This window comes from Lissotriton vulgaris, chromosome 7 (assembly GCF_964263255.1).
Source record: "Lissotriton vulgaris chromosome 7, aLisVul1.2, whole genome shotgun sequence".
Taxonomy (NCBI): domain Eukaryota; kingdom Metazoa; phylum Chordata; class Amphibia; order Caudata; family Salamandridae; genus Lissotriton; species Lissotriton vulgaris.
Window position 1 is genome coordinate 986,936,703 of NC_141695.1, and position 144,179 is coordinate 987,080,881.

Sequence of the window (144,179 nt, forward strand, 5' to 3'; positions counted from 1 at the left end):
GAGGTGAAAAACGAAGGGGGAATTTAATGAAAGGGGGCAAGGTATACCCCTCTTGACCCCCTAGGAATGTTGTTGGGGTTTTTAAAGGGTCCCGTGGGGAAAATAAAAAAAAAATATTTTTCACGGTAGAAGCGCTTCCCGGGCCGCGAACTGGGCCGCAAACTGGTAGCGAAACGGGAATTCGCCATTTTGTGCTTCGTTTTAATTAAATTACTAGGTATAAGGGGGTGCGGGAGACCATTTTGTGCTTCGTTTTAATTAAATTACTAGGTATAAGGGGGTGCGGGAGACGTATCCTAATCCCTTATGTTTTCTGAGGGTGGCTGAGGAGGCTCATATATGTTGATACATGTCTTCCAGCGGTTGTGCGTGAGCTTTTTTTTTTTTTTGCTGCGTGACGTCTGTTAACGTTCGATTCGAAGGAAATCAGGAAGTGTTGACCACCAATTTGTCAGTGCGATAAAATATTTTGTTATAAATGAATCCTTATTGATAAACATTGTCTGCGCCATCTTGCCTTTTTTCCAATGCCACAATTTTGTCGTGCACGGCAGCCATTTTAGATGCCAGGCCGGTCCCAGGCTATCACCTAGCCCTGCGGATGTAGTTTATGGCCCTAGCTGTAGAGAATCCAGACATGCCAACCCTCCCGATTCAGGCGTGAGACTACTGATTTCAGTGCTAGTCTCCCGCCTCCCGATTCCTGCAAGCAAAAACCCGGGGGCATATTACCAACAACTAGCAATAATTTATGTCTCTAACTTGTTTAGAGACAAAAATTATCGCCGCACATCGACGATTTTTAACGCAGATAAACCTTGCTATTAGCAAGGTTTATCGCAAATGCGATAAAAAACGGCCGCAATGCATGAATATCGCTGAAAAGTCAGCGATATTCATGCATTATCCAGCAAATGCTCTTAGCCATGTTATCCACCTCCAATTGGATAACATGGCTAAGAACTGCTCGCAAATGCGATAAAAAACGGCCGCAATGCATGAATATCGCTGAAAAGTCCGCGATATTCATGCATTATCCAGCAAATGCTCTTAGCTATGTTATCTACCTCCCATTGGATAATATGGCTAAGAACTGCTTGCAAATGCGATAAAAAACGGCCGCAATGCATGAATATCGCTGAAAAGTCAGCGATATTCATGCATTATCCAGCAAATGCTCTTAGCCATGTTATCCACCTCCAATTGGATAACATGGCTAAGAACTGCTCAGGGCAGGTGTTAGCTTGTGGAGATATTCGCGCTTAGCGCGAATATCTCCAAACTTTGGTAATAGTAGATAGCGATGTAAGGGACTGTTTCCAGTCGCTAACATCTTGGCACGCCCACTTTGCATGTCATTAGTGATAGATATCACTGACATGCAAAGCGGGGCCCAAGATGGTCGCTATCTCCTTTTAGCTGTCACTAACTGGTGTTAGCGACAGCTTGGTAATAGGGAGATAATTTTATCTCCGCTTTCTTGGCTTTTAAAGCCAAAAAAGCGGAATTAAACCCCCTTGATAATATGCCCCACGATTCCTCGGGGGTTTCAGCTGACAGGGCTTGGTATTGTGTTACGTGCTAATTCTTCCAGGAAACGTCAGAGGGTCGATGCAGGGGTTCTAGAAGGGGTGATAAACCATTTAAGCCTCATGAACAAGCGCATGGTCTTTTAAAGATCTGTGAAGTACTCGGGGCGGCGGTGTGTGTGTGCCCTCTTTCAGGAGCGGGCGGGGGGGGGGGCACTGCCAGCAACTTGCCAGGCCAGGCAGTGTTCAACACTTGCATCACCCTTTCTCTGCCTTGTATTGCGCTCCATGCTTCGGAAAGGTAAGAAAAAGAACGTGCATTTGAGTTTGAAATGTCCGATCGTGTAGCAGTACACTTGCAAAGCCCACACATGACAATAACCCGATTCAAGGCCCCATTCACCCGATTTTTTAATAATATATAGTACTCCAAAAAAGTAGGATTATAAAACTTTATTAACTTTTAAATATAACGAATGTAACAAAAACTGTAAATATATTTAAACATTTTTTGACAAAAAAAAACAACAATGGTCCAAAGCTGTCTTTTGAGCGAATAGTCCCAAGGCAGCACAACGTGCTGAGTTGTGGACGGCACCCAGGTGAAGAACCATCCCTTCTTTAAACCCCATGGTGACCAACTAAGTGCAGGATTTACATAAAGTAGTGTTTACCTAGAGTGGTGCTGTGTAGGACACTCTGAATGGAAATTAACCAGAACTATAACGAAAACAACAACAACAACAATAATATAACTTTTATGCTTAAATTACGCAAACATTTAGCTAATCTGCTAAAGGGGGGAGTCGCCATTTCTTTTGATAATTTATTCACCCATCCGTAGCCTCTCTATTCTCCATTACAATGTGTTTCTTGCTGAAATTAACCAGAACTATAACCATAACAACAACAACAACAATAATATAACTTTAATGTCCAAATTACGCAAAGATTTAGCTAATCTGCTAAAGGGGGGAGTAGCCATTTCTTTTGATAATTTATTTATCCATTCGTAGCCTCTCTAATCTCCATTACAATGTGTTTCTTGCTGTCGCTAGCTGATGAAAAAACTAAAGTGATAACTTCCTCATCCTTATTTTGTCTTTCTTTGTTCCTTAAGATGTTATCTGTGTCAACCTCTTCCGAGAATGCTGATGCGTTAGGGATTTCCTTGTGTTTCTTAATAGCATTGGTGTCTGCACACTTCTTTGTCAATTCTGTTTATATGATAACTGCTTCATAAACAGACGATATCTTTGTTTAGTCATTAGTGTTAAGTGTGTCTGAAACTACAGTGCCGTTCTGTTTTTCTTTCTTCAGGCTCTACACAGTTTTGTGTGTTGTTCTTTTGAGCGACAATTATTCCAGAGGTTTCAGGTTCACTTGTTTTGTCCTGCAGTGAGTTAACAGCTTTAGAGACTTCATGTTTATTTGCTATGTCCTGCTGTGCGTCAACTGCTTCAGAGACGTCTGCCTCATTTGTTATGTTTGACTAGATCCTGGACCTGCCCGGCCGCGCCCAAAATGGCTCCGGTGTAAATGGGACTCGTAACTGCTTGTTGTGTACTGGTTGCCCAACCTTGATATCACGAGATACGTATGCAGTTGTGAAGCACATGGCGGAGGCTCGTCTGCTGTAGTGGGGCGCCCCTTTATCGTTTCAGTTGCCATTCCGCCCGCTTTTGCTACACTGTGCCTTTTCCGCCATTCAGCTGTTTACCGCCCACTCTTACGGCTACAGCGTCTCGCTCACCATGTAGTTGAGTTGCTCCCACTCTTGCGGTGCAGCGATAGGCGGCTGCCACAGGACTCTTAAAATGGCGGCCGGCTCTTCGGATTTGGGCCTGGTCCAGTAAAATGGCCCTGGGACACTTTGGAACTCAGACGCTTGTCTGCCAGGGCTTGGGTCCCATTCTCGAAAGCGTCCCCTCAGCCTTGAAGGTTCTACAAAAGTCTTGGGGGACCTCGACTCCCGCAGGCTTCCGGTGGGGAGCGGCTGCCATGATTGCTTGCGGAATGGCCACGACGGAGCTACGAGATGGTGGTGCTCTCATGGTGATGCCAGCTTCAGTCTGAAACATCCAGAAACAAGGTGGGGCTTTCATCGTTTGGGAAAAAAAATGTTTTAATCCAATGAAAAGTGTTATTTTTAGGTCACATGACCTAGTCTTACATCATTAGGAAAACAAAAGTAAAATGAACCAATGAAAAGTTTTATTAACAAGTCACATGACCTGTTATGCTTACGTTACGCGCTGCGCGGCGCGCTCTGGATCGTTTCCGGGAAGCTGCGCCTTGCGCACCGGAGCACTTCCGGGTGCGCTAACGCGGCGCGTCATATGACGCATTACGCGACAACGCAGGTCCAGAATATAGTCAAAATGTCTCCACCAACCAGCGGTCGGAATATAACCGCTTTCAGCAGTCCAAAAAGTTTGGTTAAATCTTAAGAGCGGGAGCAACTCAACTACATGGTGAGCGAGACGCTGTAGTCGCAAGAACGGGCGGTAAACAGCTGAATGGCGGAAGAGGCACAGAGTACCAAAAGCGGGCGGAATGGCAACTAAAACGGTAAAGGGGCGCCCCACTACAGCGTGTCTTCAGGTCAAACGGATTGTGGGACAAGGTCCAGAATGGAAGAGTCATCAAAAGGCAAAAAATTCCTCCGGACCCCGGGAGCCGGCCGCCTATGTGGGGGGCGATCTCAGGCCACACCAGGGCAACACGACTTGGGGAGGGGGCAGGAGCCAAGCGCCCCCTCTCAGTCCGCGCCATCTCACCGCCCCTCGGGGGCCTCCGTCAAGCGGTTTAGGAAGGCACCGTATCACATTGTTTTCCAATGCAGTCAGGTCCACAAACGGACCCCACTTACTTTGAATAGTGAAGCTGCAGCAGGTGCAAATAAGGTTTAAACAGTGTTACAAGCGCTGCTTAGAACTCTGAAGTATGGCACTCAACATCCAGGACTTATGCCATTTGTGTAAGGCAGTAACATCGAAGCAACTCAGGGACCAAAAGCATGAACGAACACTCACGTATGAAAATCTTATTTGGGGAAGGGGCAGGATCCAAATGCCCCCTCCCAGTTCGCGCCACTACACCGTATGTAGAAAATCTGAAGCCATCGTTCTACAAACTCTCAACGCTTGCTATCAGTGCATGAGTTTCATGCTCGATCGATTGAGCTAGCCGGATCGGGCAACAAAAAGTATAAAATAGTTATGTAAATAGTTATTTAATAAAATGTTTTACCCTGTTTCTTTGCTGGTGTGTTGTCTATATTTATAATATTTGCATAGGGTTTGTCGTTATTTTGGGCGGGGTGGGTGGCGGAGTCGAGCGGTCTTGCAGCCCTCATGGTGTGGAGCTCAGTTCATTTCACTATTTTCGTATTTCTCATGAAGGGTTGTTCCTAATGTTTGTATTTTACCGAGGTCAAAAAGAGATCGAATTAGTGGTCTACTGATTTTGCTCGATTACTTTTATTTTTTTACACGATTTTTCACTATCTGCAAAGACTAAACAGAGTATTGCGACTTTGTGCTTGTTTGTAAATAGAGAATGATCCAAAGAGAACCAATTCTAAAACAGTAAATGCTTGGATAACAATCAATCAAATGGAGAGACAAGCAGGTACAACGGATTACAACGGGGGTAAAGGTCTGCGTTAACTACCGTTCACTATCTGCAAAGAGAGAGTACTACTAAGAGAAAAGAGGGGGGGGGGGGGCAGCGTTCAAAGCACTTCAGCGTGCATAAACACGAAAACGTTTTTACCTATCACGTACTTGACATTTGACAGCTTTTGATATTTGCTATTAAAAAACCATTGAAATTCACAGAAAAAACCATAGGTTATAGTCCATATATAGTTAGGAATTTGCATTTACAAAACCTTGAAAATTCAATGAAAAAACCATTGGTTATAGAACATATATAGTTAGGAATTTGCATTTACAAAACCTTATTTTACTCGCATAAAACCATTGAAATTCCATATATAGTTAGATGCGCTAACTATATATCGCGCACCCGCAATCCACTGCTGATGATGTCACATATTACATCATTCATGACATGGTCAGTGACATCACTGATGACATCACTGATGACAACTCAAATGACATCACTGACAACATCACAGATGACATCATTCATGTGTTAATACGATGAACCTCTACAGACTCTGATATAACCTTAGATACACTCAGTGAAAACAGACACTCACAGATTGTCACTCATCCATGGAGTTACTCATACACCTAGACAGTCATGCAAAGAATCAATCACACCTCCAATTCCTCAACTATACAGTTATACACACCTTACTTATTGAAACATATTCTAACACATATTTACTCTCTTATACAATCACTGATACAAGTTTTCAATGATCCATGCAGCCACTCACACATTCACTGGCTCTTAAACACAGTAATTTATATATGTCAACTCTCGCATGTACTGTGTTTTACATATGTACTTACTTTGACATGTAGCATTGAGATATCCAATCACTCACCAATACACTCATGCACACAGTCAACCACCCATACAGCTGTTTCCACATGCAGTTTTGAACCCATACATCTAGTGAATCAGCTGTTCACACATCTATGCACAGAGTCACACACCTCCCAGCCACTCACACACATACTCAGTCTCCCATACAAATACTTGGGCAACCAATCAATAATCCATATAGTTACTCGAATAGCTACTGATCAACACATGCAGCAGTTTACAGAACAACAGATATAATGATGCACAAATTAATACAGTTTAATCACTAACCCATGCACTCAGTGAGACACATTTAATCACTCCCTCATACAATCAGTCATGCACCTACTAAATCCTTCATCCAGACACTTATACATCCACTCATTCTTCAATATGTAAGACATATTTTAACTTTACAGAAACATACAGTCACTGGATGTTGTCATCAGTGATGTCATTTGAGTTGTCATCAGTGATGTCATCAGTGATGTCACTGACCATGTCATGAATGATGTAATATGTGACATCATCAGCAGTGGATTGCGGGTGCGCGATATATAGTTAGCGCATCTAACTATATATGGAATTTCAATGGTTTTATGCGAGTAAAATAAGGTTTTGTAAATGCAAATTCCTAACTATATATGTTCTATAACCAATGGTTTTTTCATTGAATATATATATATATATATATATATTCACTGAAAAAAACATAGGTTTCACACCAGTTATAGTTAGGAATTAGCATTTAAAAAACCTATTAAATTCACTGAATAAACCATAGGTTTGACACCAGTTATAGTTAGCTGGAAATTTTACTGACATAAAACCATTGAAATTCCCACGTTATAGTTAGTTGGACTCACTATAACTTGCGCGCCTGCAATGCACTGCTGATGACGTCACATATTACATCACTCATGACATGGTCAGTGACATACCTCATGACATCACTGAAGACACCATCCAGTGAATGTGTGTCTTTCTGAAAAATAAATATGTTTTATATATGTATATGTAAAGGTCGATGGAAGAATAAATGTTTAAATAAGTGTTTTAATAGATGTTTTTTAAAAAAAAAAATTGATTGGCTTATTAAGTGTATCTTAGTGAATACATATATTAGCGAGTATTGTTTAAATATTTAAATGTTTGTATCAGTGTTTCACTTTGTGTATAAGTGACTGCATGGGTTGGTGAGTAGCTACATGTGTGTGTATATGGGTTATTAGATGGTTTTTTAGTATCAGTATGAGTGTCTGTATGGTTTGGTGGGGGTGTTACTTAGCACATAGATGCATCAATGACTGACTCACTGTTTGTATGTGTTTTGAAGACAGCATATGTGCAGGACTGTATGGGTGGATGAGTGTGTATATGTGTGTGTTAGTGAGTGAATGACTGTCTCACTAGTGTCTTTATCAGTAACTACATATGTTTTAATCTAGTATATGTGAGTATTGATGTATATAAGTGAGTATATGTGAGAGTGAGAGATTGAAAGAATTCTTGTTTAAATAAGTAGGTGTTTCTATAAGTGTTTGTTTAAGAGAGTAAGTATGTGTAAGTTTCCTTAGAAGTAAGGTGGTAGTGTGTGTATAGCTGTATATGCAAATAAATGGATGTTCAATAGTTTATTTACATGTGTGATTATGTGTGTGAGTAACTTTTGGATGACTGTCGGTGTGTAAAAGGATGTATAGGTGTTTCACTACATATGATGAGTGAATATATGTATGAGTGACTATATAGAACTGTTGGTGAATGAGTGGATGTGTATATAGATGGTGGTATTACTGAATTGGTTGTTGTAACTGGTATGGTTCTCTCTATTTTTTTGAAAATTTTAGTTTCTATTTTTGAATATGTGTTTTAAGGGTTACATTACACTGAAAGGAGGTCTGTCACTCTGTCACAAGGATGGTGTCATCAGTGATGTCATGAGTGATGTCACTGACCATGTCATGAGTGATGTAATATGTGATGTCATCAGCAGTGCATTGCAGGCGCGCAAGTTATAATGAGTCCAACTAACTATAACGTGGGAATTTCAATGGTTTTATGTCAGTGAAATTGCCAGCTAACTATAACTGGTGTCAAACCTATATTTTTTTCAGTGACAGTGAATTTAATAGGTTTTTAAATGCTACTTCCTAACTATAACTGGTCTGAAACCTATGGTTTTTTCAGTGAATTTCATAGGTTTTTTAAATGCTAATTCCTAAATATATATAAGGCCTGAAACCTATGTTTTTTTCAGTGAATTTCAAAGGTTTTTTTAATGCTAATTCCTAACTATATAAGACCTGAAAGCCCACCAGGAATCTCCAGTATGCGCCAGGAGACTGCATTGCAGAGAGGTGTAATGAAGCCACACCCCTTTTTACACCTCTCTGCAACGCAGCCCCCGTGCATGTTTGAAGAGGGGGAACTAATTCCCCTTGCATACTGGGGGCCCCTGGGGGCCAACTAGCCCACCTGGAACCTCCAGTATGCGCCAGGGGGCTGCATTGCAGAGGTGTAATGAGGCTATGCCCCTTGTCACACTCTCTGCAATGCAGCCCCCTGACAAGTTTGTAGAGGCGGATCTAATTCCCCTTGCATACTGGGGGTCCCTGGGGGCCAACTAGCTCATCAGGAGCCTCCAGTATGCGCCAGGGGGCTGCATTGCAGAGAGGTGTAATGAGGCCACACCCTTTTTTACACCTCTCTGCAACGCAGCCCCTGTGCATGTTTGAAGAGGGGGAACTAATTCCCCTTGCATACTAGGGGTCCCTGGGGGCCAACTAGCCCACCTGGAACCTCCAGTATGCGCCAGGGGGCTGCATTGCACAGAGGTGTAATGAGGCTATGCCCCTTTTTACACCTCTCTGCAACGCAGGCCACTGGCGCGTTTGCAGAGGGGGGGACTAATTCCCCTTGCATACTGGGGGTCCCTGGGTCATATCTGACCAAACACATATATTCCGAACGATTGAAAATGACTTTTCTTGAGAAACATTTGGATTTGGATTATCATGTCCTATACTTTGGAATTTCTGAAAGACTGACTTTGAGGATGCTATAAATTACTCAAGTCTGCCCAAATTGTGTGGGTAAAATTGATACCTAGTCACTTTGAATAAAGATGTACTTACGTCTCGTCTAATATTTGGAAGACATATCTAGTTATATGACAACAGGATACCGACATAACTTGAAGGAAATAAGAACGCCCTGAAGAAGTTCTGTTACAAAACGTTTCGGCTGGCTGTGGTACATAAACTTAAGGAAAATAAAAGCATTTGAATATACACCAAGATTCAGCGCTTCAATAAGGACTCTAAGTGATATGATTTGATTGGACTTATTGTGCAAGTGGTGCTGTGCCAAACTTTGGAATATTCTCCACTACTCTCTACTACTTACTCTCTCCTACTCCACTACTCTCAAATATTCACTCTCTACTACTCATTCTCTACTACTCTACTACTCTCTACTACTCTCTCTCTACTACTCATTCCCTACTACTCACTATCTACTACTCCCTACTACTCACGCTCTACTACTCTCTCTCTACTACTCACTCTCTACTACTCACGCTGTACTACTCTCTACTACTCACTCTCTACTACTCTCGCTCTACTACTCACTCTCTACTACTCACTCTACTACTCACTCTCTACTACTCTCTACTACTCACTCTCTAATACTCTCTCTACCAGTCTCTACTACTCACTCTCTACTACTCTCTACTATTCTCTCTCCCTGCTACTCACTCTCTACTACTCTCTACTACTCACTCTCTACTACTCACTCTCTACTACTCTCTACTACTCACTCTTTACTACTCTCTACTACTCACTCTCTACTGCTCTCTACTACTCACTCTACTACTTACTCTACACTACTCTCTACTACTAACTCTTTACTACTCACTCTCTACTACTCTACTACTCACTCTACTATTCACTCTACTACTCTCTACTACTCACTCTCTGCTACTCTCTCTACTGCTCTCTACTACTCTCTACTACTCACTCTCTATTCTCTACCTCTCTACCCCTCTCTCAACTAGTCTCTACCTCTCTACCGCTACCTCTATACCTCTACCTCTCTACCTCTACACCTCTACCTCTCTACCTCTCTCTACACGCACACATATACACATATATATATGCATATATATGCATATGCATTTATATATGTATGTGTATGTATATATATATATACATACATATATAATCTGTATATCTATATAAATACAAATATAAATGCATGCATACATATACATATATGCATACAGATGCATGTTATTTACATGAAAGTTTAAAAAACACTAATAAAACCAAAGCTAAAAAGCCACTTCATTACAAAGAGAATGGCTTTAACTTAAACGAGGGAAAGATCTATTGCATTTTCAATGCTTGTTTACTTTGGTTCCATCAAGAAGGCATTCAGATGTGTCACACATTTGCCATGAATTCTGAATGTTAGCACTCTAGTTGCTCATTAGATCACTGTAGTAAAGCTACTGCTCACCAGGGAAGTCTGCTGCTGGTATTCAAAGTGCATGTTTCAGTCTGCATGTCAGAATTTTTATAATGAAATAGAAGAGGATTTGAGAAATCACTCAAAATGATCCCTAATTTTTCTTTCTGAAGCACTAATCATACTTTCTATGGCAAAATGAACCCCCTCATTTTGTTCCTTTTTAAATTAAATGTTTTAAGAGTTACCGCTTTATTCCCATCACGGTGGCTTCAGGTGTGCTATACCTTTGTAATAAGTAGGACTGTTAGCGCTCTAGTTGTTCTTTAGAACACTCTAGGAGGCTGCAGTAGAACACAACGGAATCAACTTACAGTCTCTGTCCTTGTTGGATGTACATGTTTTACTGAGAATGTCAGACTTCATTCTCACATGACTGAGAAAGATAATGTGAATTTACAGAAAATATGCTTTCAGTTTAGCTTATAGATCCCCTTCCAAACCACTGTTAGAAATCATGAGATAATAGTTTTCTTTCAAACATGATTCATGATATCACAGCAGAAGGCTTTTTCACATGGTAAAATCACCTTAGAACACACCACAATTCCTAAAATGAGTATGGTACCATCAACAAATGATTTATAATGTAACTAAAGTCCTAAAACCCTCTATTAACTACAATGCTTTTTAATGAGGTGTTATCATGTATATTGGTCCCAAGATGGCTGCCAACACTTCTAGGATGAAGTGCTGACAGCCAATCAGATCAGATGTGTGGTTAGGCTCCGCCCAGATATATATATTTTTTTGAACCTAAATTACCCAAAATCCACTGGAGCACATATCTTGAGACATAGCAAAGGCACATCGGGCTACCAGTACCTACAATTTTGCCAGGTTTTGTGGAAATCCATTCAGCCGTTCGGGCTAAAAGTGAGTCCAACCGCCCTATGGAAATTAACATGGGGAAAACACGTTTTGGGACCCCCCCCCCTTTTATCTAGGTCCCCGCTTGACGAATCCCCCCCCAAACTTTCAGGGAAGGAGCGGAGTGCAGCGAGGCAAATTTAAGGAAAATTACAAGTAGATTCCTCAACCGGCGCCAAAGTTATTCCCAATAGAATGTTGCAGATTTCCTATAGAAAACAATCCTAACTATAACTACCTACTGGCAACCGCCAGTAGGTAATATATATATATATATATATATATATATATATATATATATATATATATATATATATATATATATATATATATATATATATATATTCACTGAAAAAAGCATAGGTTATAGACCATATATAGTTAGGGATTAGCATTCACAAAACCTTATTTTACTCGCACAAAACCAATGAAATTCCATATATAGTTAGTTGCACTAACTATATATTTCGTGCACCCGCAATCCACTGCTGATGATGTCACATATTACATCATTCATGACATGGTCAGTGACATCACTGATGACATCACTGATGACATCTCAAATGACATCACTGATGACATCACTGATGACATTATCCATTGACTGTGTGTTTCTGTAAAGTTTTAATATGTTTTACATATTGAAGAATGAGTGGATGTATAAGTGTCTGGATGAAGGATTTAGTAGGTGTGTGACTGACTGTATGAGTGAGTGAATAAATGTGTCATACTAAATGCATGGGTTAGTGACTAAACTGTCTGAATGTGTGCATCAGTATGTCTGTTGTGGTGTAAACTGCTGCATGTGTTGATCATTAGCTATACGAGAGGCTATATGTGTTATTGATTGGTTGCTCAAGTATTTGTATGGGAGATTGAGTGTGTGTGGGGGTGGCTGGGAGGTGTGTGACTCTGTGCAGAGATGTCTGAGCAGTTGATTCACTAGGTGTATGAGTTCAAGAGTGCATGTGGAAACAGCTGCATGGGCGGTTGACTGTGTGCATGAGTGTATTGATGAGTGAATGGATATCTGAATGCTACATGTCATAGTAAGTACATATGTAAAACACAGTACATGTGAGAGTTGGCATATATAAATAACTGTGCATGAGAGCCAGTGAATGTGTGAGTGACTGTAAGGATCATTGTGAACTTGTATCAGGGATTGTATAAGAGAGTAAATATGTGTTACTATATGTTTGAATAAGTAAGGTGTGTATAACTGTATAGTTGAGGAAATGGAGGTGAGATTGTTTCTTTGCATGACTGACTAGGTGTGTGAATAACTCCGTGGATGAGTGACAGTGTGTGAGTGTCTGTATACACTGAGTGTATCTAAGGTTATATTAGAGTCTGAAGAGGTTCATCGTATTAGCACAAGAATGATGTCATCAGTGATGTGATCAATGATGTCAAATGAGATGTCATTTGAGATGTCATCAGTGATGTCATTTGAGATGTCATCAGTGATGTCATCAGTGATGTCACTGACCATGTCATGAATGATGTATTATGTGACATCATCAGCAGTGGATTGCGGGTGCGCAAAATATATAGTTAGTGCAACTAACTATATATGGAATTTCATTGGTTTTGTGCGAGTAAAATAAGGTTTTGTGAATGCTAATCCCTAACTATATATGGTCTATAACCTATGGTTATTTCAGTGAATTTTCAAGGTTTTGTAAATGCTAATTCCTAACTATATATGGTCTATAACCTATGGTTTTTTCAGTGAATTTCAATGGTTTTTTAATAGCAAATATCAAAAGCTTTTTTGTGGAAAATGACTAAAATTAGGTATACATAAGCGGCGTTCGTTTATGTTCACCACAGCCACTGTTGAAAGTAAAGTGAAAGTCGCGAATCAGTGGCCACGCCATCTAGTCCCTTTTAGGCCCCATCATGCATGTAAGTAGCAGCCATTTTGTGTGTCATGGCCTCTCTGCCCACTGCCAATAGCCTATGATTGTTCGGAATTTGTTCTCTTTGGGTGATTCTCTATTCACAAATAAGCACAGAGTCGCAATACTCTGTTTAGTTTGTGCAGATAGTGAAGGATAGGTAGTGCAGACTTTTGTCCCCTTTGTAACCCGTCATGCCTATCTCAATGTGAATGTGTTGTGCACCCCACGCAAAGAAAACAACTTTTTTTTTTTTATTTGCCCCGCTGGGCCCTTTTAAAGACATTCTTTAGTCTAATTAGGTTGGCCTCTATTGTATGTATTTTTTTTTAATTATTTTTTTTTGTTTCGCTCCCGGTCGGCGAACCGGGTAGCTTAGCGTTACCTCAATTTGGTGCCGCGACTCGGTCCGCGAACCGGTAAACGTTCTTTTTGCGCAACTGCCGCGTTAGAAAACAACATCGTGACGCGTCGCGTAAGCGCGACGTATCGCATTGTCGCGTAATGCGTCTTATGACGCGCCGCGTTAGTGCACCCGGAAGTGTTCCGGAGCGCGAACCGAGGCGCGAAGCGCAGCGCCCCGGAAGCGATCCAGGGTGCGGCGTGGAGCGCGTAACGTAAGCATAACAGGTCATGTGACTTGTTTATAAAACTTTTCATTGGTTCATTTTACTTTTGGTTTCCTAATGATGGAAGGCTTAGTCATATGACCTTAAAATAACACTTTTCATTGGTTTAGAACATTTTTTTTCCCAAATGATGAAAGTCCCACCTTTTTTCCTCACTCTGACTTTCATTTTTATGAGAGAAAGACCTACATTGACTACCTTACAAATGGCTTCAATGATTGCTGCAGCTGGTGGACCCCCACCACCACCACCACCTCCTAGGAAGAGAGGACCACCTTCTCAGGTCATCCTCCAACAAGAGGAGGAAGAAGAGGAAGAAGAGGAAGAGGAGCAAGGGACTGGGATGTTTTTACCTGAACAGCCAAGGAGGTCCCATGTCAAACCAAATTATATATGGCAATTTTTTTCTTTTCCCCAGGGACAAAAAAAGGTTAATGCCCGGTATGTTACCTGCCTGATTTGTAAAAATGAACTGTCCAGAGGAACAGAAAAAAAATGCAGTTATGGTAATTATACCATGCAACGCCATATGGAAAGGTGGCACCATATCAACTACAGTGCTGCTCAAGTACGTGATCTGGTGGATAACCCCCGACCTGTGGCCAGTACATCCACCAATGAAAAGGCAGTGACGGGACCAGAGGCGAGCGACATAGTCCCAAATATTCAAATGAAATTTGGGAGCATAAAACATGTCTGTATTCATTGTGGACAACTCATTTGCTACAGAGAGAGTAGCACAAATTTAATCAATTTAGCTATTGATAATCATCAATGTCCCAAACGCCCCCGAAAATAAATTATCTTTTTTTTTTGGTTGCTCCTGTTGAGCCCTTCATAACGAATCATTTTCATTCCCCCCCCAAAAAAACAAAAAAATATAAAACCGTTCAAAAAATACAAAAAAAAAATGCTCAGAAAAATAATAAAAAAAATATAAAACAACAAAAATAATAAAAAAAGTTCTTTTCAGAACTACCTCCCCTTTATAAGAATTTGCTAGAATGTTTAGCACTCTGACAACCTCTATTTCTTTTGTTTCGCTTCCCGGTTCGCGCGCCGGTACGCGACCCGGAAGCGAACTCCCAAAAATTATTTTTTTTTAAAAAAAGAGAAAATAAATTATAATGTTAAAAGAAAGACAGTTAGAGGGAGTAACACAGAGATACTGTTTAAAGAGGGACTGAGAAAAGGAGTGGAAGGAGTAGAGTAAGTAAGTAATAGAAAAATGAATGAGGTAAGTAGCAACGGCAGAAAACTGAGGGTTAAACAAATGAAGCAGTGGAACTAATAGAAGTTAAATGTGATAGAAACGTAACGAAAAGAGTACAAAACATTTACCTTATAATTGTCGTTAACTTAGTTACTTGTTATTTTTATACTTTCAATCTGTGAAAGAAAGAACAAACATTTGAAAAATATTAAAACATGTATTTAAAAATTAGAAAAGACAAGGGAAAAGATTGACAATCATCCAATTTTACAAAGAAATAAAGTTAGAGGCCTCCACTTCTCCATGCCCCCTACACAGTCCTAAATATATACATTTTAAACTGACGGTATCTTGTTGAAGATGAAGTGAGGCCTATCTTGCAACATGGTGCATCTTTTGCACTGCTGCTGCGTCACAAAAGTGATGGAACAGCGGCGCAAAAGAGGCGCACGCCCATCATAAATCTACCCCTAACATTTTAAATGATTATATCTAGATGCTGATAAGGTGTGGCCTATCCACAGATTTGTTTCAGGTGAGTCCAACTCAGAGTTACAGATGAAATTTAAGTTATTGAAGAGTACAGAGGAGATAATACATGAACAGGCCTACCAACGAAGTGAGTCATGTCCACTGCACTCTTGAACAAACGTCAGACCTCCTCTATCTCCTTGAACAGGGCTAAATCTCATCTACACAATGTGATTCGTAATGTTATGAAACACAGGTAATGTAATTGAAAAACTTGCAATTTTTTTTGCTCATTCCACAATCACATCACTTGTGTTTTTCCTTTGCTTAGGTATCTCATTGTGCAGATATAGTCTAGCATATCCAAGAGTACGGAGAAGGTGAGGACTGTATGCAACAGAGCAATGTACATTACTCACCTCCCTTGACACTTACAGAAGCCTCATTTTTTCCATGCCTCCTACACAGTTCTCAATGTATATCATAAATACAAAAAGTACAGAATTAATTATACATGTTAAATGGTTTATTTTTGCTGTTTTCAGAATGTATCAAATTTCACTAAAAACAGTGAGTTGAAGGTATTCATCATATAACAGCGGGGAAAAAAAACACAATCAAAATGATTGTGTTTAAAAAACCCATATAACATAACCAATCAGAAATCTGTACTCCTTAAAAGTAACTTACTTTCCATGACGTCAAAGGATGTCCTATGAACAGCTTATACTCTGTTGTGCTGCTATTATTTTCAGCCCGCCACTTTCTGAAAGAAAAGCTCCATCATTTTGAGAAATATGTTACATACAATAAATGACTTCTCGCTCTCTACCGCACATTTCCTCAAGGCCAAATTGTGAAAGAGCCATTTATAACTCTTGGAATTCTTCTAAGCAAATCCCGTCATTTTCTTTTTCCGCAACTTTTAGAAAGAAAACGTTCAAGATCACTTTCACAATCCTGTACTAGTAATATCTCACCCTTCTTGCTCACTCATGTTCCACATTTCCACATTTAACTTTTGACTCTGTACTACACTTATCCACAAGGCTATATAGTGTAGGAGCCATTAGAACCTCTTGAAATTCCTCAGAACAAATCCCGAGATTCTTTCCCTAAAATTTTGGTTTTAAAAACACCAGGTAAGAATTTTTAAGGTCAAAAGGCAATTTTCTTTTGAAAATTAAAACAGAATCATTGCAGAATGACCAGCCGTTTCTAGACTTTAAATAAGCTGTGTAATGTCCTGATGTTGTTGAAGGACCGTCATGATATATAATTGCTGCAGTTACAAAAGTCCTTCCTGATATTGACAACTGCGAAGCCACACAATTTTTAATTAAAGTTGTCAAATTTGTTCCATCAGGCCTACATTGTTGGAACATTAAAATGACATACTGGCTATATGTTCGTATAAATAATGTGGACAGCATTGCTGACTTACATTGGCTACACTCCATGTTGTGATCGGCTGATTTTACTAGCTTATTAAAGGACACTGATTTACTGTCTGGCAAAGTTAAATATATAAATCTTTCTGAGTCTACACTACTAGTACTTGATAGCCTACAGTTCTCGCAGTCATGCTGCCATTGATAAGAAAGGCCAAACAGGTGATCTACATCTACACCTTCATCTTGTAATACATCAAACATATACATTAAAAACTCTTGACAATCTTGCTGAATATTTTGAGAGAATTGCGTTTGACCTGAACATTTGTCTAACAGATTTCGAATTTCAGACACACTTTCTATTTTTGTTCTATCAGTGCTACATTTCTCTAACACAGAATTCAGCAAGCAGCAAAAACTTTGATCCGAATTGATCACAATCTGTTCTTTTAAGGTTTCTAGAGAAAAGACAACATTAACCACTACATTAGCATAGCAGTTGACACCAGAACTGTTTTCAAATTGAAAACCAACAACATCTTCAACAGAATCCTTTTCCTTTCTGCTTATAATTTCAAGTTCATCGACTTTTTGTCTTTTTGCTACAACCTCCCGACTATTGGTCACATTTCTTCCTTTCCGGCCTACCACAAGTTTCTCAAACAAAGGATATTGAGGCAAATGTGGCGCATACTCTTTTCTTAACCTATTGTATTCCTTAACACAATCTAGATCGGCACAAATGTTTGTGACATCACACTCAATCAAGTACAATCCCGATAAAGTTCTGACTCGTGACAATGCCACATATGCCATACCATCCTTGAACACAGAACTGCCAATATTCACCAATGCACTGTCTACACTTAAACCTTGCGATTTATGGATTGTCACCGCATATGCCAAGCAAACAGGAAACTGCTTACAGCGAACATAGTCTTTTACAAGCAAAAACCTAGCAGAGCAACGACCAATTAGCTGTACTTCCTCAATGCCATCAAATTAAATTTTTAAAAATTCAATTCCATCTCCATTTCTGTATTTCTCAAAATCAACAGCATTACCCATTGATCCATTTACCAGACCTCTTTCAACATGTAAATTCCTTCTTAAAATTATACGACAATTTAAGCACACATTCAGAGGCTTTTCAAAACCTGCAGTTTTAGATACAGTCTTCTCTAATGAATCCAATTTAGATTTCTAATTCTCAGACAAAATAATTGTTGCTCCCATATGCTCTACTCTGTCAATAGCTTCCAGTTTCACAATCTCTTGGTTTTCTAGATGCAACATTTTGTTGTTGAAGATGGCACATTCTGCAAGAGTTGGCATCAAACATATTCCAGATTTCTTCTCAGTAATTTTCCGAAAAATATTCTCAGGCACAACCTCTTCTTCTGGATACAAATTTGACAGTAATCGTGCATGTAAAGCTTCTTTCCCATGCTCGGTCACTTTTCCAATTCTAACATCTTGTAGAATATTCTTATAATCTTCATCCTTCTCCTGACGCATATTTTCACGCAGTTCAGCATAATTGAAGTTTAACCATATATTGACGTTGCCAATACTCCCTAGACACTTCCTGGTATCTTCATGCGTGAGCATTTTGAACACAGGTTGTCCTTTCACTGGTGTCAGCTGCAGAAGATCACCGAAAACAATGATGTGTTTGCCACCAAATAACACATCATACTCTGTTTTCAAGATGTGGTTCACTGCATATGACAGTCCAGACAGATCGCTTTCAAACAGTAGATGAAACAAATAGGGAATGCATTGACGAAACCTAGGATCTTCTGCATACAATCGTAAAGTCCGGTATTCAGAAGCAGGAATTTGATCAGGTCGCTCATCTTATCCATAAAGTCACTTGCCGAGATGTTTTGCATCTGACACCACTTTTCAAGATGTGGTTCACTGCATATGACAGTCCAGACAGATCGCTTTCAAACAGTAGATGAAACAAATAGGGAATGCATTGACGAAACCTAGGATCTTCTGCATACAATCGTAAAGTCCGGTATTCAGAAGCAGGAATTTGATCAGGTCGCTCATCATATCTTCCTCCTTGACCTGTTGGAAATAGCTGTGGGAAACACCGAGCTTCCAAACTTTCCTCCCAAACACTAATGGGACTCCCTTTGGCTTGTTTCATTTGAAACAACTCAATAGCATTCCCCATGACTTCCTTAGAATGCAAAGGATGAACACTATAATGTTCATATATTTCTTCATTTTTAGAGGGTTCTACTTTTTTAATTTGACCAGCACACACATCGCTATCCTCTTCTTCACTTACTTCCTCTTCTGCAACATATACATTCTTGTAGTACTTATTGTTTTTCTTCAAATACAATGTTGCCTTTTTGACTTTTCTAACATCCACTAAATCTTGCCATATTTTCTTACTCTTTGTCGGAACCCCATTAACTAAGATAACCAGTGGTTCCTCTTCCACTTTCTCTACTCCAATTGTATTAATATTTTTTTTAAATCTAGAGGCAAATAAACAACTCTTCCCTTTAATCCTCTCTGTAAATCTGATAGAGGCAATTTCCCTGTCTTTGGCTCCATTCTTACGATAGCCTGAAAGGGACGCACACTTTGAATCAAAATAGATTCATAAGTATTTAAATCCTTCAATTCAGAAGGAATGTCAACTAATTCCAGATTATTATGAACCGCTCTAGCAGGCATCCGGTTTTGATTTAATTTGTTACAACAATAAGTACACACACGTTGATCCAAACCCAAATCAATTTTCTACCATCAAGTATGTTGCAAAATCCTTCCTTTCACTATTATTTTCCCTTTCACTTTTCGCATATAAATCCACTAACTTAGTCTGATTCTTATAATAAGTGCGTCGACAACACACACAAGTGAAATTAGGCCTCTCACTTGATTTCACCTGAAACGTGGCAATTTCCTTTTGAAAATTATCTGTACTGGAAACCTGTAAACTAGCTTCAACATTACTTTCTTCTTCTGGGTCAATTTCAACATTCTCCTCTTTACTTGTAAAGTAACAAAACTCAATTTCTTCACAAATATTCTTCACATCTACTTCAGAACCATGCAAAAGAGCAGTGAATAATTGTTTAAGCATAATTGCTGGACTCTTACCATAATACAACATTCTAACTAATTTTCTCACTTTACTATGATGAACTGCTAGCATCCTGAAATGATGAAAAACACTCTGGCATACTCTCCTGGAAAGACAAGCCAGTGAATGACCATGCAAACCTGTCACTTCTCTCACTCTGCAAGGATCTAATTCTTGCAACAATTTTATTTTCTGTTTTAAACTTTTCTTATTAAATGTCCGTACAAAATCACAAAGAAAATTGATGGAATCCTGTCGCACACTGCAAATAGAACTACACTTCCAGGTATACACTGGTCCCTTAGGACGTCTCCCTAAAACTTCATTACCTAACACCTCTTCTGCCTCTGTTGACACAAGTTTTTCTTTTTCAACCGGACAACCATCTTTCACCTCATAAGCTCGACCACTGGTGTCAACTGCATGCACCAATTCATTGTCCTGAAAGTAACTCTCCTCATTGAAAAATCCCTCACAACTTGAACTATGCATCCATTCTCCTGAGAAAACTTCACAAAAATTACTACGATTAACTACTCTCTTCCATCTACTATTTGATTTGAAATCATAAATGACCTTGTTTAGTTTCCTAATTCTATTGACTACCAAAATAAATAACTTTCACTTAATTTCAAAAGCCTGAGCAATAATTTTCTTTACATTTTTCTTTCTCTTATAAAAGGCCACTTTCTGTTGACCTTTCTTAAAAAATTTTAACAAATTGCTAATTATCCTGTTGCGGAACATTCGTCTACGAATGTCCCTAAACTGATTTTTCCTTCTACTGCCATGCACAGAGTTATCTCCTGCTCTACCAGTAACATTTTTGATTGGCCTTTCCTTTCCGTTTAAATTGGCTCTCTTTTTCTGGACTAAAACTTGTTCTGTAGTTATACTTTTGTTTCTACAAATGTTTCTAAGGAATGATTTCGTTCTCTTACCCGGAGCTTTCTTCGTGACTTGATAAGATTTTATTGTAGAGGACTGCTGCAAGCATTTAGTAATCTGCTGTCTTTGACGTTTTGTAGCCTTTCGGATTCTATCCTTAGACGGCATTGTCTAATTTCGAAATGATCTGCAGTTGAATCTGTGGTAAAATATAATAAAAAATGTTATTAACCACTATTACCAAACAGTAAATCAATAACAGTAAGGATTTGATTCAGCAATGCCATAAAGATGATTCAGTGAAATCTTCTTAATTTTACTGTGTTAGTTTTACAGGGCTTTCATGCAAATGACTGCCCACCCTTCAACAAAACGCCCACATGAAACCTGACGCACGTTAAATTGTGTACTTACCTGCAATAATCCATATGCCAGTGTTTAGGTCCCTCCACCCTGCCCCTCCCCCTCCCCGCCTCCCTGCCCCACCGTAACTCCCTCCACGGCCCGCGGCTGCTATCTTGCAGCATGGTACATCTTGTAAATCACTGCTGCATTATAAAAGTGACGCAACAGCAGCACAAAAGAGGCGCACAGCCATAATAAATCTGCCCCTAACACTTTAAATGATTGATTCAGGATGACGATAAGGTGTGGACTATTTAGAGGGTTGTTTGAGGTGAGGCCTACTCAGGGTTGCAGATGAAATTTAGGCTTTTTGAAGAGTACAGAGGTGATAATACATGTGCAGGCCTACCAATGAAGTGAATCATGTCCACTGCACTCTTGAACAAAGGCCAGACCTCCTCTATCTCCCTGAACACGCCTAAACCTTATCTGCACAATGCGATTCGTAATGTTAGGAAACACAGGTGATATAATTGAAAAACGTGCAAATATTTTTGCACATTTAACAATCACATCACCTGTATTTCTTCAGCTTAGTTATCTCATTGTGCAGATGTAGTCTAGCATATCCAAGAGTATGCAGAAGATGAGGACTGTATACAACAGAGCAATGTGCATTACTCACCTCCCTTGACACTTATTGAAGCCTCAGTTTAATATTTCTCAGTTCAATATTTATTTAAAGAAGCAGACACCAATATGATCTTCTCATAAATGTGAAAAGTGTTTTTTTAAAAAAAACGATTTTCTGGTCTAAATTTGAAAACACAACACAGGTCCTATGTAGAAGCACACCCTATCAATACTTAAATTAGCCAAGTACACATGGGGGCATATTTACAAGGACCTTGCACTACGGGGAAATGTCTTAAATTAAAATGGGACTCAAAGGCCTTGTAAATATGCCCCAAATAACCTATGAAACACTAGCAGTACATATCAAGAAACCTAATTGATTTCAAAAAACGTTTTTAAACCTAATATGTAAAACAATTATATACCTACATTCATGGGGAACTGACTTAAAATGCCCTAATACACATGAAAGCGTTTTTTAAGGCTTTTGCACCTTTTTTTCCATCACTGTTAACATGGCTATGTAACTCAAACAATCAAAATCAAAATTTGCCAAGCACACATGGGGGCGTATTTACAAGGACCTTGCACCACGGGGAAAGTGACTAGAAATGGCCAAACACACATGGGGACGTATTTACAAGGCCCTTGCACCAGGGGGAAGTGACTTGAAATGGCCAAGCACACATGGGGACGTATTTACAAGGACCTAGCACCAGGGGGAAGCGACTTGAAATGGCCAAGCACACATGAGGGCGTATTTACAAGGCCCTGGCCTTGCACCAGAGGGAAGTGGCTTGATATGGCCAAGCACACATGACGGCGTATTTACAAAGAACTTGCACCAGAGAGAAGTGACTTAAAATTGCAAAGCACACATGAGGACATATTTAGAAGACCCTTTCCCCGGGGGGAAGTGACTTAAAATGACCAAGCACACATAGGGGTGTATTTACAAGGCCCTTGCACCACTTATGCATCACTTTTAACATGTACACTGTGGAGCACCATGGGGCAAAAACAACACAGATGCATCATGCATCTGTTCCGCAAAAGCGACGCATTGCAGGAGTCACATCGCAAGTAAATAAATTCTCATAAATTTAAAAAGCATTCCTTTTCCTTAAAAACGATTTTCTGGTCATAATTTGAAAACACAGCACAGCTCCTATGTACAACCACACCTTGTCAGTACTAATATTTCACATTATCTCCAATTACAATTTGTAAAAGAAGCAAAATCTTCTTGGAAAACATAATGCAAACACTTGACACAAAACATCATTTTAAATGCACAGCTGGCTTCCTTATTTTCTCCAAAAAGCATACTAGTCTCTTTCTAAAGTAAAGGAACCATATCTCACCTTAGCAAATGCTTTTTGAATTTCAAAACAGTCTCAGAAACACACCAGTTTTTCTTTAGCAGAGCAAAAGGTATGCACTCCAGAGGCTGCAACCAAGAAAGGCACAAAAATGCTGATATTCTTGACACATATCTCTCATGTCACCCAATCAAAACTCTTCCCTCACTTTTTTCAAATCAACACCCTTCCCCCCTCTGCCCTTTCTGCCCTTTTTCCATAGCAACTACCTCCTGCCAGACCTCTCATGTTTACAAGTTCACACAACAATGTTTCAAATGAACTCTGAACTCTCACTACACCTGCTAATCCACTGCAGTGTTTCTTAAAATCATTTTTTATTAACCATTCAAATTACATCTTTCAAAGAACACATCCATGCACCCTAACTTGCTGTTTTCAGCAATGGAAATCCACCAATCACTGCTAATGAATCATTACCACTCAAACTCCACAGTTTTTTTTCTTTACAAACTCCTACTGTTTCAACTGCCATTTCATTCACACACTTCATCTGACTGCAACAGAACCTCCTCTCAGCATGTTTTCTGTCTGGATTCTTGGACATAGCTACATCCACTGGGCTCACAGGTATGCTGATAACAGAAATTTACACAACCTCAATTTACAAAATGTGGAAATCAAATGGATTGGGCAAAGAGGATTGAGATGCCACCAATTGATACCATTGGTGAAAACATTTTTGCATTTGCCAAACCCTGACCTCATAATACTGCACTGTGGAGGAAATGATTTGGGCACTTTGAATGGAGTAGGTCTGGAAATGCTCTTAGAGGACACCTTTGAGCAATTGATGGCACTTTTTCCTCAAACTGCCTTGGTATATTCCAATATATGCCAAAGACAAAAATGGAGGTGGTCCAATCAATTTTGTCCACAAATTGAGAAATCGAGGAAGCATGTAAATAAGTCTGTTTCAGCTTACATGAGAGACCATGGAATGGGCTGCATCTACAACAATAACTTGCGTTACTACATGCAAGATATCTACAGAGGAGATGGCGTGCACTTCTCAGATGAGGGGAACAGAGTTTTCATACAAAATTTAAGACTGTGTATTGGTACCTACTTATAAGTACCTAGAACTTACACAGAACCCAAAAGCTCTTTTCAGAGCTACCTTAATTATAATTACTCTTTAAAAATTTCGAATGTACCTTTTTTCACTAATTTTCACTTATGTTCGCTTCCCGGTTCGCTACCCGGTTCGCGTACCGGCAGCTAACCGCGAGAAAAATTTTAAAAAAAACTTCTTTTTTCTCGCACATATGGGCCTCCTCAGCCACCCTCAGAAAACCTAGGGGGTCAGAATTCATCTACCGTGCCCCCTTCTACCCATTCTGAACATTATTTACCCTCCATCTTGTATCTCAATTCTACCGAAACACAAAATGGAGGACTCCCGTAACGCTAGAGGTTCGCGTACCGGGGCACGCACTGAGAAGCGCTCGCTTAAAAAAGGTGGGAAAGTAATTTACAGAAAAACCACTGGAGACAGTTTCACCAAATATACATTAGCTCATACTACATACCAATCCCTACCATTTTCACAAATTTGGTTGGAATTCCATTTAGCCATTTAGCATGTAGACCTCTCTAAATTCCCTGAGGTAAATTACTTCACAAAACACATCTGAAGTGTTGGAATTGACAACCAATTAAAATGTTACTTTCATTTTCTACTTTTTTTTACCTGACATTTGATTGATTATGTACCTGAATATATATAAAGAAAGAGAGAAAAACACAGCCATTTTGACTACTACTTCCTGAAGTACATTGCAAGAGCATTTTCACTGACAACTTAAACTTGTTTTTAAAAGGTAAGATGTTATTTTATAAATTTGACTGGAGAACTATGTTATGCAATTTAAATTAGTTTGGAAAACATTTTCAGATAGTTATATACTATCCCTCTGTAAGAGTTAGACTTTGAGAAAGGCTTGTTTATTATAATTATGGATTGATTTACGTTTCTGTGTTATAATTATGAATTTACTTAGGCTTTTTCGCAGGCACTTTTTAATAGTACTACTTCACGCCTGAAACCATACAGTGCCCATAGATAACTTCTCTGTTATAAACTCACAAGTACCTGTCTGAACTTAAACCCAACATTGCCCTATCTCTACTGATATATTTATTTTTTATGCAAATTTCAGCACAAAAATGGAAGGAGAACAGAACGTTTCCTTTGAAATTGCCCTAGAGATGAACAATGAGGAAATCATTGAATGCATTGACATGGAATTCATGGAGGAATCACGAGACCAAGAACTTCTACAATGTGTAGAATCTGTGGATTTGTTACTTCATTATGAGGACGATAAAATGTGGTAAGTTATGTTCAGTCAACAAGAGGACATTTCAGACAGTCAAATGTTAGACAGTCTATTCAATTTTGAAAAAGAATCAGAAAAATAAATTTATATTCAATAATCAAAAATTGTTTGAGTCTTTAATCATTTTTATATGTAATTCATAAACTAGTACCAAATTGATTATAATGTAAAGTCAGACTTATAGTATACTGCGCGACTTTTTTATGTTACACAGTAATTTTGCTCATAGTTACTTCCTTTCTCCAACTATATTATCTCCAATGTGTATTTAACATCTCTTTATCATCTCCTGCCTCCATATTGTTTCTACTTTCCTGACACACTATGGTTTGAATTCCATATTCCACAATAACTTCTGAAACAACATGCAAGATATCTACAAAGGAGACGGTGTATGTTAATTTTTTGACTCTGCATTGGTACCTACATATTGCTACTTAAATAAAAAATAAAAAAAAACAAGAAAACGAACAATCAATAAACATACAATATTTAAAAAGTCTATCATTCTTGTTTCCTCATAGTACGCTCCCCGGACCGCTTTCGGGTGCGCGTACCGGGCGCACTCCACGCAAAAAAAAACGTTTTTTGGGGTTTTTTTGCCCCGCAGGGCCCTTTTAAAGCCTCCACATCAAACCTAGGGGGTCAGGGAGGATCTACTATGCCCCCTTATGGTCATTTCCCCCTTCGTTTTGGCCTCCTCTTGTCTCTCGATCCTACCGAGAGACAAGATGGCGGCCGCTCCGGACTGTTTAGAATGTTGACAGACACCGGAGAGCCAATCAGCTTCGCTTCGCAAAGTTCCGTTACACGTAAAGTACGCGAACTGGAGCACTACCCGGAGCGCTGTCACAGATATATATATTTTTTTGAGCGTTAATTTATCAAAAGCCACTGGAGCACATATATTGAGACCTAGCAAAGGTACATCGGACTAACAGTCCCTACAATTTTGCCAAGTTTTGTGCAAATCCATTCAGCCGTTCGAGCTAAAAGTGAGGCCAACCGCCCTATGGAAATTAACATGGGAAAAACGCGTTTTGGGACCCCCCTTTTTTCTCGGCCCCCCCTTGACAAAACCCCCCCAAATTTTTAGGGGCTGCTGAGAAACAAAATGTGCCATTTTCCTGAACATTTCAGCCAATTCCGTCCACAAACGCCAAAGTTATTAGACATAGAATTTTCAAAAATCCCATAGAGAAAAAATCCTAACTATATATACCTACTGGCGGCCGCCAGTAGGTAATATATATATAAAGTAGGTAGTTATTTTAGGAACTATTTTCCATAGGAAGAGCGTTTTTGGATTTGCCAATAACTTTGGCATCATTAGATAAATACTTGTGAAAGTGTTTTAACTAGTTTTACACTCACTCCGGCTGCTGTCCTGCAAATTTCAGGGTGATAGGCCAAGCGGGGGCCGAGATAAAGGGGGGGTCCCAAAACATTTTTACACCCTGTTAATTTCTATCGGAAGCTTTAGACACGGATACAGCAAGAACTGCTGAACAGAATGACACTAAATTTAACAGAAAGGTAGCTGTTGGTCCACAAAACACCCTTTTTAGTCCGGGCTTAGAGTCAGTGCGCATGCGCTGCTCTGCTAGGCATGCTGTATTGGAGTATGCATTTGAAGCCCTGCCCACTCTCAATCCATGTTATTTAACCCTGGGTGTAGTAGCGCTATGCATAGTTATGCGAAGTGCACTTTATACTACGCACTCTACGTGTAGCTACGTGTAGCTACACAAACTGAGTAGTGCAGTAGGGAAATGCTGACCGTACTGATTGCACAGTGCCGGATGTTTGTCCGCACTGCATTGCAAAAGGCATCTTGCACAGTGCAAGCAGTCATTACTCGAGCATCTCAACGCGGACTGGTAGTTTCTCATAGCCAGCGGTCGCGAGCATGTTTGGCACTCGCAATGAGAAACCTGACCTCCCTGCATTGAGAATGTCGCCGGGAGGTTTATTTCCCATGCTTGCGATCGGCAACTTGATGTTGCTGACCGCGAATGCGGAAAAAGTAATGCCTGGATTTTGATTTTGCTCGCTCGCTGTCGCCAACTTGACGTTTAGGACCGCGAGCAAGCAAAAAATGCCTGCTACGCGTTTTTGCACTGTGCTACGTGCAATTCGCGTAGTGCGTAGTAGCTCAAACTACGCATGCTACGCTACCGTAGCGTAGTACTACGCCCAGGGTTAATATTTTTGATTTTCTTGTGTAACTGCCCATTGTAAATGCAGGCTTATGATTTGCAAATAGGATTGGTAGTCCCTCCTTAGTACGGCCTTATCTTTATTTGTAACCTCCCATGGCGACTGGCCCTTTTACTTGGCTTGTTACACTGTGTGCGTTATAAGTAGGTGAGCACTATTTAGTTAATTGCTGACTAATGGGGACAATGGCGGCTGCTTTTTGTTGTATTTGCTGCGCCCCACACAGGACAATGACAGCAGCTCTCGTATTGATCACTATGCCTCATACCTCCACAGTACAACGGCAACACTTAAAAATATTTTTTTTAAGAAGAACGCGTCATTTGCTTCAGGAACACTGCACTTTCTTTTAACTTTTATCTAGTGAGCGAGGCGCCCGCTTCAGGGACACTGCGCTGTTTTTCTTTTTTTTTTTTTCTTTACTATTTGGTGCACGCACGTTTCAGGGACACTGCTCTCTGTTTTTTTTTTACTTTAATGGTGAGTTTAGCGCTCGCTTAATAGACACCACGCTCTGCAATACAATAGGTATTGCTTTTCGCAAAGTTTGACCTATTGGTATTGTAACTGACAAATGACTTTTAATATTTTAAAAGGCATTGCCATTTACAATGCCACCAGCTCAAAATCTTGCAATTGCAAGACCTATTGCATTGTAAATACTTGTTGTTAATTGGTGTAAATCTATGCCGTAGCTGCAGAGAAATTTAAAGATTTTTAAGATATACAGCTGGGGACGCAGAGGATCCATGGCCCATCTGAGATCTCATGCTGAGATCTGATTGGCTGCCAACATTTCAAACCAGGAAGTGTTGGCAGCCATCTTGTGACTCGGTTGAACTGAACCACATAACAAACCTTTAAAAAAAATAAAAGCTTCAAGGGTAGAAACACACTGATCCCCTAAGCCTTATGGGGCTTCCCACAGGGACCCCACAGGGCTAAATCCCACTGTAAATTGAAAAAAACATTAATGAAACTCAGGTCCACGCTTCATTTATAATCAGCCCCCACGTGGACCAGGTCCCAGAAGCATATGTAAAATATATAGGAGGGGGCACATTGGGCCCTGCTCCTTGGAGTCTTAAAGCCTCAGTAACTGCCACCTCCCTGGCGCATTTTCATTAAATTATGTAGGGGTTGCTCTAGGCAACCCAGTGCCCTGGGGACTGCTACATCACTGGGGCTAAATTAAATAGTATTGCAGGGGGCCTCTGCCCCCCAAAGCCCCTGGGACCACTACCTTCCAAGGGCAAATAGTTATTATTAAAGTGGGGAGCTGAATGACCCACTGTAGCCACGGGGACCACCACCTCCCTGGGGCTGTTATCTGATAGTTAGGAAATGGAATTAAAAAACAACTAGAAATTCACTGAAAGAAACAAATATTACAGGGACTTTATAACTAGGCTCAGGTTTCACTCTCACAAAACCAGTGAAGTTCAGCAGCTATAAGTAGCTGATCTATTGAGATGTCATGAGCGCTGTCAGTGACCATGTCATGAGTAATGTACTATGTGAGATTATAAGCAGTGCATTGCAGGGGCATAAGTTATAGTTAGCCCAGCTCACTATAACTTCTGAATTTCTTTGTTTTTGTATGAATCAAATGTTAGCCTAACTATAAGGTCTCTGTACCCTCTGTTTTTTTCAGTGAAATCTTTTTTTACATAAATACATTCAGGATAGAGATTTCATGGAAATTGATGCATTGGGACAGTTTAAATATTTATTGCATCAGGATCACCTGACCTCGGCTTTCCACTGATAAATTGGAGCTAAAAAATGTTTCCCTAGTTATTGGGCCTTTCAGCCTTTCCGCTCGTAAATTCCTTTCTCCAAGTTAAAAGTAGAAAGGAGTCAAGCGAGCCATTGAGAGAAAGAAGGGGGCACGGGGTCCAACCAGGCGGTGGAGATACAAATTCTAATCACTGCCATAGCCAAAAACATAAAGTATGGCTGTGTTCCATCTCATCCTGAGCAGCATTAATGCAGGCGTTAAAGCTACTTTGACCTTCAGAGAAAGCTGAAAGAATAACCCTGTCCCTCTATTCAAACTATCCAGCGGCGGGCTAGTAAAGAACATATGGACCACATCTGCTCTTGGGGCATGGCAGTGAGGGGAACTGATGCCCACTAAACCACCCAATTTTGCTATTATCCCTGGTGTATAATACAGATCTAAAATGGTCTTAAAATGCTGTGCCTGGAGCTTTGCGGAACAAAATAAAGTCTGCCCCTATTTAAGGAATCAAAAAAACCCAATCCCTTTTACCCAAACCTTTGATTCCTTTTATCTACCTTCTTCTCAAGATCATCTGGCTGCATAGAGATCAGCTCGCTGTGAATCCGGCTAATAGTGCATCCTTCTTTATCCCTCAACTTATCCATAATGATATCTTTGCCTATCCACATGGGGCCCCCCGTTTTCTGAACCAAAAAGCTACGTATCTGTAGGTATTTAAAGAAGTCTTTTTTTTTACTCCATTCCGGTCTTGGAACTCACTAAATGACTTAACTCTGACTGTACTGAACATGTGACCAATCATTTCCACCCCTAGGTCCTTCCACCGTCTCATTGTACTGTCATGAAAGACTGCTGGAAGGGATGGATTCATGAAAAGCGGGATGTAATAATTCATACTTCCTATCCCCACATTTGTAATGCTGCCCAAAGAGTCTTAATTCTTACTTTCTTGAAGTAGCTCAGTTCGGTATATTAAAAACAAAAAGGTTTTTAGCGTCTTCCCCTGCCAATGACTCATAAACGTCTGGAACCTTTTCTTGATTTCAGGGATCCAGGAGATTTCCTCCCGCTAGTCCGCACACATATTGTAGAGCTGATACAAAATAGTATAATCTAAAATCAGGAACAGCCCACCCAGCTCTCTATCTCTAGGAAGAGACATAAATTTCAGGGTGCGCCTTGTCTTCCCGTATTCCCATATAAACCTATTGACCAACCCCTCTAACATCTTAAATCATAATTTCTCAAATACCAGCGGTATTGATCACAACAAAAAGATTTTCAGAACATTGCAGCAACCGACTAAAGATAAATGGAGATTGTTCAGCCTATCAAAGTCCTCTGGCCGTTTCTGTATGACAGGGGCTAAGTTCTGTTCTACGATTTGCCTTACATTAGGCAAAATCTTTAGCCCTAAATAGAATGAGGAAGTGACAACCAGGGAGTCCGCTAGGTCAAGATGTTCAATAATTAGAAATCTGGTTTTATGCTGATTAGGTAAATACCCTGAGATCTTCCCAAAGGCTGCACTTATTTTTCGATTTCTACCAGTGCCAACTCTTCGCATTCTGTCTTAAGATTGTAGCATCCCTCCCTCAAGGCGGGATGTTGTCTCCCTCAAGGATTCAAGAATAGTCCGGGGTTATTTTCAGCAAGGGTAACAGAGTGACTACAAACTTATGATGACAAGGCATGGTCTATGTCAATGATATCTATCTGACAGACTATGAACTGGATAGCCACTTGAATAGGGTGAACACCATTAAACTGGGATTCGCCTCTGAAGGGTAAAAATTCAACTTTAAGAAAACAAGAATTGCCCATCTCAACGTCCTTTTATAAGAATATGAGTTATCAAGTGAAGGAAAAAGCCTGGCAGTCAATTCTTTTGAAAAGTGTGCGCTGCTCCAACCTCCAAAAACGCTGACAAATTTACAGTAGATTCTAGGTTGCCTGAATTTTGGAAGATCTTATATTCTAAACAACACAGAAAGGGTTAAACCTCTCTACAAATTAATCAAACCTGATTTTAAAACAATATATCGGACACAAAAACACACAGAAATATTGCGTTCACTACAAACAGACATGTTAGCAACAAAACCTTTGCAAACACGCATAAACATACCCAACTTAGTGATCCGGATAATTCTGGGTCAATGCAGATTCACCTACTTAACTTTTAACAAAGGTGAAAAAGTACCAATAGCATACAAATCACATTTGAAAACACAAGTAGAAATTAAATTCACTTCTACAGAAAAAAATTTGACAGCATTTCAAACCGCTGTGGCAAAAGAAAGAGCCCTAGCTCAGGGGAAACGCATTATGGATGTAACTCCTGTACCAGCCTTGGAGGCAGTGACTAAAGCGAGCATTCCAAATGCTAAAGCTTTACATCGGAGATGGATACAATGAGTTAGATCTCTTGCTGCAACTGATGTTGAATACGTTTTTGATCCTTATTTGAAAACACAAGAAATCCTGCAATACCAACAAGAATGTCCTCTGCCTACTGAAATTCGGCCTCTAGAAGAGTATGAATGTATAATTTATACTGATGGATCTGCACAACCCGCTATGGGGGAAAGCAAGCTCATAGTGCAGCATGCGCGATCGTTAAAGGTCTTATGCGTGATGGCAAATTCAGACCTATAGTCACAAAAACGCAATCTCTAGGAGATTGTACAGCTCAGCGAGCTGAACTACTGGCCTTCATCATGCACTTGAAAAAACAGATTACAAATTCCCCACACTCATAGTGTGTAATTCTTTCTATTGTGCTCAATCTTACAATGAATATTTACAGAATTGGCTTCAAAACGGTTTCAAAGATGCAAAAGGTGGCACAATCAAGCACAATACGCTTTGGGAACAAGTAGTTCAGTTGCAAAACGGACTACAAAACACTCATGTGTTACTCACAAGTCATCAACGTGATGGCGTTCACGTTGAAGGGAATTTATTGGCTGATGAAGCTGTGAAGGGGGCTCTGCAAACAGCTTTTGTAGCTGCAATCACTCATTAAAAAATGAAAATAGACAGTGAAATAATACTGGCTGCCAATGCAAAGGCAGCGGTGCAGCGTTACCTAAAGGGTTTCCACTCAAATACTCATATATAACTGACACAAACAATGTTTTGTTTGCTCGAATCCCTGGAGTGGGGGATAGGGTAATTCCAAACATGGAACATAGATTAGGACTAATCCTAGCAACACATGAAGGGCTAGCCTCTGCTCATGCAGGTGTTTCTGCCACAGTATCATTATTAAAACAGAGGTACTTGTGGCCAGGCATTAGGAAACAGACCCGGAACTATGTTCCGGATTGTGAAATATGTCAAAAGATGAAAGTCTCTACTGTGAAATGTCCTGCGCAGACGCCCCTTTTATTCTCAGATAAATCATTAGCTTGCGTTTACCTGAACCACTGCGGTCCTTTACAAAGGGATGGTAACTATAAATATATCATGGTCTCAGTGGATTCGTGTTCAAGGTTCCTTTGGATGTGGCCTCAGCGTTCAGCTGACGCTCAAATTCTTATAAAAGATATGCAAGTCTTAATCGGCACATACGCAATAGGCTTGCTACATTCTGACCAGGGTCCTGCGTTTAGCTCTCGAGCTTGCAAAGAAGTCATGGCCAGTTTGGGTTTGCATTGCAGTACTCTTCTCCAATCCACCCTGAGGAAAATTCTGTTGTGGAAAGAAAAAACCAGGACATAAAGCAGTCTATAACAGCTAGGGTATTAGGTTTGGGTGACGGGTGGGTCAAACATCTAATTGGGGTTCAACGTGCATTTAACACCTTGCCAAGAAGTTGTCTAGGGGGTGTCACTCCATATGAGGTCCTATTTGTGACAAGAATGTTGGTTCCAGACCTTGATTGTCAAGGAACGGTGGTGGAAAATAAGAAATTTGATATCAAAGATTGTTTGGCTGTTTTGCAGGACTTAAATGAACTAAGATTGAAACAGAGCAACATCCTCCTAAAGCCAACCACCCCTGGGAAAAAACCAACTGCCCCAGCAAGGCCTGTCTGGATACCACAGCTTGGTGATCTAGGCAGAGAAAATATCGCGGACAAGAAGGAATTTGGGCCTTCTTACAGACAACCAGTACCTGTCCTAGCAATCCAGGACCAAGAACAGTGATACTGCCGCCCCTTGCTGGTAAAAAGGAGAACCGATTTGTTCATCGACCAGATCAAACCATGCTATGTGGCTGATACTAAGCAGTAGGCCAAGTGGACTCCGCCAATGTAGCAGACGCACTCCTCTGGCTACAATCCAAGAGGTTCAAACTGAGAGACTCATCACCATTGAGGAATCTGCAGTGAGAAAAGAAGGACTAAGCAACAAAGCTATGGAACTCGTTCCTCTTGAGATCCAAATAAAAGTTTGTTCTGAAACACCTGTCTACAATAAAGTAACAAGTGATCAAGTGGTTCCAGCGATGTCAACAAATCTGGATGCAATTCCAACCATTGACAGAACTGCCTCTGGCTATTTCATTAACTTTGATAAATTTTCTGAGGATCCCTGCGAACCTGAAACAGCGCCAAAAAAAAGAACTTTCAAAGAACAAGCAACTGACTTTTTTCATCACCTGAAAAAAACGTATCTGGTTTCACCATGGAATGAACTATGGATTGTGATGGGAATATTTTTTCTTCTACTTTGGTAAACTCTGGGTATGCTGATAAATGGTAGATATGTAAAAATGGACAGAGCAAGTAAACAAGTGAACTTACTTCTGAAGCCACATAATTCATCCCATCAAGAACATAGAGACTTCTCAGCAGTGAACATCACAGCCATTCCTATACCAGATGGTATTGCTTGGGACAAAACAGAACATGACATTTTGGCCCGTCGGAGCTGTTGAAGATTCCGCACTTTTTCGAGATTTCATTAAGTACCTCTAGTACCTTTTATGATTATTGGGACTTCAAGAGTGTTAATAATATGATGTCTGATCTAGAGATGTCTGCAGTATTCACAAATCATGAATATTTAGAAGGCTCATCAGACTATGAACAAATGTATTGTTATAACCATTATGGTCATCATTTCTTGCACAAATCTGCAATGCCTAGAAATGTATATATGTATAACAAATGGGAACATTGTCCTACACCTCCAAGGGTTAGCTCAAAACCATTTGCGAATAGGTTTCCATAATTTCAGGGTTCAATGTAACCAATGCTGAAACATTTTACTTGAGAAATGTGAACAGAACAGGAATAAAAAGTATGTTAACAAATACCAAACAGATTTATTCTGCTGCCTTATTTGCCCAACTGTCTAGACAAGGTTTCGACTTTTGGAAAGACAATATTAAGACAAAAACTGTCTGGGGTTCAAAAGATTGGAAAGTGCAGGGGGTAGAAGCTATGTTTAGAGCCTGTATCATCCCTGAGCAAATTATGTTTTTAAATGACAATGTTCAACAAACGTCTTGCCTTTGGTTAGCCAAGATCAAGGACATGAACACACGGGGGAAGGTCGATGTACGTAATATTTTGCATCACAACAGATCAGATCCAGATTGGAACAAATGGTTGCTCTGGCCCATAGACACAAACAAATGTCAAGATAGATTCCTGAACAAAACTTAAGGTTTCAAAGCCAATAGGCCAGACCCAGATATGTTCAAAGACAGCATTCTGGGGTAATAACAACATACAGTGTAGGGAAGCTATGCCTTGATTGACTACAGAAAGCTACACCACAGGATGTAAAAGAACACTGATCTTTACTTAAAGATGGCGCAGCCCTTAGGTAATTCATGCTAGGACCAAGAAAACCGCATCAAAAACATTTCATATATGCCGGTATAAGTCATCCTGGAATTTACCATACACACACAGATGTTGGAGTGGGAGACGTGAAGTGTTTCTCAGCGGTAGAAACTGTGAAAACACACTAAGCAATTCTCTCCTTTGTCAGGGTATTAATTTACACGGTGCCTGCGATGGTTCCTTTAAGAACATATCCTGTCACCTGCAAGGCTCACCGGCTGCAGTGATTGATCCAATTTTTGGACAACTTTCAAATGGAAGTTACCTCATGTTGAACGATCACAGCTGCTGTGGCATGTTGCCAGGTATCCCATTTCTAGTGACTGTTACATCCAGGATCACTTGCTGTATGAAAGTATTGTTTCCACAAACCAAGACAGCCAAGGAGTTGCCTTTATGGCCTTCACAGAACATCTCTTCTATACGAATTGATACTCTAAGCAGAATGAAAGCCATTCTTTTGCAAAAATCTGTGCTACTGACCTCGGCCAAAGAGACCTATGATCTATAAATTGCAAGGACTTCTGCCAAGGTACATGCCCTTTTGAATACAAACTGCCCTTTACATTTCTCAGAAATGTTAGGTCGTATCTTAAACATGTCTGATATGTGCCGTATTGTACATTTATTTAAGACTGTGTGTTCCGGACTGTTAGCACCTTTAAGCAGTCCTCGGAATCCTTCCAAACTTCGTGCACTCTGTGTTTGGCGAACTGCCGCTCCTTTTTGGACTCGTTGCAAGGATACTATTTTTGCTCCTACTGCTACAATATGGCAAGTCACATCACCAGCGATACCCAATTCACCGTGGAGAGAGCCCTGCAGGAGATGAAGTGTTGTGAGTGCATCTGCGAGAAATAAATACCACATGGATTCTATCATTCAGACCAATTTGGCAAGATTGCATCTTATTTGTTCTACGCTGCCAGCTATGCAGTGAAGAATGCGTGCTAGACATCTGTCTAACACTCTCATCAGTCATGCCAATGGAAGTCGATACTCTTCTGGACCCTGTAACGGCCATGGTCTATGTCGTCCCCAGCAGCTACCAATTCTGATGACTGTATTCATTGAGATATCACAGACACAAATTGCAACTGCTGAGGTAAAAGAGGAAATATCAGGTGCGGAGGTAACAACCTACTCGAACATTGCTGATGCGACCAAAGCTGAAGGCGATAGTTCACATCTGTGTGCAGTAAATCTTCTAAACAAGGTATTCCCACTTTCACCTTCCATGGTGGATGAATTTTTGTCTACAGAAATAGAAGATTGAATGTTTTCTCCAAGCCCTAACACTGACTTTTGATTTTGGCACACAGTGTACTGAGAGACCTTCATTTTTCAAAACAAGGTATTAACTTTGAAACTTTTTCCTATTATTAATTTAATTTCCAGAATTGTATTTTTTCATTTTTTGACACAAGTGATCTGCTTATAGTAGAACTATTCAAGGAGAACAGAATTCTTTGAATACTTCCAGAGACAATATATGACCTTGTCCACAAACAAACAGTTTTATGTAATCTGACATGAATTGATGTTGGCCCTTTTTTCTTCTGTATTTACGAGCCATTTCATAAATGTATATTTTCCTAATTCACTCATTTAGCATTCAAATGTCAACATATGCTTAGAATGAAGCATTGCTTTAATGCGTACATCAACACTTTTGAATGCATTTTTAGAAATATGTTTTTTGACAAGTTTTTAGCAAATCATGCGAAACTCTATTTTAGATACGTTTAACATGTTTAGGATTTAGTAATGTCGTTCATTCGACAGTGGAGTGGGTATTGTGTGTCGATTTAGATACTGTATATAGATTTCCTGATTCATTCCCTTATATAGGTACAATTCACATTGCCCTTATTTAGGCATAGAAATCCAGCCCTTATTTAGGCATTGCTCATGCTAACTAAATACAGGCATGGTCAACTACATCTGATCCTTTTTGTCACATCGAGTTCTTGGAAAACCAGACACTTAAGCCATTAGTACTTCCCCTTGCCTGGATATTGATTTCTCCAAGAACTCATTTATTATGCATGAACATCTATTCCTTTGGGGTTCATTTATGACGTTCATATGCCTGACTGATAAGTCAATACTGGCATTCCTAAACACCTTTAATGTATAAATATACCTTCACTTGCTATGGCAAGGCACGGTGCGGTTTGGCTACCTACTTGCACGACGTGGCTCGCCACAGCAAGTCCCGAAGGAAGTAAACTCCCCAACAGACGAACTGACCAGACGCTGTCATCCTCCTTGCTGAGAATCCAGCTCCAGTGTTTCTGACTCCCGTTGCATGGTGTTAGAGATCGAGTCCCGGGAAAGAGATACCAACCTCTCTCGTTCTAAGGTATGGAGCTGATTAGAACCTAGAAAAACTTTTGGCAACTCTTGGCAAAACTAAAACTAAACTTTAGCTACAACTAGGCTATAGATAAAACAGCACCTACTTCTTCCCTCGTACTATACCTAGGACAGGTATACTGGGGTAGGATTATTTTAGAAGCACCAATTAAGTATTTTAGCCTGTGTTATTTATGTATGTATTTTTATATATGTCATAGCTACAGACCATGCTATTACAATATTATTTTATAGTACTGCTAACGCTGTACGTATTAGACTTCGCATTCTGTCTTACGATTGTAGCAGTTCATATCTCTTGCATGATAAATAAGACTGTTCAATAAACTCTTTCATTGATACGCCCATCTCTCTATTTCTGTGCAACTCTGTAGAAATGAAGCATGCACGATTGACTGACTGAAACTGTAATCTATTGTTCCACGACTCTGAAGATATTGTTCCAACTCTAAGGCAAACAAAGTTGTGATGTTTATGCGGTTGTCAGAAACTAATCCCTTCCTGTTCATTTGAGAAGTTTCTAGTTACCTCTGAGTTAGCTGGCACACTCAAGTAATTAATTTTAATGTACTCGATAGAGACATACTGGCCTCAGTCCTATGTCAAAACTATAGTGTATATTATTCCAAAGCGCAGAGCCTATCAGGGATATAGGAACTACACTATGTTGCCTAGTCCCTCTTTTATCTTGAATTCCTCTGTTTGTCCTCCCATCATTGTGAGTCTAACTGTAGGTGACTAGTACAGTACACGCAGAGCCTTAATAAAACCCTTTCCAGCACCAAGTCATTTGAGTGACTTGCAACAAAGAAGTCCCAGGAGACCCTATCTAATGCTTTATCTGAGTCTAATAGTATAAGTGCCATAGGGTCTCCTGTGACTGAAGCAGCATCAAAGAGCACAATAACATTTCTTACACGGTCCGTTGTCCCCCTGCCAGGTATAAAACCAAGTTGCCTTAGCGATATGACTTGTTCAATGACTACTCAAGCCGCTGCCAAGAACTTGGAATATATTTTTGTGTCTGTATTCATGAGGATCATTGGCCGATATGACCCTGGATTTATGACTCGCTTCCCTTTCTTTAAGAATACCACAATGCTAGCCCGAGCCCAGGACTCTGCCGGAAGCTCCCCTGCCTGAGCCTGGCAGAGGGTAGTGATAAAATCTTCCCCAAAGGATGACCAAAAGACCTTGCAAAATTCAAGCGGGATTAGATCTGGCACTGCTGCCTTGCCTATTGAGAGCTCACTAAGCACCTTGAAAATCTCATCAGATGTAAAAGGAGCATTCATGGCTGCCCAATCCTCCATTTCCTGCCCTGAGTCATGTAATTTCCTATAGAACCCTCAAAGTTCATCTCATATCTGTGAAGCTGTAGTTTCCAGAGTCCCTCTCTCACCCTACCCGTTCACTATACTTGTAAAATTCTGCATGCCAGACCATATATTTCTTGTTTACCTTTGTTATGGTTACATCGCCTATTGCTGCTTTGGCTACGGCGAGCCTCCCTGTAATACTCTCTTTAGCCTTCCTGGGCTCTATAGCCCCAATTAATTCTTCTTCTACTGCCCTTAATTTTTGGTACAAATCTTCTAGCTGTTGTCATTGCTTTTTAATACGATACCGGCTGAAGCTCAGTGTCTCCCCGTGAATGCATGCTTTGAAGGCTTCCCACACTATACCCATTCAGATACTGCCTCTATTCCTTCCCAAAAAATCCTCTATCCATTCCTTCAAGTGGATAATATACCCCTCGTCCACCAGCAATCCTCTTTCAAAGGTCCAATTGTGCTGTTAACTTTCTCCCCCATATATGTTATTCCTAATACAAGAGGATTATGATCTGACATCACGCGGGGGTATTTAATAATAAATCGATTCCTCATTATACCCTTTGACACTGAAAAATAATCCAATCGAGCAATTGTCTTGTGCGGGCCAATAAATAGGTACTTCTTGAGCCAGGGCACATTGCTTTTAATTGCTGCCATGCATCTAAAAGCCCATTACCCTCAATCAAGAGAGTGAGAGCCTTGTGAACTCTAGGCGTGCGACCTGAATATGTACCTAAATTACTCCATGAGACACTGATCCCATTGATATTAAAGTCCCCACACATTATAAACGGGGTTGGCCAACCTGTTAATTCTAGATTCAGGAAATCAATGAACTCTGAGTAATCCCCTGTTGGCCTATATACGGAACACAAAAACAAAATGTAGTAATATATAACTCTGCAATAGCCCAACATCCATATTCATCAGTCACCTGTTTTTGTACATATAATCCCCTTTTTCTGGGTTAAAATGGCCTCCACCCTTGTTCTAGTGCCCTGTGTGGTGTGGGCTATAAAGTTATACCCAAGTTGCGCTAATTTTCTTTTATCGATACCCGTAATATGTGTCTCCTGGAGGCAAACAATGTAGGAGGGCAGCATATTTAAATCCTCTGCGATACTACGTCATTTGTTCGGGTCATTAAGGCCACAAATGTTTATTGATGCAATTTGTAAGTTACTTATAATAGTCTAATTTCTGCATTCAAACCATACCTTTCAACTTAATTGAATGCTCTGATCTGCCTCTTCCAACATTTGAAAGCTCCTCTATCCCAAAATCTCTTGGTTCTCTTTGTGCCCCATTTCATCCTTCTATTCCCACCCCCGCCTGCACCCTCCCCCCAGCAGCCCACCCCCCATCTTGTTCCCCTCATCCCTCCCATCCCTCCCCCCACACAACACGGGGGTATATATTAATACAGCAATTCCTCATTATTCCCTTCTACATTGAAATATAGTCCAATCGAGCAATTGTCTTGTGCGAGCCAATAAATAGGTACTTCCTGAGTCAGGGCATGTCGCTTTTAATTGCTGCCATGCATCCAAAAGCCCATTTCCCTCAATCAAGTGAGTGAGAGCCTTGTGAACTCTAGGCTTGCGACCTAAATATGATCCCAAATTACTCCATGAGACACTGATCCCATTGATATTGAAGTCCCCACACAATATAACCGTGGTTGGCCAACATGCAAATTCTAGATTCAGGAAATCAATTAACTCTGGGCCATCCCCTGTTGGCCCATGTACTGAACACAGGGTAGAGGAAAATGTAGTAATATATAACTCTGCAATAGCCCAAATTCCAAATTTATCGGTCACCTGTTTTTTACATACAATCCCCTTTTTCTGGGTTAAAATGACCCCCCCCCCTTTGTTCTAGTGCCCTGTGTGGTGTGAGCTATAAAGTTATACCCAAGTTGCTCTCATTTTCTTTTATCTGTACCCGTAATATGTGTCTCCTGGAGGCAAACAATGTTGGAGCGCAGCATATTTAAATCCTCTGCAATCCTACGTCATTTGATGGAGTCATTTAGGCCATACATGTTTATCGTTGCAATTCGTAAGTTACTTATAATAGTATAATTTCTGCATTCAAACCATACCTTTCAACTTAATTGAATGCTCTGATCTGCCTCTTCCAAAATTTGAAAGCTCCTCTATCCCGAAATCTCTTGGCTCTTTTTCTGCCCCATTTCATCCCTCTATTCCCAACCCCGCGCCCACCCACCCTCCAACAGCCCACCCCCACCTTGGCCCCTCATCCCTCTCATCCCCCCACCCAACAGTTTTCAGTGAATTTCTAAGGTTTTTTAATTTCTATTTCCTAAGTAGAACGTCCCTGTAACCCTTGGATTTTTCAATGAGTGTCCAAGGTTTATTAAACTCTATTTCCTAACTATAATGTTCCTATAATGTTCGGTATTTTAAGTGAATGTATATACATATATCCGATGGTCCATGATATGGCAGTGGTCAGTCGATCAGATAGCCACCCTAACGCCCTGATCCTTTCTCTAATAAGCCAGGGTGAAATTGAACATTATATCAGAGGTAGGATGGACTTGGGTGAATTGTCCATTACGAATAACTTGAGAATGATTAGATGGGACAGGGTGGAGGAACAACCCTATGTCTAGGAAGTAGATAAAGCTAAATCATGATTGCTTGTGGAAGAGAGGTCCAAACTACCCAAAGATAAAGAAGCGGAAATACTGATCACCCAACATGAACCCTATTTAATGAGATCAGGGATTTGCTGGAGAAACCGCATAGGGGGCTGAAATCCAAACAAATTAAGACACAAATAAAGCAAGAATCCCATTCAGCTTGGTATAACTTGGACTGTAGGACAGCTAACGCTGATCTTGTTTGGACCGCAAAATCTAGTGTCCATTCTGATCTGGTGGCCTGTAGAAAAAGATATAGGAAAGCAATTGAGCATGCTAAAGATATGGGAAAGCTCTCTCTGGTCATCCTTACAAAGGCCACTAACAGTAAAGGATTCAAAGTATTTTTGGCTCAATGGTAGAAAGACTAAATTGGAGTTCCCAGTTGTACCTGAAGAGTGGGCGACCCACTTTGGGGGTTTCTACGCCCTAGGTAGTGATGAGGCCAAGAGCGAAAATGAACCCTGGGGGGAAAATGTATGTGATGCAAAGAAGGACTTGGAGTTCTCTCTGGAAGAAATTCAGGTGGCGATTTGTTCTAGCATCCCCGCTAGAACCCCCGGCCCTGAACAAAATCCAAGTGATTTGTAAAGAGAGAACCCAATTGTCTGGGCTCCATACATAAATATGTCAACAAATGCTATCTTATTGAGTATGAACATTCCCTCCTAGTAGAATATAGCAGAAATAATCCCTATTTATAAGAAGGACGATAGAGCAAACCCTGCCGGCTATAGACCAATAATTTTAATTGATTAACTGCAGAAAAGTTTCTGCAAACAAGTGTTGTCTAGGGTACAGGACTGGATTTTACAGTATCTGGTTCTGAGTGACCTCCAAGCAGGTTTTTGTGCAAATGTTAGCACACTGGACCAGGTTTCGGAAGTGGTAGCCGAGATAGGCCTACCCCATAATTGACTACAGATTTTAATTCAACTGCCTTCACTAAATACAGTCCAAGTTAGTTGGGAGGAAAATAACCAACCCACCCAGCAGTTTTTTTTATTGAACATGGAGTAGGACAGGTATGTGTTATAGCGCCCACCTTATTTCTCTTTTTATCAATGGGGTGGTGGATTACCTGGATAGGGATGGGTCTGCTGCCCGGAAAGTAGATGGGAGAAGAGTTCCTGTAATATTCTTTACAGAACACTCTATTACTTTCAAAATTCTCCCAAGAGATCCGACAACTGTTGAATGATTTTACTGGGTTCTGTAAGATGTTGGCCTCGTGTTGAATGAGTCCAAAACAAAATATATGATCTTCTCCAAAGGTAACACTAAATCATCTAATACAGCTATGTTTTTAGGAAGTAGTCCTTAGAGCGAGCATCTGCCTTTGACTATATGGGTATCCTCTTAACATCTAATTTAAATTGGGCACAGTGTCCAGGAAAGTGGCCCCAGCACTGGAAATTTGTAATATCAAAGCACTGGAGGGGGTTCTCTATGGGGCAGAACTGTGTGGTTTTGGGAATACAAACTCCCTTACGCCGATAGAAAATCACTTTCTAAAATCAATTTCATACCTTCCCATCAGTACCCCACAGCTTCCTATGTTTTTGTATTTAGGCCACAATGAGCTGGTACTTAAGTTGCACTACAAGCTGCTAATGTTTTGGCATCTCCTGTGGTCTGTTACAGAGCTTGCTCCCTACTGAGTGCAGAAGATTGATCTGCTGAAGCAACCACAGGTAAATTCTATTCCATGGTTTAGCTCCCTGAAAAAACTGCTCAAGAGACTTGGGATGGAGGAGTATTGGATCACTCCTGAAACAGTGTGCCTTATACCAAAGTGCAGGGTTAAAAGATTATGTTGGGAAACCATACTACAGAAGGAGATAGTTAAACCTGTTGGCCCATTGACCCAGGATTTTATGAGTTTTAAAATTGTTCCATTTTATGAGGAATCTATCGATGAAATTGTTCCACCCATGGCACATAAACTATTCACACAATTCTGATACAAGAGTCTCCCCACTACACTGTTTTGTAAAAAGTGGTGTTGTGAGGTCCCTTCTCATGACCAATGTCCAGGATGTTAGGCTAGCCCTGAATCCACTGTCCACTTGTTGTTCTTTTGCCCCATTACAAAAGCCTGAGGGCCAGGTGGATTGTTCCACTTTGCAAATTACTTGGACCTGGGCATTATCTTGAGGTTTTAAGAATCTTAGCCACTGATGCACCTTAGGTGGAAGTCTTTGGCCTGGCCAGATTTTGGCGTGCATTATGGATCAAACGTTTTAGTTGTATTATATGAGATGTCTTTTTGTACCCCGTTTTTTAAACTATATTTATGAAAATCTCTTGTCTACTCTCGAATAATGAGTCTTATTCCCAAATTGTTTTATCTAGCGATATGATATCTATCTGTAAATGGATTTTTATTTTTATGTTGCTTTGAGTCTAAGCTGTACTTAGCACTTTATAAGATCTTTATGATAAAAAATAAATGATGATATACATATATATGTTTCAGAGTGGTAACAGCGTCACCAGAGATAGGAACTTCCTGGATTGTTGTCCAACACTGCACACATATTGACCCCTCTACAGTGGCAGAGGATGTAAACTTTTACAGCATTTGGTGAAGGGCGTGCAAAAAACAATCATTGACATAGCCAATAGGTCTTGCCTTTTGGACCTTATAAGTGTTTAGCCATGCAGCACATTATCTTGGGATAAATGTACGTCGTAAATGATGTTATATTATACCTGTGTATTTATATATAATCATATTTTACCTGTGCCAAATAGCATTCAAATTAAAACGCCGTAAGTGATTTGCTAGGATAACTTGGTGTGCTAGGACCAAAAGGTAATCTTTTCCAGAAAAAGAAATTTTCCTTGAGGGTTACCTCGTTAAAGTCATCTGGGACGATCAAAAAAAGCAACAGCACAAACAGCACATTGCTACCACTGCAGACACAGAACACACACATTCTGCTACTATAACCAGTGTTGGTACACACTACTAGTACTGAAGCCAGGGTATGAGTGCACACAAAAAGGCAATACTGTCACTAGCACTGCAGGTAGTGTGCACACACAGCACTACAGGACACCACAAAACAAAACTGCAAACAGATTACACTGATACAGTGTTTGTACAGTAGCCAGAATAAACACACAATGGAACCTCAACCACAACGACCCCTCACCTACTGCAGCCATGGTCACTACTATTAGCATGCTGACAACTAAAGGCACCGCTAGCATTAAGTTAAGACAGGGCAAATGCACGCTATAACAGGCACATGCTGATAAAATACCGTGCATTCGAGCTGACGGCCATTTCTCCGGCTCTAGATTGCATTCATCAGTAGTGCCTGCACTGTAATTCCAAAGCACAACACTATGCGTGCCCCTTTCTTGCTGGCAACATGAGGTGCTAGGGAATGAGGGTCACTGCTTCTCTGTGGGCTCCTGAACACAACATTCTCTGTACACCTAACCAGCTTGATGTCTGTGGCATGAAGAAAGAGCTATTTCTGGGCACAGGACACCAAGGCAGTCACGTCTATTACTGTCCACTGGCTGACGGCCTCATGAATCTAATAAAAAGAGCTACATGAGTAGCAAACAAACACCAGAAGTTGAAAAAACTGACCTAACCAAGGGGGGCAAAAACCCTTAAAGATGTGCAATGTGGAACACTTCAAAGAAGCGCATTTGACAACAGAATGCAAAATGACGCACAAACCAAAAATGTGATAAAGTGCGAATAATATGACCTCTAAATTATGCACGTGTGCCCTTAAAGCTCTCCCTGCTAGCAGCCTCGGTGATTTGCACCACCCTGGTGGTGATGAAGGTCACGTGATACTGGGCGCGTTATTATTGACATCAGTGACGTGCACAATGATTTTTCAGATGGTAGATATGATCACGGTCCTTCCTGTAACTCGGAGGGATGGTGGTGGGCAGCCCTTGTAATATATACCCAGGTGTCATTCACGTATTGATTGGGGGTGGAGTTTGTTTACGGAATAAAAGATGCCTGGTGTAACCAGGATGTTGAACAGAGTACTTCCGGTGTCCTGGCATCTACTTACCTGTGGTATCTTCAACACAACATCTTGGCGATGAAGCGGGTGTCCCTCCGTGTCCTGTTCTCTGTGGTGGCCGGGTGCCGGCTGTCATTTGTCTTCCCTGCTTCCTGGATGTTGCTGTCTCGTAGCTGCTTTTTGTGGTTTCTCCCTGTTTGTTCCTGGGAGTTGGCCTTGCTTCCCGGGTTCTCTCTGCCTCGTTGCCTCAGCTCTGCTGCCCCCGTTCTTTCTGGGGACATGGCCTCCTGTTGATGGCATGTAGCATGCTGGAGAGGACTGGGTGAATGACCGGGTGGATTGTGGCAGCGGTGTGAGTGCTGCTGATGCCCCGAGGCCAGTGATGTCCTGCTGGGTGAGAAGGGTGTCTCTTCGGCTGTGAGGGGCATTGTGCCTATCAGGCACCTGATGTTTTGACTGTTTTGGAGCGAGACTTTTAGGCTCTGGCAAGAGTTGCTGGGTCCTCATTGTATTCTTGTGGCCATTATTCCGGTCCAGGGGTGGTGCCTGTGTGGTGTGCCCGGGACGGTGGTGCTTCTTGCTGGAGGGTGTTACTATGTCGGCCATCCCTCCTGTGGAGCATTTTCTGTTGGATGGTCCTCCATCAGTTCAGGCAGCCCATTGAAAGGACTGAGTGGATCAATTAGAGACATATTTTGATGCCATTGACCTGGAGGAGGAGCGACAGCACCCAATGCTGTTGCATCTGGGGGGGCATCCATTCACGATTTGGGGTGGTCAGTGGTTGAAGGCAGACCACTGCATACGTATGGTACTTTGACACAAGCCCTTACTGCCCATTTTGAACCGCTGGCCAATCTGGATTATGAGCGGTTTCTGTTGCATCAGGAGCAGCAGTTACTACATGGGTCTGTGGATACATTTTATGTTGGTCTACGTGAGTTGGCCAGCACCTGTATGTTGACTGATGCTGCGGATGAGATCAGGGCCCAATTTATACAGGGCTGTTCCTCTAGTAAATTGTGTGAAGCTATTCTACAGGTGACAGGCAAGTCAATGGCTGATATGTTGACCCAGGGCAGGTCTAAGGCACTTTCAAAAGTGCGAGCGGCCCACATGTAGGCGGCGCTCCAACAAGTGGTCAAGGTGGAGCTGGTTAATGTTGTTTTGGCCTGAGTCCCTGACAGGAAGAAGCTGCGGAGTCAGGGGAGAGTCGAACGGCCCAGGCAAGGTTATGGTTGTGGGGGTCCTTTTCCTCATAAAGGGACTTGTCCTGCTACTGGGAAGAGCTGTTTCAATTGCAGCAAGTTCAACCATTTTGCGAAGATGTGTCGCTTCGTCCCTGCACAAGGTTCTGTCCCTGTAACGTCTGATCAGGTGCATGTTGCTGCTCAGTTGCCGGCGGAAGGAGACATGAACGATGATAATTTGGAGGGGGCTTTGCATGTCATTCATGCTTTGCAACCTGGGGGTCATGTACAAAAGGGTATCTCTAAGTGTCATGTGATGGGGGATGGACACCCGGTGCCAGCCTTGATTGATACGGGTGGCTGTATAAATGTGATGGCCAAATCGATGATGCTGACATTGCCGATTTCTCCCATTTTGAGTTTGACCGCTACAAGTGTTTTTGCCTATAGGTCCTCTGAGCCTCTTCTGCTGGCAGGAGTTTTTACTGCTGAGGTGGCACATGGTTCTCATGTGATAAAAACATGGATTTATGTCACCCAAGGGGTCAAGGAATGTTGCTGAGCTGTCGGACAGCGGAAAGTTTGCAACTGGTCACTTTTGCTTTGAGTGTGCATCAATGGAATGTGGAGGAGTTGCTGGACCAGTTTTCACCTCTGTTTGATGGGATTGGCTATTTGAAGGGTCAAATGACCAAACTTCATGTTGATAAGTCCATCCAGCCAGTCGCTTTACAGTGGGTTTCCATCTTCGGGCGACGGTGGAAGCAGAACTGTTAAAGCTTGATATGGTGGACATCATTGAACAGGGGATGGTCCAACTCCCTGGGCGTCCCCTATTGAGGTGGCCTGTAAACCTAAGCAGCCTGGTGAGGTTCGCATTTGTGTGGATATGTGGTAACCTAATCTTGCGTTCAAGTCTGAGCAGCACCTCACCCCCACAGTGAATGATATTGTGATGGATGTGAGTGGGTCACGTTGGTATTCCAAAATGGATCTTCGTGTCGGTTACCATCAGCTGATGCTTGACCTTGCTTCCCGTGCAATTACCACATTTTCTACACATGTGTGTTAGCGGAGGTGTAAGCTTTTAAGTTTTGGGGAATCCAGTGCTGCAGACTTTTTTCAGGACCCGATCCGGGGGGTTCTTTCTAGAAACTGGATGGTGTGTTTAATGTCACTGATGACATTTTGGTGCATGCCCCTACTTGGGATGAGCACTTGTGTCATCTTATGGGCGTGTTTCAGCAGTTGCTGGAGCATGCACTTATGCTTCCGAAGGAAAAGTGCGAATTCTTGAAGACTGGCATTTCGTTTTTTGGGTATCATTTTTCACAGGATGGTGTCACCGGACTCTATGAAAGTGCGTGATATTCAGACGGCTCCTGCTACCAATAATGTGTCCAGTGTGCAGAGTTTCATGGGAATGGTGAACTATTGTGGCCATTTTATCCGCAACCTAACCGATCTTACAGCTACTTTGCGGGAATTTACTAAGTCTAATGTTGCATGAGACTACGGTCCGGTGCAGGAATGTACTTTTCAAGTTATTAAGCAGGCCCTATCAGCTGATACCACCATGGCATTTTTCAATCCTGTACTGGAGTCTGAGTTATCAGTGGGTGCTAGTCCCGTGAGCTTGGGGGCTGTCGTGCGTTGACTGAGACTGAACAACGGTACTCCCATATTGAGAAAGATGCTATTGTCATCCATTGGGGTGTCACCATTTTCATTTGTATCTATATGTCCAGCCGTGTCTTGTACATACAGACCATAAACCACTCACCCTGTTGTTCATGGGCTCATCCTCCAAGCCTCCCCCACAGATCAAGAAATGGATCCTGCAGTTGCATGATTATTGTTTTACAGTGGTGTTTTGTCCTGGGTCTCTAAATCCTGCTGACTATCTTTCCCGGCATTTCTGTCCTGCTAATCGAGGTGTCACTGAGGACAGTGAGGAATATGTGCGTCTGGTGATGGAGCCGCCCAGGCATCTTCCTATTTCTTTTGGGGAGATTCTGGAGTCTACGACACGGGATGAGTGTCTCCAGCTTTGTCTTTCTGCAGTGAGCACTGGGAAATGGAATGTGCTGGTGGAGTCACCCAAATGTCGTACTGAGATTGCTCGGTCGACCTTGGTGTCTCTTTTTAATGTGCGGGATGAACTGGTTATATCCCCGGAAGGGTGTTTGATGAGAGATCCACGGCTGGTGATTCATGTTTGTCTCCAAGAAAGGGTGGTGGACTCGGCTCATTTGGCTCACCAAGAGGTTGTGAAAACTAAATCCAAGCTGAGGTGTAAAGTTTGGTTCCTGGGCCTGGACGCCTTGGTGGAGAGCACTGTGTTGAGTTGTGCGCTCTGTCAGGCTGCTGGGGCTGTTGATTCTCTAGCTCCTATTCTCACGGAAGACATTCCTTCATTCCCTTGGCAGAGGCCAAGTGCTGATTTTGGGAGCCTACTGGATGGGCATCATATGTTGGTGGTTATTGACGACTTCTCTAAATATCCCTAGGTTGAGTTACTGGACACTATCATAGCTCTTCACACTATTCCTCGGATTGAGAAGATCATGGCCACTCATGGTTTATTCACTGAGCTCCGTACTGACAATGGTCCTCCATTTTCAAGTCAAGACTTTTTGACCTATTTACAATCCAGGGATGTTTGTCACAGGAAGATCACCCATTTACGGCGTCGGGCCAATGAGGAGGCTGAGGGCTTTATGCGTACCCTTAATAAAGCCGTTAGGATTGCTGTTGCAGACCGACAAAATTTGGACTGTGCTCTGTATATTTTCTTGAGGGAATATCGGATGACCTCTCATTCTACTATGAAGGTCATTCTGATGTCTTTGTGTATGAATCGACCTATGGGTGACTTTATCCCTCAGATGGAGGCAGTGTCTGTCAAACATGCGTTGGTGGCAGATGAGCTACGGAAACAAAAGTTGAAGAATGACAAGGTGTCTTACAGGCGCGGAGCAAGAACCAGTTATTTTAGACAGGGGAATGCTGTTATGGTGTGGAATCGGCATCCGAAAGGGAAGTTTAGTTTGCCTTTTGAGCCTGAGCCATGGATTGTTCAGTCTGTTCATGGGACCAAGATCACTGCAGTGAGCGTCTCTAGAAATGTGTCTTTCATTAAAGCTTACTGGACTCCTGGTGTTGATCAGGTGGAGGATGGTAGGACACCAAATGGTATGCCATCAGATAATGGAACTCTGGTTTCTGATGAGGAGTCCATGGATGGTGTGGATCTGGGTGGTGAAGCAACTTCTTTTGCTCAGGCACTAGATGGAGGAGGTCTTCCTGGTGGGGGTCGTATTGTGCCAGGACAGTATGGTGTCTCCTCCTCTGCAAGGATCTGCTGCCTTGGCCTGATGAGTCTCAGGGGCCTGAATCTGGTCCACAGCGAGGGGGTGTTGAGAGATACTAGCTTCCGCGGTGCCCTGCCAGGTCTTCGAGACTGAAGAACTACGTAACCTATTGAGTTGTACTTTACTGAGCATGCTTGTTGTGTTTTATTTTGAGTTTATGTTTTGGTGGGGGTTTTTTGTTTTTGTTTGTTTTCTTGTTTTGTGTTTTTCTTTGTAGGTTGTGGAGGAGTGTGATGTGGTCACGGTCCTTCCCGTAACACGGACGAGTGATGGTAGACCACACTTGTAATATATACCCAGGTGTAGGTGTCATGCACGTATTGATTGGGGGTGGAGTTTTATTTACTGAATAAAAGATGCCTGGTGGAACCAGGATTTTGAACAGAGTACTTACGGTGTACTGGTGTCTACTTACCTGTGGTATCTTCAACACAACAGTAGAGAGGGCGTGGCACCCAAGTCCTGCACCTGAACATCAAACTTAGAGGTCTCCTTAGTTTCAAAGTCTACCTATTCGTCCAGAGTCAGCAGCCTTGTCCTGGAGTCGAGTTTAAAGAGCACCTGGACATCGGGAGACACTTGAGGGCTGAAGCCATAGATCATCTGCGGTCCACCCCTTACATTAGGGTCAACTGCACTCAGGGCCAGCAGCAGAGACCCCACAGGAGTATCTTCCAGCAGCTGCATGGTGAACAGGGGGATGCTCAAACACCACGCTGTAGTCACTGAAGTCTAGCACACAGACGGTGATGGAGGCAGTGCCAGAGAGGTCCGCGCTCTCCCCATCCATGGTGATGTCTAGAGGGAATCGGCTGCCTAGGGCAGCTCTTTATGATGCCTCCAGTGGGATCTCAGTTCTGCAAAACCGCGGGGCAATGTCATTGAAGTCTCTGACCTCCAACTCCACATGCACGAGCCATAACTGCTCCTTGGAAAAACTGACGATGTCCAGATATCTTTCCAAAACCTCCAGTCACATAAATAATTACAGAAATGTATAATAAAGTATCACCTAGATTAGCAACAAGGATACAGGCAGCTGCACTTTCAACTGTTCAGCAGCATCCCTTTTCTGCACATGAAAGCTGAATGGGATTTACTCACCGGTTCTGTGTGTCGGGTGACCTACAGCTCTGAAGGCAGCACTGACAAGTACCACACATCAGGGGTTAGACTAACACATTTTAGTGCTGATGAGTGCATCACAGCACTCACATTGCTTGGTTTTACTTGTGAGGAAGTGTCACTCCTAGGGCCTGATTTTAGATCTCAGTGGATTGGATACTCCATCACATCGCTGACGGATATCCTAATCGCCTAAATATAATCTAATTTTATCCAATGGGATTTATATTTTGGTAGATGTGATATCAGGTTACCGTTGTGACCAAGTATCCCATCATGCCAAGATCTAAAGGAGGCCCTAAGTGTCATACATTTGGCAGATGAATGTCACTCATAAGTGCGATGAAACCATGGAAATGTCACACATAAGCAATTTCCATTAGGGAGGCACACCACATGATGTGTTGAAAAAGGGAACCTAAAAGGACAAGTTGAACGAGCTACAACCTGACATGGGGACAGCCCGCCTGCTCCACACACTAGAGCAACCATTCTGTGCAGCACCTTCCTAAAGCTGTAAACCTCAGGATCTCTATGACCAGGTTCGTAACATGCACAAGGCACCAGAAAGAAGAGACTGGGGGGGGGAGGGGGGGCTGGGGAAAATAACTATGCATAACAGAAATCTCAAATTACCATAACAGGGACAACTACCTGGTGCTTGCACTTCTAGATTTAGAAAGGAAAATACCTAATTGCATGTTCTAGTATGCATATTAGAATCAGAAACAGTGAATGGGGAGCAGCACTGGCTTGCAGTTTCAATAGGAGGCGTAGCACAGGATGACTGAAGTATCGTTTTTCAGTCGCACTAAGTGCTCCAAACACATAAATCAATCCTTTAATTTTTCCCTTCACAAAATAGGGCATTTTGGTAGTGAAAGTCTTTGCTTCAGTCGGATGTACACACCTGATATATTCCTCAGTGTCTGTGCACATAAAGGAAGAGGCTAGGTCCTTAGAGACCCCTCACAACTGAGCAATGCATTTTCTTGAATCAATGGCCTCCCTCTCTACACCAACTACTGCTTTCCACCTGAAGCAATCCAATATGAGGCGTTCATATTCCCTAACGTGTCCTTTTCAAATTGATCACCCCACGCACACACCCCCTCCAGATACAGATCCATGGATCACTGAAATAATATCGAGTACAAAAATAGAGACATTAAAAATATCGAGTTTAAAATATCGACTACCAAAATATCGAAATCCTATCTAAAAACAGGTAAGTACAAAAATATTGAATCAAAAATATTGTTTAAAAATAATATAGTTAGTCAAAATATCGAATTTTTGTAAATGTCTAAAAACTGATTTAAAATAAATGAAATATTAAAAATAATTAACTAAAACATACTTAAAAATAATTAAGTAACCTTAAAATGATAAAGTAATTAATGTAAGTTAAAAAATATACATATATATTTTTTAAAACATACATATATATATTCACATGATAATAATTTAAAAAACACAATATTTTTACCGTAGCATAGCGTAGGGGTAAAAATACTAGTCCCACTCCACTGAATGCAACAGTAGGGAAAGCGTTGGATAGCGTAGGGGTAAAAATTACTATTCCCACTCCAATGAGTGCAACAGTAGGGAAAGCGTTGGATAGCATAGAGGGAAAAATTACTATTCCCACTCCAAAGCGTGCGACAGTAGGGAAAACGTTGGATCGCGTAATGGTAAAAATTACTATTCCCACTCCAGTGAGTGCAACAGTAGGGAAAGCGTTGGATAGCGTAGGGGTAAAAATTACTATTTCATCTCCAGAGAGTTCAACAGTAGGGAAAGCGTTGGATAGTGTTGGTGTAAAAATTACTATTCCCACTCCAGTGAGTGCAACAGTAGGGAAAGCGTTGGATAGCGTAGGGATAAAAATTACTATTCCCACTCCAGTGAGTGCAACAGTAGGGAAAGTAAATACTTCATATATTATTTAATCAATTAAAAGTAATTACCAATTTAATATAATCAAATATTTAATCAATTAAAAATACAAATAAAAATTAAATATTACAAATAATTGCCTATTAACAGAAATTAATTACAAATTAATGATTAATGAATCAGCAATTAAAAATTAATTAACAACTAATAAAAAAAATACCAATAAATAAATTAAATTATTTGATTATTTATAATTAAATTACTTTCCACCCAATTCCCCTACAAACCCACAACCCGCTAGGGAAAATAAATTAGTAAAATTAACATCATTATCAATTAATCAATTAAGTAAAATTAATTGCCAATTAACATTTAATTAATTACCAAATAAAAATTAATTACCAATGAATTCAAAATAAATACCAATAAATACATTTAAATATTTAATTAATTATAATTAAATTACTTCCCACCCTATTCCCCTATAAACCCACAACCTACCACAGAATTAAATTATGTAAAAAATAAATAACATAAATTCATTACTTAAAATATATTATAACATAAATATACACTTTTCACACATATACTAACATACAAAACACTATAAAAAATCGATTTTATTAACAATTCGATATTTTAAAAAACCTATATTATATACTTTGATATTTTGACTTTCTATATTTATAAAATTCGATATTACATTACTTACCTTAAAAACTATATTTTTGATGACTATGGGCCAGATGTAGGTTGCCAAATACCGGTCGGTAACGGCCGATTTCGGCCGTTACCGACCGGTATTTGGGATTTGACATGTAGGGGGCCTCATATTTACAGAATCAGTATATTTACCAATTCGGTAAATTTACAGAATTGGTAAAATACCGAATCGGTAAATTTACTGATTCTGTAAATCCATATGTAGGTGGCACTGTAATCAGTGCCACAGGCCCTTACCAAATCGTTATTTACCATGGAATACTATTCCATGGTAATAACGAATTCCAGTGTACATCACTTCTGTGCATGTACACCTGTGCCATGTGGCAGACATGCCCTAAGGGCATGTATGTGTGTCACATGCACACAAGCCAGAAACAGGGGTGAAACAGGGTGTCAAAGTGACACCCTGTCCCCCTTGTAAAATCGGTAAAATTACTGATTCGGTAATCACCGAATCGGTATTTGCTATGGAATCCTATGGGCTTCAAGTCCCATAGGAATCAATGGCAAATACAGATTCGGTAATTACAGAATCAGTAATTACCGAATCTTAACGATTCAGTATTTTTACCGAATATTTTACCAACATAGCCATTACCGAATAGTTAATACCGAATCAGTAAAATTCAGTGTTTACCATTCGGTAATTTGCTATTACCTACACCTGGGCCTAAATTCTGTCCATTCGATATTTTGTCCATTTTATATTTTGAAGTCGATATTTTGTCCATTCGATATTTTGTAGTCGATATTTTGTCTGTTTACCAGATCCATATGCAAAAACTACAGGTGATGGACAGAATGCAGAACAATGTCATACATTCACCCCAGTACAGAGATCTGGGCCTAAATCCATCGTTTTTTTGCACTCCACACCACCCCAGTTCAGAAATGGCCATATGCAAATCAGTCTGACCCTGTGCCTCATGGGAACAGTCCAGCCCGAACCGCCAAGCCATGCCTTCCCTGGACCGGAAACAAGCTTCCGAGGACCGGTTTCTGGCATTCCAGCCGTCTTCAGCCCGGCTTGCTTGAATCCAGTGGTGTGGAGAGCATGGGACTCACGTCTGAGCATACCCATCCCACTCGGGGTGACAAATGCAAAAACCACAGATGATGGACAGAATGCAGAACAATGTCATACATTCACCCAAGTACAGAGATCTGGGCCTAAATCCATCTTTTTTTGCACTCCACACCACCCCAGTTCAGACATGGCCATATGCAAATCAGTCTGACCCTGTGCCTCATGGGAACAGTCCAGCCTGAACCACCAAGCCATGCCTTCCCTGGACCGGAAACAAGCTTCCGAGGACCGGTTTCTGGCATTCCAGCCGCCTTCAGCCCGGCTTGCTTGAATCCAGTGGTGTGGAGAGCATGGGACTCACGTCTGAGCATACCCATCCCACTCGGGGTGACAAATGCAAAAACCACAGGTGATGGACAGAATGCAGAACAATGTCATACATTAACCCCAGTACAGAGATCTGGGCCTAAATCCATCGTTTTTTTGCACTCCACACCACCCCAGTTCAGACATGTCCATATGCAAATCAGTCTGACCCTGTGCCTCATGGGAGCAGTCCAGCCCGAACCGCCAAGCCATGCCTTCCCTGGACCGGAAACAAGCTTCCGAGGACCGGTTTCTGGCATTCCAGCCGTCTTCAGCCCGGCTTGCTTGAATCCAGTGGTGTGGAGAGCATGGGACTCACGTCTGAGCATACCCATCCCACTTTGTCCATTCGATATTTTGTAGTCGATATTTTGTCTGTTTACCAGATCCATATTACTGCACTCACCAGCTGCAGGGTGCAGAGAAAGATTAGTGTGTATTGGCCAGTGTGGCATTCCTTTGTTTAAATAAAGAAGAGCCAGGTGTGCCACTCACAGGGCAAGACTGGGTGCCATGCTCCAAGCAGGGAATTGAGGGGACTCTGAGGTAGATGGGTGGCGGTCTGGTACAAATAAGGTTCTGGAGGGCAGGTTACCCATCTGGATGGGGTCCTGGAGTTCACAGGTGGTACCATTCCAGCAGGGAGGACACTAATAGATGCTCTCCATGCTGGAACCAGGTTATAGTCATGCACCAGTGTCCCCCCACCCCACCCTCAGGCAGGAGGAGCAGGACCTTTACCAGCCAAGACAGCTGAAGTTCAGAGCCCATCACATGTCCATGGATGTATTCAACAGATTTGCCATGCACAACTACTCAGATTGACCCGGCTCCTCATGTGGAGGTTGCCGTCCGATTGGAAGAGTGTCCTTGTCAAGACTGGCTGTCCATTAGCTCCATTTGGTAGAAGCAACAATTGGCGTGACTATAGACACAAATACAGTGCTAAATAACTCCACCGGTAAAGCAGCTGAATTTATTAGTAGCTGCACTTTACATGAGTAACGTGTAATTACTAAATTCCTCCAATTCTGCCGGAGGAATCAAGAATTCCACCCACCCCAGAAAAAAGGAAAAAAATGGTGGTACCTGCAAACAAAATTTTGCAAAGTACTGCATTCAGCTCACTTGATTTTCCCCTAAATGTTAAGATTCTTAGGCTTGATGATGCAGCAGTGTGTACAGCCAAAGAATGAGTGATGCTTTCCCACCAAAACTCAACCCTAAAATGGCTATGGACTTAAAATAGATCAGGGAGGAGTTTTTAGGATAGGAAGACAGGAAGGATACTTTATGTACAGCAGTCTCACACTTTATGACATGTCCTGTATAAACAAAAAAACCATAATATAAAAGATGGGTTTTGTGCATGAATATTAAATGAAAGGTCTGCTTGAAAATAAAATAAACTCAAAACGATTTTGATTTAATTTTATTGATGGGTGCCTACATTAAAGAGCTGGTACACATTTTTGGGTTATTCACATTGTGCCCATGCTCCAGCAACAGGATTTTTCGCTTTATTTGACATTTTGTTCATGTGACGTGGCATAATGGCAAAATGTTTGGGATAACAAACCAAATACGAACTACAAAATTCTGGAGATTACATAGGATAATAAGGCCATAACGAAAATTATGAGCAGGTCTAGTTCACTGAAGCACTGAGGCACATAAAAGTAGATTTTTGTCAAACTTCAAGAGGAGCATTATATTTACTTCAGTATATGCCATTCAATCAATCACTCAATCAACTTGGATTTGTGGGATGTGGCTTATCACCCGCGAGGGCATCTAGACACTAGGGGGGTCATTAGGATGGCGGGTGGACTTTGCCCACCCGCCATCCTCGTGGTAATAGGGACCACCCGCCATAAGGGTGGGGGTCCCGTGGGGGGTATTAGGATGTGCCCGCCACAGTGGTGGGCACATCCTGTGTTTTTAGCATTGTGGCGGCCGGTGCTCTCTGCACCGCTTGCCACACTGCTAAAAATGCATTTCAGCATTTACAAAGCGGCAGGCACCGCGCGGTGCCTGCTGCTTTGTAAATGCAAATGAATGGGGGTACCACAGGTACCCCCCGTGTGCACCCCCCACCTCTGCTTCACTCTGGGGGCCCGCAGGGGGCCCCCAGAGTGAAGACCGCTTGTCTTTCCGTCCGCCGAGGTCCCCCCCGCCATACTTATATGGCGGGGTAAAAACTAGTGTGGATGTCAGGCGGATTGCCTCCGCCAGGCCGGCAGAGGCAATCCGCCAGCCTGGCAGAGGCAATCCGTACGACATCGTAATGACCCCCTAGGTTCTTGCTGGGAACAGTCAAAAAGCCATGTCTCCATTATGCAATTTTATATAATTATCTTTTTATATTGGGTAAATCATATTGCGTAAGCAGAGTAAGAACTCAAACAAACAGCCCTATGTGATTTGTTTTAGCTTAAAATGCCTTCTCACATCCAAAATGGAGGCAAGTATACGTTTTTTATCTACAATGTAGTCCTAAATGTAGCTTTTATTGTTTGTATAATACTAGTAATTTCTGTATTTTTAAACAGTACAAATGTATACATGCACTTAGTAATAATCACAAACAGTAGTCATTCATCGAGAATGTAGGTTGAAGAAGTCATCTGAGGTTTTGAGATCTATTGAGATATCTATCAAAGGATGGCTCTAATAAACTCTTAGGTCCTTTTTTATGTGTAGGGCAGTTCAAGCTTATTCATTTATTATTGTTCATCCACTAAATATATCCAAGGCACGTTTGTGTATTTTTACCTATAATGTGGCAATATGTTTTGGTGAGATATTGTTTTAAAAAAATGCTCTAGAAGCAAGTGCATGCTTTTAAAAAAATAGCGCCAACAAATTTTGCTCTGCTAAGATCACCATCTTGACAGCTTTTAAAAAGAGACAGTGTTGTGTAAAATATTTTTATTACCACAGTTTTTGCAATTTTGTAAATGGTAGACGATGTATCATATTTTTGTGGGTTCTATCTATTTGCATTTTACTGGTAGAAACAGGAGTGACACACATGATGGAACTCAGAAAGTCATCTCTATTTTTTGACTCTTGTGGCCAATTAATGAAAGCGCTACTGTTACATCCGTGAGAGTCTTCTGGTCACAGGGATATATTGTCTTTGTATTTTAGGAAAATACAAAGAAAAAAACAGCAATATCTAGAACCAACTTCTGAGCTGTAGCTGTTTATGAATTTTCACTGTTTATTGACCATGCATCTATTCAAATAGTAAAACTAATGATTGGAAAAAGTGTATGAAAGAGACCTGTGCACTTATGAAATGTACCCAGGATAATACGTTTTGAACAAGTGGCTATTTGTACAACTTCAATCGTTGAGTGCTCAGAATATGATGTGATTGAGACAGCATTTTGCTGATATTTGAAAAGCTGAACTGGAGGTAAGTTCTATTGATAATAATAAATGTTACAAAATCCTTTGTTGCCACACTTCTCCTTGTGTGACTGGGCATATTGCCTTTGATAGAAATGCCCTAACAAGCAAACGTTAAGAGGTTGCCTTTTAAAATGACTTATTTTGGCATATGGGTATCCCCAGTATTTTCTCGGCTTGGTTGACATCTAGGGATACCTACCAACTCCAGACATTTCTAAATACTAAGCATCTAGGGAGTGCAGTGAGGTGTTACTTGTATGAATCTCAAGACGTTTTCTTACCCGGAATAAATCACAAACATCAAACTTTGGCTAAAATCTCAGATTTTTTCTCACTTCTCTTTTGATCCGGAAACTGCAGGGATCCACTAAAACTCATAACATTCAGCCTCTCCATGTTTCTCCTGATATAAATGGTATGCCAGTAGTTTTGCAGGGTTTAGCACCAGCACAGGCATCAGCTAAAAGTTCGATTTGGGAGGGCAAAGTGATGTCAAGGAGGTTTCCACATGGTTTCAGTTTTAGTTCATTGCTGTTAGATCCACCGACACATTAGAGTCAGAATTTCCAATCAGGGAAGAGTGGGAATGCAGGATGGTAAGATTTTGGCTATAAATATATGGAAATTAAAGACATAAAATATAGCCTTTTTTTACCCATACTTTAATGCCTACAGGGCATTCTTGGTAAGACAATGCTTTGGGGTCCATGAAAGCCACACCAACCAGGATTCCATAGGGTGTGTAGGTTTCATAAATGCCCGGGTTTGGTAATGTTCCTGGGTTGCCTGCTGGCCCAGAATCTAAAGGTGCAGCCATTCACCTTGGGAAGAAAGTGGAAAATGTGACTGTTTAGGCTGTAGTTCTGACATATAGGCTGTTGGAGAGGGGATAACTCTCAATACTGCTTTCCTTAGGATGCAGAAACACTGCCTTGTGCGGGGTGAGGTCTGATGTCAAGATGATCCACCACCACACTCAAAAATGTTCTTACATTTTCCGCTGGCTGTCTAAAGGACTTTCACCATCCCTGGTTGGCCAGATTGGGGTATTTGCCACTTACCTGTCTATCTAAGGGGTATAAGAAAGTGGAACAGACCACCAGGGAAACACTTGAGAACCAGAATGGAGTGCATGATTTACCCATTTCGGCATGTATTGTATCCTACATCCCAGACAGCAGAGCCTGTCTGTCACCTGAGGGGGCAGTAAATGGAGGTTTAGCCCTCTCTGCCACCCCACATTTTAAAAATAGGGCAAACAAAATGCAATTGACATTTGCTGGCTATGGTAATGGAGAATACCTGTTGGGGGTTTTGTGGGGGGTGCTGTCAAATGCAGAGATTTGCCACCTCTATCCATTTTTTAAAAATTTGGCTCTGTTGTGTAGTTTTGGGAGGGGAGGCAAAAATATAGTTGGTGCCTTTTGGGTGGAGCTATGACCCATTGCTAGGATGGGCCATCCCCACCACATTATTTTTATATCAAAAAAATACCTGGGGTAGCGGGCTTTCTTCTCTCCAAGGGAAAGGCAGATTGGGTTAAATCCCCAAACTGTCCCCCAGAGGGCAGATAGACTGCTGGTGCACTGAGTGTTGGTAATATACCTTGTGACTAGGTGGGCCCCCACCACTAAATTCCTAGTGCTTAGTGGGCTTTCCCCCCTGTCATGTTCAGATTGGCTTAACCACCAATATACCCAGGAGAAGAAATATTGCTGTAACTTTGGGGTTGGAGCATAGCCCAATACCTGGTTAGGCCAGCCCTCAGCACATTTCTTTTTATACATGCATAAACGATGGTACCGGGTGGACATACTGAGGATCATGAGTAAACACATAGGGGTTGATTCCGATTTGGGAGAAAAAACCATTGTACGACTCGTATTGGTAGCCGTCTCCGTACGAATGGAAAAAGACCGTCCGAACTGCGTAGTATGATCAGTATCCCTAAAATATGTCCGAATATCTGCGAACCAGACGAACCATAATAGAAGACCCGTACGAAATGGTGTCGCAACCCAAACCGTACGATTTTTAAACATGCCATACGAGCAAACAAGTACGATCCAGACCGGGGACCGAATACGTGATTTGTACGGGCAAACGTAGTCGCGCCTGAAGCATGATTTGTATGGAAAACTTCACGTATCAGCCAGCCGCACCAACAAATACGAACCGCACACCACTCAATAAAGCATACACAAAGCCCCACCCCAAAAACGGCATGTACCAGCCAGCCGCACCAATAAATACAAACCGCACACCACTCAATGAAGCTTACGCGAACACACCAAAAACGTCCCGTATGAGCCAGCAGCACCAACAAATACGAAACGCACACCCCCCCACTAATAATGCACGCAAACCCCTAAACCAGCACAAGGAGTGTGCAAACGAGTCGCACAACACCACAAAACATGTCTCCTGTGTACACACCATTTTAAAACAATGTCCAGGCCACATCCAAACAGGCAAACAGAGGGCCCAAGTTACACCCACCCCTTATAACACACCCACCAAAAATTCAAACTAAGCCACACCCACAAATGGACCAATAAAAGGGCCCACACATACAACCCATCATCCATTGCAACATACCTATTTGCGCAAAGACACTGACAGGACACCAACAACTGCACCCATACACCTTCACACATACACCCTATCTCATTCACACCCACACCACCCCCTACACAATCAGACCCACACACACTCATCCATACACACCATCACCCCCTCAATCACATACACCCCACACCATGACCACACCAAATAATCCAAAGTTCACTAACCCGGAGATGGAGATCCTTACAGATGAAGTCATCAGAGTTGAGCCACAGCTGTTTGGTGCATTGGTTAGACAGACCAGCCTTGCAGAAAAAACACGCCTGTGGGAGAGGATCGTCGATAAGGTCAATGCTGTTGCACCCATCAGGCGCACCAGGAGGGATTGCCAGGCCAGGTGGTACGATCTGCCCAGGATGGTCAAGAGGGAGACGGACGAAGACTACGCCAATGCACACCACACTGGAGGTGGTGGTCCCCGCAGACCTGCCCAATACCATCCCTGGGAGGAGAAAGTCATGGCCCTGCTACCACGGGTGGGAGTTCATGGAATTGAAGGAGCCGTGGACCCTGGTGAGTATCCAAACAACTCATGTAACATGAGTAGACTCCCAGCAGTGCCTAACAATATGGGGGTGGGTGGTCATGACTCCCAGCAGTGCCTAAACAGTATGGGGGTGGTATGTGGGTGGGTGCATAGGACTCCCAGCAGTGCCTAACAGTATGGGGGTGGTATGTGGGTGAGTGCAGAGGACTCCCAGCAGTGCCTACCAGTATGGGGGTGGTATGTGGGTGGGTGCAGAGACTCCCAGCAGTGCCTAACAGTATGGGGGTGGTATGTGGGTGGGTGCAGAGGACTCCCAGCAGTGCCTAACATGACTCCCAGCAGTGCCTAACAGTATGGGGGTGGTTTGTGGGGGGGTGCAGAGGACTTTCAGCAGTGCCTAACAGTATGGGAGTGGGTGGGCATGACGCCCAGCAGTGCCTAACGGTACGGGGGTGTTATGTGGGTGGGTGCAGGGGACTCCCAGCAGCGCCTAACAGTATGGGGGTGGGTGGGCATGACTCCCAGCAGTGCCTAACAGTATGGGGGGTGGTATGTGGGTGGGTGCAAAGGACTCCCAGCAGTGCCTAACAGTATAGGGTTGGTATGTGAGAACAGTCATCTGGGCCCTCTCCACAAGCTCACAGGATTACGGGAACGCCCCCTATGCAGCTACAACAACCAAACTCATGAGACAGCGGCAACGCATCCAGACCGCCTCGCCACGTATGATGGTTGATTTCCCCAACACGGCCACATCACACCACACCTGAGAGGCCTGCACTGGCTCCCTGTCAACAACAGGATCACCTCCAAACTCATCATCCACGCACACAAAGCTCCTAACCACGCCGGACCACATACCATAACAACCGACTCAGCTTCTACACACCCACCCGCAGCCTCCGCTCTACAAACCTCGCACTTGCCACAGTCCTTCACATACGGAAAACCACCGTTAGTGACAGATTCTTCTCCTACCTTGCGTCAAAGACCTGGAACACCCTCCCTACAAGGCGACAACAGACCCAGGACCTGTTGGTCTTCAGAAGACTTCTCAAGACCTGGATTTTTGATCTGTAGCAGCCCCCCCCAGCGCATTGAGACCCTCACGGGTACGTAGGGCGCTCAAAAAATGAACAGATTTATTGTTTGATAGATGGCTTAGCCAAATTGTGTGTGTAGGATTGGAGAGCTGTAGATGATAGTTACAATGAGGGTGGTCAGGCTGTTGGTGTGATACCGGATATGCAGATGTTTGAGAATGCGGAGTGTGTCCTTGGTGTTGTATGTGACTCTGAGGGTGTACCTCGTTAAGCTGGACCAATCATAATCCTAGTTTTGGTGTGTGGTCCTTGTGGGTTTTGGACTATCCGTCTGTGATGGCTATGTAGAAGTGGTGTGCTGATGTTGCGTACTACCACGTTACAGTAATGAAGGCGATGTGTGGTGCTGTTGTGTTGACGAGGTAACACAGTACAATGTGCTGCTGCTGGAAGTTGTGTGTGTGCTGTACGAGCCACATGACCTGGTTGTACGTAGACACACTGTTATGTGGGGCTGCATTGTGTTGCCAGTATGAGTTGCACACACAGGCTGAGAAGCTGTCATGGGTGTGTTTGTGGCAGCATGATACCAGGTGGATGATTGTCTGATGTTCACTGTGGAGGGTGGCTGGAGCAAGAGTCTGTTGTGTCACATGAGTCAGGAAATGAGCTGAGTGCCTTGCAGTGTGCTTGTTGCCGGTGCTGACGGACCTGCCTTTGTCATGGAGGGTGTGCAACAGTGGCACAGATAAGCTGCGGCATGCTTTAAGAATAGATGGATGGAGGAGTATCTTGTAGGCATGTGTGGTACAGGATCTGGCCCCTCAGTGCTGCGTTGTGGCTGGGGATGCAGTAGTAGGAATGAGTGAACACATGACAGCAGAAGGGGTGAGACAACATGCTAAACAAGCACACAAAACCAAGGATTCTAGCATGGCACAAAGTGACACGTGTATGTGAAGGCTGGAGTGTCTGGTTACCCATGGAACACCTCGAGAAAAATGTGTGAACAGTCGCTAAAGATCATGGGCACACAGCGTCAGCAGGTGTAGCCTGCACATCGTGTGTAGCAAGCTAAACAACACATACACAACCATGTATGTCAGGTACAATATGCATTTGCCATTACCAACAGCATGCATGTTGTCACTGTACACGTAAACACATATGCACAATCGTCGTAAACGATGCCATATTGAACACATGCAGACTGGCTAGAGATGTGCGTTGACAGCAATGAGGCACAATGTACTGTGGTAAACACACTACCTACACAATAGGATAACGTTGATTTTGAGGCCATGCTGCATTAGCCAATGTACATGCCCAGTGGCATTGCTCTGAAGACAATAACAGTCATGCAATGATGTTACCTGTAATGCTGCTGAAAGATTCTCCACACGACTGCCAGGGACTGTCCGTACCTTTGATCATCTGAGTGGTGCGATGCTGAAAGGGTTCCATCTCCAAATAGCCCCTTGGTCTGAGTACAAATGACAGACACAAACGGGAGATCAGGCGAGGGAAGGAGAGGATGGGAACTGCATGGAGGGAGATCTGAAACAAAGGAAAACAAGCATAAGGATTCAATACTTAAGTCACAGAATCACAGAATACCTTTGGACCTACACTGTACCAGTCACACCTGTGAAGTGTAACCACTGCCACTGTACTCTATGTGTGATCACAGATTTAGCAATGAGACTAGATCAGATGCTTGAACACCGACACATAAAAGGTAGTACAGTTTCTCACCTAAACAAAGCATGTGTAACGCCCACAAGGCTGCTACTATGCAATTAGAACCATGCGGCCATCAAATATTTCAGTGTATGATTGAGGGTCCTAATCTCAGAAAATGTAATGTATAGCAGTGCTACTGACACAAAGCCAACAATCCGTATTAAGCACTGTGAATCCGTAAGGGCCATGACGGAAAAGTAGACGTCACCCGCAAGAGCCGTTAGAAGCTCCTCCAATGAGGAAGGGAATGACCTAAACACAAGGAAGCCCCGCAGGAGCCAGTCATTGGCTCTTGCAACTGTGCCCCACTATGCTAAACATGACAAGCAGGTGGGACCAAACTCAACTGCGAGTAATGAGGAACAAAGCCACAAAAATAGGTCTACCGTGACCATGAGATGCTGCACGGCACAAGATATTCCTGTGAATAACCTCACTCGACTGGTGCCACAGAGATTTAACATTTGCTACAGCCCAATGTTGTGATGGAATCAGCGCAACATACCTGGCATCATGGGAGTGGAAAGTTAACATCAACTCACAGAGAAGGCTAGCGAAGGAGGGTTCTCCACCAGCACTGAGGTAACGACATGACAGTGACATGACATACTGGCACAATGGGCAATGCATCCATGCAAACAGACTCACAGAACAGTTGAATGAACATGTGGGACATACACTGGTCCACACCTACACAACATGGTATTTTGGTAAATCAAACTGTACTGGACCACAAGGTTGAGTGGATGATCCAGGGCCATCCTGCTGCACACAGGGAGGCTGCAATTCCCCACTGAGGTTGTGGATGTCCAACACAATGTCCAACCATGGTATTTGCAATGTGTCAGGGTCAAGGTTTACACACATTGATGCATTTACTAGAGTCAAAACTCAACTACAGATGACTGTCAAGAAGGGTGACTGTCCTGTCATGAGAGTGGGGCAACATGAAATTTGAGACATGGTAATGTTACATGTATGTATGGTCCGACAACATGCGCATGAACAATTACCACACATTTGAAACCATACCAACACAAAACAGCCTGTTTGTAATCCTTACCCAAACTGACATTTCAAAATGTCTGTGCATGTACCGCTGATTCGGCTGACGTTGCTATCTTCATGAGGAATAGCAGGAGGACTAAGATCACACCAACGGACAACAGGCAGGGCGACCTGGGAATGACAGTAACACTAGGGGTCACGTTCAGAATGATTCCATTCAGACATGGTCATTTTTAATACACTAAGAATGTAGTACACTCATACATTCCATGTTCACACATTGCACGTATGTGTGTGGCATAACATCAGCACTTGTGGGACACTGCACAACAAACAACAAAGTGACATTGCATACAGTCAGCTGGACACACAGTATGCTACACATGTCACTCTATGGTGAAATCTTGCACAATATTTTGCTATGACTCACCATCATGAGAAGAAGTTGCGTATGAGCTGACTCTGGATATCATCCTCCTCCTCCTCATCGCTTGCATCCTGGCCAAGGCCTTCATCCTCAACGGGTGGATGTTCCAGCTCATTAGGATCCAGGATGAGTGGCACGGCCTTCTCAACTGCCATGTTGTGCAGCATGCAGCACACAATGAAGATGTTACACACCTTGAGCAGGGCGTATGGGAGGGATCCACCAGTCTTGTTGAGGCACCTGAACCGGCTCTTCAGGAGTCCAAACGTTCTCTCTATCACTCGCTGGTCTGCCCATGTGCATTGTTGTACTGCTGGTCTGTAGCTGTTCTGGGGTTGCGGAGCGGAGTCATGAGCCACGGCATGTAGGGATATCCTGCGTCTCCTACAAATTGACATCATGGCAATGAGTGTGTAATGTGATGCCGTGAGAGAGATAAACATAAAATTGAGACATACATGAGAAACAGAGTTTACACACCAACAAGACATGACCGATGGTTGCGCAGCTGCAGCATCATCTGTGGTGCCCTGCTACGCCTCATGATGAATGCATTGTGGCACGATCCTGGAAAACATGCACAAACATGTGAAATCAGCATGTTAGCAAGACACACCAACAGGGCATATATGGAGTGGTAATGTTTCCTGTTGCAGTCGGCCTGCTCCTGAGCTTGTGGTGGCACCAAAGAAATATGTGTTCCATCAATTAACCCAATTACATGTGGCATCCCATCCAGGGTATAGAAATCACCTTTGACACCTGTCAACTCTTCTGGAGTAGGGAATTTGATGAATTCATCAATGTGGCTCAACATAGCAGCTAACACATCACGTAGTGCATGGCTGAACATGGTCTGTGACATCCTCCCCACATCGGCTATGGTAAATTGGAACGTACCTGTGGCAATGAAATGTAGGGCTGCATTCACCTTTACCTTGGGTGTCAGCGCAGTTGGATACCTGTGTCGTGGTCGGAGATGTGGTTCCAGCCTCTCTGTCAAGTCCTGAATCAACTGTTGAGTGAATCTGTAACGGCGGATGCAATCACGTTCCCTCATGACATCCAAGTCTGGCAACGGCCTTGGCAGAGGGCATGCCCTGCACGACATGTTTGTGGAATAAGGTGTACAACTGTCAGCCAACAACTTTTACAATGTACATAGCACAAGTAACAATGCTTCAACACATCAAATCACCATTGAGTCTGGTATGGGCTGTACATCAATGAAACATATGCCAGCTGGCTGGCACTCCTCCATTAGAACTTATACACCTGTTGTCTGTGAAATGGACATGACATGCACACAAATGATCTACTGGGCTGGTCTGAGTGAGCAGGACAATGTATCACGTCTGTGACACTCGTCACATGACCTGCATGAGAAGGTTGTCAACACATCCAGACAGCTGTCTGCAAGGCACACACCCACGTCGCATTTGCTATCGATTGCACAAATCTGTGATATTGTGAATGAGGTGTGCATTTGACTAAACTACACCACAGCCATTGCGAAAATCCGTCATGGGCCGTCACGCTGACATAATCCTTTGAAGCACGTGTGTATTAGCAGCTTATCAAGGACTGCACATACGTCGCTTCGCGTCACAATAACCCCATGGATATACATTTTTACCTAATGGGATAATCTGATATGACAATTGTGTGAATTACTCGACGGTCGCTACGCTTTGAATACTTCTATTCTACTTGGACCCTTTTACTAGTACATGTACCATTTAAGCATGGGCGAATTTTGCGAATCTGGCGTTCGCGAATTTTGCGAATTTGCGAACTCACAATCTGCAAAATTCGCGAATTCTCGCGAATTTGCGGATTTTTTTTTGTGTGTTCGCAAGGATTTCTGCCAGTTCGCAAGGATTTCTGACAGTTCGCGAGGGTTTTGTACCAGTTCGCAATTGCGAACTTACATGTCGGCTCGCAACGGTCACGATTATGTTGTTTCTACGTCTGGTTCATCATCACAGGTTCCCAGCACCCTCTGTTTCACCCCTGCCACCCTCTGTTTCACCCATGCCACCCTCTGGTACATCAATGCCACCCTCTGGTTCATCATCACTGTAGATTAGGGGGGGAAAAAGCAAGCACACCTGCCTGCTTCAACTGACATGAATTAATTTGGGGTTGATTTATTAATGTGTCACTGTTTTAAAATTCCAGTCTGGCACCTGCTTCCTTATCTGTAATTTGCTTTCTGTTGCAGTGCAATTTTTTTTCCAGGACCTTTGTGGCCTACTTGTAGCTATTCTATGAGCCTGCTGTGAGGGTCGGAGCAGGGTCATACAATTGTTGCAACTAGCAACTGAACTCTGGAGGGGCCCTTGTCAGGAAGCACTACAGGGAACGGTTACTAATGATGAGTTTGAACTTTTGAACTTCCTTTCACTTTTGCAAAACTCGTTTTTCTGCAGAACAGTATTACAGCAACTGTAATGCCCCACCAAGCTTATATGAGAAAGTTGATTTCTAATCCAAAAGTTATCCAAAGAAAATCAAAAGGCCTCAAATCCAAAAAAGTGCAGGCAAATGTCAACCTGAGGAGTTCTTCTGATAAAAATCATCATTTTCAGAAGGTCTATGCTGCTTGCTAGTAGATTTCTTGTGCAGAATTGCAATTTTTGTAATTTCTCGAGTGCGAGATTGTTGCTGCCCGAAGCACCTACATGTTCGCAATTGCGAACTTACACCGCACGCCGCAAAATTGTTTTACCAAGAAAAAAAATCCGCTGCGTGCGAATTTGCGGATTTTCGGTAAATTCACGAGCGTTCGCGGATTGCGAATTTACCGAAAATCCGCAAAATCCGTGAGCGTAACGGATTTTCCGCCCATGCTTAGTACCATTATAGTGGCCAGCTCTTTTCTCATTTTGACCGCACAACTGTAGGAGAACCATCTATTTAAATTGCCCTGGCGAAGCTCCCATGGTTGGGGAGCGGAACGGTTGGCTGTCCTGTGCACTTTGAAAATACGAAAATAAAAAGAAAAATATATTTTTTGAAAAAAACTTTGGCCTTGTTGATTTACTTCAAGATTGGTGCTGCCTCCACGTGTTTTCAAATTTTCTATCTGGAATTCCAGTGGGACCGAACAACAGCAGGTCCTGGAGGTTGACAGCACATTAAGACTGAATATTCTAAGGGACTTTGGAAATTTGAGGTGCTTGTTGGTTGATCCGCTGTGGAGCTTCTTTTTTGTACTGACCTGCATGAGAAGGTTGTCAACACATCCAGACAGCTGTCCGAAAAGCACCCACCCACGTCACATTTGCTATCGATTGCACAAATCTGTGATATTGTGAATGAGGTGTGCATTTGACTAAACTACACCACAGCCATTATCAGAATGCACACCTGTATGTTTGGGAACAAAAGTTCTATGATGCCATCACACACATGAGCAGCTGAAATGCCCCGGTGGCATGGTGTGCGTACATGGGAAACCCTTGCAATCATGACACAGACCCATCATAGATGCACCTACAGCAGATTAAGTTTACGGGATACAAACAGCATGCCTAATCTTTCACTTGGCACACACATTACATTGTCACACAGGGTCATGCTGGACCTCAATTTTACAAGTAAGACAGTGCCTCTGTCGCTGGCATCATGTGACAGATGCCCGTACTGAATAGTGTGCTATCCCAGTGTTGATGTGCATCACAACATTTTCATGAGGTTACTTATGTGACAAGTGTAAATGTTATGTGAACCACATAGTGCCCCATCACAAATTACATGTCTCAACAGCTCATCACACATCAACTGTGCCACATGATCGAATGCCCTCTGCTATTTCACTGTCTGCAAAACCTAGGGCCTGCTGATGTAAGGATGCCATGTCAATATATACATCAACATCCTCATTATGACCTTACACCTACATCCCGCCATGTGTTTTCCTGGTATCACTATTGTAACGGTGCCATGCGTGAGCTCGTAAAATGCACCGTACACATGCATTCAATAGAGCGTGTCAAATGCCCAGTACCCCAATAGTACGTGCGTGTGTACGGGTAGTTTCACTATTGCATTCGAGCCATACGCGAGTGGACCATACCCCAATAGTACGTGTGTGTGTACGGGTTGTTTCACTATTGCATTCGAGCCATATGCGAGCGGAGCGTACCCCAATAGTACGTGCGTGTGCACGGGTCGTTTCACTATTGCATTCGAGCCAAACGCGAGCTGACCGTACCCCAATTGTACGTGCGTGGTTACGGGTCGTTTCACTATGACATTCGAGCCATACGCGAGCGGAGCGTACCACGCCATTGCGTGTGTGTGTGCGTGACGTTTCACTTTTGAAAAAGTTGCTTTCAGACAGAAAACGCACCGTACTTGTGTGGGGATCCCAGAAAATACATAGGGAACATCTAGAGGACAAGCAGAATGCAGGCTAGTTGTCAAGGAAACAGAGATTTGAGTTTGTTCTACAGGTGTTCTGAAAAATTCAGTTGGCCAAAACTATACAATCGTGCAAAATTTGTTGTGGTTCTCAAGCTCAATTTTTAAACCATGCAAATGTGTGTCATGGCCTTATGTGTAATGGGATCGGATGAAAAATAGGATGCAAAGTAATCTGGCCTATCACACTGTACTCCTTGGACTGACAGCCCCTCAGCAGCACTGATTTAAGGCTGCATGTGGCTGTTAGAGGGCACTTGCCTGCACAACATTAGAGTGGACAATACTGCTGCTGTCTCTGCATTCCCTGGACCCTGATTTTTCTGACCATGCAGAGGGCACCTGCATTCAATGAGGAGGAGAACCAGGCCCTGCTGGATGCCCTCCTGCCAAACTACTGCAAGCTGTATGGGAAACCAGGGGATCAGGTGAGTGATGAATGTGTGAGTGACACTACAGCCATTGTGTATTTATGGAACAGAGATGCAATGTTGTTTTGAGTGACTGTCGGGTGTGTACATTGTGGTATCTCCCATGCAGTGAATGATGTGGTTAAATAGTGTTTACTGCATTGTGCTAACTGTGACATTCAATGCAATGTGAATCACACTTTATGCTGTGCCACACCTTGCATGTTTTATTGGCATGATTTAATGAGGTGTAACAGTGTTCTCCCCAGAGTGACAGATGAATGCACTCACTGTTGATGATTGTTTTTCATGACCTGTGTGGATGTTGGACAAATGCATGCTTTGAACTCATGGACATTGAAGAGTGGGAATGTTCTTTGTCACCTGGCTAATTGTGTATGTGATGTTTTGCAACACTGATGCATGGCATATGCCACAGCTGTACCCATCTGATATGACAAGTATGCAGTGCCGTGTGCATGACTTGGACAGTTAGCATGACGCCTGTGTCACATCTTTCTAAAGTGTGACATGTGCAAAGTTGTATACACTGTTGACAATGACAAGCAAATGATCTGTGCCAGGGTGTGCATGTGTGGTCTGCTGAGGGTTCTTAGGTGTAGTGGAATATGTGACAGCATGTCACGTGCTGTCCACCACCCTGAAGTAGCATATCTTCTTCCGTGTGTGCCATGCTCAGTGAGTGGTTTGCACCCCTTATGGCATCTGTTGCCTTTCAAAGGCATGTAGTGCATTGGTGTTTGCTCACAGGCCACATTCAAATGGACAATGATGCAAGTCCGGTCAGCATCCTATGCCCTGTTATCATAGTCAATGTGGTCCAAGTGTGTGTCTTTGGGACATGGACCAGGTGTACTGATGTTGTTTCACTCTATCTTCCTGACAGGTATCTGCCTATGAGAAGGGAGAGATCTGACTGGACATAGCCAGGGCTATCAGGTCTGTGGGGGGGCCCTCGCCGAAGGATCCTTAACATCAGGAAGAGGTTGCAGGACATCCGGAGCTGGACCCGCCGTATCGCCCGGGTCCAGCTAAAGCTTGAAGCTCCACGTCCGCATGGCGACACCCGTCACCTCACCTCCTACATGCTCCGGGTCCTGGAAGTTTTTCTCCATAGGCAGTTGCAGGAGGGACAACAGCAAGGAGAGGGTAGGTACATGTCTGTTTGTTGTCATGTGTTTCACATGCTACCTTCAGTGCTCAGAAGCCAGGTCATTTATACATTGTCATTTCAATTACCCATATTCAGCTGATGCTCTTTTACATCCCTTCCCCTCCTCCACATGTGTCACCTGCTTTCGGTATTCCATTTTTGTGCATGTACTCCTAGGGTGCAATGTATTTGTATGCATATTGCTTAGCACATCATCATGTTGGAGGGAGGTCTGTGACACGTGTTGGTACCTTACCAGTTCCACGACCTGTGCACTGTGTTTGCCCTTCATGATTTTTTGGCACTAATCATGAGTCTCAAGTCAACATAGAGTTCAGCACGGGTCTGCCTCAGTGGCCTTTGTCCCTGGTATACTTTGTATTTCTCATGTGTTAGCTACATGTGCACACTGTCCATGTATACAATGTTTGGCTTGTGCATACTCACACTGGGCAGTGTGTGTGTGCATAATCAGAAGAATATGTTGCTGGTTGTTTGTGACTAATATGGATGGGCTGCCACACGAGGTGACCTTGGGTTAATTTAAATCGCTGCACAGTTATTGATTCCCTGATACTGACTTTTCACTACTTGAGCTGTATCACTCACATTGACGGGGTTATGGGGTGTTGTACAGGGGAGGTGTGATGGGCCAGCCTGTTTCGCCTTGTCAGTGGTGAGCTGTGTATGTAATTTCTGATGTGAACTCATCACTATGCACTTACCCTGTGATGCTGGACAATGATGTCATTGTTGGATTTAGAGGCTATGTTGTTGGCTCACAGAGATGACTGTTCCACATAGATTTGCGCAACATGTATGTATTGGTGGTGCAACACAGTTTTGTCTTGGTGTGCACCCTACTGTATTCACATTTCCCATGTGGTTGAGGGTGTGTCAACAATGCAGCGATGTTTTTAATATTCACAATTGCAGGCACATTAGCTTAGGCATTTTCAGGATTTTGGACATGTGGGCCACTTCACTTGACAGCCAGTGTGTGTTATCTGCTAGGAACTGTATGATCTGGTGATAGATGCCCCTGTGAGGAGTGTCACAATAGTGTGTGGTGATGGAGGGTGCCTCTGTACCAATCATATACTCACACCCATACAACAGGTCAGGGTTTTATCTATCACCTTTCTGTTGCACACTCTGCCCCCCCAAGTTCAAACATGGTCATGTGCAAATCTGTCTGTCCATGTGCTTAATGGGAACAGTCCAGTCAAAAATGTCAGTCCATGCCTTCCCTGGATTGGAAACAAGGTTCCTGGGACCACTTTCTGGCATTCCAGCCATCTTCAGCCATGCTTGTTTGTATACACATCTGTGTTTCATGCAAGCCTGGCTGTAGACGGCTGTGATGCCAGTGAGAGGTGATAGAAGGCTTGTTTCAGGTCCAGGGATGGCACTACATGGCAGTTTTGGCAGGACTGTTCCCATGTGGCACAGGGTCAGACAGATTTGAACATGACCATGTCTGGGCGGGGTGGCAGAGTGGGAAACGGAACGGTGATGGATCGACACCTGAGCTGTTGACAAACAGTGGCTCATCATTGTGATTCTCATTCAAATTGTGGCCGGGTCTGTTACTTGTATCTTTGTATACAAGGAGCGTTGTGTCTATTACAATTGCGCAGTACTGGACTCAAGTATGTGCTGAGTTATGTGGAATGTGACTCATGATGCATGCCATGATTGGAAATGTTCCCAAATAATTTGTTAATCCTATGTCTGATGTGTACAGGTGACTGACATATATTTTTTCTTTATCCTTGCCAACAGCATCATCACCTGAAAGTGGAGGAGACACAAGCACGGATCAGGCAGAGGGATCTAGCCACAGTGCCACCAGCTTTGAGGTGTCGGAGGGAGGCAGTGGCACAGAGGGTGAAGGGAGTCAGGCGGCCGGATGTCATGAGCAAGACATCTCATACCATGTGAACGGCTCAGCTTCGGACTCCCAGGAGGTTGGGGGAATATGCAGCAACAGCATCTGCACCCACTATGTCTGTCCCCTCCTCATCCAGACCCATCTTCACCCTCCCAGTTGCTAGGGTCCCTTTGATCCGTGATGCCCCCGTGTCTCCTTCGTCCCCGGCACCGCAGCCCCTACCCCTGTCTTCCCTGCTGCCCTCAGTGCTGAGTCTGTGGACATACTCCGGCAGATTCAAGTTGGTCAGGCATCAGTGCTGACTGTCCTCCATGGCCAAACCAAATTCATGACACAGTTGCTGTCATTCATGGAGGGCATGTCATCTGACATGTCTGACCAACGTCGGAGTTTGTCGTCCATAGACTCAACACTGACGGCAGCACTTGCCATGCTGCAGCGCCAACCCCCCCACTCCTCCTGACCCATCCACATACCCCTCTCCCATACCTGTCCACCATATCACACACACCAACAGGAACACCCCGCACACCCACGCGTAAGTCAAAACGCAGACCTCCAGGCACCCAATCTTAGGGGGATATACGCACACCCACAGGGACAGGGGACAGATATCACACACCCACCCACAGACACACTACACCTGACTCACAGCCCTCTACCTCCACTCCCATTGTGTCCCCGGGTTCAGGTGGTAGCCTGTCAGAACTGGCAGCAGTGAGCAGCGCTGAATATGTTGCATCCTTTTGCGCTGCACCTGCCACTGTGGAGGAATCCTCCCCACCTTCACCCACTACACATACCCTTCCCTCTCCTGTCCCCGCGGTGCCGGACACTGACTCTGATGATGCCCCCCATGTGTCCACAGACCTCTAAATCTACCATGTGCAGGCAAGTTTTGGGGTGACAACCTCCACAAAGTCACCACTGTTGTGGACAGTATTTTGGACTGGCCATTTGGCCTTCTGTGAGCCTGGACTCATTTTTTTCTTCATTTACATGATGGCGCTGAATAAAGCATTTTATTTTTCTTTCTGAACTATTGCACTTCAGGGAATTTTTTTAGGTGCTGTGTGCCTACGAGGTGGTGTAATGTTAATGTTTTGGTTTTGTGAAAGATGTCTATTTTTCTGATGGGAATGAGGTGGACCATGGTATCTCTGTGCTATCCAAATGTAGCAGCACATTATCTAGATTGGTGTGTGTGCAGTTTGCATACAGACATTATCCAAAAGAATGTCCCTTCCTCAGTGTCACATGAGATCTTCACTATAGAGAGTTTCACAATTGCTGTGGTGACTTTTGTATGGATTTCTCATAGGATTGTACATTCCCTTCGGCAATGGCCATGCGTGCTCACAAATGAAATCAGATAATTTGTCAGTGCCCTCCATGCTACTCCCCACGCTTGGGTTCGTTGTGTGTAGTACTGCCTTCAGTGGGTCCATCATAATTTTTCAAACTTTGCATGACAATGTTATCCGCCTTGACCTCTTGATTCAGATTGTAAACTTAGAAATTTGTGCACACAAAACACATTTGGGTGCTTTGTATCTAGTGGTTTTGTATCCTCTTCCTTCCATGAGGGAGTACCTGTTTCACCACCTGGACATTCACATCATGTCCGGGATGTACATGACAATGTATTAGTCCATCTGTGCTTCATTTGTTTGTTGGTCTGTTACATGACTACACACTATTGAGTCATGATGGAGGGGGGGGGGGGGTGGCAGCAAACTACATGGGTGGCTATGCATGTGGGATCTGACAAGAAAAACCACATGTGGTGTGTCACCCTGTGTGTGACAGGATACCATTCTACGTGGAGTAGGTCACTGCTGTGAGTGATGTGTTGATATGCAACTATCATGAGCGTAACAGGTTGCGGATGTACACATAGAGGCATGTAGATGTTGTATGATGTTGGAAATGCACACCCCTATGACTGAGCACTGCTGGGAGTCCTATCTACACCCCTCCTATGTCTGGGCACTGCTGGGAGTCCTATCCAGCCACCCCACCTATGTCTAGGCACTGCTGGGAGTCTTATCTAGACCCCCCTCGTATGTCTGGGCAGTGCTGGGAGTCCTGTGCACCCACCCCCCCTACTGTCTGGGCACTGCTGGGAGTCCTATCTACACCCTCCTTCTATGTCTGGGCACTGCTGGTAGTCCTATCTTCACCCTCCTCCTATGTCTGGTCACTGCTGGGAGTCCTATCTACACCCCTCCTATGTCTGGGCACTGCTGGGAGTCCTATCCAGCCACCCCACCTATGTCTGGGCACTGCTGGGAGTCCTATCTAGACCCCCCTCCTATGTCTGGGCAGTGCTGGGAGTCCTGTGCGCCCACCCCCCATACTGTCTGGGCACTGCTGGGAGTCCTATCTACACCCTCCTCCTATGTCTGGGCACTGCTGGGAGTCCTATCTACACCCTCCTTCTATGTCTGGGCACTGCTGGGAGTTCTATCTACACCCCCTTCCTATGTCTGGGCACTGATGGGAGTCCTATCCAGCCATCCCTCCTATATCTGGCCACTGCTGGGAGTCCTATCTACACCCCCCTCCTATGTCTGGGCACTGCTGGGAATCCTATCTACACCCCATCCTATGTCTGGGCACTGCTGGGAGTCCTATCTACACCCTCCTCCTATGTCTGGGCACTGCTGGGAGTCATATCTACACCCCCTCCTATGTCTGGGCACTGCTGGGAGTCCTGTGCACCCACCCCCTATACTGTCTGGGCACTGCTGGGAGTCCTGTGCACCCACCCCCCATACTGTCTGGGCACTGCTGGGAGTCCTATCTACACCCCCTCCTATGTCTGGGCACTGCTGGGAGTCCTATCCAGCCATCCCTCCTATGTCTGGGCACTGCTGGGAGTCCTATCTACACACCCTCCTATGTCTGGGCATTGCTGGGAGTCCTATCCAGCCACCCCTCCTATGTCTGGGCACTGCTGGGAGTCCTATCTACACCCTCCTCCTATGTCTGGGCACTGCTGGGAGTCCTAACTACACCCCCTTCTATGTCTGGACACTGCTGGGAGTCATGTGCACCCACCCCCTATACCGTTTGGGCACTGCTGGGAGTCCTATCTACACCCCCTCCTATCTCTGGGCACTGCTGGGAGTCCTATCCAGACACCCCTCCTATGTCTGGGCACTGCTGGGAGTCCTATCTACACCCCCTCCTATGGCTGGGCACTACTGGGAGTCCTATCTACACCCCCCTCCTATGTCTGGGCACTGCTGGGAGTCCTGTACACCCAACCCCGATACTGTCTGGGCACTGATGGGAGTCCTATCTACACCCCCCTCCTATGTCTTGGCACTGCTGGGAGTCCTATCCAGCCACCCCTCCTATGTCTGGGCACTGCTGGGAGTCCTATCTACACCCCCTCCTATGGCTGGGCACTACTGAGAGTCCTATCTACACCCTCCTCCTATGTATGGGCACTGCTGGGAGTCCTATCTACAGCCCCCTCCTATGTCTGGGCACTGCTGGGAGTCCTATCTACACCCCCTCCTATGTCTGGGCACTGCTGGGAGTCCTATCTACATCCGCTCCTATGTCTGGGCACTGCTGGGAGTCCTATCCAGCCACCCCCTATACTGTCTGGGCACTGCTGAGGGTCCTACCTACACCCCCTCCTATGTCTGGGCACTGCTGGTAGTCCTGTGCACCCAACCCCTATACTGTCTGGGTACTGCTGGGAGTCCTATCTACACCCCCCTCCTATGTCTGGGCACTGCTGGGAGTCCTATCCAGCCACCCCTCCTATGTCTGGGCACTGCTGGGAGTCCTGTGCACCTACCCCCTATACTGTCTGGGCACTGCTGGGAGTCCTGTGCACCCACCGCTCAGATGTGACGCATCATACACATACATTAGAGACGTGTGTGCAGCACTTATCACTATTGCAATGGTCATATGCGCTAGCGTGTGGCGCACCGTACCCCGACATTAATGGCGTATGTGTGGCACGTATCACTATTGCAATGGTGATATGCGCGCGCATGTGACGCAACGTACCCCGACAATAATGGCATATATGAGGCACGTTTCGCTATTGCAATAGTGATGTGGGCGTGTGGCGCACCGTACTGGTATACTTCTGTTGTTGCGGTACGTTGTACTCACCGTCTGCTCCGTCAACAGTTTCGATGTACGAGGTCGTAGGCGTACATGACTTGGATGACAAGGACGATGGGGTTCATGTCATGTATGTCGCGTACCGGGGTGCGGTTTGAGCCGGACTCTGCTTTTACGGCAGTTTTCAGCTCTCGTAGCAAAAGGGCCATACGGAGTGTCGTCGACACGGATCGTACTTCCTGGTCCGGAAAGAGCGGCCTATTTACGTTCGGACGTAGCGTACAGCGTCAGCCGGATACAATCCGTGTGTACTTTCTAGTTGTATGGTATTTGGGACGAGTCGTACGGAGTGGCGCTTTGGGTTCGGATCGTACTTGCTCGTTTGTATGGGGACGTTGTAGGTGTACGAATAGTAGGGGAAAAACGCTCCGTAGAGCTAATCGGAGTGCTTTTTCCTGAATGGTGATCGACCCCCAAAAGTCCCCCTAGGAGCACAGAAAACTTTTACTGCATTTAGCTGTGGGGGTATGGCCCGATGCCTGGTCATGGCACTTTCATTCAATTATTTTTTTATTATTCAAAACGTTCGCTGATTATAGTTGAATTACTGCTTCCCAGCCCCCCCCCCTCCACTCGTTGGGAAGACAGATGAAGGAAACTCCCCATAACCCTCTTCAGGAAGACAACAAGAATGTTTAGACCAGTTTACAGATGGAGCACTTTCGCATGCTTTGGGGGCATTGCCCATGGAACCAACCTTGGTGGTTAGTGGGGGATCCTTGTTGGGGGGTCCCCCTCCTTTGATGAAAACCAAGCACGTATTCACTGGTAAATACCACTGGAAAGGGAGTATTCTCCACTTTCCAAAGATACCTCTTTAGTCCTAATTGTTACTCAGGGACTGTGATATTACCCCATCCACACCCTCAAACACCAACCACAGTGAAACAATCTATAGCAGAATGGCTCCTTTTACTCTTTGTTTGTTGCTGATGAAATCATTGTGCAATGCATGCTTATTGTCATTCTGAGAAAATAAGTATTGAACTGTTGGGGAAGCTCTTCCCTGGCAGCACAATCTGATGTGAGCATCAGAGGGATTGCCTCCCTGCAGTAAGAGGAAATGACATTCACTTCTTCTTCACTTCTTCTGCATTGCATAGGTAGTGTGGATTATATGAATTTCTAATTCTCTGCCTTGTAGGGGTTAAGGTTTACCCACCATATCATACCCATTGAATCACAAGGTTTATTTGTAAACATAAACAAACTCTGGACAAGGTCACTGCTGACACCTCAGATGGTGTAATTGATGACATAACTGATGATATCTCAAACTACGCCATTGGAGACATCAGACATATTACAAATTACATCACCAATGGTATCATCATTTATTTCACTGCTTATAATAGAAACACTGGGGATATAAAATTGGGAATATGCCCTTAAACCCATCGCAGGAAGTACTAGTTACACTTGATATGGAAGTGATCTATGCTAATATCCCCCAGCAGAAAGATATTGAGTCAATGGAAGGTTCTCTCACTAGAGCATCAGTAGATGGACCAGAGCATTTAATTTTGGAATGTTTAGAAATAGTGTTTCAGAACAAATGTTTTAAATTCAATGGCAATACCTATCAATAAATCAATGGTACCAGCAGTAGGCTCCCCATGCATTGCGAATAACTATATGGGGTATTGTGAATGAAAACATATCTTTAATGAGATTGAGCCATTTTTCGAAAATGTGAAGCATCGGCATTGTTTCATCGATTATATTTTTGTGTGTGGACAGGAGATGAGGAAGCCTTACAAGATTTTATTTCATGGCTTAATCTTAGTGATAAGAATTTAAAATTCACAGCCAAACACAGTAAGAAGGAAGTCGAATTTTTAGACATCTGTATCTCTGGCACAAAGAAAGTATTACAAGTCAAATTTTATAGAAAACCGACAGCTTCATTGCTAAAATGATTCCATTCCCTTTAGAGAATTCCTAAGAATTAGGCGGATTTGGTCTAACATGCAAGAATATGACTTGCATGCCGAACAACTTAAAAGAGAGTGGATATCCGAGAGGTCTTGTTAGGCAAGCATTCAAAAGAGTAAAACATTCATCTGGGCATACCCTGCCAACTTAGGGCGAACAAAGCAAGTACAAGGGGATGATGCCCAGATGTGGGTCCCTTGCTCACTTTGCCACTGGATTCAAGCTAGCCTGTCTGATGAAGGCTGTTAGACTGAATCCGGTCCCAGGATGCTTGTTTTCGGTCCAGGGAAGACATGGCTTGACAGTTCGGTCTGGACTGTTCCCATGAGGCACAGGATCCGGACTGATTTACATATAGCTGTGTATGAACTGGGTGGCAAAGTGAAGTAAAGAACGATGATAGATTCATCCCAGATCTGTGACTGGGGGCGAGTGTCTGAAAAGTTTCAGCACTCCGTCTATCATCTGCTTGTGTTTGCTCAAGTTTGCTAATGGCATTGAATTCAAGGCTCTGTGATATATGTTCAGGGACAGACATGGTTTATCTCCCTATACATTCAAGTTCTGGTGACGCCCTGTGTGCCTATGCCTCACCAGCCTCTTACTGTTCTCCACACCCAGGTGCGTATTACCTGCATGAATGGACACTCATTCACTTACCTGGGTCCAAAACTGTGGAGCTCTCTCCCGCCTCTCTTAAAAACTGTCACTACTTGCTTACCTTCTGTAAGAATCTGAAGACATGGCATCTCTAACTGCCGGCTGTGGGGTCTGACAGCTCAATCAATCAATCAATCATGGTATGGTAGAGCACACTACTCCCCTGTGAGGGTCTGAAGGCACTGAAGGAGGGGGGTGTGAGCAGCTCCATAGGGGACATTCGAAGAGCCAGGTCTTGAGGTCCTTACTGAATTGGTGCAGTGTCGGGTTTTGTCTGAGCTGAAGGGGGAGTTCCTCCCAGACCTTGGCTGCGAGGTAGGATAAGGATCTTCCAACTGCTCTGGTTCTGTAGAAACGAGGAACGGTGGCTAAGGCGAGGTTGAATGAGCAGAAGTTTCTCTTGGAGGTGTGGAAGGAGATTCGGTCATTGAGGTATTGAGTATTGGGGTCCGATGTTGAGGATGGCTTTGTAGGCATGTATGAACAGCTGCCTCTATCCTTGCACCGGGAGACCCTTATAATAATAATATCTACTGAGCAATGGGAATACAGAAGTCGCAATGGTACTCTAAAAGATATTAACAAATGTAAACGTAAAAAACCTTTTGTACCTCATTTTATGATCATGCAGTCTAGGCTATATTGGAGAATATGGTAGAGAGTTTAGAACTCAATTCTATGAGCATAAGTCAGAAATTAGGATAAATAAACTTCCTACTCCAATGCTCCAGCATTGCTACGAAAAAGAACATACAGATAATAATCTCAAATGGCTCATCTTGGAAAAAATCAAACCAAAACAAGGGCGCGCTACCTCTGAGATAAGCAAGAAAAGAGAAACGCATTGGATCGTTTTTCTTGAATACGGTGAAAAGTAGCCTAAATGAAGAAATAATTTGGCATATTTCCTTACTGTTTCATCAAGAATTCAGAAAGCCAGGAGCGTATCTGTAAAGACCACACAAAGAGTTCTCTTCCAAAACCTTCTTGCTGAGACAACTTGTGGGAGTAAATTTGTGTGGTTTGACAGTTTTGAGGAAGCATTCACTAATATCAAAAATGACAACTGCAATGCCCCACTTTACAAGGTTTCAACCCCTATTTGCACAGTATAGTAATTTCAGATGCCTGCGCTAGGGGTCTTGGAGCTGTCTTAAGCCAGACCGACAACATAGGCAGCAAATGGTCTGTCGCATTTGCCTCACGCTCCATCACACCCACTGAGGAGAGATACTCAGTAATAGAGCTTGAGGCTTTGGCATGCACATGGGGTTTAGAACACTTTAGACAGTACAAATGGGGATTTAACGTTACACTAAGAAGTGATCATAAACCCCTGATGAAGGTCCTTACCACTGAAGGATTACAAAGTGCCTCTCTCCGCCTTGCACGTATATCATATTTACAACAAGGGGTGGTGAGGTCAGAATGATGGACTACAGTTACAATGTACAATATGTTCATGGATTCAAGAATGTGGTTGCCGACTGTTTAAGCCATTTACCCTTACCTGATACCACTGATTCCACCTTCTGTGTGGCTAATATACTTGATGAGGTACCCTGTATTTAACAACATGATTGGTTGTCGGCCCAATAAATTGATGCCATTTTGTGTCAGGTGGGAAAGTATATATCACGAATGGTTGGCCCATTAAAAGAAATCTACCCCACCACCTACACACTTTCTGGGAGTTAAGGCACAAATTGTCGTTTGAAGGAGGCCCTATCCTCAGAAATGGCAAGGTCATACCCCCTAACTCATTCCGGTCCCAACTACTTGACATTTGCCATGAAGGACATCTAGGTATAGGCAAGACTAAAAGTAGAGTTAAAAACTCATATTGGTGGCCTGGGTTAGACCTTCAAATAGAGAGGAAGGTGAGGAACTGCCCTGCTTGTGAGAACTCTGCAAAGTAAAAGCCTACTTTCAGGCCACCACTTCAACCGCTGTCTGATCCTAGTATGCCATGGACCAGATTAGGTATGGACATTTGTGGTCCCATTTGGGAGAATGGTGAACAAGTCTTGCACATTGTTCTGGTGGACCATTTCTCAAAATGGGCCGAAGTAGAAATTGTACGCAATGCTGATGCCAAAAAAATAATCATGTACTTGAAAACATTGTTCTTGAGAGAAGGTTTGCCCAAATGCATTGTGAACAACAGTGGTCCACAATTTGTTTCTGAGGTTTTTAGAAAATTTGTGAATGATAATGGCATTCCTCGCAAGACTACCTCACTGTACCACCCAGCCGGTAATGGTGCAGTAAAGAGATTCAATCGCGTCATAAAAGGGATTTTACAACTTGCTAATCATAACAACCTTTTTGTAAATAAAAGTAGTGCAACAGCAGCATTACAACAGACCTTTCTTGGAGGAAGAAATTAACACACAACTTATGGGCTTTCCGTGTCACACTCTGTGAGTCCTTTGGTTCTAGCCCATTTCTGTTGTTGAGAGGCAAAACACCTATCACCAAAGATACTGTTGGGTGGTTAACTCCTAAGAAATCTGACTGGTCCATGGAGAGAGTCAACAGCAGAATTTCGCACACCTAACAAACTAGTAAGAAATACTACGATTTCAAACACACCTGCAAACTTGTCAACATTCACGTAGGTGATTGGGTCAGAGTTAAAAGGAGTGGTTTTGTAAAGAAAGGTCTTAACCATTATTCACAACCCCTTACGGTAATCCCATCCTAGTCGCCAAAATTGTAAAGACCACATGAAGAGTAGAAGGTAAGAGACTTGGCGACGGTGCTTGATAAGTATGAACTCGGAGACCAATATCTTAGTATGATCCAATTGTTGTATCAACTCCCTACCGTCCAGGTCCGCACTGGCAGACTTCTGTCAGACCCTGTTAGAGTAAGGCGGGGCACAAGCCAGGGTTGCCCGCTGTCCCCGTTGCTCTTTGCCCCAGCCATGGTGCTGCTTGCGATGCTGCTCCGTGGCGGTGGTGAAGACTAGGGGCATATCGCTGGGGATGGTACTCATGCGCTGTCCCTGTACTCTGATGATTTATTATTGTACATCCGTGATATTGCTGCCATCCTTGTGTCCATAGAGGGCGCGTTGAAGGCCTTTGAGGCAATGTCGGGCCTCCGAGTTAACTGGGCTAAGTCTGGAGTGTACCCCTTTGATGCGTGTATGGAGGAGAGGGACATGCGCATCAATGGTTCAAGACTTCCGTTGTACCCTACCACCTTTCGATACCTAGGTTTATTTATTTATCGGTCACCTAAGGACTTGCTGGAAGGAAACTTAATGAGGGCAGTCTTGGCGATACGAGCCCATGTGCAGTTTTGGAAAACACTCCTGCTGAATGAAACGAGTCTTCTCACACTATTGAAGATGATAGTTCTCCCCAAGCTAGTATATTATTTTTCGAATCTCCCATTTATGTCCCAGCCAAATTTTTCTGTGACCTGGAGAGCATATCCCGGGACTTCATATGGAATAAGGGCAGGCATCGCGTTGCGTTGTGGAAATTATACGCACCTACCAGACAGGGGGGTTAGCAGTTCCTAACATGGAGCTGTACTATGTGGCCGCCCAGCTACAATGGGTAACAAAATGGCTGAATGGCTGCAGTGTAGACAACACAGCAACCTTGCAGCAGCCGTGGACCCACACTCAAATATATCATCTGTTTCATCCTGCAGCAAAGTCCCAAAGACTGTCCCAGTTGCATCTAGAGTTAGCGCACAGATGCTACAGAAGAAGCCTGCAACTCACTTGTGCGACTCTTCCATATGCCCCGAATGTACCACTTCTGGGGACACAAGAGGGAGGGCGGGTACTTCTGAGGAGGCCCTCACACATTGGCGTGCAGCAGGCGTGGACACACTAGGAGACCTCTACAGAGATGGAAATTCAAATAATACAAACTTACATCTTGCATAGAGCGTATCTATCCCCCGATAAAATTAACAGATATTTCAACATTACTACTTCCCTGTGTCCACGCTGTAGGCAGCCTGATGTGGACTTATTGCATATGCCGTGGTACTGTGGTCCCCTCCAAAACTACTGTTGCAGGTTTGACGCCTCCCTAGTGCACTGCACAGACACATCCTTGCCACTGTCCTGGGAGATATGCATACTGGGACTCTCTGCGAGGACCACCAAGTAAAACAAAGTAACGTCAAGATTTAGGGGCTTGGGGTTGATAATTGCGACGCGCCTGATTAAAAAACGATGGAAACCCCCAGACCCTCCTGAACTGATCAGTTGGAAATAGTCTCTTACTAACTGGGCTCAAGCAGAAACATGGCACTGCATAGGGAGGAAATGGAAGGACTACGCAAATATCCCTTTGATACTGCAACACTATACTTTCAGCATTTAACGGCAAGGGCACTGAAGACGCAGATGACACTAACCAAGTTAGCAAATAATACAGAATAAAGTGGCCCTAGTTCATGGGGGATGCGATATCAAGAGAAGAGGATCGATACCTGTTGGGAACTACAACACAGTTGTCACTTGAAGTGGTAGACCCAAAACTCCCCCCTGTCTGCCAGAACGAACACTGACAATCCACCACCCTTTAGAAACCTTCATACATTCGAGCCTCACCCGATACATCCAACCAACTGCGGTAGTAGTGGCGCACTATCCCATACAAAGCCCAGCGCCAGAATATTGCAACTTGTTTTTTTTAATCTTTATACATTGACAGCCTCTTCTTAATTCCTTTGTTTCCGGTAGATTGTTAGGAGATGTTTATTCGAAATGAATGTCTTATTGGTGTACTCTCATCCTCTCTCCTTCCATTCTATTGCACAGTTTTATTGTTGGGGATCGTAGAGACTGTGCATGGGTTTTCATTACGCCTTCTGACGATGCAGATGTCATGTATGAGTATACTGTATGCGACCATCGAAACTGATGCATGGAGCTAACAAATACCATTACATGTCGGAGACCACACTGCTGAAATAATAATAAGATATCATGGCACTGCACAGTTTACCGATTGTTGAATTTGTACGTCAGAGTTGCAACGTGCACTGACTAGATTTCTGCGAAACATAATGATAATCTGCATATGGATGTCACATGGTTGGACTAAGTACATCTCTATATTATTTTTTTACTTTGCCTATGTTGTACTCTCATGCAAAGTGTAATGTGAAGGAGAACAATGTATAGTAAGTAGTGATAATAATATCAAAAACAAAAAAACCCAATAAAGATATTTAAAAAAAAAAAATGAAGAGTAGAAGGTGAGAGTGGCAGTCTTCATTGTAGTACAAGCCCTGACACCAAAGGCGTCTGTCCACCAACTGTCACCCTCGCCCAAGGTTCTACGATAGAACATGGGGATGTCATAGAATCTTGTGCGAGTGCTCTCGGCCAGGGGACAGCGCGAGACAGGTAGCGATACCTATACAGGCAATGAGGTGCAACCAGGGGCGGCCTTAGGCATGTGCAAGCTGTGCACCTGCACAGGGCCACCAAACCACAGGGGCCACCACGCCAGGCCTGAGGCACTTATAAATAGTGCGCGGGCCCCGGCCGGGGCCCCTGAGGATTTTAAGAAATGGTGCGGGCCCCGGCCGGGGCCCCTGAGGCTCTTAAGAAATGGTGCAGGTCGGGGCCCCTGAGGCTCTTAAGAAATGGTGCAGGGGTCCCAGCCAGGGGGCCCTTGAGGCTCTTAAGAAATGTTGTGGGGGTCCCGGCCGGCGCCCCTGAGGCTCTTAAGAAATTGTGCGTGGGCCCCGGCCGGGGCCTCTACCTACGCTCCCTGCCCAGGGCCACCATGAGCCTAGAGCCTCCCCTGGTGCAACCAAAGCATATGTGAAATATAAACACAACAGTATCCTAATCAGATTGCTGAATCCAATAAAGGTAAGAAGTCTGATTCAACACACTTCTCTCCCCCCAGGGCCCAAGCATGCAACCTCTAATCATATGAAAGTGTTACCTACTTTTTCATTCTAATCCCTATGTATTGCAATCATCTTCGTTTGTCGGAAAACGTAGGTCCTTTTTCTTTGTGTGTGCAACCATTTGTAGGGAGTGTCGTTAATGCTTAGTATCATTATTATTATATCGAGCCGATACCATGACAACTGCTGATACATCAGTATAGCACCCATGCTGCATGTGCCACTCTCCACACTGGTAGTTTGCAAGGGTCAGAAAGGTGAGAGGTCCTTTCCTTACATTCCAACAACAGGCTGGGGAGTAAGATAGAAAAATATATATTACTTGGGCCAGTCCAAGTCGATCCTTGTTATATGTTCGACCCACTCTGCATTATATCCATAGGTAGCGATACTTTTTAAGATGGCACCCTATTTTTTACTACATTCGAACTCTGATACAAAGAGGTAAAGCATTGCGAGAATAATGACTAGCTTTCTTACATCAGTAGCTTCTAAAGGGAAGGTAGACCAAGGATCCCTTTCTGCCATGTCAATATTTTTGCTGGGGAGTTAGATACGAATATATTTAACTTTGGGCAAACCCAGTTCTATTTACGCTACTTGCTCGATCTGCTCTTTATTATTCTCATTGGCAGTAGGTACATACTAAGATGGCATGCGTGGCATTCTTTACCATGTCTGACCTCCGAAGCAGTGAGGTAGAGTATCGCAAGAATGATGGAATTACACGTCTCATGACATCTTTATCAACAGAAAGAGATAGGGTCACCGGCATCTTACTTACATGGCAGGACCAAGACATGGTTATATGCAGACAGGTATACAGCGAAGCATGGGTTGAAAATTTGTTCCGCTCGTGGAATTTGCAAATTTTTGACAATTTTGCGGTCCACCAATCGCGCAAAATTGCCAAACAATTAGCAATTCGCGAGTTGGCGAATCTTTTTAACTTGGTAGCGCTTCAAAAATACAATCTCGCGCACGCGGCCTGACTTACCGTGAATCTGAGTTCGCCGAGTTGTTTTCCACCCAGTTTCCATGCGCTGCGCCATTTTGGATCTGGCTGCCGGATCGCGCGAGACTTTTCGACTGCAAGTACATCATGGAGTCCCGCCATCTTGCACTGCGAAACTTTGAGAGCACAGACACGTCATAAGGGCCCGCCATCACGCATCACGAGAGTAAACAATAGCGAATACGTAGATGCAACGGGCAGCTGACATCCGGCGGGAGATTTGAACAGCTCGCTTTCCAGAAGTCGCAAAAATTGCAATTCTGCACAAGAAATCTATCGCTGGCAGAATAAACCTTCTGAAAATGATGATTTGTATCAGAATAACTCCCCAGATTGACATTAGGCTGCCCTTTTTTGTGCAAAGAGTCCATTTTTTGGGGGGTGGGAGGAAGGAAGTGCCCCTGAGTTTCCAACTTCCTGTTCCTGTCCATCAGGCTCCTCCCAGTCCTTTGTCCATGTCCTGGTCACTTTTCATTTGGATCTAGAGCTGGAAGGATTACTCTTTGTGGCTGCTGCTGGATATTTGTGTGTGAGGACTTTTTGTTTGGATCACTTTTGGATTTGAGATTTTACAAGTAAGTTGGTGTTGTTTGTTTGGGCCATTGCAGTTGCTGCAACTACAATTTATAAACTTTTTCACAACTTTAAAAAAAATATATTTTGGGTAGCCACAGTATCTAGTAGGCCCAGAGTTAGCCATGGGTGCATGATACAACTGTTTCTGTGAGTTTTGTTGAACTTAAATATCATTTACGGCATGTATGGCATGGAATTGAATAGCTCACTGTTATATGTGGAAGTTTGTTTTCATTTTGGGGTGGGTGTTAAAGCCACACTAGCCAGTTGGCCCAGGGGTACTCTGTGGTGCATGGACCAAGTCTTTCTGTGGGGTCTCTTGAACTTAAACATCATTTAGGGCATAGATGGCATTCAATTAAGGTGATTTGTGTGTATGTTCTGATTTTTTGGGTGTTGTTGGAGCCTGGTCCAGGGCCTGGCCATATGGGTGGGGGGCATTTTGATGCCTTCTCCAGAGCCTGGCCATGTGTGTGGGGGTCTAGGGCCCATTTTGAAGCCAGGCAGTGTGCTTTGTGCCATAGGCCTTCACCCAGTCTGCCTTGCTTTCATCCATTATGCCCAGGGGTACTCAGTGGTGCATGGGCCAAGTCTTTATGTGGGGTCTCTTGAATTTAAACATCATTTAGGGCAAGGATGGCATTTGATTGAGGTGATTTTTGTGTGTATTTGGATTTTTTTGGGTGTTGTTGGGGCCTGGTCCAGTGCCTGGCGATGTGGGTGGGGGACATTTTGAGGCCTGGTCCAGGGGCTGGCCATGTGAGTGGGGGTCTAGGTGCCATTTTGAAGCCAGGCAGTGTGCTTTGTGCCATAGGCCTGCACCCAGTCTTGCTTGCTTTCATCCGTTATGCCCAGGGGTACTCAGTGGTGCATGGGCCAAGTCTTTCTGTGGGGTCTCTTGAATTTAAACATCATTTAGGGCATGGATGGCATTGGATTGAGGTGATTTTTGTGTGTATTTTGATTTTTTGGGTGTTGTCGGGGCCTGGTCCAGGGCCTCACCATGTGGGTGGGGGCCATTTTGAGACCTGGTCCACCCTGACCACGTGGGTGGGGGTCTAAGGGCCATTTTGAAGCCAGGCAGTGTGCTTTGTGCCATAGGCCTGCACCCAGTCTGCCTTGCTTTCATTCATTATGCCCAGGGGTACTCAGTGGTGCATGGGCCAAGTCTTTCTGTGGGGTCTCTTGAATTTAAACATAATTTGGGGCATGGATGGCATTGAATTGAGATGATTGTTGTGTGTATTTTCATTTTTTAGGTGTTGTTGGGGCCTGGTCCAAGGCCTGACCATGTTGGTGTGGGCCATTTTGAGGCCTGGTCCATGGCCTGGCCATGTGGGTGGGGGGGGGGCATATTGAGGCCAGGCAGTTTTTGCCATAGGCCGGCAAGCTTGTGGGTCAGTAGGCCTAGGGTTATGAATGGGTGCATGAAACAACTCTCTCTGTGTGGTCTCTCTTCTATTAATTAACATTTTTGATTAGTATTGCAATTTTAATTTTGGGTCTTTCCGTTTTTGGGTCTGTTGTGTTAATAATATTAAATGCCTAGTTGCAATACTATTAATTGAAGCACGACATATGCAACATTTATTTAACTGATGTTCCTCTGGCTTCTTTGCTTTTAGGTGACAAAGACTGAGAACCAGGAATCGTCCTGATCATCATCACTTGTAGTGCCAGGAAGAAGTCCTGCTGTGGTGTGTGCACAACGTCACATGATGTCACGTGTGGCCACAGACAACTCTGCAACTAATGCAACTGTGTCCTGCTGTTCTGACATCTGAAGAAGATGGGCCCAAAGAAAGGTGGCCGTAGCTCCTCTACCAAGAAAGTTGCCAGTGCCACTGCCAGTAAGAAGGAGCAGAAGAAGCAAGTGGCGCCACTTACCAAGGAGACTGGTGTGCCGACCGCCACTTTTTTGGGGAAAAAAACTATGCCTGCAGCAGCGGTGTAAGCCGGGGACCAAGCTGGGAGCAGCACCTCCGCTTCATTGGTCTCAGTGCCACCACGCCAAGTTAGGCCCAAGCCCATGAGTGCCGCAGCGGCACCACTTTAATCGCTCTTTCACCATCGACCAGCGATGTTGGTGTTGACTCATTGCAAAGTAGCATCCAATCAACGCAGGGTGTAACTCATCTGATGAGCGTTCAACCACAGCAGTAACGACAACCACAGGTGCAACAAGGAGAGGCGCAAGGAGAGGCGCAAGGAGAGGCGCAAGTAGAGGCACATGGAGAGGCGCAAGTAGAGGCGCAAGTAGAGGTGCAAGTAGAGGCGCAAGTAGAAGCGCAAATAGAGGCGCAAGGAGAAGCGCAAGGAGAGGTGTAAGGAGAGGCGCAAGGAGAGGCGCAAGGAGAGGCGCAAGGAGAGGCATAAGGAGAGGCACAGGGAGAGGCACAACTGCCCACAATACTTGTTCCTCCAGAAGTAGCGGCACATCAGGAAATCGAGATTCATACGCAGGTATTGGCCGAGCAAGCCACTCCTGATGATACATTGTCTTCCAGATCCCCAGCAAGGAAAAGGTCAGGGAGAGCTAGTACAACTTCTTCTTCAAGCCCCCTTCCTTCTGATGATCTAGATCTTAATTGGCACCCACTAATTCAGTCTGAGAGGGAGGCACGCCATGAGCCGACAAAGCTAGGTAAAAGGAAGGTTCCAGCAAGGCTTTTAGTTATTAGTGATGACGAAGAAGAAGTAGAAGTGGTGTATTCTGTTGCTGATAAAGAGTCCGACGATGACGACCCAGTCATCACAGTCGTCACTCCAGCACCAGCGGGCATGCAGCAGACAGACATTTTCACCCTATCCCAAAATGCTGCGCAGGATGTGGGCAGCGTGGCACTGGTACCACCACCAACACAGGTAACTACTACACCAACATGACCTACAGCTTCCATATTTTCTCTTCAGAAGGGCCCGCAGGGACCTCCATCCAGTTCGACCTTTATTACCTCATGTATTGGTGCTGTAAGTGCACAACAGAGTCAAATTACGCCACGCCCATCCTCCACTTCTTCTGGCATTGAAAGTGGAACCTCTACCACCACCACCAGAAATCTCAACTCCCCTGTTTGGGACTTCTTTAGTATTAGCAAAAAGGCAGAAAACCAAGTTATTTGTTCAATTTGTAAACAAGTAGTTAGTCGGGGTAAGCTTGGTGCCAACTATGGTACCGGGGGTCAGAGAGGTCATCTCCAAAAACACCACAGCATCCAGTGGGAGGCTCATCTAAGTAACATCCGGAAAGCCAAAACTAGAAATCCGAATGTAGACATTGATATTGCATCTGATGACGAGGAGCTGATCGTGCAGGGGGAGGTGAAGAAGCGAGAGACATTTTTTTCTGGTACACCCAGTACCGCTGCCAGCAGCACTGCAGTGGTAGTGCCCACACCCTCTACCCCAGCAACATCTAAGTGGCACAGTCAGAGTCTGGTAGAGACACCAATGCGAAAAAGTACATCAATGAGCCTAACTGGATTGAAGAAGTCTGGATCATCATCAAATATGAAAACGGTCAAGACCACTATTAAAAGCATGTTTTGGTCAGAGGCGCCATTTGAACGCAACCACCCAACGGCACGTCTGTATAATGCAATGCTGTCTAAAATGTTAGCGCTGGACCTGCTCCCTTTTTCTTTCGTGGAAGGGTTGGGTTTTCTAGAATTTGTGGCAACAGTCTGCCCTAAATGGAAGGTTCCTAGCCGGTCCTATTTTGCCAGAGTTGGGGTTCCAGCACTACATCAAGATGTGCTGAACGTGATTGGGGGCAGCTTTGCAGAAGAGTGCTGTTCACACTATCAACCTGACAACAGACATGTGGACCAGTTGCCAAGCCGTTGATTACATGTGTATCACTGCACACTGGATCTCTTTTGCGGGGGTTAGAGAGAAGATAGCTGCAGGTGTTGACAGTGTCACAATTTTTCAAGCTACTCGGAAACATGCAACAGTAGGCATGTTTGCCATGGAGAAATCTCATACTGCAGTAAACATTTTGGAGGGGTTTAACAGTAAGGTCTTTGAATGGCTGCAGCCAAGAAAGCGCATGATTGGTTATGTTTCCACGGATAATGGCAGTAATATAGTTAAGGCCATGGCAGATGGTGGCTATTTCACAGTGCTGTGTTTGGCGCACAGCATTAACATTATTGTTCATGATTTCTTGAAAAAAGAAAACATAGTCAGCAAGTTACTGACCACCTGCCGAAGAATCTGCACACATTTCAGCCATTCTTTTAAGGCCCGGAATCAGCTGAGGATCATTCAACGTGACTGTAGAGTGCCAGACAGAGGACTCATCCAGGAGGTGACAACACGTTGGAACTCAACCTTCTACATGCTTGAGCATCTGTTTGAGCAGTACTTGGTAATCAATGAGTATGTCTTTCACGCACGGGGTGCTTCTATGAAAGACATGAGGCTAGAGGGGGAGGAATGGGACCTAGATAAAAGCCTGATAGACGTGCTTCGTACTTTTGAGGTGTTCACACGTGAAGTCAGAAGGGAAGGACTGTACTTTGGGCACAGCTATCCCATTGTTGTGCATGCTAGAGCACCAACTGAAGGCGGTGTCTTCAACGTTCCGAGTTGATGCTGAGAAACAAGACGGATATCAGTTGGCGGAGAGCTTATTAAGCCGCCTAGTTGACAATGCAAGGCTTAAAGCAATACATTCAGAACAACATTACATTTGTGCCACTATTCTGGATCCACGGTACAAAAAGGCACTGGCCAGCAATACATTCATTCCTTTTTCTGAAGCAGATGTTTCCAAGTACAAACATTGGCTAGCTCTGTCAGCCACTCAGGTCGAAAAAGAGCGGCAGGAAATTGAAGGAACCACCACAAGTACTACTGAAGCAGCAGGCCATCCGGCATCAAGGTCCACTTCTGTGGCCAAAGGCAGTCACTTTCCCTCAGAGCTGTTAACAACACCAGAAACCGTATCATCATCACCTGTACCAGGCCCAGCAATAATATTATCAGAAGCGGATTGGATAACTCATCAAGGGTGTGCTCGTTCCAGTGTTGATACAAAGGCAACAGATGGTATGCAAAGTGAAGCACCCCTGGAGGACCTTGAGTGGATGGTGCGGGCCTATCTGGATGACCTAACAGAGGTCTTCTTTGATCAGAACCCATTGGTATATCGGTATGGGAAAAGGCCTCAATGGCCACTGATCACCAAGCTGGCTAAAAATGATTTGGCTTGCCCACTCGCAAGCGTGTCTTCTGAACGTGTTTTCAGTGCTGCTGTTGCCATTGTAACTTCAAAAAAGACCCGCCTCTCGCCCAAAAATGTGGAGAGGTTAACAATGATCAAGATGAATCAGCACTTCATACCAGCAGATTACAAAATACGTGAATCCATGCAGGGAGAAGAGGACACCGACTTAGGTGACGGAAGTTCTTCTCTGTTAGCTGACCTACTCCTGTTTCAATTCACAGAGTTTGAGGACGAGCTCTACTTCCCTGACACCTAGGCTTGAACTACTTACTTATTTTTTTCGTCCTTATTCACTTTTATTTCTGTGTGTCTTTCTTTGTTTTGCAACTTTTAGAACAACAAAACTCTATTCACAACAAATCTTTCTGCTCGTGGACCGCCACCATGGTTTTCAAGCATTATGTACAGATTGGCCGGGTTGCCTTCATCTCCTTTGGCCCACATGCAGGGAAGCTGGTTGCAATTGTTGACGTAATTGACCAAAACAGGGCACTGGTGGCGTCAAAAGGAAGGCTATGCCCTTCAAGTGCATGCAGCTTACTGACTTTGTGTTCAAGTTCCCCCACAGTGCTCGTCAGAAGTTTATTCACAACAAATCCATCAGCAGCACTGTCTTTGTCTTATTTCCATATTGAAGGTGCCGCTGTCTGCATTCCTGAGGTTCACAAGTTCGCAACTCATTCATGCTCCTCTATCTTCCTCCTCCAGACTCCCCCTATCCATTTCCCTCAAGGCAGATGGCCAAATTACACAGAATCAAAAAATTGTCATTCGTAGATGAGTCCCCTCAAAAGAAGTGGAACTGGAATGACTGACTATGCTGACTGTTACTTCTGGATTTGACATGTGAGACTGCCCTGTGGCCCTTCACTTAACAATAAGATGCTGACAAAAAGTGGAACAGATAATGAATGATGAGATGGCATGCAGTGGACAACACTGGCTGTCTGGCTCTGATGAAAGCAATTGCTGTTTGTTTGTTGTGCACGAAATGAATCCTATGTGTTCTGTTATTATTTAATCTTTTACATATTAAATGTAACTCAAGTCTACTCTGTTTACCTTGTTTAATGCAAATTGTACTTCTACTGCTGGGGCTACTACGTTGCATTTTTTAATATGGAAAATGTTCTTGGACTCACTGTGTGTAGACTGTGACTGCATGAACAACATTGAGTTTGCCAACACCATGATGATAATGAGTCATGATGACCAAAGTTACATAATATCTTTACAGTCACTCACTGGGATGGATGGATCATCATTGTTGATTTACGGAAGAACTATGGCCATTTCGTGAGTGGCAAACAGGTAAACCAGTCAACAACAACCACAGCAGAACTACATGTATTTCTAGTCATGGTATGGAGTGGTCGAGCCAGTGTAGTGTTATGCCAGAGTCCAGACAGCGGTTCATGTAAAATTGCGGCTATGTGGCTTGCTGTATAAAATTAGATCTGCTTTGTCTGTCTGTGTCAAAGAGGTATGCTACATGGAGGTTGGTTCACTCAGTGGTGCCTGCCTTGACCGTCTGCATGTTTCTGGCGTGCTGTGTGCTAATTATTATCCTGGAAACAGAGACTCAGAGCAGGCACTTTAGAAATTATGCATGTCTGTAATACTGTCGCCTCTGAAAGTGAAAGTGTTATTTTTGCACTACTCACCGTACCTTATATTTTTCCTCCGGGGTGTTTTAATATCCCTTTCTGTTTTTCCATCAACAATTACAGGCCGGCACTTACCCTGTGCGATGGGAAAATAATTAACTCAGGCTTACCATAGGAATACGCAATTCCGCATCCGCCAGGCAGGCAGTGGACAGTGTGGTCACCAAGATTGATCGACAGAGCGCCCGATGGAATGGAGGAGTACCGCGAATAAGAGGAATGGCTGGATGCATGCAACTTCCCAATTTGACCAGGACAACTACAACATACAGTTACAGTATCCACTTCACTTGTCCTTATCTTTTAAATAATGTTGTTGTTGTGAACTTCTATGAGTGTGGCTCAGTGCGTTTGCTCTCTGCTTCAAATTCATCCCTACAGCTATTTGATAAGTTTCTTTGCTATTTTCAAAACTAATGTAATGTACTACTAAGCGTTATTCTCTCTGAGCGCAAATAGGCAAGTGAAATTGCATAAGTACTGCAGCCCTGTACTGTCTAATAGTTTAGTACTAGTTAGTAAGTTGTAGTAAGTACTACTTTTCAGTAACCTAACCATCCATTTAGCAAACAACTTTGTATCCAAAGATTTGTTTTACTTCATTTGTTGTTTGTCCATGCTGTGTTTTTTTCTCTCCAAAAAACTTTCCTAAAACCCCCCATTTCCATCCATTTTTCAAACCCTAACCCTCTTCCCCCGGGCTGTGTGGTTTTCATTGAGGTGTGACTAAATGACACCAATAATTCCACACGCTTGCTGTGGAGGATAAGGTCAAAAGCACCAGAAAATCAATTTCAAGGCAGGTCAAGGAATATATTCCTATTCTGCTTGACACACACCCATGAGTATTTGCAAATCAATTCGGAATTTCATGTCCGCCATCGAGGGGATTCATAATCAATACCATCCTCCTACATATGACAAAAGCTTACGCTGCTGTGTCCTTCAGTACTAGTTCTTGTAGTAGCCATAATCCACGTAACTAGTATTTAACTTTTGATTGAATACTACAATTTATGGCACTGTTCTTGTGTACTGTACTACTGTACTGTTCTAATGCTCCTCTCAGGCCACTCAATGTCTCATATCCTTTTATTTCATATGCTGCTACTGCCAGTGTGTACCACTACTACTACCACCAGAACAATGCCATTTCTTCCGTTCAGCAATCCATAACCAACCTTAATCACCATTTGCCATGCAGCCAGCCCTGTGCCCAGCCCTATACTCAAACATGAATCACAGGTAAGATAAGCATTTTGGGGGAGGAAGAATAATGGAGTAGGAGGAGAGGAGAGACTGACTGTAGTACTAGTAAAGTAGTAGGACAATTGAATTCACTAACTTTGTCAGTGGCACTTTTGTACAAATTTGGGAGATTACTTAGACAATTTGAATCAACCAGCCAGTTAAGTTTCACGAAAACAAACAAACAGTTAACCCCCCCTGCCTCCCCCACTAAAAAGTAAAAATGCGTATGCTATGTTGACGTGGAAAATAAATAATTATTTCGACCCTGAGAAAAATAAACTATCCCAAAGACCCGACCCACCCGCCTCCCTAACCCCAACCAATGTCCATGAAATGTCCCCAAAAGTCCAAAAACCCCAATGCCCAATTGCCACCCCCCCAAAAGTCTTTAAAAAAGGGGCAAGGGACTGTCTCTACTTTGACCAGCGGTGTCCTGTGGCCAGGTGGTCACGCAGCTCTCTCCGGAGGGCCTTGAGCAGGACTTTCCGCCTCTCCACCTCTTGCTCAAGGTAGGCCACTCGCAGGGTCAGGTGGGGCACACGCTCCTTGCAGGTACTGTGGGGGGCAGCTGTTGTTTTCGCTGCTCGGTGGCAGCGGGTGGCTGCAGGACAATGACGCCAGAACGCTGGAGGATTGCGCTGGCTGTATGACCCATGGGCAGTGGAGGAGGATGCAGCTGTTGTTGTTGACTGAAAGTCATCCTCCTCCTCCTGAGCCACCAGCTGCCGATATTCGGCAACAATTGCCTCCAGCTTCCGTCACCTGGCCTGGATAGCCAACTCCTTCCTTGATAGTTTTGAAGGAGTATCTATATGAAGAAAGAAAAAAATACTGTAAGCAATACTCTTTAAGATTAACACAAAATAATTCAACAGAAAGTTGTGTCACAGTAGCACTAGCAACTTGCAAGCAGAGTACATAACATTTGTGGCATGTATCTAACCTCCCACTTCGTCGGTCTCTGCTCTAACATTAGTGGGAGTTTCAGGAATTTTACCAGCACTATGGACTCACTACATTAGACTCAGACAGTACTCCAGTCTTCTTCTCTCTTGTTTAGCGAAATTAGTATGTAAACTTGTGGAAGCCGGCATAATGCCATCGCAGTCAGCTTGCACACAAGAAAAACAGACGCAAGCTATGATGACGCAGACTCGCGCTACTGTTACCAGTACATGAAGGTAGGGAAGCTCTTACTTTTCTATTACGGGTGGCACTTGCCATACTCTGTTACAAGTTACAACAAGGGCTACTGCTCAATTAATTTAACTTTCACCCTGCCCTGTGAGGTTCCGTGACAATTGTAAGTGGTGTTTTCGACTCGCACGAATATGGTCGAGTCTGGTATCTATGAACCGCAAATAACGAGTTTAGTAAGTGTGCACAGTTTCGCTGTGCTAACTTGAACCGTTCGTTTGTTACGTGGGTTTCTCATCTGTACCCACGGGTTCCATCTTAGATACGGCATCCATTTTGTCTCTTGCCCTCAAGTAGTCAGCGAACGGACGCTGTCCGCTTCACGACCCTGGGACTCCCAAGATATTTGCGGAAGACACATGTTCTTTGAAAGTGCCTTTATGACTGTAAGGCAGGTGGCGCCGCTTGAGGCTCATCTTGCCGCACGGACTTATTGTCTCAGCCGTGCATCTCATTAGGCACGTCCCTTTGATGCCTGTATTTCGTGCTTCCCGGCACCTCCCCTTTTACACCCTTTCCAATCTCCCCACTGTCTCCGTCTTCCTCTGCACCTGTCTTTGTTCTTATTTCGATCTACTTTACTGCTGATTGGAATTTGCTAATGGTGGGAAGATGGGTTTTTACAGTTGGGAACCGCCAAATGTTTCCGCACTTATGTTCCGGACCTTATGTGTATCAAAGTGACCAAAGCGACCCCTCTGGGAGCTAGATGTGGGAACTGAGTTGTAAACCTTTGTGTTCAATGTTAGCCTATGGGTAAAAACTGTATAAAAGGAGCGACCCACATAACCAATTTGAAGCAGTCTCCCCGAACTACACTTGATGTACTTCCTGTGATTTCTGTGTTCCCTGCAGTAAATAAACCTTGACTCTTTGACGCCGAAGGAAGTGTCCCGTGTCTCTGTGACTTGTACGCCGGAGCAGGTTACCCACGAAGGTTTCAGGTGTTGTGCCCTGGCACCGCTGGGTCCAAAAGAACCCAGTCCTTCAGTTGGCGCCCAACGTGGGGCTGCATCAGTGGTACCGGTCCAAGCCCGACGATCGTGAGGAACTTCGTGTGAAATCTCCGAGGGAAAGTGCACTCCGCTTCATCGATCCTGTTGTCGAAATAAGTGGCCCGAAGACTTTTCCCGCGAAGATTCCCGCCTCCTGACGGCTGCGACGGACTGCTGCCCTGACTGTAGACCTGTTTTGGCGCCTGGCGTAGACCTTGGTATAGCGAGACGATTGACGGGCCTTCCTGAGGACGCCATTGATCTTTGAGTTAAGTATTTGTGGGTCGCTCCCAGAATCCTTGGTTGTAAACACTTTAGCGAGTGTTTTGTTGTAGACACTTTAGTGAGTGTCTTTGTTGTAAACACTAGTGTTTGTTTTTGTTGTACACGCTGTGTGAGTGTTTTTGTCGATGACACTTTGCTAGCGTACTTTGTTGTTGTATTTGTTTGACGACTGCAGCCGCCAAAGACCGAGGGTTTTGTTCTTGCTGGGACTTGGTAAATCCCGTAACCCTTGAAGTTTGTGAAACTCGGCTAGCGTGCAAGATGCCTGGTCGCAGTACTTTGTTCAGTTGTTGTAGACCTTGTGGTGCGGATTCCCTGCTGGAGGACTCGTGTCCGATACCTCCGGTAGGAACTCCTACTTATGACTTATATAGCAAACATGGGCTAGGCCCGATTGCTTTTAACGATTATTGGATAAAATATACAAAGAAAGACGGCGATCTTCGTTGGCCACCTCATGGTAGCTTCGAGGCGTCGATCTTAGATAATTTGGAACTAAAGTTGTTCGAACGTAAATCTAGGCCGGCCATGTTTGATGCCTTTCGGTTGTGGCGCAAAGAAGCCCGACAGAAAGAGATCAGACAGAATAAACGTAGTGAGCGAGATAATGTTGCTACTATTGTAAAGAAAGCTGAGCAGTTTCAGCGTGATAAGGAGGATAAGGATAAGGAAGTGTTTGAGAGGCTACAGCGTATGACCATAGATAAATGCTATCCTGCTTTGCCTACGGAGTCGGATAAGAAGGATGAGGCAGTTGAGGATCCTTTAATGTCCTATCTTATGAAGTCGCCACCTCCGTACGTACAAGGTACCGCAGCTCCTGTGGTCCCTGCCGTACCTGTTCCTCCACTTGTTATTCCTCCACCCGTTCCTCAACCTGCACCCGCTCTTCCGACTGTTCCTGCTCCTGTGCCTGTTTCTATTCCTACTGCTCCTCCGCTTCCACATACTCCTACTCACGCTACTACTCCTGTGTTGTTAACCCCTGTTGTTGCTACTGGTTCTACTCCTTCTCTTGTTAGTCCTGTGTCTTACTCTTGTCCCTCTACCCGTAACCGTAATTCTCCCATTGCGGCTAGCTTCTTTCAGTCGCTCGGACCTGTCTTTGGGTCTGCTGGTTCTGATGGTCCTCAGAGACGTAGCCAGCTTCCCGCCAATAGAGAACGCGCTGCGCTATACAATATGGCGATGGGTTGGATGGACAATCCGCAAAGAAATCCACCCCGTGTTGTTCTTGAGACATTTAGTCAATTCAACATACCGACTCAGAGATATGTGTTTGACGAAATGTGTAAACTCCTATATGATCAGATAGCGGCTGTTGCACCTGACGAGGTGCTGACCGCCCTGTCTAATCTTCGGCTTCAGTTCGCAACTGGACTGATAGTCGATACTAATGTCCGACGTGCTATTGAGCAGTTGCTGTCTTTCCGCCTCGCTCCTATTCCTCGCGCACTGTTTGTTGAGGATCTTGAACGCCAACAAGCCGAGTCTGGCCAATATCCTATGCGTGAAGTTCCGCCGGTTTGGGTACCTGCTGATAATACTGATGTTAATAACCCAGTAGCAGCACATTTCCAGAGAGTGTGGATACACCTCCCATGGAAACGATCGGAAGTGCTTCAGGTGAAACAAACTTTGCCCGATCCACGCAAAAATCCTGCTGGGTATTATAAGGAATTATCGCAGCTCGTAGATGCTACGGTAATGAATCTTGCCGATATCGACATGCTGTTTGGTAATGTCGTACCGCAACCGGTATGGGCCAAGATTCGTCATCAAGATCACACAAATGAATTAGGTGGTGATTGGGCTGCCATTACAGCGGCAGACGCTGGACAAGCGGCTGCTACTAAACCCGATCAGTTGATTGAACTTCTTCCTCAGCGAATCATTACATTAATGAAAACGCTTATGCCAGCCATGAAGGTAAATTGGGACAAGTTGTCAGCCTGTAAACAAAAGAAAGATGAGAGTGTATCAGACTTCTTTACGAGGTTTGAGGAAACATTCGTTGATCATAGTGGACAGGATATGGGTACTGAGGGTGGACAGAGGTTGTTTGTGGATAAATTTGTATCGAACTTATTGCCCGACTTGTGCAATAAATTGAAGAATTCTGAAAGTGCGTGGGCCGTTTCTACTTCAGCTCAGATTCTGGCTACGGCACAATACTATGAGAATAGAGAGAAAGAAGAAAATGACCGCGCTGATAAAAAGACAAAAGAGCTGAAAACTAAAGTGTTGTTGCAACAAGCGTATCCGCCGCGTTCTAATCAGAATGCGTCCCAACAAAATAGATCGCAGTCGCAATCGAATCGATCGCAGTCGCGTAACGATTCTTCTTTCAACAGATCCTCGTTAGGGTACAATCAATGTGCTTATTGTAGACAGGAGGGACATATTAAATTTGATTGTCCTGCTTTAAATGACCGTAATAGTGGTAATTCGTCTAGAGGAGGCCGTGGTGGTTCACAGAATACATCACGTGGTAGAGGTCGTGGTGCTCAGAACGACCGTTCTGACAACTCATCAAATTCTAATAACTGTTTCGATCAACGTGGATCATCGCAAGGACGATCTGCGCAGTACAATGTAGACGATTATTACGTCGATCAGGGAACTGACGACAGTAATTACTAGGACAGCCATAGACAAGGAGAGGGAGTGGTATCAGTTCCGGTTGATCAGAGAGGGCCTTACGTCGCAGTTGCTACATCGGGCGTCGTTGAGCCCTTTCTGTTGGACACTGGTGCAGCGAAAAGTTCTATCATGCATTCGAAACTCCCTGGCGCACCTTTGTCTGGCTTAACAAATGTATCCGTTGGATTCTCTGGCGCCCCCGTTAGCAATCCAGTTTCACGCCCTTTGCCCCTTAAAATTGGGCCTCGTGAGCTCGAAGCTCCGTTGATTTTAACCACTGGTTGTGGTGAAAATCTTTTGGGTCTGGATTTGCTTAAACGTTTGTATGCAACTTTGTATTGTTCTCCTGCGGGTGTAAAGCTTACGTTCGGAGAGAAAGTAGTCTCTCCCATGTATTTGTCCCTCGATAAGCTTCCACCGGAATTGGATTCTCTTCCTGCGTCTTTGTGGGCGACGGGTCCAAACGATGTGGGCCTACTTGATATCTCCCCTTATGTTGTTCAGTTGAAATCGAATGTGCGATTGCCGCGTATTCCCCAATACCGTATCTCCCTTGATGGTGAACGAGCTTTGTTAGCGATCATCTATGATTTGATCGAGAAAGATGTTATTGAGGAGACTCGGGGAAACGTGTGCAACAGCCCTGTACTGCCCATTCTTAAACGTACTGATCCTACCAAACCGCCTGTTTATCGTTTTGTTATCGATTTACGGGAGGTAAATAAAATTGTGGTTCCTCAATTCCCTGTTGTGCCTGACATCACGGCGCTACTGACTCTGATCCCAGCTACTGCTTCATGGTTTTCGGTGATTGATTTGAAAAATGCGTTTTTCAGCATCCCGATCGCCGAAGAGAGCAGGGACCTTTTCGGTTTCTCTCTTGGTGGACGTAGCTTCCGGTTCAAACGCGCTCCTCAAGGCTACTGTGAAAGTCCATCGATTTACAGTCAAGCTTTGAAGGGTCAACTGGATGCGTTTAGGTTGCCGGTTGGTGCGGCTTTGATCCAATACGTCGACGACTTATTGGTGGCTGCTGATACTCAGGACATTTGCAAAATTACTACGGTATCGTTGCTGCAACATCTCTGTGAGTTAAATCACAAGGTGTCACCTTCTAAACTCCAATATTGTTGTCAAGAAGTAACCTATCTAGGTCACTTATTGTCAAAGGAGGGAAGGAGATTGACCCCAGAGAGAATTGCAGCGATTACGCGAATGGCTGTGCCACAAACCCAAAGAGATGTGCGTGCCTTTCTAGGTATCACGTCGTACTGCAGGCAGTGGATTCCTAATTTTTCATTGCTAGCGAAACCATTGGTGGCTCTTACATGCAAGGATGTTTCAACTCCTTTACCATGGACGGAAGAATGTCAGAAAAGTTTTTCTGAATTACGTGATTCATTGTGTTCGGCTCCTGTGTTAGGTACCCCGGATTACAGTAAACCGTTCACGTTATATGTTCACGAGAGAGAAGGTTGTGCGTTGAGTGTCTTAACGCAACCTTTTGGTGGTAAGCAACGTCCATGTGCATATTTTTCCTCGACCTTAGACCCAGTAGCTAGAGCATTGCCGAGTTGTTTGAGAGCAACTGCGGCAGCTGCGGTCTCCATCCGACAATCAGCAGGATTGGTCATGGATAATATGCTTACGGTGATGGTTCCGCATGCAGTCGATACTCTTTTGAATCGAACGAAAACTCAGCACTTGACGAGTGCGAGGTTGTCTGGGTACGAATTGACGCTCTTGGCAAGCCATATTCAGATAAAACGTTGTAATGTTCTAAATCCGGCAACTTTGTTACCAATTAGTACAGAGTCAGATGAAGTAGCAGAACATGACTGTTACTTGCGTACAGAGGAGGAAACAAAAGGTCGAGTGGACCTTAAAAACACCCCATTGGAAGACCCTGACGGCACCCTGTATGTGGATGGGTCATGTTTTAAATTACCGAATGGTGATGTGACTACTGCTTATGCTGTTGTGACGTTGAATACTGTTGTTGAGACTGCGAGATTGAATCAGAATTCTGCCCAAGCTGCAGAGCTGATTGCTCTTACTAGAGCATGTGTACTAGCAAAAGGTAAACGTGTGAATGTGTACACCGATAGTCAGTATGCTTTCGGTGTAGCGCATAGCTTTGGACGGTTGTGGCGAGAGCGTGGTTTCTTCACGTCGCATGGCACGAAAATACAGCATGGCCAGCTCGTGAACGATCTTTTGGATGCATTGACTTTGCCTGCTCAGGTTGCGATTGTTAAGTGTAGTGCGCATCGTAAGGTGACGGATGATGTTGGTCGTGGTAACGCGTTTGCTGATGAGATTGCTAAGGAGACTGCCCGGAACCTTAGCACTCGAATGTATGTGACGAGTTCGGTTAGGTGGCCTACAGAATCGAGTATGTGTGAGAATACTATAGAGAGCGTGAAAGCAATTCAGAATGAGGCCACCGACACTGAAAAGATGAAATGGAAAGGAAGCACGGGAAGGTTGGATGCGAATGGTTGCTGGATTGATTTGTCGGATCAGAAAAGATGGATGTTGCCTGATGCGTATGTGCTGGCCGTTGTGACAATGGCACATGGGTTAGCACATATTAGCGCGAAAGGTATTTGCAAGTTGCTGGCTGATGTGTGGAAGAATGATGGTATTACGAAGTGTGCTGAACGTCTGGTGAAGAATTGTATGGTGTGTATAATGTACAATCCTGGCAAAGGAACCCCAACTCCCCCCGGCAGTTTTGCTCCTCCTTCGTATCCCTTTGAGGTGATCCAATTGGACTTCATCCATATGGAGCGATGCAATAACCTGAAATACGTTTTGGTTGTGGTTTGCGCATTCTCCCGATGGATCGAGGCCTATCCCCTCAAAGATAATACTGCTTTGTCTACTGCGAAAATCCTACTGAAGGAATACTTTCCTCGGTATGGAATGCCTAGAGTCGTATGGTCAGATAACGGAAGTGAGTTTGTTGGAAGTGTGATGAAGAGTGTGTGTAAGGGCCTTGGAATTAATCAAAAATTCCATAGCGCCAATCATCCCCAGTCAGCCGGATTGGTTGAAGGTTACAATGGTACCCTCAAACTAAAATTAGCGAAGATTCAGGCTACGACTGGACTTTCGTGGCCTGACGCTTTGCCTCTAGCATTACTGTCAACTAGGACGACTGTACACTCCCGAATAGGGCTTAGCCCCTATGAAATAGTGTTCGGCCGTCCTGCGAATGTGTGGGGGGTTCCTAGGCCAGGTATATTCGTTGATCTTGAGTATCCGATGTTGATTGACTACTTACATGACTTGACTGCTAAACTGAGGTTAATTCATCAACAGGTTTACGACGCCTTGCCGACGCAAACGGAGGGTCCAGGCCACCAGCTCCAGCCCGGTGATTGGGTAGTCACCCGTAATTTTTCACGCAAGAAGAATCTGGACCCCCGTTTTGTTGGACCTCACCAGGTGCTCCTGGCCACGAGGACTGCCGTCCGTCTTGAGGGGCGGAAGAATTGGGTACATGCTACCCATTGTAAACGAGTCCCTATTCCTTTACCGGCAGACCCGTGGGTGAGGAAAGGCATTGCGTCAATAGAAGCAGAGACATTGCCGGCGTTTGTACCTTTTAGCGACGCACAGCTTGTTGGTGAACACTCAGCGCAGCAGAAAGCCACTGTTGGAACATTGTCAGCAAAAGACTCAAGACCAAATCAACAAACTGATCAGCAGGACGCTGTCTCTTCAACGGATTCTTTGTTTGACGAGCAGACACGTCCCGGGAAACATCGATATTCTTTGCGTTCTCATACTAAGGACAAATAAAATTGTTTCTCTTGCTCTGCTGAAACTGATAACTGCAATATCCTCGTTTCCCCTGATCAACTTTGAACATTCATATCACTGAAATTTGTTTTGTACATATATTAAGCTTCTTCCTTGTATCTTTTTCCTTCCACAGCTGAATTATTGTGCTAAATAAATACATATTGTGTATTGAGGGCCGTAGGGCCGCGCGCGTACTTCCTTCTGGACAGTAGGTCTTGACGCTAGGTTAAAGGCCATCGGTTCCTAGGAACTCCTGGGGATTGACCATTGCTGCACAGAACGAAGTGCGTCAAGAAACGTTGCGGACGGTCGTAGGGAAATGGCATTTTCGAAGCTGAACGATTTGGAAGGAGCTCAGGCGTACAGAGTCAAACTGCAGAAACTCAGTCGTACTAAATGTTTCGTATTTCAATTGTTTGTACTGTTTTTAACTGCTTCTGCATTTTTGGCGGGTGGGGTGTATTATGCTATGTCTTACTTTTTACTTCCTACCCTTACTCCTACTTCTTACCCTAACCTTACTTATACTGCTACTACTGCTTCTCCTCATTCCTTTCATATTTTACCGGAACACGAACAGGCTAGACGTGTAGAATTCCGCAACAATTCCTTTATCCAGCTTCTTCATCAGCATCAGTTAGTGGTTAACACTACTAATTGTTGGGTGTGTGGGTTGATGCCACATACTACGGGTAAGGGAATTCCATATCTGGTGTTACCGTATAGTTCCCAAGGGTCAGCTCGAGCATACCAAACAATGCTTCGAAGCGCACTAGGTTTCCACCCCACTCCAGAACAACGTTCCCCCAAACCTGGTCCTACCTCGTATCAGTGGGTGGTATCGATGGCAATACAGGATTTGGAAGATGAGATCCATGATGCTTTTCTCATCCCTAAGGAAGAGGTACAAGCCTATAGGGTCCTGAGTAGAGGGGAATATAGTATGTTCGCTAATGAAAAGCAGCTTAAAAGCTCGTCTCCAATATGGGTCGTACCCCACACTGGTAATCTTTGTCTCGTGGGTCGTGGTTCGCAAGCCTCACTTGGAGTCAGTGCTTGCACTGAAAGTTACGTTCTGCCAATGTCCCCGACCCCTGTGCTTCTGGCTGCCAAGGGTACGTACTTCATCTGTCATGATCGTGCATATACATGGTTGCCCTCAGACTTCATGGGCTCATGTTTCGTTGCAAATCTGTTGCCTCCGACGTTCACTGTAGATGCCGATTACCATAAGACTAGAGTTGTACGAGGCGTAATTAGCGAAGAAGATACTGCCGGTCAAGAGGCAGGAGACTTTTTCAAGGGTTTCCTCCCGTTTTGGGGACCTATGGTTAATAGTAGGAACCTGAGACACTTGACTCGAGTGGTAGAATCGACAGCTAATGTTACTGCCAGTGCCCTTGGTAATATCACCACAGAACTTCAGGCGGAGAGACTTATGACGTTACAAAATCGTATGGTTTTAGATGTCGTCTTGGCAGATCGCGGTGGGGTATGTAAGGTGATCCATTCGAGCTGTTGCATTTTCATACCTGATAATGCTCCTACTGTCTATCAAGCCATCTCGAAGTTGCATAAGATCTCCGAATCCATACACGTGGATGTAGGGGATTGGACGCTACTCGGTTGGTTTTGGGGCCTGATGTCGACTTGGGGTTGGAAGATTCTGATGATCATCGGGGTTGTGGTAGTGTTCCTGTTCACGTGCTGCCTTTGTGTGCAGTGTGGTCCTGCCTTATGTGGCCTCTGTGCTACAACGTGTATGAGACAACCACCTGTTACCAAGGGGACTCGGTCGGACAGAGCTATGCTACAACGACATCTTGATGGTCTGATGAATATCGAATATGATTCCGACTAGTGCTTGCCTACATGAGGGCAAAAGGAGCGTCTGAGGTTCCGTGACAATTGTAAGTGGTGTTTTCGACTCGCACGAATATGGTCGAGTCTGGTATCTATGAACCGCAAATAACGAGTTTAGTAAGTGTGCACAGTTTCGCTGTGCTAACTTGAACCGTTCGTTTGTTACGTGGGTTTCTCATCTGTACCCACGGGTTCCATCTTAGATACGGCATCCATTTTGTCTCTTGCCCTCAAGTAGTCAGCGAACGGACGCTGTCCGCTTCACGACCCTGGGACTCCCAAGATATTTGCGGAAGACACATGTTCTTTGAAAGTGCCTTTATGACTGTAAGGCAGGTGGCGCCGCTTGAGGCTCATCTTGCCGCACGGACTTATTGTCTCAGCCGTGCATCTCATTAGGCACGTCCCTTTGATGCCTGTATTTCGTGCTTCCCGGCACCTCCCCTTTTACACCCTTTCCAATCTCCCCACTGTCTCCGTCTTCCTCTGCACCTGTCTTTGTTCTTATTTCGATCTACTTTACTGCTGATTGGAATTTGCTAATGGTGGGAAGATGGGTTTTTACAGTTGGGAACCGCCAAATGTTTCCGCACTTATGTTCCGGACCTTATGTGTATCAAAGTGACCAAAGCGACCCCTCTGGGAGCTAGATGTGGGAACTGAGTTGTAAACCTTTGTGTTCAATGTTAGCCTATGGGTAAAAACTGTATAAAAGGAGCGACCCACATAACCAATTTGAAGCAGTCTCCCCGAACTACACTTGATGTACTTCCTGTGATTTCTGTGTTCCCTGCAGTAAATAAACCTTGACTCTTTGACGCCGAAGGAAGTGTCCCGTGTCTCTGTGACTTGTACGCCGGAGCAGGTTACCCACGAAGGTTTCAGGTGTTGTGCCCTGGCACCGCTGGGTCCAAAAGAACCCAGTCCTTCACCTGCCCCTGACTACTACAAAAGGAAAATGAAGAAGATAGATAATATGATCATCTATCCCTTCACATGATATTTGCTTATATAAGGGATGACTTTAGGTGCTTTTTTTATTGATTGAGTGAACAGTGATAGGACACACATGAATGGCAGAGTTGAAAAAAAAATATTAACATAGGTAGTGAGTGGTCCTCGTAATCGCCGGAGGAAGGCACTTGTGACTTGACTTGATAATGTGAACTATACAATATAGATGCACAATATATGCTGTGCTTGCAAACTACTGTTAGTCAAGGGAGTATTCTGAAAAATTACAACTTCTACTTTCCTCGGCTTTGCTACTCTGGCACAGACATGCGGTGTTACATGCTCTTCAAATTAACACTCTTCATCCTTTGACCGTCTACTCTGTCTACTCTACATACATCTATGCTATCTGTCAGGAAGATGCCATCCAGGCATCCATCCATTCAAAGTAAATGTCAATAATTCTTCTTAATGTCTCAACTGGACAAACCTTACTTTTTCTTACCAGAAAACACCCTTTTTATTTTATTTTGTAAACCGCCACCCATGCATCCGTGCTCGACTTGCATTTGAATTTGACCCAAAGGATATTTTGTGCACACATACAGTTTCTGTTTCACCCACCCAGGCAGTCCACTTTTCTTTCTCCTTCCACCCATCCTTGCTTCAACCGGCCATGCATCAGATTCCTACCAGCCACCTCTGCCTGCATTCAAAAACACATATCATTCTTTGCCAGTCATTAATTTAACTCGCTCGTCCTTCCTTACACCCTTCTTTCCCTTTTCGTTCATCCCATCCATAAAGTTCATCTCTGATCTGACTTGGCTTCTCGATAAAACTATCACAGCTGAGTTGAAGTCAAATTTAGAGGAGGCCATTGGTTACTCGTCAACTCCCGCCATTAATGCTATTGCTAATGCGAAGTCAAGGGTGACTGTCTTCTACCTGGTTGAAAAAAATGTAGTTCTAAATTTGTTAGTCTTCTTAACAGTAAAATGTACTTGTACTGTACAACATATACACCCCTGCAGAGAGCCTACTCTGCAATCTCAATAAGTAAGGAATATAATAGCTTACCACTGTCCGCCACTACAGAGGCATCCCCCACAGCAGTTCCTGCTGGCACTGGTGGCACCGCATCCGCCCCTGAAGTGACCACCTCCACGCTGGCCCTGGCATTGGTGGTGGGCTGTGCCGATGGTGTTCCGCCTAGAAAATACATTTCATATTTTTAGATGCCATATACACCACTCCCTATTTTGTCTAGAAATGAATTTTTTTTTTAATACATAAACAAATTTAATTATTTGTGACTCTCTAGTCTAAACTAAAAATTCCCCTTTCGGAAGGGGAGGGTGTTTTTATTTATGCTTAGCCATAACATGCTACGCTTTTTGGCACAACTGATGAATGCTTGCTTTTTAACCCACACCATTTTTCTCATAACAGACAGAAGCTTCCCTTCTACGAACAAGAGCAATATGTTACTCATCATAATCACCACCAGTACTTTAAGTTCCAACCTGGTGAGGGGTCTCCCATAATTAATGTATAAAATCAGCCACTTTTCCGTTTTCAAGAGTTCACAGTTTCTCTTCTATGAAGTTGATTTTAATAAATGTTTTTATATAATGCAAAATTGAAAATAATGTACAGAGTACACACAGAGCTAGTTGTTTTAGTTTTAATAAAGCTTCAAAACGTACATAGACTCTGTGGTTTTTGGTCATGAGTGAGTGAGCGAAAGAGTTTGCAATTTGCAAGCATGATTCCGTGACTCTGAGAGGTTGGGACTCTGACTCCATAGTCTCATGTTCTGGGTTGTATAACCATTGGGGATCATCGCTGCATTCAGAAGCTACATATTGACTCTGACACACTAGCTAGTCAGTAAGGAGATCGGGGGTTCAACCTCTGTTATGACTGAGGTATGTGGAAAATCTAACTGCGCCTATTATCACCAAAGCCCTATTTCTTGTCCATAGTTCTGTATGTGCAGAATAGTCCCTGCAACAGTAGTTGTATGTCCTCCTATCCAATCAAAAAGTAAACTAGTATCTTATTCTTGGTGGCCATTGACATTTTATTGTTGGAAATTGTCAAAGCATAAACATTAAGAAGAATTCAATAGACATTATGGACAACCCAGAGGACTGCACTCAGTGCCTAGAGCTATTGCTGAATAGGAGTTTTGTTTAACACCTTTTGCCAACTGTGCAAGCTTAGCTAGCTACACAGACAGACTAATAATAATAAATAGTAGTAGCACAGAGAGTCATAGTAGAGGCAGGATAAGAATTTAGAAACAGTCAACAAGAAGATGAAAGACGATGTAGGAAAAAATAGAATTATGATGAACGTTTGGAATAAATAGGTGCTGTAAAAGTTAGGGAAGTATAATTATTAATATTAACAGGAAAACTTACTGGGGCCAGGAGTGTAGCCCTCGGCGGACCGGTCCTGGCCTTCCTGGTCTTAGGGCGCCCCCACCGGCAACTGCCACCTCTGTACTCTTGCCCCTGGGAGGAGCTGATGTACATGAAAGAAAGACACAAACATGGATGATTGTTGTCAACGAAATCAAACATTTCAAAAAAACAATAACAAATTATTTTGGGGAAATAAACAACAATTGCACTAAATTTATTGACATATCTGATGTGGTCTACTAGGATATTAGTATTGCTGGATTCGCGGACCGTCTACTTGGAAAGTTATGTAACTCACTAAACCAACTACAAAAAGGTTCTACTAGGACTGGCAGCAGTGAGCAGCACGCAAAGTGACAGACACAGTCCGTCATGATTGCAGACCACTAATAAATGTCCTACTAAATAACAAGTCATAATATACTCAACCTATCAATCCACAACCACTATCTCTCCTTAGTGGCAGGAGTACAAAGGAAGGACTGGTCTTGAGTCTCTAGTCTCTCTATCATTACGCAGTTCTGTAAATAATACATAATCACTCAGGCCAAATGAGCACAAAATTGAAAACAAGTAAGCATAGTAGTACCGCCACTGACTGAGCAGGGGAGCATCGGCAATCACAGAAGCTTTTGAAACATAATTTACCTGCAATGTAATCGGCAGTATTCTTGCTCTTTGGTAAAAACATATTTATGCAATATAACACAGAGCAGAAGAAAACAAAGTAGTTATTAAATAGCTACTAGTACCCACCAAGCCCAGGGATCTCGACACCAAGCAGGTCGAGCAGGTCTTGTTCCCGGGTCAGTATGTCGGACCACTGGTGCGTCACCTGGTTGTAGGTGCACTGGACCCCTGACTCCTGATACATGGCCCGGCACACCTTACCCCATAGCTGGTGATGCTCTTGGAGGCCGTACCCGGTACCGGGCCTGCCGCCTGCTGCGATGGTCTTGGGGAGTTGGTGCTGCAAAAAGAAGGCCAGTGCGGCCACCTCCACCACGCTGAAGATCTCCCTGGGACTTACAGACTTCCACCTTAAATGCCCGCAAGGGAGCCGGCTGCGGGATGCGAGACTCTTACCCTTGGACTTGACGGCTCCCTTTGCCATGGTCCTGAGTTAAAGAAAGGAAAAATAGGAAAGAATAGATAATAAAAAGTACATAAAAGAAAAGAGAGAGCTAAAAAACAAGTAGTTTTTAAAGTAACAAAAAGTAGAAAGAAACACAAAAAACACAAAATATAGATGTACAAAAATAGAGAGATAGATAATGAGTAAAAAAGATTTAACAAAAGTTCAAACAAACAAAGGATTACAAAGATTGAAGCAGGATAGAAAAGGCATGCCCAGAACCATAGCAATGAATGAAAAACAAGATGGCCGCACCCGTTGCAACCACGTGGGTAAGTTTGCGCGAAATTTTCCCCGCGAGCGCGCAAGAACGGACGTGAACACGCAATTGCGCCCAGGAACAGGAAATGCACAACGCGAGCATGCAACTAGCGCCCGGAAACGGAAATACGCAACACGAACAGTGAAAACAAGATGGCCGCACCCATATACGACCGCATGGGAAACTTCGTGGTAGCCGCGGTGAAAAAAAATCCCACGAACTTGCAAAAATAAAAAAATCCGCAATCTCACAAAAGTTTACCTATTTTGCGGACCGTGAGTACGATGCTCAACTGTGGAGATGCCTACGTGACCAAACCACATTCAACATGTCACACTACATGACCACCTACCAGACACAACCACACCCCTTCATGGTCAACCTGGGCTACCCATGCACCCAATACAGATGTTTCATGGCACCACAGCCACACACCAGCTGCACGTGTGCAGATGTGGAAAGCAGCCATGACACATTTGTGGCACTGCCCTGCCCACATGAACCTACCCCAGTATCCCTCAAGTCAGAGTCCCATGACGGTAGGCCTGTGTTGCCCGCTGAGCATCCGGGGCCACTAGCCTTGTGCGACTCGTGTAATTCCCCTTGTAGTTATGACATTGCATTTCTGAGTGCCTAATGACTTTTGGTGTAGTTGCCAGAATCAGCTACTCTCTGCAGGCTGGCTTACACTCACCCCACATACAGCCAGCACAGGTGTCACTGGATAGGTGTACCTGCCATCACATCTGCCGAACCGAATATTGACTCTTTTCTGTATGCACTGTCACAGGTGATCAAGTATATGCACTCTGCCCTTGGATGATGACACCCCTCCGAGATCCGGCCGCACCCACCCAGAGGCAGTACAATGTGGCCCACATACGCACCTGGGGCATCGTTGAATGTACATTTGGCATGTTGAAGTCAAGTTTCAGGTGCCTGGATGGCACAGGTGGGAAGCTCCTGTACAGCTGGGACATTGTGTGCAAGCTGATTGTTGCATGTTGTGTGTTGCATAACATCGGCGTTTGCACCAGGGCCCCATTGATCTCAGTTCCAGAGGTACTGACCGATGATGGTGGTGATGAGGCAGGTGGGCCACATACCACTGCAGCAGGGGCAGGAATGGCCGTAGGAACACCATCATTGACACTTGCTTCGCATGAGCATGTCACATTGTGACCGTCCATGGCAATCATGCAACAGTAGAAGATGTCCCAATGCACTGCAAGTGTGAATCAAACTTATTTGCAGGTTATAGGTTGTACTTGTAATTGTCATGTTACATTTTCCTGTGATTACAGATGTGATTTGCTGCACCAGTTGTGTCCTGTGTTCAAATGTGGTGGGGGTGCTGTTTGAATCGGGGTGTTGTCAATGTCGGGGTGCACTCCTGCTTACGTGTGTATGCTGCACGGTGGGTGTGTCCCTCCTGCGGCTCGGATTTGTCTGCCACTGGTCTCTTTCATGCAGTGCATGCCTGTCAGTTCTGTTCTTCCACGGTGCTTGGATGTTGTGGTGTACATGTTGTCCCCTGCAGTTGGTCAGGGTGCATCCTTGGTACTCCGCTGTTGATGAATTTTGTTCTGTGGCATCTTCCTTATGCTGTTCTTGTGCTTTTTCCCGCATTGCGCGTGAGAAATGCTGCTCTGGTGCTGGTTGTCTATGTTTTTTTATCGCACTTTTGCCCATCGCAGAATTTTTTGCGTTGGTGTTTGTCTTTTTATCGCCTTTGAGGTGGTTATGTCGCCGGCATTGGCTGTAGTTTCAGCTAACTATCGCATGCTTTCGCCACGTTGTGAATTCCACGTTGACACTGGGTTATTTTCCCACGATAGGCTGCGATGTTGAAAGTTGTGTTAAGCTACTCTTGTGGTAGTTATCACATGTTCTTGTGAATGTACCCCATAGTAAACAAAGAGAACAATGCAATTAACCTCTTCACTGCGGCACGAATTCCACCGCAGTGTTGGACATTCCGATCGCGGGCGTGGTCGTGACGGCTCCCGGCCGTCACGAGCACATGCCCACTGTGACTCATGACGCCCGGGAGCCGTAATGAGCATGGAAGAGGTTAATCAGAACACGAGTGGCTGCTGTTTGCAGTGCTTGGCGTTTGCTGTTTTTTTTTAGTGCACAGTGTAGCTAGGGGTCGAGATATGACACATTTCAGTCTAAAATATCGCTATAAATGCCAGTTTTTCATTATATGTAATTAGGCGTAAGTTTGTGTAATTTCTGAAATTTGGTGTAATTACACGAGAGCAAATTTTGCGAATCTCGTACCCCCATCCCAATTTAAAAACAAGTTCTCACCTCTGGTCTAAGCCAACTCAACTCTTCTTGAATCATACATACAGCCCTTGGAGCTCTGTAATGTGTACCCCACTTTCAGACCTTGATTGGAGCAGGATGAATGCAAATACCATAGTTTACTTTAAAGAAGGTCACGAAATTACGCGGTTGGCAATAGTAAAACAGAGAAAATTAGCAGAAAAATCAACCAAAAACAAACAATCCAGTAAATCTGTTATTTTTTATTCATTGAAGAGAATCAGAGAGTGCAAGAAGTCAGGATAGAATAAAGCGAAGCTAAAGAGCAAAATACTGCATTGTGATATTTGCAATCACTGCTACAACTATCAATGTTTCAGGCACCTGCGTACAACTGTCATAGTAGCTTATTCGGCATAGCACGTCAGGATTGCTCAACATCATTAATATAAAGGACGCTCCCCTCCCTTAATAGGATGCCCGTTTAGTGGTGGTCATTGGAATCGCCATGTACAGAGAAGGAGTTTACGATTCCTTCTGCTGTTCATTCTTACCAAGTGCCAGGTTTGATATAAGCAGCCCATAGTTTTCGCGTCACGCGCCCCCTCCCATCTTCCTTTCTCCCTCGCGCCCCTTAGGGCATTCTGATTGTACAATATCCTGACTGCATCTGACTGTGCTTAGCAGCCATCTCACAATATTTATGGCCCTCCATTGTGCTTTAGTGAGAGCTGCTGCTGCAGATTACTTGTTAGCTTTGTTTGCAGAAGGGAAAGCCCTTGGGGGCATCAGCATTTAGCTGTGGTTTAAAAATTGCTGAAGTGTACCGTTCCACCAGAGTGGGTGGCCTACAAAGCAACTCTCAGAAAAGGCTTTGTGTTTAGGGAGAGAAAGAAAAAAATACACAGTTTTTTGCTATCTATTATTAGACAGTGCTTTTAAGAGATGCAAGTATGAAGGGTTTTTATATTTCTTTTTCAATTCCTAGTGTGGCATGTCTGCCCTGGAATTATCCATTCGTTCTGATATAATTTATTGTTTTTTGACCTCTCGGTCAATTTTTTGCCACTACAATTAATCATGCGGACTTCAGTTGTCCGAAAGGCCGTTTGAAAAAGCTCTTACCCGGAAGAAAAAGAAAGTGACTGAAACAAAGCATTAGTAAAACCAGAGGGGTTAATCCGTGACAAGATAATTTATCCTGGCTCCAGAAATCCCGAAGAAACATTGTTGTAGATTGAGAGGGTGATTAATGGGCTGTTCTAAGTCCATCTTTGACAAATGATTATCAAACTCCATTTGAAAACATAAATAATGGTTTCTCTCTTTCGAAGTAGATAGATGTTGTTATACCACTCGATCCTCGAGTGTGATTTTATTACCAGGACAGCTTATCTGTGGCATTGTAAATCAGATTTTAAGACAAACAGTCTTGCTATGGACATCTAGGGAGGAATGGTGTGTACGATTTCAAAGCTCGCTCTACGCAATGAAATGGCTAAAATAATTCAAGTTTAACAAATATGTTGCTCAAATACAATTACCATAGAATGGAAAAATATATTTCAATTGCAAGTGGATTACCAACATAATATTTTGCACCGTTGTCTGAAATTAATAAATTATTATGATCTTCTAAAAGTGATCGCCTGAGAGCATCTTTTTGCAACCTTTATTGCTCTCGTACAAGTTCCCATGCTGGCAATTTTATTGATTGTGGTAACTCGTTAATATTTCAAAATGCATGCTGTTTTGCAGAAAATGCTTCTATCACAGCTGAAAAAAGAAAAAAGGTCCAGAATTTCAGCGTTGACATTTTCACAAAATTGCAAATAAAAACATGGTATTTGCTCTTACTGATAATTTCTAAAAAACGACATTTTAAATTAGTGATCTAAATCCCAGTGTGATACATGTAGTTCTGAAACGAGTGTTACAATTGGAGCTGATCAAGAGCAATCCAAATCAACCCTACATGGGTGTGCTGCATCTCAACGATTAAAAGAAAAGTACATTGATTTGGCCATGGACGACGAACACAGTAAAGCCAAGAGATGTAATTGCTCAGAAAACATAGTTTTTTGCAGTTTTATATAGCGCGAACTCGACCCGAAGTTATTTAGCACTTTTCATAAGCAGCAGTTACATTACACAAGGTCATATTCCATTTTGTAAGGCAATTGAATTGCCCAGCAGAATCACAGGATGTTGAGCTGATGCTGCGACTCAAACCTGGGGGCATAATACCAAGGGGGGCGATAGGCAATTATCGCCGGATTAGCAGCCATTTTAGGCCGCTAAGCGGCGATAATTCTATCGCTCTATTAGCAAGTGTGGCTAACTGATGTTAGCGACAGCTTTTAGGCGATAGTGAGCGGTTTGGGGCTCCCTTTGCATGTCAGCGATATTTATCGCTAATGACATGCAAAGTGGGCTTACCCAACCTGTTAGCGACTGAAAGCAGTCGCTAACGTCGCTATCGCCTATTAGCAAGGCGGGCGTAGCGATGGAAATATTCCCGCTATCGCCAAAAACTAACGCCTTCTCAGACCAGTTCTTAGCCACGTTATCCAATGGGAGGTGGATAACATGGCTAAGAGCATTTTGTCGCTAATGCGTGAATATCGCTGTATTCTCAGCGATATTCACGCTATCGCCAGAAAAATTATCGCTTTGGAGATAAACTTTGCTAATAGCAAGTTATCTCAGCGATAATTTCCGGCGATGCTTAGCGATAAAGAAATCGTTGCAAAGCCTAGTTAGCGATAAATATCACTACTCGTTGGTAATATGCCCCCTGGTTCCCCACTTCAAAGCCACCGCCATATATGGCTGTAACACCAATTGAAATAAGCAAGATTGCCTCATCACATCTACTCCTTTATCATTCTTGACCTTAATTGGGGTTTATATTTAGTTGCAAAAAACAACAGATGCTAAAGAAAGAGGCATTTGGAATAGGCCTCCACATAACCCTAGCTGCCATAAAGTGTGAGGCCTCACATCTGTCTGTCTTTCTACAGTCAGTAAAACGGGGTCTTGAATGTTGCACGGTAATACTGATAATTTAATGGTAAAATGAACGAAGCTAAGTGACTAAACGTTACTGGGCTCGATGGTCTACCTCAAGGTGATGTTGGAAATCTCAAGACTGTACTGGACTCCATCAAAGGCATAGGAGCATGGAAGGAACTTTTTGATGGAGGTGACATCTCTTTACACCTGTAAGTGGTTGGCTTTGTCAGGGCGACAGAAAGCCAGTGAACCCACAAAAACAAAGGTAGAATTAATTGAAGATGAGAGTTACATAAATAAGGGAATGACCTAATTCTTTGGAGATGGACATAAGTTAGGGGCAACCACTATCTATGGAGGAGCCCTGGTGATTATGCAGAGATATGAGACCAACGTCAAGGTTCCAATGTAAATTAAAAGTGATGGCTGCATGGCAATGATGCAATAACTTCATGCTTCTGGGGGACACAGTGAGCAGTGAATACCGTGAGGGTCAGACAGAAGGGAGCTCCCTCAGTCATGGAAGAAGTGGCAACAGCATGAGATTACCTCATTGATCTGATGATTATATAGCCAAGGTGAAATGTCATAGTGATGACATTTGCATAACATCTGTTATACGATTTGGCCTTTTTTTTTTTTTTTTTTCTAGTTTGCAAAATGCTGGCACCTGAAAGGCTAGTTGGAGTAAAAACGGTCTAGTGCAAAATTGTGAAACTGTGGCCGTTATCTATTTTCTTCTCAACGAGTTCATTGTGTGGTGTTATTGAAGCAAGCCATTAACTCAGTAACTTATTGCACGGACTGCCTTGTATGTACAAAGCTGTATATCAGTTCCACCTGGTGGTAATATTCCCTACCTGGTTTAGCTTTTATTCAATGATGCCAGAGACCCTCACTGTTGAAAGTGAATAAGGTGTGGATCATGGAGTGGGATTAGAGTAACAAACAAACAGATTTTTTGATGTACCTTTATTTACTACAAATTAGCTTTAGAATATTTGTACTTTATCACTTGAATAGCCTCACTGGAAAATTTTAAGCCATTGAGAAAACACTAACATTTACCCTACTGTTTTTTCTGTTATCGAGCACGTTTTATAGTTCTTGTGGATGGTAATTCTGGTTGTCCATTTAGTGTAACAGATAACATGGGGTGCTGAAAGAAGGTTCTTGACCATCATGTTTGGATATCAATTGGAAATCATCCAAAACAAATGCATTCTACTGGTGGAAAACATGTCTAGAAACCTGCAGAGTGTACACATCATTTTCAGCAATAATCCCAGTATTCTTACCTTTACAAATTAATGACCTAAGATGGACACACTAGTAAAAATATGTCTTCCAACTGGACTAATTAGATTATTGATCCTTAGTTGCAAAACAGACCCATGCAGGCCCCTTCTAGTCACTGCATTTCTTCTGGTTTAATCAGACAATGAATTATAGGTTTTAATCGTGAGCATCTCCGTTATTTTCCTTTTATCATGGGAATAACCATTACCATTTAGCCTGACAGGTGGGAAAATTAGGTAGTCAGGAGGCATACACCCCCAAAAGGCTAGCCACACTTTAGGGTTGTCTAGGAGGTCTGAACGGTCAAGGAAGGGGCCCGTATTGTTGATAGACCCTGAAATAGAGGTCTGTGGGTAGACATTTGATGTACAACCACAGGATGTTGTCATCTCTGGGGTGGGTTAGCCACAGGGACCAGTAGCCCTTTGGCCAAGGCCCTCACACTCTTAAAGCCCAATAAACTAGAGTTTAAGGAGCTCTCCTAGCGCTAGAAACTCAGTTCTGAGTTTGAATCTAAGAAGAAGCACAAAGAAGACTTCAAGAGATTGCAGGATTCGGAAAAGTCCTATTCTGTAATTGAGAGGAAAGATCTAGCATGTTGGTGAGGAACCAGGCCTTTTAAATATTTCCTGGGGGTTTACATATAAAAGTAATGCTAACCATACTTGTGCATTTGTTTAAAGGTGGCAGGGGTCTTGAAGGAGTGCCACCTAGGATTTCCAGGTGGATGTTATCTGCCCTAGAATTCAGTTTTGAGATAGAGTACTTGAAGGGGTTGAGAAACGTGGTGACATATTGCCTATTCAGACTACTTATTAAGGAGATTATTGGGGACGACTAAGTTGATGTGAGTGACACGTGTGATAGTCAGGAGGGTATAGCATTGAAAAAAGTATCCCCGGAGTTTCACCAACTTAGTGCTCAGTTGAGAATGCTGAGTTCAGGCAAAACTCTGACACCGCAGCGCAGTGGAGTTAGTGGCCCCTCCGCCCTCCCTAATTTAATTATAACTAAAAAAAAGGCACTTGCCTGCAGTGGCTTCTCCGGGCTGCCCTCCTCCTTACCATGGTCTCTCTCTCCTCCTCGTCCTCGCCGTCCTTGTCCATGCAAAGGGAGGGTGGTGGGGGGTGGAGCAGAGTTCCACTGAGTATTTTTCCAACTCTGTGGAACTCTGCATAGTGGCACTCTGCCAACTCCACCTGGGTTTAGATAAAAGAAGAATGGGGTATTGCAATGGATGAAGATTTGGTGTTGAAGATAGTGAAAGAGAATGTAAAGCATGGGTGGACTAAATAGCTGCATCAAGATATCCAGGTAGAGGACTATTGAGGCATCAAGGAGGAATTAAGCATCCTCAATGATAAGGTGATGAGAAGGAATCACATTATTCCTCCTGTAGGTCTCCTTGAGCATATTTTTCAATTGGCACATGAGGGGCATCCTGATAGGAAAATGACCAAGAGGCAGATAAGACAGACATATTGGTGGCCAAAACTCGATAGTATGGTAGAATAGGTGGTGAGACATTGCTGTGCTTACTCTAACACTGATAAGGTAAAAACAGTGAGACAACCCACGTTGAAGTGTGTTGAGATATCTGGAAGACCTTTGGAGGAGTTGGCTAAAGATTTTCTTGGTCCTTTAAATAAACTGGGAAGAGAGTGTAAGTTCATAATGATACTTGCTAATTATCACACTAAAGGCCAGATGTAGGTGGCTAAATACCGGTCGGTAGCGCCAAAAGTCGTTAAATTTCTGTGTTACCGACCTGTATTTAGCCATGCGCGATGTAGGTAATACCAAACACCATCGCAAATAAGGAATCGGTAAAAATAAGGGAAACCAGTTACCGATTCCTTATTTAGCAATTGGCAGACACCGAAACCCCTAAATACCGAATCAGTAAATAAGAAATCGTTAAATAAATGCAAATGCGATGTACAAAGAATCGGTAAAACCGAATTTCCGAAAATTCGGTATTTAAGAGTCACTAATTACCACTGACTCAAAGCAGGTGGTAATCAAGTGCACTGCATTTAAACAGCCCCAAAATGCAACATTGTGAACACAATGGCGGCCCTCTACGTAATAGCAAGTCGGCTATGTTTGCGAGCAGCAGGACTGAGCATCTGGAGACGGGAGGAGCGTGTGTACAGACTGCGTATTACACTGTTCCAAATGACTGAGGCAGAAATACATGAGAGGTACAGGCTACACCCCCAAACCATCCTAGACCTAATACGGGACCTGCACCCACTCCTGGGGCATCAGACACCAAGGGCAGACGCCATACCAACACATGTCCAGGTGCTCTGCAGCCTGCATCTACTTACATCAAGAAGTTACCTGGGGGTGATAGCTTTGGCAGGTGGTGTGTCACAGAGTTGCCTGTCCCATTTCTTCAACTACTTCATGGATGCCATGATGCAGAGAATGCATCACTACGTATGCCATCCCAGCACACAGGTGGAACTGCAGAAGACAAAGCTGGATTTCTACCAGAAGGCACAGTTCCCACATGTATTAGGGTGCATTGATTGGACCCACATACCAATCTGCCCACCTGCAGCTACAGAATACATATACTGGAATCGCAAATTCATGCATTCCATCAACGTGCAGGTGATATGTGATGCGGACAACATCATCACTGACATCGTGGCAAAATTTCCAGGGAGTACCCATGACTTCTACATATTCAGGAACAGTGGGATCTACACACGTATGGCTGGTTGTGAATTTGGAGAAGGATACCTGCTTGGTAAATCAATGCGACACACCCTGATGTATACCTTGGATAAATGTGTTGGTGACTCTCATTAATGGCACTTCCTTTCCCGTTTAGGTGACAGCGCATATGCCGTGCGGGCATTTATCCTAACTCCATACCTCAACCCTTCCACCCCAAGTGTATCCTCTCTGTCCTGGGTGCCTTTCCTTTGCTCCCCTCTGCTGCCCCGCGCAATGGTTCACCTGTGAAGACAGAATGTATATTTGCTCACTTATCTGGCAACATTTGCATAGTTATATATGAAGTGCCTGTCAATCACACTGTCTGTCCTCTGCTTGCTAATTACTGATGTGTGTCACATGCCTTTGGTTTCAGTGGACTGACTGTTCTGATATGTGTTACTTCTGACTACATCTCCCATAATGCATTGCATGTTTTAAGTAAAACATGTACTGGAGTGGGATTCACAATTCCTCATTGGGGATTGCGGGTAGGGAGTGGAGGGCACAGCATGCAGTGAATGCATCTTACCTTGTTTATTGGCAGCTCTGGTAGAGCTGCCTGCATCCCCAATTCCACTCACACTCTCCGGCTGGAGGGTGGACTCAACCAGGAGATTCAGGGCAGTTGGTGCAGGTGCTGTGTTTCTACCTCCACCTGTTAGGTTGGCTTGCTTCTTCCTCTCTGCCAGCCTCTCCTTAGCACGCTTCCTCAGGTCATACCATAGTTTTTTTAGTTTGTCAGTGGAGCACTGGGTAACTCCAATGCCATTGATTTTTTCTTGTATGACCAGCCAAATCTGCCTTTTCTGGGATTCAGGCACGTGCAGAGACTGTTTACCAAAAAGTTTATCGTGGTCCTTTGTGACATCCTCAATAAGGACCTCCAGTTCCCTCTCACTGAATTTATCCTTCCTTTTTCTTTCAGCTGCCTCATTCTCCCTCTCCTGGTTGGCCATGTTGCTCAGTTTTGTCAGCAAATATTCAGTAGAGTTGCTCCTGGCTTGTTTGCTCTGCTCCCTGCCCCACAAACAGCTCCAGGATCAGTGCAGCTGCATGGGTTTGGCCACTTCCTTGTTGGGAGATAATGAGGATGCAATGGATTGGCTGATTCGACAATTACCGATTTTTTAAATTACTGAATCGCTAATAACGGTGATAACAAATTATTAGCGCTTATTACCGAATCGGTAATTTTTACCGATTTATTACGTACATCTGGAATACCGAGTTCTTAATAGCGAATCAGTAAAATTCGCTATTACGGACTCGGTATTTCAAAATTACCTACATCTGGCCCTAAGGGGTTTATGATAAAACAATGAGTAGTATCAATACCGAAAGTGTGATAGATTATCCGGAGGAGGTTTTCTTGGAAGAAGGTGTACCGAAAACTATTGTTTCTGATAATGGGGTTCAATTTGTATCCTGTGAGATGAAAAATTATATGGAAACATTGGGAATCTTTCAAGAGAGGGTAGCCTTATTTAGGCCACAAGCGAGTGGGATGGTAAAAAGAGTGAACACATTGATTATGGACAATTTGCAATTGTCATTGGTGAATGGATTGTCTTGGAAGAAGGCTTTGAGGAAATTGGTGTGGGCTCACAGAACTCCCCCTCATACTGTGACTGGAGTTTCTCACTTTTGTTTCCTTGAAGGGAAGGGAGCCTGGTAGGAAGGAGAACCCAGTTTGGTTGGGTGCTAAGGAGTGTGTGTAGGTGGGTCAAATAGCAATAAAAACCGAAGGTACTGTAAAACAAAAGTGTGCAGAGAAGTACTATAATATGGAGAAAGGTGTGACAGAACCACACATTGAGGTGGGCGATTGTCTTGTAACACAGAAAAGTAGAATAGTAAGAAAAGGAGATAGTACATTTTCCAGCCCAATTAAGGTTATCGAAGGGAAGCAGAATGTGATTGTCTTGGGAAACGGGACTGTGTGGAGTGTAGGAAATGTCTGCAAGTTTGCCAACTATCAGAAGTAAAAGAAGACTATATTTTTTATTCACTCTATTGTTAATTCTCATATTCATCTCTTGTTTTTTGCAATGCCATGTTGACATCATTAATGTAAGCATATGAGTATTTTGTCAATTTTTGGTAAAATGTATGTATTCGTGTTTTCTCTTATTCTCATTGTTTTTTGTAGGGGGAAAAATGTGTATGGTTGACGATGTAATGCATGCCTAGAACGCTTAGGTAGAACTTAGAATGTAATGTGCGGGAATCTTGGGGAAACCAGTACTGGTGAGAGCACGAGAGGTGCACAGCTGTAACTGCTGAGGACATTAACCATTGAATAAACGAATAAGGAAATGTTGTGTGTTTACTATACACTTCCAATCCATTCAGGTGAATGGTATCACTTCCAATCCATTCAGGTGAATGGTATCCCTGCCATTGGACAGAGAGACACATATACCAGTTGTAGTGTGGCCTAAATGTAAATGTACAGGAATGTACAGGAATTTATATAGCGCAAATCACCAAGCGGTTTCTAAGCGCTTGCTTAGGGAACCCGTCCTGGTATTCCCCTGTGAGATAACCCCGGCAGGGTATCCACAAGGTGAAAGCCAGGCTTCCCGCCGCGAGGGGCCGTTGTGGAGATTAAGCAAGCTATTGCTCAGAGTCGCAGAGTGTGAACCCGTGAATCGAGTAGGCACCGGAGGCAGAATTGTCGAGACCATGGACATTTTTAGACTCAAGACCCCGCCGAGCCAGGAATTGAACCCTGGTCCCAGGCTGACCTCTGCTACCAGGTCTGCCTCCTCTAACCAGTGAGCCACACTTCTCTCCTAGGGCCTGCTTTGCGTGCATGTTATGTTAGCATGGCTTATTAGAAGTTTAAACGGCATTTTATCTTTTGCTTCTTTTGCACACGACACTGCATAGCTGTTTTTGTAAGTTAGCCTTCACGAAGGTCTACACATGAGAAAAGATTTGTTTTCAACATCTCTAGACTTACATCGTGCCACTAGTCTGCACAGTGAGTGCTAAAGCCATCAAGGTTATCAAAACATGTTAGTTGTTTTTTAATATGTTTGGGTAACGTTTTCTAGACACAACATTTTGGCAGCTATGAGCCAAGTATGATTCTGGCGTCCTTATTATCACACACTAGCCATGATTTCAGACACTTGGAAGATTTCCGTTTCCAGGTATGCAGAGAGCCTATGCTGATCCAGATGTAATTTTCTCTTACTGATCGGAAAGGTAATGGGATCCCCCACACAAGCCTAAGAGACCTTCTATAGTTTATAATACATAGTTCCTATATATGGAGGGTTTTAAAACTAGGCGCTAAAGGAGCTGTTTTCACCATCATTGTAAGCAGAGCCACTCTGTCACAGGCGGGGGTTCTGATTGCTTCCAGCGCCTGGTAATCATGCGCTTAGCCTCAAGCAAACCCAGATCTATGAACCTGGATATTACTTTGTGCCTTTTGGACCTGCCATAGAGACCCAGGTGGCACACAGGGCCGGACTGGTAAATCCGGGGACCGGGCAATCCCCCGGTAAGCTGGAGGGGGTGGGGGCCATTTTTGTGACAGGGGGCCAGTTCTGTTGCTGGGGCCGATTTGGCTGTGTAGAACCGACCCCTGCGTGAGTCAGAGACAGTCATTACATTAAGAACAGCCAGACATTACCTTCTCTTTCCTCCTTTCGTTTATTTGCTCCCCTGTTAAATGGATCCTAAAAAAACTAGCCTGGAGCCTGCTATTCTAGTATCAAGAGGCCGCACACACAGCTCTGCCAGTGACCCTCAAACCTAGCCTGGAGCCTGCTATTCTAGTATCAAGAAGCCGCACACACAGCTCTGCCAGTGACCCTCAATCTTAGCCTGAAGCCTGCTATTCAGGTATCAAGAGGCCACACACACAGCTCTTTCAGTGACCCTCAATCCTAGCCTGTATCCCGCACACACAGCTCTGCCAGTGACCCTAAATGCTAGCCTGGAGATGGCTTCCTGCTATGCTTGTATTAGGATGCCTCTTCCACAGCTCTGCCAGTGCACCTCAACCCCTGGCCAGTGGCCCGCTTCCTGCTATTCTGGTAGGGTGCCCCCATGCCCCTGGCACAGCTCTGCCTGTACACCTCAACCCTGATTTAAAACAGCCTGCTAGGCAGGGATGGAGGGCAGCCCTCACAGGTGCAGCATACCCCTGTCACTTCTAGGTCTCTCAGATCCATCCATGTGTCTCTGCATTCAGCATATGTCCAGCCACCCCAGTTTGTTCTAGTACTAAGTTCCAAACCCCACTGCCAATGTACCTCAATCTTGGCACAGAGGAACCCCGCAAATTCCCGTTTCAGGACAGTCTTGCAGTCCCTCGGGTTTTCAGGCACTGCACCAGTATCTGGACGAGGCCCCCACCAAAGCTGCAGTGCTGGGGTCCAACACACGGCTCTCTCAGTGCAAATCAGCGCGGAGCTTTTGCGCGCTGTGTTGCTCAAGTTCCCATAGGGTTCAAACATATCTGCCTGCATCCCGATGAACAAGTGTCAGCCTACTAACTCCCCGCATTCGAGGAATGAAGTGCCACACTGATGAATCCCACCCCAGGGCAATGACCGGGGGCTGCCTAGAATGGAGAGGCTGACCACCCCCTGACCCCTCGATGGCCACAAGCTGATCTTCAAGTATACGCATGGCCACCTGAATTATGGGAATCTGTGAGTGTTTTTTTCCGAATCATTCTGGAGTTACCATACAAAGAGAAATGGCTGAATAAATTGAAGAGCTCAGCAAAGATTTATGTTTTTATTTCAAACGTACTTTAAATCAAGTCCTACAGATGCTGACTGGCAGGCATTTTGCAAAGGCTGACTGTACGCCTTTCAGTTGCTAATTTGCATTTCCAACCATTAAACTGGTACTAATAAACAAACCTTACAGTATTAATGATTTATAAAGACAAACCAGCCACCACATACTGCCACAGAACGAGTCAATTACGGTGCATAATGCGACTTCGCTTGTCACATAATTTGGTCCTCGGTGAAGCATACTGGCAGCAGCCCCGAGTATACCCTGTGTCCATAGTTATGGTTATTTGTGTAGTGCATTATTTGGTAATTTATTGGCACCTTGGTCTTGGTGCTTTATACAGATATTCGCCTGTGGCTGTGGGCCAATAAGCACAGATTCTGTAAAGAACGTAGCAGGTAGAGTACTTCCCTTCTGGGCAAAACACAACAGTGGTGTCAGAAGTGGCATTTGTGGTCCTTATACAATTACTTAACCCATAACCATGGAGGCAATCATCGCTCAGTAATCAGAGGGACAACGCCATCTTCAACTGGTCATGGAGAAACAGACCAAACAGGCAAAAAAGGACCAGGAAGACTTTCATGCAGCCCTCAAAGACCAGGCTACCCTCTTGACCAATAACCAGCAGGTACAAGATACAGCCATCCTGAGACTCACAGACGCTGAATCTAGTGATAGGGTACATCCCAATGTGCCTGGGTCGGTACTACAAAAATTCCAAAGCGGGGACGATCCTGATTATTTTTTTGTTAATTTTTAACGTGTTGCAACTACAGCCTCCTGGACCCAGGAAAGATGGGTTCAGTATATAGCACCCCTACTCTCAGGAGAGTTGCAAGCAGCCTATCGGGCCGCCAACCCAGCAGGAACAACAAGTCATCCCAATATTAAAAGGCCATATTGGAACAACTTGGGTGCGATCAAGAATATTACCATAGCTGATTCAGGAAGGAAAAGTGGACTGTAGGGGACAACCCTCAAGCACTATACTTTTGGATCTGGGGGACCATTGGTTGCAACCCACAGTAGCGACCCAAGATGAGATAACAGAGAAGATATATCTGAAGCAATACCTGAATGCTCTCCCTTGTAACACCTGATTCTGGATCAAACAGCACCCCAATCTTTCCGTAACTGTGGCAGTTTACCTGGCCTGTGCATATCATTGCTCCCCCAATTTCAAGAACCCAATACATCGACCCTCTGTTCCTTCCCCGAAAACCTTAAGTAAAATAACCACACCACAGATAGATCCCAAAGCTCCCTTTTTTTCAAAAGGTCCCCCAAGATCTTTCTCTATTACAACACCGACACATGGACCCCAATGCTTCCACTGTGTGGAGTGGGGGCATATAGCCAGGCACTGTCCTACACACACACCCGCCCCAGAACCCATGGAAGTAGAATATACTGTGGACGGGTATTGGTCACAGGAAGGTAGCCCATTCAATATAAGATAAAAATACACATAAATTAGAAGGCTGTAACAGCCTTCCTTGATACGCTGCCATTACACAGTAGTATCCCAGGAGCTTGTTCCTGAGGCACAGATGGTAACAGTGGAGTTTGTTCAGGTTACATGTGTTCACAGGGAGAAGAAGCTGTATCCATTGGCCGAAGTGATACTGGAGATTAATGGGGAACCCCAACTGAGGAACATATGGGTCGTACCTGAACTGCCCGAGTTAGCTCTCTTAGGAACTGACTTCCAGGTTCAATGAATATTTACAATCACTGAGTCCGCCTGCCCCCTCAGTTGAGTGGTTAGAAAGTACACCCTTTCCTAACAGTGGCATAGGGACTCATGTTGCTACAAAATGGTTGTTAACGAGTTATGAAAAAAGACAGGAGAGAGCGTTATACAGTCTGTCTAAAATATTCCTATCTGTACCTATTCTTACTTCCTCAGAGATGACCGAAGGCCTGGGGTGTATTAGGAAGTGGCTAGGTTCTGTCCCTCATGTGCAAGATGTCAACTAGTTAACGCCACCGTACAACCCCGTGCTCCACTCCAACCCCTTCCAATCATTGATATCCCCTTCAGGAGTGTGGTGATGGACTTGGTAGAACCATTGATTCCTTCTGCCAGGGGCCACCGATTTATACTCTTCTTTGTGGACTCCGCCACCCGAAAGCATTCCCCCTGACTACTACCACCACAAAGGCAGTGGCACAAGCCATGATTACCTTGTTTTCGCACGTTGGGCTCCCACATGAACTACTTACAGATCAGGGAACTCTCTACATTTCCCAATTGATGAAACAGGTGTGTGAGTTGTTAGGGATCAAACAGATAAGAACAGCAGTATATCATCCCCAAACAGATGGCCTCGTGGAAAGGTATAACCAAACCATCAAAACAATGCTGAGGAAAAGCATCAATTGGGACTGACAACTATCTCTAGTCCTTTTCGCCATCCGGACACATGAACAGAAGTCTACGGGGCTCTCACCGTTTGAGTTATTGTTTGGACAGAGGCCCCGTACACTCCTTGACATGGCTGTGGAACAATGGACTGAAGAAGAGTATGAGGCAAAACCCCTACTACAATATAGTGCAGCCCTTAGGGATACTTTGTCGTCATTATGGGAAGAGGTTCACAAGAATATGGAGAAGGCCCAAGACAAACAAAAACAGTATTATGACCGAAACGCCAGGTTGAGGGAATCCACAGTAGGGGACCAAGTTCTAGTCTTACTACCCACCACCGAAAAAAGCTCCTAGCCACCTGGCAGGGCCCCCTTCCCTAATTTAAGCAAGGTAACCTGGGTTACCTACCAGGGAGCCGTCGCACATCGAAACAAAGCAAGTCAAATATACCATGTCAATATTGAAGGCGTGGGAGGGACCGGTCCCGGTGTCTCCATGTACCAATACCTGTATATGCCATGTTACCCTGAACAAACCCCTGGAGGTATCCCTGATGCCCCAGAAACCAATAAACCAGCCTCAGCCTACTTGGGGACCCCAAACCACAAGGGAACAGAAAAAACAACTGAAGACCCTGTGTGCGTCTTACCCGTCTGTCCTGTCTGGTAAACCCGGAAGGACATCCCTGGTAGAGCATGACATCGTCATCACCACCTCACAACCAATCAAACAAAGGCCTTATTGTATCCCTGCGGCCAGAAGAGAGGCGAAAGAACAAGAGATAAAAGCAATGCTAGAGGCAGACATAATTGAACCCTCCCATAGCGCCTGGTCCTCTCCAATTGTTTTAGTACCTAAACACGATGGGAGCATACGTTTCTGCATTGACTGTCGCAAACTCAATGCAGTGTTGACATTATATGCATTTCCAATGCCCCGGGTGGACGAGCATATCTTGAAACTCGAAGATGCCAAGATAATGTCCACCATAGACCTCACAAAGGGATATCGGCAGATTCCATTAAAGCCTAACATCAGAGACAAGACTACCTTTTCCACACCCTTTGGTATGTTTCAGTTTAAAGTCCTTCCCTTTGGTCTCCATGGGGCCCCAGCTACCTTTCAAAAGGCTCATGGGCATGATTCTCTCTCCACACCAAACATACGCTATGGCAAATCTAGATGACATTGTGGTATACAGTCCAGATTTGGATACCCATGTAAGTCATCTCAAGAATATTTTAAAAACATTACAAAGTGCGGACCTCACAATCAATCCCAAAAAGACAACCCTTGGGACAGACCATATTGAGTTCCTTGGATATCAAATCTGGGCTGGGCAGATAAGACCCCAAGTAAGCAAGGTAGAAGCCATCACCCAAGTACCAAGACCCACTTCTAGGAAGGAGATACGGTTCTTTCTTGGCCTAGTCATGTACCACAGGTGGTTTATCAGGGGTTTTCAGAAATAGCCAGTCCTCTCACAGATCTCATCACCAAGGCTCAATCCAACTGTAAGTTTCAGTGGACTGAGGCACACAAACGGAGCTTCTGTTTACTCAAAGATTCCCTTTGTCACAATCCAGTAATCGCCTGCCCAAACTTCAAGTCCACTTTTGTCTTACAGACCGATGTATCTGGTAGGGGTCTAGGAGCCATCCTATCACAGCCCGATGCCTTAGCTGACCTTCACCCCATCTTGTTTCTTAGCCGTAAACTTTTCCTCCGGGAGTCAGGCTACTCACCATCGAAAAAGAATGACTGGCCATAAAATGGGTGGTAGAGGCCCTTCAGTACTACCTTTTAGGCCGTCACTTCATATTACTCACTGACCATGCTCCCCTTACCTGGTTGTCCCTTCATAAGGATACGAACCCTAAAGTTCTTTGGTGGTTTCTTGCCTTACAGCCCTTCTCATTCGACACCCTCAACATCCCTGGGAAGCTACAAGCAAATGTTGACTTCCTCTCAAGGTGCCCCATGGCTGAATGGCCCACACATTCGTTGCTGAAGGGGAAGGCAGTGTGGTGAGGACACTGAGTTCTCACCAGCACTTGAAAAATCCGAGAACTCTCACATGGCCGCCGACATGCCACTGACAGGAAGTGGTGGTGGCAGTCTAGACTTTTTGTCCCAAAGCACCAGAAGCAGGAACCTGGAGGAGGGACAAAAAGGCAGAGACGGAGGAACGAAGGGAACACAAGAGGCCGGAAGGTGAAAGGAAGGTAGAAGACGAGGAAGGCGCCCATGAGACCAGCTGAACCGAGGGGACTATGAGGGAAAACGCAGAAGACAACTTCCACCCAGACCGATCGGCGGGAGCAAGAGGCCAGGACGCGAGTAATGGCAACAGGACCGGCTCTCCTATAAGGGACACAGAGGCAGGTTCTCCCTACACCACGGCCCTGGAGGATCGTGGCGCCATCAAGTGACAACTGTGCACCCATTCTCTTTCAGGGGTTGGTGGGCGGATCTACGGGCCACACCAAGGAGGACACGCTGATTTCCCCCCTCACATAGGCACTGCACTTTAGGGACACCCTTGGTGGTGCACAACCCTTTTTCCTCCATCCTTGCATTTAAAAGAACAGCTGACTTAAAGCGCTTTTGTTTCTTTTGCTCTCCTTATCCTGCCCCTTCACTCGGAGACATTCGGCCAGACAAGACAGACAGGGACCCCGGCGTAGAAAGGAATAACCCTAGTGCAAACCCAGGAGCCTGATGCATAGAAGAGAAAGACCTTCATTTATTTAGTTTTGTTCCATGTTTACCTGCAATATTTGCGGAGATTCTGTTTGGCACAAATAAAAAGAAATCCCTTATACTAAACCTAGTGTCACAGCCTCATCTTAGTAAAGAACGTAATAGGTAGAGGACTTCCCTTCGGTGCAAAACAGGATAGACACCTACCCATGGACAGACCAGAACCAGATGAGGTGGCAGGATAGGTGAAAGCAGAGACTGCACCCTGAAGGAAGAAGAGACTGAGGAAGCAGATCTCTGTAGACTCTTGACTCTAGTTTTTTTTCCCACTGAGTGTCATAATAAATATTCTTTATACCGGGATTTGTATCTCAGGTGCCTCCATATCAACGTCCCTTGGGGCAGGACAAAGAGGTGACCCCCGCAAAATACTAGAGACAATTTGTCTCAAACATAACTTTACACATTTATATTAGCTCTCCTTATATATCAGATCACGCCTGCAAATGAGCTTCTCACTTCAAATTGAAAGAATACAAAAGTCAATCTGGAGATTTAATTCATTTTATTTAAAAGGTAAAGCCTTTTTACAAAATATGAATGGATATTTTAAAGAGTTTAAAACACTGAATCTGGATAGTGTTTCAGACATTAACATGATCTGAGAGGACCAAAAAACTAACCAGTACAAATAGTATAGTATTTTATTCTATCCATAAACAACTAATTCGATCTAACAGAATACTAACTGAAACTTAGCACATCAGCTCATTTAGGTGGCCTGTGCAGTGATTAGGAGAAACTGAAATGTGTCATTAATGTAATTACTTTTTATTACAGCAATAATTCAGTAAGAGGAGGTAAGAAAGAGGAAAACTAATAGTTTACCAGTCAAAGGAACTCTTCAACAAAATGAATATTTAGGGAACCACAAACAGCAATGGTGTTGCAGTGTATCAGGGCAAGGAAGTGACAAAACAATTTAATAAATATTACTCCAATTTATTTAAACTCCCAACCACTTCCACCCCAAATAGATAATTGTTTGGAGGAGAAATTACGAATGCTAAAAAGATCTGAATAAGATCAAGAACATCTAAAAATTATACATTAGCAGAGGTAGAGGAAGGCATTACATTGTTCATCCTTAAAAATGAGTAAGGCCAAGACAGATGCTATGTGTAGGAGATGTCATCCCATTTTTGTCAAGTCTGTAACACCAACAGAGACAATAAATATCCCCCAGATTGTGCTACAGACAAACCTATCTCCTTGCTAAATAAAGATTACAAAATCCTCAAAAAAATATGGACTGACAATTTTTGTTATGACAATTCTGCACAAAGACCAACAACAGTCTTGAGGGGATTTTATTGCCAATTTAACATCAGTCTACCAATTAGCTTCTAGCAAATAGATACATGTAAATTATCATATGGGCGCCACGTTCACCCGATGGTCCGGCAATACACGTTCCACTCCACAGTTCACAACAGTCTATCCTGCATTGATTACTTCTTGGCTTTAGGAGATGGACTACAGCGCGTAGATGAGGTAATTATACACCCTCGAGGCATCTCCGGCCACTCACCACTGACTCTCACTGTTACCTCACGGACACGGTCCCGTCGCCACATATACCCCATTCATGCCTCCTACCTCAAAGTCCCGAAGATCAGGAAGGCCCTTCAAAAGGCCACAGAACACTATTTCACAGAAAATGAGCCAACTGCGGCCTCGGCTGAGATTCTCTGGGAGGCCTATAAAACAGTGTTGCGGGGACAGGCGATAGGCTCTATAGCGACACATAGAAAGGAACAGACAGCTGAACACTCTGCCCTCGAGCTCCGACTGCGCACAGCCACTACTGCCCACGAAGCCGACCCCACGGAAGATACGGCACACACCCTCACACTTCACCAGCAACTGTACGCAGACCATGCACGCCTCACGACGCAGGGACATATAACCGACACACAGAACCGGGTGTACGATGTGGGGGACAAGGCAGGGAAGATGCTGGCCTGGCTCGATAGAAGAGGCGGTAGCTCAAGGGGGATTCAACAGGTGAAGGATGGCGATGGCAGGATGCTAACCGACCCCGATCGAGTGGTAGAGGCGTTGGCGTCCCACTTTGAAAAAGTGTATACCCCCGAACGAGAAGTGACCATGATTGCGGCCCAATGTGCATTAAGCAATATAGACATCCCATCGCTGCAGCCGGAGGCCGTAGCTGATCTGGAGGCACCGTTTACCACAGATGAACTTCGGATGTCCATTGGGGCCCTCCGAACCGGCAAGGCACTTGGGCCAAATGGCATTCCGGTCGAGTGGTTCCAGGTACGCACTGACGCTCTTTGCCCAAACTTACTTAAAATGTATGTGGAATGTCGAGAAAAGGGGATGCTCCCGCTGGACCAACGGACGGCCACAATTGTGGCTATCCCTAAGCCCTGTAAACCCCCAGAGGAGTGCTCATCCTACCGCCCTATCTCTCTGCTTAATGCGGAAAGTAAAATCTTAGCAAAACTCCTGGCTAACCGTCTAATGCCACACCTATCCGACCTTATCCACCCGGACCAGTCAGGATTCATGCCCCACAGAAACACCGCGCTCAATCTTAGAAGGGTACACGGGGTGCTGGCGAGGGCGGATTGCATTGGCGATAGTGCAGCTATACTGGCTTTGGACGCGAAGATGGCTTTTGACTTGGTGGAGTGGGCCTACCTCTTTGAAGTCCTCTCACAAATGGGATTTGGCCCAAACTTCATCTCGTGGATAAAGTTACTTTACACAGCGCCAGTGGCACACGTGGTGGCGAACGGCCACATATCACGCACGTTTCCGCTTGGCCGTGGCACCCGGCAGGGCTGCCCTCTTTCCCCCCTGCTCTTTGCACTCTCCCTAGAACCCCTGGCTATTCGCATCAGAACTACCCCCCTACTCAGGGGGATTCAATGGAGGGAGGGGTGGGAGGACCGCATATCTCTCTATGCAGACGACATGCTGGTGTACCTAACGGATCCCGAGCATGGCGTACCAGCTCTTTTGCATCTCTGTAACGGCCACGGCGAAGTTTCAGGCTACACCATCAACTGGAACAAGTCAGAGTTGTATGTGCTGACAGGGGACCCCCCAACACTTGGTCCGGACTGCCCTCTACGGCTAGCCGGTTCCTCATTTAAATATTTAGGCATCCACATCACGAGAGACCCTTCCGAATATATGAGGCTAAACCTCTTACCACCACTGGATCGTCTCAAACAAGACGCAGGCTTCTGGGCGGGGTTGCCGTTAACGATGCTGGGGAGAGCTGCTTTGTTTAAAATGAAGTCCCTACCCCGTTTCCTATACATCCTGGACAACACTCCATTCCCGGTGACAGCGGGATACTTCAGGAAGGTTGCGGCAGTGGTCTCCGTATTGTTGTGGGGCAATCGCCCTGCGCGCATAGCCCAAGCCAAACTCTGCAGAAGCTGGTACGAGGGTGGCATTGCACTCCCGAACTTGCATCTATATTATTGGGCAGCACAACTCAGGCCCATTAACCAGTGGTTACATGCACCGCAATCCGACCCGGCGTTCCAAGCAGACAGGGCTCAGTTGGGCGCCAATAACATACTAGCCCCACTTTATGATCGGAGGAAGCTTAGACCGCTTGTGGGCCCCACTAGGCTCACTGTAGCCACCTGGCATGCAGCCACCGCTGCACTGGGATGGAAAGGCACGATCACTAAACTCACTCCACTCTGGGACGCACGTGCCCTGGGCAATCTTCGGTTCAGTAAGGGGTTCTCCCGATGGGATACCATCGGAATTTCCACAGTGGGGGACATGTGGGAGCGAGGGGATGTCATCACCTTCGCCCGTTTGAAAGAGATTTATGATCTGGGACCACACGAGACATACCGATATGTACAAATCCGCCACGCCTTACTCTCGGCCATCCCGACTGGTTCGACTCTTCCTGAGTCCTCCCCGCTGGAGGATCGCCTCCTGACAGACTATATGGTAGAGAAGGCGACCTCCCTCACATATCGCGAAGCTCCTCAATAACTCTCCAGATCCGCTGATGTCCCTCAAGGGAAAATGGGAGCAAGAGGTGGGCGCGCTTGACGAGCATGAGTGGAATGAGGCACTGGCTTCCCCTAAGGAAGCGGGCATATCGGCCAGGATGAGGCTAGTTCAGCTCAAAGTCCTCCACAGAACATACTACACTAGAACACTGCTACACCGCATACACCGAACCCCAGACCCCTTTTGCTTGAGAGGCTGCGGGGAAGAGGGCACCTTCTTCCATACGTTCTGGGATTGCCCACGCATACACAACTATTGGCGTCAGGTCCTGCGTACTATATCTCAGGTGCTGGAGGTCTCGGTGCTACCGGAGCCACGACGGTGCCTCCTCAATGTATGGGAACCAACAGATTTGTCCCGGTACGGCCGCCTTTGGGTGACGCTGGGAATGATGGTGGCAAAGCGAGACATTGCGCTGCGTTGGGGGGTGGCGGACCTCCCGACAACATCACAATGGTGCACAAACATGGACAGAACGATGGTTACAGAAAGGGCGGTATATCTCAGCCGGGCCTGTCCTGGCAAGTGGAACAAGGTCTGGTCCCCGTGGAACACCTACCGGGGTGACATCTGCGACCCGCTGCCAGAAGATGACCCAATGGACTCGGATGAGGATGATGGGTTGGAGTGAGGGGGGTTGGCTGTGGGGTGGGGTCCTTCAGGAGGGATTGGGGGAGGCGATGTTTTCTTTACGCCCTACGTTAATTACAGGATGAAAATGGCTTTGTCTTATTCCAGGTGTACTCTCGCATCTATCTAGCAATGTACGTAATCAATGATCGCACTGTGATTTCCCGATGTTCGATTGTTCTTTTAGTTAGTTCCAAAAAATAGAAAATGAGAACCTCATTTACCCTGTATGGAACATTTGCTTCTGTCCTTCATTACTTCTTACGGCGACCCTTAATGATATGACGTCTTCAACATTTGCAATGTATGTACTTAAGGTTGTCGTTCCGATGTGGTACTCAAGATTAGCGGCCGGCCCTTCGGGGTTGTAGGCGACATGCTGTGTAAAGATGTGAAGGTATAATAAAGGTTTTCAACAAAAAAAAAAAATTATCATATGAGCCGATAGCTTAGATGCTCAGAAGGAATTGGACAGTATTGCGTTGGTCTGTCAAGTCCAAGTCTACTAAATGTTATAACTACTTTTGCATTGTTTGCAGGATACCGTCAATTGGTGTGCATCTGTGGACTTTTCAATGCCAACAAAAGCCAAGAAGAACTATTTTGAAACATGACATAACATTTGATCAGAATATGAAATTGAATACTTAGGAATAATTTTTTGAATTGCAAAAGAACTACGGGGCATATTATCAGGTAACAGCATTAAAATGATGGCCATGTTCCAGTGTTAACATGGGCATATTATCAAGCCCATTATCGCCGTTTTAGCTGCAGTTTCCTGCTGCTAAAGCAGAGATACTTTTAACGCCGTTCCTTGATAATATGCCTCCCAATTTTTTAGGCCTGCGTTTAATCTTGTAGGATGATATTGTAAGGCCATCTCAGGAGCCAATTAACTGCTTTTAGAAACTTGTTGTGTTGGCCTCCCATAATGATTTTGCAAGGGACGTTTTGATGAATTATGTAAACAGCAACAATTGTAGGAGCCCTGAAACATCTTGGTTAATCATAGCTTTTTATCAATTAGCTAATTATATGTCCCACAATCAGTTAAATAAATAACAGCAATGATGAAGTCCAGGCAAGGAATTGATCTTACCGAATATTTTAGTAGAGATTCAATGACAAAATTTGCCTGAGTGAAGTATTGAAACATTCTAATTTTGTTTTCATTAGATTTTGTCATCTATGCAGTGCAAACAGCTACTCCCTAAGAGTTCCGGCATGCAAAAAAATAGGCAGATCCTAATCCTAGTGCTGCCAGCTTGTACCCAGAGGGTAATGGGCTGAGCTCACTACTGATTTTAAATTTTAAAAAAAGGAAGCAACAACCACCAACTCCACCGGTCCCACACTTGACCCCAAAGGGCACCAAAACCAGAAAGTTTGTAGTAAATAACTCCACCATTGAAAAGGTTGAAAACTTCAACTACCTGGAAAACCTTTTCAATAACAAATTAAGCTGGGCCCCGTTAATGAAGACTCGTGTCTCGAGTGCTAGTCGCTCTATTGAAGGTCTCTTTCGTTTCTGTGGCAAACTAGGTCAAAAACCTGTTACACATCTAAAAACCCTGTACAAAGCAAAATGTTTGTCGGTAGCCACCTATGGGGCAGGGGTTTGGGGGACCGAAAGCCCTGACATGATACAAATTATGGAGAACAAATTTCTAAAGCGTGTATTGGCAATTCCATCAAGTTCTTCAAACAGATTTGCCCACGATGAGATAGGCCTGAGTTACGTGAGTGACACCATTCGCCTTTCCCCTTTATTATTATGGGGCAAAATATGGCTTTCAGAGGACTTACAGCTCTCCAGAGATATCCTCCGGGACTGTTTAAAACTGGCAAATATGAAACAGATCCCCTGGCTATCTTATGTTAATGAAACGCTCCATAAATTAGGTCTGGGTGACATCTTTGACAACCCCGAAAACATACAGGGAGATGTTAAAGCTGTTATTAAATCAAGGTACTGGAAATCCTCATTTGCACACTCCCTGGTCACCCCTTACGTCCCTAAGGTTACTTTACAGCATCGGTTTTATTTAACCTTTACAAATCATGTGCAATGGCGATTCTACTTGACAAGGTTCAGGTTACACATCTTGCATTTTCTTTTTGCGTTCCCTAAACAGGGGAGTTGGTGTGAGAGACTGCCCCCCTGTCCTTGTAACAACAAAGACAGTCAAAGCACGATGCATGTTGTTCTCTTCTGTCCCCTTTATAAGGATCCGAGGACTAGGTTTATTAAACCGATCCTTAAGGAAATGCAACCATGTCATTACAAGGAGGGTTATGACCATTTGTTATCTTTGTCTTCATCTAGTGTCTGTTGTGCGATGTTAAACTTTATACGAGTGTCACTCTTGATTAGAAAACGGTATGGTTAAATCTGGCCCCAAAATCCTGTTTCTTTGCCCATGTACATTGCTGTATCATGATTTTCTTTTTCCCTGCCCTTGAATGTATAGCCTGGAATGAAGAATCTATGATTACCCTAATCAGATTGAAAGCAAAAGTTATGGGTTTTAACTATGATCTTTTTAACTAAATGTATCTTATTAGTTTAGTGTCATAATTGTAAAATTGCTTTTTAAAAATGAATTTCAAACTATGTTTGTATATGTAATTGTTTGACTTTTATGATTCTTTTTTTCTGAATCGAATAAAGTTTTTGAAACAAAACGACCCCATCTTCTCTGCAAGCCCCCACGTCTGCTTCAACCACACCACCAAACTCCACTGGTCCGACCATCGCTGCATCAACTTCACCTTCAACAAACCCACCACGCATCCAACAGATGCCTGGCCGCTGCTGGAGCAAAGTCAACAAAGACCAGCTAACCACCACCCTTGCCCAGAGCCGACCTGCCGACCCCACCGACCCCGACACCACCTTCCGCAACCTCAGACAGTGGATCAACGACTGCGCCAACACCCTCCCCCCGATCAAGAAACCTTCCAACATTCAAACCAACAAGAAAGCCAACTGGTTCACTGAAGACCTTCAGGCCTCCAAGCAAACCTGCTGAAAGCTACAGAAGTTCTAGTTCCGTGAACGAACACCAGACAGCCACGCAGCCCACAAGAACGCCACCCGCAGACACTATCACCTCATCAGATCCGCCAAAAGGTCCTCCTTCAAAAACCGCCTAGACAACAACAGGCACAGCATCAAAAAGCTCTTCAACATTGTGACGGAACTCTCTAACCCCAGCTCCAACACCAACGACGTCTCACCCTCGCAAGACATGTGCGACTTGCTGGCGACCTTCTTCCTCCGCAAGATCGCAGACATCAACGACAGCTTCAACGCCACGACTGCCCCGACAATCACTGAGACCTCCGCCTTCACGACCACCATCCGCACCAACCGCCTTCTCTCCTGGACCAACATCAATGACGATGACACCATCAAGATCATAAACACCATCCACTCTGAATCTCCGTCAGACCCATGCTCACACTACATCTTCAACAAAGCCCGCACATCCATCACATCCCATCTCGGGAAAGTTATCAACACCTCCTTCAAGACAGCACCCTTCCCAGAGAGCTGGAAGCACGCCGAGATCAACGCCTTACTCAAGAAACCCAAGGAGGACCCCAAGGACCTCAAGAACTTCCGACCCATCTCCCTGCTCCCGTTCCCGGAAAAGGTCATCGAGAAGACTGTCAACGAACAACTGACCCGCTACCTCGAGGAGAACAACATCCCGGACCCTTCCCACTCCGGGTTCCACAGCAAAAACAGCACTGAGACTGCCCTCATCGCCGCCACCGATGACTTTAAGTCCCAGCTAGACAACGGAGAAACGACGGCCCTCATCCTCCTGGACCGGTCAGCCGCCTTCGGCACGGTCTGCCACCACACACTACGAACACGCCTCCACAACGTCCCTGCATGAGGTATATAGTGCTTGGATATATCTTCCCTAGAAGTCTTCGGAGGGAAAGGAATAGCCTTTTTGATTACATAGAGTTGTAAAAAGCCTGTAGAACATACAGACTTGGCGTGTTTCAAACTTCAAGCCTCTGTCAACAATTTTTCCCAGATTCCAGGAATAGGGTACTGGCACAGGCATGACTTCTAATTCTTTTGCCCATAACTTCTTCAACCATTATGTATTATTGCCAAAGATGACTACTTCTGTTTTGCCTTTATTGATAGTAGAAGATCTTGCTTCCATCCAACTTGCTACTTTATGAAAACAGTTGCTGAGATTGGGGGCAAACTTTTCTGAATCCCCTCTAGGGTAACAATTAACTATATGTCATTGCCATGTGAAAAAATATTTGGTCAAGATGTCCCAATACGATACCACAGTCAAAATGCTTTCTAGCTTTAAAATATGCCACTCAGTCAGTCTGGGCCTTTGTTGATGTCCACTTGCATGGTTGCTTATCAAGTATATAGATGTGCATATTAGTATTAAACATCGGCTGATGATTGGGCATTATTTAGTTGACCTTCCCAATGCCCTGTGATGAACTTTTAATCAAAAAGAATGGATCGAACATGCATGGCCTGCATTATGCAGATGACTTAGTAACTTACTTAGAGCTAGGCAGACAAGGTACTCCATCACAAGCGTGATGGAGAGGCATGTCTTCCAATCCATCAGTCTGCCCACTCTTTTAAAGAGTTGGCCAGACCATCATTTTTAGAGCCCCCAAGGACAACACCATAGAAAAACGTACTCTTATAGTTTGATGGAGTAGAGACCAGCAGAGTAAGAGTATCAGGAGAGCTGTGCTCTCTAGCAGGGGAACGGTTGATGTTCATCTTTTTTGTATATCATTGCCAGGTAAGGACCCACACACCCTGGGAGAAAACTCTAAGGGTATTGGACCATTAGTTTATGTTTGTTCTTCAAAAACCAACTCACAGAAATAAACTCCTGCTTTGAGAGTTTGTTCCCGAAAAAAAAAAACATTTCTGTGCTGCTGCCTAAAAGACAGAAGACCAAGGGCCAGATGTAGGATGGTTTTTAACTTGCGCAAATGGGTCTTAGTGTGCTGTGGTGTTGGCATCCGTTGGCGTTGGTGGAGTGGTTATGCTGAGGGATTTGACAAGAAGTTGTTTGGTGGTCTTGATCCAGTTGCAATAGGGGGCGATGATGAAGGTGGTGTACGGTGGGCATGGCGAAGGTGAGATGCACGCAGTGATGGTCAGTCAAGTAGAGTTCAGTGGTGTGGCTGAAGCTGATGTGCCTGCTGGTGGACAAAAAGGTGGGGAAGAGGGAGTGTGGGTCAGTGCTGTGACAAATTGCTTGAGTCCGATTTTGTTGAGGTTCTCCAGATGGCAGGCAGTGTTCGGGTGACTGGGGTAGTCCATGTGGAAGTTGATCTTTGCATAGGATGTAGTCAGTGGATGCAAGATCCTCTGATGCAATGAGGTCTACGATGGTGTCAGTGAAGGGGGGTAGGCAGGAGATGAGGGTGCCGCGGAGAGTGGTGTTGGGGTTGGTCTGGATCTCGAAGTGAAGGTGTTCAATGGTTGTTGTTGGAGTGCGTGGTCAGTCGGAGAGGGCTTTTGTTGACAATGGAGATGGCACCTCCTGGGTGGTCCTTGAGGGTGATTTTGTAGCCATCAGGGATGTCGACGGCGATGTTCAGTCTAGAGCAGTAGTTGAGCCAGGTTTCCATGAAGAAAGCAACGCCTGGAGAGGTGGCGTCAAGGAGGTCCCAAACTTCTGTGGCGTGTTTGTGAAGGGACTGCACATTGAGGAGGATGCAGTTGAGCAGGAAGGTTGCGCTGTTGGTCGCTGGGTGGCGAGAGGAACTGGCGTGTTGGTGCGGCTGAAGGTGCAGTTGCAGCTCCAGCAGGCAAGGGGTCCAAGGTTCTTCTTTGGGGATGCCAGATGGCAGGTAGCATGGCGTCCAGGGTTGAGAGCGAGGAGTGTGCTGGCATCATAGCTGTGGAATGTCTGAGGAGCAGGGTCTTGGCATGCCAGCGGTGCCGTCACCATTAAGTAGTGCTGCGGGTGGCTGGACAGCAGGGAGCCGGGAAACGTGGGTCACTAGGGTCAATGTAGGTGAGAGGCTGACACCCTCCACTGACCGATCCTGCACCTTGGAAGATCAGAGCTTGGGGAGAGGTTCACTCTCTGCTTACACCCCTTCATCAGCAACCAGAAGCATGGTAATCTCAGACCTCTTAAAGTGGGGCTTGAGGCAGTTCACATGCAGGACCCTCTAAGTGTTCCTAGGAGTCTTGAGGCCCACTAAGTAGGTATCATCACTCTTGCACTTCTTTACCTCATAAGGCCCAGACCAATGGTCTTGAAGGGCCCGGAGCTCTACTGGCTCCGTTACCCACACTTTTGGCTGAAGTAAACCAGAGTGGTATTCTGGTTGTACCAGCATTTCATTTCCTCCTGCCTAGCTTCCAAGCATTCCTGTGCATGTTTCCTGAGGCGAGCTTTCTTGTTGCGGAATGCTACTTTGTATCTAACTACTTCCTTGGGTGGCTTCTTGGGAACTTGCTCCAAGCCTTCCTTAGCCATACTGAGAGGTACTCTCACACTGTGACCATATAGAAGTTCAAAAAAGCTGAAACCAACCACCTTCTGTGGTACCTCCAACAAAACACATAGCAGGCGGACATCCCACTTACTCCTCAGGGGGTTTGAGCAGACCCATAATCATGCCTTTAAGGGTACAGGTAATCAATTCAACCAACCCATTGGTTTGGGGGTAGGGAGGATTGGTGAACGTATAGGTCACCCCACACCCCTTCCACATGGCCTCCATGTAATTGTACATGAAGCTGTTATCCCGGTCAGATACTGCCTCCTTGGTGAAACCTACAAGGTTAAAGATCCCTAACACTGCCCTGGCCATGACAGGCTCAGTCACTGTCCTCAGAGGGATTGCTCCCGGGTACCGGGTGGCATGGTCCACCAAAACCAGAACACATCTGTGGCCCATGGGTGTCTTGGGATGCAGATGCCCCTCAATGTTGATGCCAACGGCTCAATTTTTTTTTTTATATGAGATGAAAAGGTTGCAGGGGAACTTTGCACTTCCCCTCCGGCTCTCCACTTCCGTATTTGACACCAATAAAAGTGGATAGCAAGCCTGTCAAAGGTCTTGTCTTGCCCCAAATGTCCTGCCAGTGGCACATTATGAGCCAGACCTAGTAGGAAGGTCCTGAAGTGCTTAGGTACCACTAACACACCTGTTGCACAAGGCTCAGGATCCTTAGGCTCACTATACAGCGGATCATTCCCCAATAAATCAGGTGCTTGCCAGAGATGTCACTGGCTGCCTGGGCCTCGGCCAGCTGCCAAAGACCCACAAGAGTAGGGCACTCCATCTGCACCTCGCAGTACTCTTTTCTGGAGTGACCTCCTTCCTGCTGCCAGTTGGTCAGCCCATGCAGGTTCCCCAGTTCAGCTACATCTTCCTCTGTAGGGGCCAGGGCATCCCTCTCAGGTTCAGCTTCCTAACGGGCCATGGGAATCTCAGCAGCGGGTTTCACATGCCCCTTGCCCTTTTTCTTTTTGGCATATTCCTGGGCCATTCTTCCAGGCTCCTGGTCCTCCTGACCATATGGTTGGGCTGCCATGGACTGTGTGGTCAGGCACACCCATTCAGGTAACCTCATTATGTCCAAGTGTGTATTGAGCTCCACCTCCTTTCAGATGTATGCTCTAAGTTGTTGCCCAGCAGACAATCTACAGGTATGGATGAACTCACAGCTACCTTAAGCAGACCTGAGACCCCTCCCCCACTCTAAGGTAACCAGAGCCACTACCTCTTATGCTTGTTAGCAGCAACAACTTTATGAAATGTATTTGGGGCCACTTGCTCTAAAGACACTGGTTGACCCTTGACAGTGGTCATGCTGGCTCCTGTTACTCTCAGAACATTCACCCTCAGTCCCATTGATAGACACCCACTAACTGTATATAGCATTGTCAGACATGTGGGTTCTCTGTATCATCTCTCCATCACCCAGGGGCACTAAGGTCAATTCTACACTCCCCTCTTCACTATCTGAGGCAATTTGCGCTCCCAAGTGCCACATTAGCCAACCCCAGTGA